The sequence below is a fragment of the Lathyrus oleraceus genome, chromosome 7 (genome assembly GCF_024323335.1).
Source record: "Lathyrus oleraceus cultivar Zhongwan6 chromosome 7, CAAS_Psat_ZW6_1.0, whole genome shotgun sequence".
Taxonomy (NCBI): Eukaryota; Viridiplantae; Streptophyta; class Magnoliopsida; order Fabales; family Fabaceae; genus Lathyrus; species Lathyrus oleraceus.
Window position 1 is genome coordinate 523034249 of NC_066585.1, and position 144179 is coordinate 523178427.

The window sequence follows — 144179 nt, forward strand, 5'->3', positions numbered from 1 at the left end:
AACTCGTGTTTTTAGCAACACCCAAGTATGGAGTTAGTTTTGCAACACATCATTATTCATGTCTCTTTGCTTCAGAGCCATTGATTGGCTCTGAGCAAAGAGAATTTTCCCAAGAACACGAAGAACCCTAGTTCTTCAAAGTAAAATTAAATGATTAATACACAATAGAAAATTAAGGTAGTTGAGGGATTTTGATCAGTGAATCAAGACGAACACACTAGTAACTTGTTTGCTCAGAAATGTTACTCGTATCTACCTTTCCTGTTGAAGCTTCAGGGGTCAACAATGGTGGATTTGGAACTCATGTTCCAAGGAGTTTCAAGCCACGGTAATGCTTCAATTGGCTTCAGAAGGTGCCTATATGTGATTTTGGGCAAAGATTTGAACCCAAAAGAGCTTGAATCGAAGAAATGGTTAACTGTTTTTTTGAGATATCGGGTTCAAATGGTTTCAGTTTACTTGGCTATCCAAGCTTGGAAATGAAGGTAAATGCTTCCTCTAGTTATACGAAATGAAGTGAGGTCATGGTACATGTGAAATGGAGACAAATTCGTCTGAATTAGGTCAGAGTTTTGATGATTTACCAAGCGTGTGAGACTGAGGGTGAAATGCGTGAATTAACAATAGAAAACTAGTCATTTTATGTTTGTTCAGATGCGTTTTAGGTCCTCAAATGAGTTGCACATGTGCAGGTTGCCCCAGATTGAAAATGACATGAAATTTGTGACCCGGAAGTTGCACAAGAAGCAGAGTCCATGGTACCATGTTGGAGCTTAGGACAAATAAAATTCACTCGTTCATTTTGAGATGTTCCTTGTACCAAATGATCTCCTCATGGTGAATAATAAGATGCAAAAAGAATCACATCAAAAGGATGCTTGAGTTGAAAATGGCATGGATGGAAAGTTGGGGTCGTGACCTGAAATTCTAGGCCAAGCATTAGGTCAACCAGGTCTTAGGCCTAATTTTGTGCACACATGGACATCTTGGAAGATGCCAAAATTGATGGACTTAGAGGCAAAATTGATGTTTGACCCTTGAAGCAAAGTTGTAGGAGAGTTCAAATATGACATTTGGCTCAAAGTAGATTCCAAAAATATTGAGAAATGAGAGAGTTATAAGGTTTGGACTAAGTGACATGCCATACTTGATTTTAGATCAACCAAACATGTACTAACTTGTGATTTCTTTGACATTTCTTGCATCCAAAGGCCCAAGGATGAACACTTGAATACCAAATGAAGGAAACTTGATTGTACCTTGAAGATTCTTGATAATTGCTTGAAAATTGGATGGAGATGGCATGGAAATAAACACATGAACCATTCTTGAATCAACTTTGAAAACATGCACCAAATTTGAACTTCTCTTGATCAAATAATGTTGAATGAAGCTTGGCATGAATGTGACCTAATATTATAGGTCATGCCTTGAAGTAAAAGCTCTTGTGTACCAATTATTGACCAAACTTTGACCTTGGGAATCAAAACCCTAATTTAGAAACCAAGCTTGATCCTTTGATTTCAAGTCCCTACCTTGTACATAAAGAAAAAGGAAACAACATATATTTTTGTATTTTCAATAAGGTTAGAAAAGTTAGAATGCAAGCAAGCAAAAAGGTAAAAGAAAACACAAAGGGTGCTTGATGATCTCCAACAAAGGCAAACCGAAAGAGGTGAAGGTTAGGAGCATACCATGCTTGTGATCTTGGTTGAAATGTAAATGATATGATAGGTGGAATCTTAGGGGTAAAATTAGGGTATGACACATTGATCTGTATGGACATGCATCATTGTGTCGTATTATCGAAAGAGGCGTGTTTGCTAGCTCAGAAGGGGGACTAGTAGCTTGTGCCAAGCTCACAAGGGAGGGCTCATGGGTTCAGAAGGGGGACCCGATTTCTGAGAGAACCAAATATTAAGTTGGTACCACATGCATAAGTGTCATGTTGTGTCGTGAGTCACACTACATATATATTTTGCATATTATTGTGAATGGGTGTGAGATTATGGTGATGTTGATTATGTATTGAATGTGTGTTATGTTGCATATTTCTCTACCTTCGCATTCTTTACACTATTCATATTAAATTTTGTTTCTCACCCTTTGCTGATTGTTGTCCACCATGGACATCTTGCAGATACTCAGGAGTAAAGTTTTTGTTGTTTGTGGAAGGTGGCTTGTTAGAGCTACTATTTGTTTTATTTATTGCTTTTATTTAGATTTACTCTTCTTTCAGGTGGGACCTCCATCGAGCCCTATAGTAATATCGAAATACAGTCTCCGGGGCTTGACATGACTTACGCCTTTTAGGCATGATTTATTGGAAATAATCCCACTCGAGAAGACACTAAGTCCCTTAGAAAAGAGTCTGAATAGTTAGAGGAATCTAAGTTACTCATTATCTATGTTGTCGTGGCTGGAAAATTTACAGAGTCGCTACCATATTTTAATTGTTCCTACGGAATAGGGAAATAATGATAAAACTTATAGCTAAAGGGAGATACTATGGTTCGGGAATCGCTTAAGTAAAGGAAAGGTGTTAGGCACCCCTTACCTCAATTCTAGTCAATGGGATCCTCATCTAAATCTAGGGTTATTGTGTGTTTTCTAAGAGAATGTTTGCCTATATTTTTATCTATTTATTTATGAAGGAAATGCTATTATTTAGAGAAAATAAATTGATTGATGGAGTTAGACACAAAAAAGGTTTTCTGGTTATCGTACCTGCTAGAGTGCTAAAACTTTATGCCCACGTACCTCCACATTAGGTGAAGGATCAAAGCATCATAGTTCTTTTAGAAAATGTCTGTTTGTTTGGTTGTTTTTAGATTTTTGAAAAAGGTCTCAACGCATCGGGGGAGGAGAAGTGTTTGATTTCGAAAATACCTTGATGCACAAGAGTAGAAGACTTATAGATTGACAGTGTGGCATTGATTTTGGGTTAATTAATTAGTTTGTAAAAATATTATAATTGATTTAATATTAGAAATTAACTCAAATGATATACATAATTAATTTTATTTGAGAATATTCAACAATGATTAATTGATGAAGCAGAATTGATATAATCTTGGTTAAACCCTAATTAACTCATAATAATATTTAAATGTTAATCATAAAACTAATAGTGGAATTATTCTAATAAACCCTAACGATTAAAGCATATTTGTTTTTGTATTTTTTGTAATTATTGAAAGTAAAATAAAACTCTTGATTATTAAAATTAATTATTTTAATTAATTTAATTAGTTATCAATTAAATACTAATGATAAAATATTAATTATAGAATTATTTAATAAAAAAAGATTTAAATTAATTAAATTAAATTAAATAGGCAGGGGATGCATTATTAGTTGTATTTAGTAATTGGGCTTATGAAAGAGAGTGTGAAGAGCAAAGGATTATGCCTATTTGGTTTGCTGAAGAGAGGGTGTAACACCTCAAAATTTGCCCTCCTCTCTTGGGACTAGTTTAGCATATTACATCTCATGTTTTAGGACATTAGGCATTACATCTTTGCATATCATGTGGAAACAATGAGTAAGTCATCCTCCTAGGTCTTTCTCAGAAGATGGAGAGGTTAAAAGATTCAAGCCTGAGGGTCTCATGAATTGATCACTAATCATCTGAGGATTTGTGCTTCAATTAGGGTTTCTTGGTTCCTCAAGGAGATTGATCATTATCTTGGTTGAAATGGTACATCATCATCATCAAGATTCATGGTGCCTGATCAGATTCCTTGGGATTAGGGTTTTGACCTCTGGTCAACCCTAATCAGTTGCATTATGTCTATCGGGGTTTTTTCAAGGAGATGAGGTCTTCATTGAGATGGGGATCATTACATGGTTTTATTGAGCTTGTGTAAGCTAGGGTTTCATGTTGGAGCCATATTATCAAGAGATTGAGATTCAAGTTCATCTGTGCATGACCAAGTCATCTGTCAACTGCAAAAGTCAACCACGAGTCAACTGTGATTTTTGGAGGTGGGAAGTGATGGGAAATACTTCATTCATGTTCAAACAAGTCTCATTTGACATTTCAAACACTTCCTTTAAAGGATTTGAGGTCCAGTCAAAATCTGCCAAAAATAGAAAGTGACCTATAATTTGAACTTTCCAAAAATGGAAAGGTTTTCATCCAACTTCAACTTCAAATTACATGACCCAAAATGCTTCAAATGAAATTTTGTTGAACATGAAAGTTGTAGATCTTTCTCTCCCATTTCCAAAATGTCCAAGAACATCAATTTCTCATTTGTGGTTGAAGAGATATGATCAAAACATGGCCAAGTGTGGATTGAACTTCAAAAGTGCATAACTTTCAAACCATTGCTCCAAATCATGTGGCTCTTTTTGCTAAATTCTTGTCATGACCTATAATTTCACAATCTTGCATTGCATTGCATCATTTCTCATCACATGAACTTTTGCATTTTCACTTGATTTTTTGGAGGGAAATTCACAATTTAAAATTGGTGAATAATTTGGATATTTTGCAAATGCCATTGTTTCTAAAATGTGTTTTTCAGTGAAAATCATTTAAATTTCGTGCACTGTTCATTAACCATTTCCATGCAAAGGTGAAAATGCCAATTTGTCCAAACACCTCCATTCTCCCTAATTTTTCATTAAGCATTTGTTAATCTTGATTAAGCATGACTAATTAGGAGTATATAACCTCAAACCCTAACAGAAAATGCTAACCACACTTCATTTTTCAGATCTGAAAATTTTTCTCTCAAAATTTTCTTCCATTTTCTTCATTTTCAATCCAATTTCTTGCTTAATTCTTGTTGTTGAGTTGATCTTGAGCAAGATCATCCATAGAACCATAGCAATTCGAGCAACATTGAAGCATATGCAAGCTTTGAATCATCCATGGCAGCTCCAAGTTCTTGAGGATTCGTGTATAATTAAAGTTCCAGCTCTCATCCAATCAACTTCATAAGCATTGCGGAAGATTTGTTGAGCATCACAAGGCATAGATCCAGCTAAATCCAGTTCTGTTTCTACAAGAGGTTACAAATCAATTCTCATAATCTTGATTTTCATTGCCATAATGTGATAGATCTTTGAATGCTGAGTAGATTAGACTTTGAATCGTGTGAATCCGTGCCAAATTGAGTGAGATATGTTAGTTTGAATTTTTGATGATGATTCTTGTTTCATTCGATCCGTGCATATGTGATGTGTTTTTGATGAAATAATTATGGATTCTTGATGCCTGATGAATGATCTTTACAATGATATGCTTGTTGTTTGATTCTGGAAAAATTGTTCATGCTGTTCTTGGATGTTTACTGTTCATGGCGCGTTTCATTGGAGAAGACGATACAGTATATAAGGCCACGATTTTTTTGATTTGAAAATGCCACGAAATTCCGTTGCCATAAGTTTGCTAGGGCTTGTGTTTTACTGGTTGCATAGAGCGCTCCATGCTGAGCGCTGATTGGCCAGGCGTTTCCACTAAATGAAACGCAGCGCTTCAGTAGTGGCGCCAAACTCACCATTTCAAATTCATTTCAACTATTTCTTTTAATTCTTTTTCCATTTCATTTTTATTTCAATTTTTATTTTGCATCTTCAAAAAATCATAATAAATCAAAAAATGATCCAATTGACATGAGGATTTTTGCTATGGTTTTCTCTTTTCCTCTAGTTTTTTATCAGCATGATAATCAAAGTTGTGCCTGGCCTGGATTTGATTTTGCCTAAGGTTCTTGTTCATGTATGCATTTTGACATTGCTTTGCCTTTTCCTTTGTGAAATAATGTGTGTTGATCCAATGCTTCTGAAAATTTTCATGATGAAACTACACTCTTTGATTGATATTTTGGTGTTGAGTTTGCATTTTTATCATTTGTGGTTTCTGGTTTGTGAATTTTCTAAGTAGGTGTGACAATTTGTGTCACACCTTTGCATGTTCATCTTATGCTATGTGATCACCCTATCAAATGATGCTCAATTGTTCTGATTTTTTGCATGCTGATCATATGAGATGTCTTGAATATGTATGAATTTTTCCAGATTTTTGTGAATCATTTCTGATTTAATTGAGATTTATCTTTCTGGTTGATCACATGTGGACTTTAAAATTGTCTTGAACTTAGAATGATCATGAAATGCATTTGGTAAATGATATTGATGTGAGACTTTTTGCTATGTGTCAACAATTGTTTGAAGTTTCATCATGTCAAATTTCAGCTTCTGTTTTAAAAATTTTCTCCATCTTTGACCCTAGGCTTTGACCTAGTGGTTTTCCTCTCATCTTTGAGCTTTGTTTTCAGGTTAATCACTCAAGTTCCATAGTTGTTGATGCTCCATCATTTGAGCACTTGATGTTTACCATTGTCTACTAACATTGTGTGTTTTGTAGGGTTGTTAACTCATTTGAGCTTGACTTATGGCTTATGCCTTTGCTTATTGGGTTTGACTGTTGATATTAACTGTTGTTGGATTGTCTGAACTTTGTACTGATTTGTGTGATGTTTCCACAGGTACATAAGTTGCTTAAGTTCACTTTGAACTTGTTTTTGCTTGGTTGCTTAACCAATTAGGTATAACCTCTCTTCTTCATGTAGTCTGGAAGACCTGGCATGTTATGTGGTCAGGCACCTGTCTGAAGCCCTCCTTAAGAGGCAATGTCTTTGTGTGTTTAATTTTGTGCTAAGCAGGAAAAGTCCTTTGATAAGGCAATTGGCAGATAGAAGAGATGTGTAGTCCATCTCCTGCTAGTCAGTGTGTCATCCCTTTGCTCACATAACATGTTGATGCATTGTGGATCTTAACCCAAGATCTTATAGAGTCTAATCCTTGTGGAGAAGAGTTCCTACTTTCTGAACTCCCACACTTTCCATTATTCAAAGCTCTCCCTGACCAGGGATAAGAGCTATGAGGCACACCCCTCATCTCCATTTCATTTGCTTCACCCTAACTCTCAATGTTAGGGTTAAGAGCTAACATCACCCTGTTACGGTGGCTTGTTTGTCGAGGTTGACATGACCCCTTGACTAAAGCCTAACCCTGTGTGAGCCCACTTTGTTTGTATATAGTGTGTGCTAACTATGTGTATGCTTGCTCTTGTGCTTTTGACTATTTGTGTTGTTTAGGATAGCTTGTTGCCTGTGCAAGTTAGATAGAAACCTCAACCTAGGACCATTGCGGACTGCATGATAACTATTAGGCTCGAGTCAGACTCCCTTCTAGTTTGTCATTTCCCAGTCTCTGGTTAGGTTAGAAGTTCTTTCCCTGTTAAGGGGAACTACGTCGCCCTGATCCTCATACCAGATGAGGTACGTAGGCAGGAGATTGTACGAGATCTCTCCGGGCACCCTTTTCCTTTTTTTGTGTGTGTTTGCTTGACAACTAGCAGGCTCGAGTTCCATACTCCCTGTTAGCTTGTTTGTTCAACCTTCTTTGTTGCTTTTTTGACGATTCAGCGTCCTGTTAACTCCTTTTGTGTGTGTTTGGAGTCCGACATAAGTCCAGCGATTGGCAGTTGGTTTCCTGTGTGTGTTTGTTGGTTCGGAGTCTGATGTAAGTCCAGTGATTGGCGTTCAGTTTCCACGTTTGCCTGTTTGTGTGGAGTCTGACGTAAGTCCAGCGATTGGCAGTCGGTTTCCTGTGTTGGTGTTTTGTTTCGGCGTGCGTGAGCCGAACTATGGTAGCTCTGATTCTCATTCCAGATGAGATACGTAGGCATAGGATGCGATATCCTAGCGAGCCTTTTCCCCTCTTCTTCCATCTGTGTTTTATTCTAGTGTGTGTGTGTGCATTCTTTGAGCAGTGTTTAGCAACCTTTCTTCTATTCTTTTGAGCGTGGATCCCGTCGAGTACGACGGATGCGTAGGGGTGCTAATACCTTCCCTTCGCATAACCGACTCCCGATCCCATCTCTCTCTGGTCGCGAGACCATGTCTTTTCCAGGTTTACTTCGAGCGTTTCCTTTCCCTCTTTTGGGATAAATAATGCACGGTGGCGGCTCTGTTTGTTTTGTTTTTCCCACCGGTTGTTTTTCACGGATGCGACAGAGGGCTCACGAGAGAGAGAGTCAAAGGTTGACTCTCTCTGGGGTGCATCTGGTCATAATTAGAGGGGTCTAAAGGATCTTGCATCATGGACTTTGATCTGGTATACTTAGTCAAAGTAAGCCAAATGGAGGGATCCGATGGTAAGTCAACGTGAGGACTAGGGTGTGTGTGCGGCTTGGGAACATCAGTTGACTGGGATAGTCAACTGATTTGGGTGATCTCCGAGTTCTACTTGGCACACATCGAAACAGACGCGAAAGGAATATTTAAAGAAATTCCCTTCGGAAACTTCATTTTCTCCTCTCTTTTCTCTCTCTAACCCATTTTATCTTCTCTCTTCGCTCTCACCTCTCTCTACCCTTCCTCTCTGAGCCACCCTGAACTACCCTAAACACCGCCCTATAACCCAGTTTTTGGTTGAAGTTCAACCATAAACTTCAAGTGTTCATATGAAATTTCCAGAAACACTTAAACCCTTACGAACCCTAAACCCTTTATCCTACCCAGAAAATCCTAGGGTTCTACTGATGAACCCTAACCCTGAGAAAATGATCCTTCATCTCCAACCTCCACTGAAACATGGGTTCAATATGAACCCTTACCCCAAAACCCTTAATCGGTGAACCTTAACCCTAGCTTAAACCTCAAAACCCAAAATTGATGAGCCCTAGGGTTCATCGGATGAACCATAACCCTAGCTTAAACCCAGAAACCCTAAGAACCTACCTAGATCGACCCCAAACCTTAGCCGATCGATATATCGGCCTATCCTGAACCCCAATCAATGCTTCAAAACTCAAAAAACATATAACACAATACCAATCCCTACATCAACTTCTAACCATTCAATTGAGCTAAAGGATTTACCTTCCCTGTCGTGACAAAACTTAAGCTGTGTATCCTCCCTTTAATTCCTTGCTTTGATTCTTTTCGATCTCCCTCTTACTCTTCTCCTTTCTTTTGTAGGAATCGGTGCCCGACTTAGCTCGAAGCACTTGAGGTTTCAATGTGAAACCTTAAGTGTTATGGAATTGGAGCTTTGGGGAAAAGGTTAGGGCAAATTGCATCAGCTATGGATTTGTTCTTTTTGGTTCTAAATTTTCCCGTCCCTCTTTTGTTTTAATCTTAGGTTATTTATAGGTTAAAAATAAGGTTTTGAATTGAATTGATTTGTTTTAGGAAATCTTTGATGTAATCAGTTTAGAAATTAGGATTTGATTTGCATTCTTATAGAGTTTTCAATGTACAAATGTAATAGTTTATGTATGTAATGTATTTGGTCTGGTCTTGTATGTAATTCTGACTTTCGAATGTATCTGAATGCAACAATGGAAATGTTTGATTGAAAGTTAAATTTGAAGTTTTTTATTCTTTCCATTTTCATTTGCGCGTGATTTAGGGTTTGAGATTGAAGAATTGAGGATTGGAGATTGGATGAGTAATCCGAGTCATGGGTGTGACCCGATTGGATAATGGATTTGGGTCACCTGGCCCAATTGGATTGGACCTGGGTCTCGTGTTGACCCAGTTGGACCTGGGCTTGACCTGATTCGGTCAACACCTTGACTAGTTAAATAAAACCGTTTAAAAAAACAAAAGAAACACATCACCACCCCCTTAATATACTTTGACAAACATAATTAAATTAAATAATACTATAAACTAATCCAATATAATCTAAATAAAATTTCACTTAATCAAAATCCGATTAACAATATTAATCAATATTTTATTAATCTACTATTAAAATTAATTCTTACTAATTAGAATGATTAATAATTAAAGGCTTTAACAAAAGAAAAACCAAATGGTTATGTTAAACTAAGCCCTAGACTATAACAGTTAATCAAGATGAGATTTGAGACTTAAAAAGTCAAAATGGTCCCCCTTTGACTTTTTAGGTCATTGGGGTTGACCATATGACTTATATGGACTCTGGATATGTCAGTGACATATGCCTTATATTAGGAGAAAGAGGTCAAAATTTGGGATACGACACAGGCTATGCATTACAGCGTCTGACGAACTTAGATTCCTCTAACTATTCAGACTCTTGCCTGAGGGACTTAGTGTCTCCTCGGGTGGGATTATTTCCAATAAATCACGCCTAAGAGACGCGAGTCATGTCAAGCTCCGAAGACTGTATTTCGGTATTGCTATAAGGCTCAATGGAGGTCCCGCCTGAAAGGTTGAACGCCTCACCTTAGGGACTTGACGTCTCACCAACCAAGATATGTGTTATTGTGTCCAGAAGATCTTGTACTCCTAAGGTCAACTAAAACCTCGCAAGGGGAAGCACTACTTCTTGTAATACTCTCATTAGTCGCATGTAAAAAACATTTCGCCTTCTACCGAAGATTTAATGCCTGAGGAACTATGTAGTGTTATTTTTACAAAAATTCTTACCTATGGCGATGTTCTAGAGATCATCCTAAGAGAAGGCGACTACATGAGGTCGCTTGAAGGGAGGTATCACCTCACCCTTAAATTCTTCCTCGCTCATGGAGGAAAAAACGTTGGATAAGACATATTTTCGATAAAGAGAAAGTTAGAGTCGTTACTGACTCATGTCTCCCTTGAAAATAGGGATTTAACTGTACACAATTTGACTAGATGGACGGTGAATTAATCCGAGAAAATCCTAAATGCCGGAAACTCTTATAAATACATTACCCCTCAATGAGATAAGGGGACTCTTTAAGTCATACACATTTTTCACTACTCAAAGATCACTACGCACTCAGTAGCCATAACACATTATCAACTTAATTGCGTGCCTACAATCCAACAGCACCGACCACCAACATGATATATTACCTCACGTGAGTTGATCCCTTAAACAACCTCTGAAACCACCGGATAGGATTTTTCAGTGGCGTGAATAAACTCTTACTACTCAAATTATTATATACTTATTAAAGTGACTGAATCTCTCTCTGGCCTTATAAGAGAAACATGTTCATATGTACTTTTGACAAATAAAGTTTGTATGATAATTCTGCTTAGAATACTTTATTCTCTTTTAATTTGTCCATAAAAACTTTAAACCATATTTAATTATTTATTTTAAAACGGAGAGACCATGAGACTAGTAAGTCACAAAACGATCGTTTGAATCCGAGTATAAAATCACATTGAGTTTGACATGGAGAGCACAAACCGTAACCGAAACTTGAGTTCCAAATTACACGTAGTCACAATAATAACGACTTTCTCAAGCTTATTCTTCTTTCCTCAAATGTCCCAACGGTTTTTTCTCTCCATTTTCCATTCTCAAATTTCCGTTCACAGCTTCGATTCTAACAAGGCGCAGCATCAACAATGTCGCTATCGGATTCCGAAACCTCCTATGGCGGTGGCGGTGGATCGGATTATAAGCCTTTTCGTCATATCAGCCGCGATAGTGAGATCTCTTTCGTTCCGCTTTGCATTTCATTTCTCTGGTTTATTTCGCAATTGTTTCTAGAAATCACGAAAGCCTTTACGCCACCGTGACCGCGATCTTTATGTAAAACCTTTGAAATGTAGTGCATGCTAGTTTAGATTCGCGATGAGTTTGACATAATTACGGTGAGCCACCGAAGTTTTGCTAAGGTGATTTTGACAAAACTGCCGCAATATCAAACATACGCTTAGTTACATTCAATCGCATTCATTTGTCACCCGGCCATTTTGGTGTTTGTTTCAGGTGTTTCTTTCAGGCCGTGTTAGTGCTTCATACTAGAAACTTGAAACTTTGAAATCGTTCTATAACTATATTTGGTTTAGTTTAGAAATTAAATCTCAGAATCATGTTGGTTGAAACTAAAAGAATTTGTAAAGTTCGTTGTGGATCATTTTTATTGATGTTTTTTTGCATCCAATATTCTAGAAAATGAACCTATGTGTTTCTCTGAAAAAATGTAGCAAAAGAAATATGAGATAGCTTCAATTTTTTCAGACCGTGTTTTGGTGCTCATTGTTCAAAATCGATTGCATTCATGTTTGGAATGACGGTGAGTTTGATAAAATCATGGTGGCAAATCGTGATTCCACTCACTTAACAAATTGTGCAAACTTCCAATTAAGGAAATGCATTTGCCACACAAAAAATGCTTTACTAAATTGTATTCATGCTTGTGCATAAGTTGCTTTTACAATGGAATAGGAATTAAAGGAATGTTTGCATATATGTAATGTATAATCTATTATGTTAAATTCATGAGAATAAGCTGAAAAAATGTTAAGAACATGTTTTAGCTTTTAAATTATCTTCATAAGCACTTCTAGATGCACCATAATAAATACTATGCATGTATTTCCTTTACTTTTTTGACCCGTTTCCTAATTCTTTTCATTTCTATATGTTCATAGGATTATTATATGAAATGCTTAGATCAGCTAAGTCAGCGGATTCAAAAGCATGGAAGGTGTGGTTTTAATATGGATGTTTTTGCACCTCTCATATTTAGTTTATCTTTGTATCTTATCTTTAGTTGATTCAAGTTCACGGCTGATATTGGTCTACTTTTTCTGATTCTTATAGGTGCTCATAATGGACAAAGTTACAGTGAAAGTTATGTCACATTCATGTAAAATGGCAGATATTACAGACCAGGAAGTTTCTTGTAAGAACACTAAAAGGATATGGCTTTTATGAGTTTATTTTTCTGCATTTCTCTTTTGAGAACCCATTTGCTTTGATTGATGGCACAGGAGAAAAAATTAACTAGCTTTGTAAGACGCACTTCTCAGTGTCAATAAATGGCCAAACACTTTAGAAGTGAGTGATGGCGCTAAAGCTCATTACTTCCAAGAATTTTAAGAAAATTGACTGAGATTAGAAGTGTTTCTCAGTATGTGTGATTGCGTTCTAAGTGACTGGAGAATAACAAAGTATCATTACAAAAATATTTCTCCCTCATTAAGACATATTACCATTTTACACATGATGGCAGTTATCTTATCATTGAATATTGAGTATAAGTTAGGTGCTTTCTGCTGTTCAATGTTTATTACATCTCCTGATATTTACCGAATAAATGTTTCAAGGTTACTTTATTAAAATATTGGGTATTATAACTTGGTCCTATCTCATTGCAGTGGTGGAAGACCTTTTCCGGAGAAGGCAACCGTTACCATCATTGGATGCTGTTTATTTCATCCAGCCTTCAAAAGAGAAGTAATTTTTGTTTCTTGATTAGAAATTTATATTTATCATGTCAGCAATAAAAAAAATCATGTAAAAATAAAACATTTGTTTTATTGTTCAAGGAAAAGTTACTTGCAATTTTCATAGATTTATTAAACCACGTTTGTCTTACATTTGCTTGCATGTGAGCATAGCTAGCCTGTCTGTCTTCTTCTTTCCCATCACAATTTCAGTACACACACATATGTGTGTGAGTGTGTCTTCTGTAGTTTAGTTTAACAATTTGATGCAACATGTGTATTTTTACCTATCACATGGAAGTAGAGGGTTTCAAACTCCTTAAAAATAGGAAATTCTCTGAAGTTATTTAATTACAGGCTATCCTATAATTTAATGACAAATATCTTTGTAAATTAAAAATGGGTGGAGGATAGAGTGGACATGTTGTATTACGTTCAAAAGAATACCTAGGAGTCCTAATATATTCTTCTTCTTCTTGGCTTATAGCGGCCAAACAAAGTTTAATGGAAATCCTTCAAAAAAAGATTGTCAAGTTGCAAGGACTTTATTATTCAAATCTTTTCCTGTATTTGCATTGATAGAGTTTGATAAGATGGAGAGAGATTGAGTAGATTGTAAATCTCATATTGTATTCTATATTTGAAAAGATACAAGGGACTCTCTATTTATAGAGAGAGTAAGCAATAGTCTAGATCTAACAAACTAACAGAATGCTGTAACAGAATGAATGACAACTCAGTAAGGTCTAACTAACTGCTGCTAACAATGACAGCTCAGCAAGACCTAACTAACTGATACTAACTACTCTATTAGTCCCCCTTAGAAGCTGACGGCGATTTGAACAAGTCAGTCTTGTTGAACACCTTCAGTTTTGCTATGAGAGGAACAAATTTTGCAGCAGAAAGAGGTTTTGTTAGAATGTCTGCCCACTGGTCTTGAGCTGGGACATGAACCACAGACAAACTTTTGCTGAGAACTTTTTCACGCACAAAGAAGATATCAAGCTCCATATGTTTAGTTCTATTGTGAAGAACAGGATTATGGGCAAGAGTAACAGTGCTTAAGTTGTCACACAGTATTTTAGGCACTTGGAAAGAACAGTGGAGTTCCTTAAGTAAGGACTGTATCCATATTAATTCAGCAGCTAACTGAGCCATACTTCGGTACTCTGCCTCAGCACTTGATCTTGCTACAAGTTGTTGCTTCTTGGACCACCAAGAGACAACATTTGGTCCAAGAAAAACACATGCCCCTGAAGTTGACCTTCTGTCATCTGGGTCTGTAGCCCAGTCAGCATCACAAAAACCTAGCAACTGCATAGGCTGCTGAATAGCAGCAGGTTGCAGAAGCAAACCATGCTGAAGAGTGCCACTCAAATACCGTAATATTCGCTTGACTGCCTTCCAATGTTCTTCTAAGGGATTGGACAAAAACTGACACACTTTATTAACAGAGAATGATATTTCAGGCCTGGTCAGTGTGGCATACTGCAAGGCACCAACAACTGATCTAAACTGAGTTGGATCATCAACAGTGTCAGAACCAACCTTTGACAATTTGCTGCTAGACACCATTGGAGTGGGCATACCATTGGCATTTAGCATATTCACCTTTGAGAGCAGATCAGTAAGATATTTGGTTTGAGATAACAGCAATGATCCATTAGATAAATGAGACACTTCAATACCCAGAAAATAATCCAGCTCTCCCAACTGTTTGAGTGAAAACTTGTCATTGAGTTGCTTGATCAAGGAGTTAATGAATGAGGCAGAATTCCCTGTGATGATGATATCATCAACATACACAAGAATCATGATCTGAAGTTTTCCTTGATGCAGCAGAAACAGGCTGGGATCACATCTACTAGCCTGAAACCCATGCTGAATTAGAGCACTTTTGAGTTTGTCCAAACTTCGTCCAAACTTGCCACGAATGCGTACAATCCACAAGCTTCGGAAGAAGCGAATCGGAGATGGTGGATAGCAGCCAGGTACAGATGAGTGCCTCTTGTTGTTCCCATTCCAGATACGCTGAATTCGCACTGTGGGATGCTGAATCGGAATCAAACGATGATCACTGTGGAATCACCTGAACTGTAACAAATCGCTGCAAGCGATGACCGCGAACAACGCCGTTGATCTGTTGCTTCCATTGCTTGAAGTTTTTATCATCAAGCTTCATAGAGATCAAGTGAGAGAGCTTCACTTGCGAAGATGGAAACAAAGACTCCATGGATCGAAAAAAAATTAAGCTCTAGATACCATGATAGAGTTTGATAAGATGGAGAGAGATTGAGTAGATTGTAAATCTCATATTGTATTCTATATTTGAAAAGATACAAGGGACTCTCTATTTATAGAGAGAGTAAGCAATAGTCTAGATCTAACAAACTAACAGAATGTTGTAACAGAATGAATGACAGCTCAGCAAGGTCTAACTAACTGCTGCTAACAATGACAGCTCAGCAAGACCTAACTAACTGATACTAACTACTCTATTATGCATAAATCAGTAGTAGAAAATTCCCTTATTTTGTTGTCTGCTCTCAAGTTTATGAATAGAAAGTTATAACACATATGCAAGATGTGTTTTTGGAGTGCATAGGGTATTAGTAGAGATACCAAAAATTACATCAGAAGGACAACCTTTTCCATGAGACTAGTCCAAATTAACGTGTTGTTTGTAGGGTGCATGGATTTTTTTGTTCTTGATGAATAAGGTGGGCTGCAATCACTCAAATCACTCTAGTCTTAATTTAATGACAGATAGAAGTTCAATCTTGGATAGCATATTGCAGTTGTAAAGGAAGTGATAAATGTATTATTCAAGGCATTGAACATGGAATAGCGTGCTGTAATACCAACTATCCAAACTAGAATCTGAGTGATACTCAGTCAGCAATGAGAATGTTTTTATACTGTATTATGTTAAAAGCGATCGAAACTAAATGGAGTAAGGCTCCAACAAAACTCAGATGCCTAATCCAAAGACATCAAAAAAGTAGACTGAAAATGGGTTCCTTCATAGCTATTTGGATTGAATGTGATATTATAATTTGCAATAGTTTATGATATTCTAATTTATTTTCATTTTGAGTCAATCATCTGTGTGATCTTCCATGCATTATTTTCAACTGATTTTCTTTCTCTTTTATTTTGGTTTCTTTCGCTTGTATACTTTATCCATATTAAACATCTCTTTTGCTAGCTTGCAGTGTAGTCATGTTCTTGTCTGATATGTCTGGAAGGGAGCCTCTGTACAAGAAGTATGTACAGGCTTTTGGTTTTCACAATCAATTCATCTTTTATACGTTTGGAATCAAACTGATTGCTTCATTTCTTTTTTCTGTTTTCTTCTTTGGGTGGGGGTGGTCCTTTTTCCTATACTACTTTCCAGAGCCTATATATTTTTCAGCTCACCAATCCCAAAGGAGCTTGTAAACCACATTAAATGTGATACAAGTGTCTTACCACGCATAGGAGCATTGAGAGAGGTCAGGATTTGTTTTAACCTTCAATCTAGAATTTATAAGCAAGTAATCATCTTCAAATTGTTTTTGACCGAAATTATTTTTTGGTGTAATTTGCAGATGAATTTGGAATACTTTCCAATAGATAGCCAGGTATATAATGATAGAACTATTTCATTTTTTTGGTGATGTATTCACTCATAAGATAGTGGGTTTGCATCATTGATTAATAGTTTAGTCCATTGACTGTCTACTCTCAATCTACAGTATCATAAACCCTTCCTCTCTAAATATTCACGCTATTGTCTATGTAAGGAACTGTAAGGAATGTCCAAATTTTCAAATATGATTTCTAATGCAAGACACAGAACTTACATACCAAAGTAATGCTGCACAATCATCTTGCCTAGCAGGTGATGCTAAAACAAATGATATAGATAGAGCAGCACTAGAACTGACTGTAAGTACCAAGTACCAAGGCATTGCTCCCTCTAAAGATGTCATCTGCTAACTACTACTTATGTATACATTACGCAAGCAAGCATACACATAAGTAAGCCCCTCTTGTATGGAAAAGAACGGAAACGTCCCTTACCTTATGGAACTTAAAAACAAAATAAATAATGCAAGCATAGAGTAGAGTAGAACCAAAGTATACCACTAGATGTCCCGATTACATAGAGTAGGATCAAAGCATACCACTAGAAATCTATTCGTCTAATGACATGTAGATTCTTCAACTTATACCTGAAATTATGCATAACAGCATTCCTGCATGTAACCAGACATGCCTGCATAGACAGTAAAATTTGACATATTTAAGACAGGAGTATGCTTACATGCATGTACATTTTCTCCTGAGCAATGGCAAACCTATATCTATAAAACTCCTGCCAAAAATCAAACTCCTCTATGATCACACAGTAGCAGCTCCACCTGTTTCACCGTGGCTCCCCTAGGTTTTATATAAGTTGAAATACTCAAAGCATGCGCTTCTCCTAAAATCCTTGGATATCATGTCGAAGTGATATCCAAAATCAACTACCCATCTTTTGTGAAAGGCCTTCAATTAAGAAGCTATCATGTTTGTTTTTGTATTTATTTTAAGCAAAGAATCACCTTGACCTTTGTACATAATGTTTTAATGAGGGAATTTTGATTTGTATTGCGAAATCTATATTGTGTAGGGGTTTATCACTGATCAAGATACAGCACTGCAAGAACTTTATGGAAATGTTGACAATATTCGTAGATTCAATACCTACTTGAATAATATGGCGATTCGAATAGCTACAGTTTTTGCTTCATTGAAGGTATTACTTAAATACCTTTGCACCTCATGTTTTATGTTTGTAATTTAAACTTGGATCAAGGTTTTAATGGATTACTTTTCTTGCTCAATTTTATGAGACAATAAGATGGTTAAGGTTTTGTAGGAGCCTAACTTTTTTTTTAAATCTTGGTACCCGGCCTTGCGACCGACTAATCCAAGGGGACCAATCCCACCGTCCACTTGTGGGGCCCCCGTTTAAAGGAAAAGCAAAGTTTTATATGGACTTGGCCCAACACATGAATTGTTTGCAGCTAGCGGGATTCGAACCTTGAGAGAAGCACACTCTCAGAACCCAAGTCTTCACCACTAGACCAACCCCCGGGGTTCTGGGTTGAGTCTAACTCAACCTTACAAAACTAACATGTAAGGTGAAGGTTGCCCAAGCTTTATAAACACTACATACGCCATACCTCTAGGCAATGTGAGATTAAATTCACCCCTTCACACTCAACAAAATGAAGGTGTTGGAGGTTGCAGCGAAGGCAATCCAAATGACGCAACTAGGGGTGGACCTCAGTGAAGGCGGAATTTCCAACACACCCTCACGCTCTGGGGCTATGAGCTTGAAACGTGGAAGATGCAGAAAGTCTAACAAAATATACAAGATAGATTCTGATATCATATTAGAAATTTGGGTTGAGTTTAGATCAAACCTACAAATCTGTGAAAACTGAGTTTTGTATTTCCAGTATGAATGATGTACGAGCACTAACCCCTTTATAGTTTGTATAGGCTTTTCTAACCTAATGAGTCTCACTAATAGAATATTGGGCCGGATACAAATTACTACTAATAATAGTAAAAATACATTATTTACAACCAGGCTATACCACATTTGAACTCAAACATAAGCAAAATATAACCAAATGCTACTAATTTGTGTTTACAGAAATTACTAAGTAAGTCCTGTCTCATTAGCTTTATTTAATAAATTAATACAGAGTTTTGTGAAATATCTAGCTGTAGTCATATAATTTTATGATTCCTTCTATAAAGGAATAAGTTGACATTTTGGTGTAACTCATTGATAAGGATTTGTGTATTCTATAATTTCTGAAATATTATATCTTAATATCTCTATCTCATTAGGAGTTACCGCATATATACTATCGTTCGGCAAAGGAAAGTGACGAGTCTGCACCAACAGTAAGTCGTGAATTAGTTCCTACCAAGCTTGCTGATGCAGTTTGGGACATGGTTTCTAAATATAAATCTACTATTCCCAAATTTCCACAAAGTGAAACATGCGACCTACTCATTGTCGATAGATCTGTTGATCAGGTTAAAAATACTCCTCTGCACAATTAATCTTCCATTTTATATCTCGCTTTTGATAATGGATGAATCTGCAACCTCAGATTGCTCCTGTCATTCATGAATGGACCTATGATGCTATGTGCCATGATTTGTTGGATATGGAAGGAAATAAATATATACATGAGGTATGACATTCTTCTCACCCTCCCTTATCTTGTAGACAAGATTTTTTATTTTGCTGCTTTTGATTGAGATAGCAATCATTTTAGGTTGCCAGCAAAACAGGGGGTCCACCTGAGGAAAAGGAGGTCGTTCTAGAAGAACACGACTCAGTCTGGCTCGAACTTCGCCATTCACATATAGCAGATGTACATCTTGTTCGCTCTTTATCTACACGCATTTAATTTGTCTGAAATCAAATCTCAATGCTCTTTTATCATCTGAAATTCCAGGCTAGTGAAAGATTGCATGAAAAGTTTACCACCTTTGTATCAAAGAACAAAGCAGCACAAATGCAACAAAGTGGAAGGTTCTCACTGGCACCTTAATCCTTGTTTCATGAAAAATAGCATCTGTTTTGTTAAATGCCAGTCTAAATTCAGGTCCTAGCTGTCAATGTATTGTCATTATTTCTTTTATATATATAGCTTGTTTGAGCAAAACTTTATGATAGAACCATAAAATCAAGATAACCAAATTGTATTCTATTGAATGTCAAAGATGAGCTCTTACAATGGTGAAAATGAAACAAGAAATGATAAACCAGAGCAGAATTGCTCCTGGACCAGAGAGTAACTCTCCTAACAACTTTCTAACAATATTTCTGAATGAATTCCCTAATCCCTTCCCCTCTCTTTTATAACAGAATATCCCTAAAATAAAGGATATATCCTAACTAACTCTTACTAGACTAAGGTTCGGACTCAGGGTCCTATCACTCTATCTTGGGAATAACCTCTTATTCTATACTAGTATATTGCATTGGATTTAATATTGCATGAATTACAAAGTATTTTGTCTCTCTTATTTTAGAATGAATGTATTTTGTATCTCATGCAATATTGCAAATTTCTATAGCTAATTTAAGTATTTAGCTAATATTTTCAATTTATTATTTTCCAAAACTAATACAGTGTAGGAAAAAAATTATTTCAATTTCATTTAACTAACCACCAGTTAACATGCTGAGTTAAAAACGGGTCTGGATATCAAATTTTGTACTATGTTGAGTAACTGGATCAAAATATAGATTTTTTGCTCAAATGCAGAAATGGTACATTTATAGGTACTCTATCACCAGTAATTGCACGTTACAAACAACAGAACATATATTGCTCTAATAAGAGTAATCACATCTGAACTTCTCTTATTAATGTAAATACACTGAACCCAAACCTAGCTTATAGTTTGTATAATGAAATTGAAAACTAAAACTAAGATACATTAATTACATACAGAAGGAAAGATTTATAGTCTCTCAGGTTAATGGCTTGTTAAAATGCTTCTCAACACCAATGGCATCATTGCGCTTGTCTATAGTGGGATAAGCACTTTTGACTTTTGACTTATAGCTTTGATATTTTGCAGAGATGGTGGTGAAATATCTACGCGGGATTTGCAAAAAATGGTTCAAGCTTTGCCCCAATACACTGAGCAAGTAGAAAAGATTTCACTCCATGTAGAGGTGATTGAGTTTTTCCATCTTACTTACTTTTTTTTTTAAAAAAATCTTAGTTATCGAGGAGGAGTATTTGATTGCAACTTAAGAAATAAGAATAATGGCAATGGAATGTAAGAGGACTGAAATTGCATAATTTTCGATATGCTGTGCCCGCCAAGACACACAAACAGCTGTAACATATAACTCTTTTAAGTTGATATGGCTCGCAACAAAACAAAAGAAACACATTTCTATTCTGACCACTCTGCTTTTTATTAATTCAAAGTAGATAGCTGGAAAGATCAACACAATCATCAGAGACGCAGCACTTCGAGAGCTTGGACAGTTGGAGCAAGATCTTGTTTTTGGGGATGCTGCAGCCAAGGACGTTATTAACTTTTTAAGAACAAAGCAGGTCTTGTACTGAATCCATATCTCCGATTAGGCAATATAATATGCATCTTAACACATTATGTACAATTTCCTTATAAAAGAATTTTCGGCGTGCAGAATACAACTCCTGAATATAAGTTGCGGTTGTTGATGATCTATGCATCTGTCTACCCTGAAAAGTTTGAGGGTGATAAAGGTTTAAAGCTAATGCAGGTTGATACCAACACCTATGAATTCTACATGGTTCATGAATTCTACAAATTATGTTTCTTTACTAGGTTTATGATTTTAAAATATGCTTGATATTCCTGCTTTTCCTGACTACAAAACCAGTAAAGATGTTCAAATTCTGATCAGATTCATGTTCTTTAGAAGATTGGTAGCAAAAATTGACTGAATTAAACTTCTGCGACTGTGCTAAGCTCTGAATTGCAAGATATTCATGTCTTATTTTGAAAACTATCTCTGTATATGGGTATGGATCTCTTTGTTTATAGCTACATCATAAATAAATTTGGATGAGGCGTCTACGACTCAGGAAAAAGTAGGTTGCCTGTTACATTGCTTGATATGTTTGATTTCTAAGGTCCAGTCTGATTTTTTTTAGGCAGTCAGCATCTATGAATGAATGCAATACTATAACTCAAAGAAAAAAAACTGTAGTAAGCAAATGTTATTGATGGTTTTGTTTATCTAACTAGTTGGCAAAACTATCACCCGATGACATGAAAGTTATCAGTAATATGCAACTGCTGGCGGGATCATCAACAAAGAAGGCATCTGCTGCTGGTGCTTTCTCACTGAAGTTCAGTAACCAGAAGGTAAACATATATATTCATTTCGTGCTGATAGAAGTAAAATAAATAAACAAATATGTCAAGTGAGGATCTATATACTTAAGAAACAACAATAAAAATATATGATTTATGGATTCCTTTTCATTAAGGATATTAGATATTTCAAGTTGAGGGTGGTATTGTATTGCAAAATGTTCTATTTCATGCCCCTGTCTGAATGCTTTATTTCGCATCAAATTATCTATAAAATTAAAACTTTTTTTCTTTCATAGACAACGCAAGCAGCACGCAAAGATCGTACTGACGAAGAGGAAGAAACATGGTCACTATTTCGATTTTATCCCGTTGTAGAGGTACGACTAAAGATCATGCAAGCTTTTCATTTCCAAATTTATTGTGTGTGGAGTGATATCTTCGGATTTGAGTTCTCTCGAGTTCCATGAATATTAGAAAGAGAAAGTAACATTTTTTTCTAATATAATATAGGAGCTCTATAACCCATCATAGTGGATCCTTGTACAGGAAAAGTTATGCCTTTCTTTCTTAAGAAGTGCTATAATGTTAGTGCATCATGAGAGATTTACAGTCATTAGCTTTGACAATATAAAAATGTAAAAGACATTTGCAAGATGATTGATCTGCCTATCATTGCTTGGTAAAACATGCGAGCTCCTAGTACCTTGCATGTTTTAGTTAGATTTTAGAAGTTACACGATATATAGTTTTTCCACTATATTTATCACAAAATGTCAATAGTTGATTTGTTCAGAGTTTCACACTTGCCTTCCAATAAATTTTTCCTCTCTATATGTCAAAGTATATTAGATTGAATTGGGACAAGTGGACGTAAACATATGAAAAGCCATCTATGAACCATACCTAATGAGAAAAGTTTTGTTGTTGTGGAACTGAATGAGAAAAATCTGATTTAAACACGGTAAGGAAATTGCGTAAGAAATATTGTTGTTTACTTATGACATGACTAGTTTTACTATTGCATATGATCAAATGTAAATCATAGCTACCATTTCATCTGTCAGGAGCTCATTGAAAGTCTTAATAAGGGAGAACTGCCAAAGGGTGAATATGCATGTAAAAATGAACCAATTCCCGTTCCCAAAGGAAACTCTGCTCGAAATAGCAAGAGCACTCAGATAGCTCCAGCTCCAACAGCCCCTCCTCATTCAATGAGATCTAGGCGGACAGCCAACTGGGCTAAGTCACGTACTTCTGACGATGGATATTCAAGGTGACATGAACTATTACCTAAACATAAATGTCTCTTTAAAGGAAATGAAATCTGCATTCAAATGGATACAATTTTAGCCTGAACAGATAGCTTTTTCAATATTCCAGTGACTCCACGTTAAAGAACGTAGCTGCTGATTTCAAGAAGATGGGAAAGAGAATCTTTGTGTTTATTATTGGCGGGGCTACTCGATCTGAGGTAAATATGATAAAAAACTTCTGCAACCATATCCTGGATTTTGCAATTGTAATCCCATCTTGTGATTATTGTGTTGTTTTCAGCTACGTGTTTGTCACAAAATGACAACAAAACTGAGAAGAGAAGTAATCCTAGGCACTACCTCCATGGATGATCCTTCGCAATATCTTACGGTAATAACTCCATCACTTTTTGCAATTTCCTCCCCAGGAATAATACAGAGCTCTCATAATGCAGACTTTTATATGAGCAATGTCATGATTATATTAGTTGATCATCTTCTAAGCTGTTCTATGCTATTGAAGGCTTCTTTCTTTTCGATTAATGAAGTCATAGGTCTTTTATGAATTAACATCTTCCAAGTTGTTTGAAGTCAAAGGTCTTTTATGAATTAACATCTTCCAAGTTGTTTGAAGTCAAAGGTCTTTTATGAATTAACATCTTCCAAGTTGTTTGAAGTCAAAGGTCTTTTATCAGAAGACATATTTATTAACAGAAACTTATATATAGCACAATTGATTCTCCTAATGTGGTGTAATGTGCAGAAATTGAAGTTATTATGCGACAGTAGAGCTACTGTCACGCCAGACGGCCTTGGAATATGAAGTGTTTCTTAATACTGCTAATTGCCAAAAGGTTGGCTATATACTTCTGTATCGATTATTACTCACTCACCACCCTTAATTCTTTAGACATAGAAAGTTTATGCTCCCTTAACAAGGGATGAATACAGGGCCCTTTCAATTTTGGTTACACAGATTTTGTCATGTATGATGGACATTTGTATAACTGTTATGATAATATATTTTTCGTGTCAAATTCAGCGGAAAGAAAGATAATAAATTATAGTTTTTGTACTTACGTATTCCTTATTCTCCCTTTTTAAATGCAAAGTTACACTTTGCCAAATATACATCAACTAAAGTAAAGTCTGATTTTATTTTTATTTTTTTGTTTTGTTGAGAGGAAATTACAATTTGTTTAAATTAACGTCACAAATTCTAAGAATGTGTGCGTTTATGGTTATATCATTTATTTACTTTAAAATTAGAATGACAAATACCGTTTTTTTAACCAGGATTTTTATTCGTGTTAATAGAATTATTTTCACCTCACTTAAATTCAACACTGAATTTTAAATCTTCTCATGCCATGGCTTAGAGGCCTAGTGTAACAACTCAAATAATACGTTTGCTAGAAATATATTATCTGGAATGTTAAACTATACTGAATACAATTAAAAGTGTCTAAATAACATTCTAACGCATGTAATAAACAAGTATAAGGCAGTACAAATACATGACATAAACATTTGATACAATAAAATATTACAGATAGGTAATAACACGGCGGAAAAACGTAAATAATTTCTACCTTACACGTCTTCGAGATATCGGACCTTTATTTTCTTTTTCAAATGAGCTACCTGAAATATTAATGGGTGAGATACAATTTATTTCATTGGAGTTCTCTTATCTTAGAAGTCCTCTCGATTATAAGGTGTCCTAATAGTCATTTGTGAATTATTCCTTACGGTATTTCAACAATCCATGGGTATCTGGACAAGTCCCGTGCATGAGGGAGTATTTTATCAATTACCACTTATTTAAGGCCAGTTTTATACCATAGAAGCAGCGGAAACTATGGATATCATGAATGGGCTAAGTGAGTAATCCACAGTGATCAGCAAGGGTTAGTCATTATTCATTATCCTTGCACACTATACTCAGAATAATTTAGCATCAAATCTCTATTAAAGCTTATGGTTCCTTACATTATTTTCTCATACACAAAACATGGTTCTCCAATGATTGGTATAACATTAGTCATTAGTAATCAGTCCTCATCATTAATTATTTATTACCACTTATTTAAGGTTAATGCATACCTAGAAGCAACTTAAACTAGGATACATGTGAGGTCAAGTGAGTAATTCGTCATTATTGTTAAGGTCATGATCATTAGCCACCGACTTCCACTTATTCAAGGTGGAGGTGTACCCTATAAGCAGCTAAAACTAGGGTACCAGTGAGGCTAAATGGGAAATTGGTCATTATTCATGGATCCTTTCGGTAGTATTAGGGTACCAATCATTAGAAGAAAGTCACACGGGTCTAGTCCTTGAGGCGTCGGATCACCATATACATTGGTCAGTCATCATAAATAAATATATGTTCGATGGATTACAATTACTCCACCATTTGATCGCGTTTCATTCCGAATTACGAAATTCAAGATACGTTAAAGTCAGTGCTGCTAAATATTATACATCAAAAGTCTCGCTAGGTGAGGTCAAAGTGAGCTCTCACTTAGTCAGCCATTCATGGCTAAGCGAGAAAGTCAGAGACCCCTGTTTTTTTCATCCTTGAAGTCTTACTAAGCGAGCCCCTCGTGGCTAAACGAGAAAACCAGTCCATAATGTGTTTTTAACTCTTAAGTCCAAAATTTACATTTTTATACTATTCTAAACCTACCTAAATACACAACAAACATAGGATATCAATACAAACATGTATAGCACAAATTTTTACAGTCAAACACAAATATATAACATGTGATTCAAGAATCACACTCCAATTCCCAATTGCCCCATCATGCAATTCCATTCCTAAGGGATTATAAACACCTAGCTAAAGAACCCCGCCTTGCTTAAAAAGAACATGAATTGAGAAAGGAGGTGGTGAAGATGATTAATGATGATAGCAATATTCAATGCTCCTTCTTCCAAGAGCTCTTCGTATGCAAATTGAGATTTCTCCAAGTTTGATTCAATCTTCTTCCTTCTTAATTCTGAATTCGTATCCTATTGAGTGTGACGAGGAGATGATGATGCTTCCTTAATCCAATCAGCATTGCAACTTCTTCAAGATTTCCTCTTCACTCTATCAAGAATTCATACCAATTGGACATGCGAGTTAATTCTACTCCAACCTCTTTTTCCCTCTTCATTGCTCGCCCTATCATCTTCTCTCTATCTCTCTAAAGTTGTTCTTGTTTTTAATTTTGAGTGAGAGGGGATTGGAAAATATGAGGATTCCACGAGTCCATTTGAGTTATATACAAAATTGATATAATTACCATTTTACCCCTTCATTTGAATTCCTTCGTTACCTCAAATTCCCCATCCACTAGTAGTCAGGTTTACTCTTATAATCTTCCATAATATATAATATTGCTAATCATAACTTGTGCCCCAAGGACACAAGTTAGGGACACAAGTTAAGAGATGAATATAGAAATAAATTCTTAAAAAATGTGAATTGAATTTATTAGAAATTTATTATTAATAATTTTATTTATTTTTCCAAAACAAATTTTCTATTTGTGGGTTTCTTAACATGTGTCCTTGGGGCACAAGTTAGCATTAGAAAATTTCATATTGATTTTTTATTTGTTATAAATGTCGTGGCTCATATTAATAATTTTAATTGCTTTCTGTCATTTTTTTCTACTCTTTTATTATATTATTGTAATATTGATTCTTTGTTTTATTTTATTTTTTACATCTCTCATTAAATTATGAGATTATATTATATATTATTGAATAATTAAATATTCATGAATGATTATAAAGATTAATTACTATACACTGTCAGTGTAAAAAGTTTTACATCGTCGATTCATCACCATCATCCGTTTGTATTACTTTATAAATTTTTAAAATAAAAGTCAAACTTCTTTTAATATCCGACGTCTATAATTAACTGACGGTGTAAAATCCTTTTATATTATCGACGTATTTCAATTAAACTCACGATTATAAAATAAGGATGATGCTAATTTGTATCCCTGGACACAAGATAAGAAAACTACTTATAAAAAATTTATATTGGAAAAAACAATTAAAAAATTAATTTTATCTTTTTATTAAAATTAATGCATAATTTTCAATACAATATTACTTTCTTTAATTCTTATCTTATGCCCTTAGCATTACCCATACAATAATGTATATATTTTATAATTCATGATAAATTTATCAAACATCCTAAAGGATATAAAAAAAAAAGAAAATTATTATATAGTTTTTGAAAAATTAAGTATTTTAGAAGGATAACAAAAAATAACAATTTTATATAATTCTTGAATAATTTATTATTTTTTAGATTCATTGAATAGTTAATTTATCTAGTCTATAAACGGATCAAATACATTATTCAATGAATTTAAAAAATGAGTTGTCTCTTATATATATATATAAACAGATATATTAGTTTGTTATACATTGGATATTCAATTCACTTTTAGTTGTTGCATCAACTAAAAGACAATGCATATATTTATTGTCTATTCAGAACTAGAAGTTTGTGAAATTGTTTTCTCAACTAAAAGATCCTGAATATGTATCATGACGTGAAAATTAGTATTGAAGATTAAAATCAATAAATTGTACCCCAATTCCCGTAATTTGTGTAATAAGTTTACCGTTTTTACTTATTTTTTATTGTTAGTTGATTGTTAATTCAAAGATTAAAATCAACTCTTTTTAGAAAAGAACGAAAAAGCAAACACTCAATCAAACATCGAGTCCTTTTTCCCAAATTGAATACAAAGTCGAGAAGCCCCTGCCACATCCAAATTATTTTCATAAATCAGCTTCAGACACTTGATTCAACGTCAAGTCGCCCCCCTGTTTTTAAAAGCTTTTACAATAAAATGGAAGAAACTGATTAGAAACTGATTAAGCTTTTAAAATGTTAGGATACTGTTGTATAGCTCCACGTTTGAACATTCGTCTTCCATATTAAAATACAATAATGATGTGAATTAAGTCATTTCTATGAAAGAAAAAAAATTGATTGGGTATCAACCTTCTTTTTCCCGATTATTTGGGCACTCAGTAGAACTCCTTATCTGAATAATTGTCTTTCATTAATAAACTTTGACTTAATTCACCACACATTTTCATAAATAAATTTTTTGATGAAAAGAGAATGATTGGGCTTAAGTCTCTTCCTTTTCGGGCATTTGAGTACTGCAGTAGAGCTCCCTGCTTGGATGTCTGTCTCCGCTTAAAATCAACTCAAACTTGTTTTCCGCCTTTGTCTAACCCTGAAAACATTTTCATGCTACATCCATTTCGATGTGAAACAAAAACTTCAGCCTTCAAGAGCGAGCAACAAGTAAAGGTTTAATCGCTCAAATATGATCTAAGCATCACTCTCTAAAAGCAATCAATCCAGTAGTTCTCTTTTAGCAGAACTACGTAGCCTTGAGTTCTTCATAGCACCTGAAGATACGTAGGAGCAGGATTGCGAAATCTTGTGAGGCACATTAACATTAAGAAACCCATAAGTCTTTCCTTTCCTTTCTTTCTCTTTTCTCACTCGATAAGTAGAATATCATAAATAATATCACGCTAACACTCTTACACGAAACTAACTAAATGAGTTTCGTTGAGTACAATAAATATGAGGGGTGATAATACATTTCCCTTACATAATTGACTCTCGAACCCGATTTGGTTGCAACGACCATTTTTTTTAATTTTTTGTGGGTTTTATCGATATTTCCCCTTTCCCTCTTCGGGAATAAATAAACTTTGGTGGGGACTCTGTTTTGTTTATATTTTGAGTGTCCCTTACGCTTGGGAATTTTCGCACCGCGACAGCTGGCGACTCTACTGGATGAGTGAATATGACATGATTGATTCATAAAATGCATGGTCACTTCATTAATATTACCATTGAAAGAAAATAACAATACTTAAAAGAAAAATAAACATTCAACATGCAAGGGAAATGCAAAATGAAAACGGAAATAGCCAGATGATTTCCAGTTAAGGATGAACTCTCTTTTCTTTATTCATTAATTACCGACCTTTCCCGACCCACGGGTTGAGGTCATCATGCTTTTCAGAACCAATGTGACAATCCTTTGAGTCTTCTCTCTCAGATTCTTCACAAGACGCAGCCTCTTCGGATCCATTCCCTGCTTCTTTTGTGTTTCCACTTGTGTGGGTGGTGATATTGTAGCTCAATGACGTAGTTTTGTTCACTACATCTAAAAATGACAACATCTTTTGATCAATCAGCTCTTGTACCACATACTTGAAGGCCTTGCAGTTTTTAGTGGTATGCCCTGACGATCCATCATGGTACTCACATATAGCATTGTGTTTGAAGTTAGATGGGTACGTCACTAATGGATTAAGCTTCATGGGGAATACTAAAGCTCTTTGAATAAAATGAGGAAGAAATTTAGTGTATGCCATTAGAATCGGATCAAATTGAGATGGCCTTAGGGGAATTGTTCGATTATGATTGTAATTTTGATTATGAATTGGAGGAGGAACAAATAGAGGTTGTTGATAGTAAATTGGCACTACGAGTGGCTGCCCCTTGTTAGACTCTGGAATCTCTTTTCTACTTGAATACCTCATTTCTTATGAAGACATCATTAAACATGTCAATTAACATGGATTTTGTACAATCATCATCAAAACTCATGAAACACAACAATGGAGAAAAACCTAAAGAAGGGTGAGGAGCACTCTCTATCCTTCATACAATAACACCTATATTAAAGTAGTCCCCCATTACATGAATTTCCAGCAACAAAACAGTTTGGCTATGGTGTTCTTCTTATCCCTTAAGCCCTTGTTCTCCTTCACTCACACTTGCCTTCTTTATCAAATCTACATATTGACAAATTTTGGCTCCTCTCCCTTTACTATTTATTTTAACTTAAAAATATAATTAATTTCCCTTTTCACACTTTTATCCCCCCAACTCTTGTGTACTCTCCTCTCCTTAGTACTCATACTTTACCAAAATTCTAATTTCTACCCAAATCTCACAATTTCTCTTATTTTATTATTATTATATTATTTTAATGAAATAAAACTCTATTAAATTCTACCAAACCCCAATAAATGTCAAATAATCACATAACACATTCTATCACTAAAGCAAATAATTAAAAGTGTATTAAATCACCCAAATAATTAAATAAAAGCAAAGGAAATTAAAGTAAATTAATTAATTGAATTCAAGGTGTTACAATCTTCACCACATCCTTTCTCAATTCACGTTCCTTTTAAGCAAGGTTGGGTTCTTTAGCTAGTTGGGTAGAATCCCTTAGGAATGGACTTGCATGGTGGGGGAATTAGGGTTGGAGTATGATTCGAGAATTGCATGTTATATATTTGTGTTTTCTTGTAAAATTTGTGTTATACATGTGTGTTTTGATATCCTATGTTTATTGTGTATTTGGGTAGGTTTAGAGTATGTATGAGCATGAAAATTATGGGTTTAAGAGGTAAAAACACATTATGGACTGATTTTCTTGCTTAGCCACGAGGGGCTCGCTTAGTGAGGCTTCAAGGATGGGAAAACTAGGATTTATGGTTTTTTCGCTTAGCCACAGATGGTTGGCTAAGAGAGAGCTCGTTTTGACCTCACATAACGAGACTTTTAGTGCATAAATCTTAGCAACACATATTTTAGCGTATCTTAAGTTCCGTAACTCAGAATGAGACGCGATCAAGTGCTTTGGAAAGCTCATTTAGGGAGTTATCACATGCTGGAGTAATTGTAAATCATTGAATGTATGATTGTTCATGATGACTGGCTAATGCATATGGTGACCCGACGCCTCAAGCACTAGACCTATGTGACATTCTTCTAATGATTGGTACCCTGATACTACCGAAAGGATCCATGAATAATGATAAATTTCCTACTTATACTCATAGGTACCCTAATTTCATCTGCTTATAGGGTACACCTCGACCTTGAATAAGTGGAAATCAGTGACTAATGACCATGACCTCGACAATAATGAAGGGTTACTCGCTTAACCTCACGTGTATCCTAGTTTCAGTTGCTTCTAGGGTACGCCTCAACCTTAAATAAGTTGTAATCAAGAATTAATGATTAGGACTAACTACTAATGACTAATGTTATACCAATCATTGGAGAACCATGTTTTGTGTATGAGAAAATAATCTAAGGAAGCATAGGCTTTAATAGAGACTTGATGATGAATTATTTTGGGTATAATGAACAAGGATAATGAATAATGACTAACCCTGACTGATCATGGAAGATTACCCACTTATCCCATTCATGGTATCCCTAGTTTCAGCTACTTCTATGGTATAAAAATGGTCTTAAATAAGTGGTAATTGGCAAAGTACTCCCTCATGCACGGAGCTTGTCCTAGTACCCATGGATTGTTGAAATCCTGTAAGGAATAATTCACTAGAGTCACAAATGACTATTAGGACACCTTATGGGTGAAAGGACTTCTAAGATATGAGAACTTGACTGGGATAAGTTGTATCTCACCCTATATTAATATTTCAGGTAGCTCATCTCGGAAAGAAAATAAAGGCGCGATGTCTCAAAGACTTGGAGGCATAAGCTATTTACATTTTTCCACTATGTTATTACCTATATGTAGTATTTTATTGTATTAAATGTTTCTGTCATGTATTTTGATTGTCTTGTACTTTTTTATTACATGTATTAGATGTCATTTAAACGCTTTTGATTGTACTCAATACCGGTTTAATATTCCATATAGTATAATTCTAGACACATATTATCTAGGTTGTTAAAGTTGATATCATAGCAAGTCGATTCCCGACCCAACAATGAGACATCACTAGCAACTCTCTTGTTCCTCATAAGTGTGTGTTGCTAGTCTCATTTCTACTATCATAATATTCAGTCGTTGAGCCTCATCAACTCATTAACTTTATACATGATAGGCGAGATCACGACATAGCCGTTGCGAGGATGCATAAGATCGAAGGTGACTCAAACTCAAGTAGTAGAAGCTGGTTGATTAAGGGAATGTTGAGAATTTTCAGGCATGAATGGTGCATCAGACACAAAGTGGTAGACGACCTCAGACCCCAGTACAAGAGCCAAGGAACAAGAAACATTCAAGAATTTCTATTAGAAGGAAGTGAATCTTTCAGATGGTCTGTCTAGCAAATGAATCAATTGGAAAGAAGAACACATTGAGGTGCAAGGCTTGATGGTCAAAGGGTTCTATTTCGAGAAACAAGTCACATGGTGATGATTTCTCCTAAGTGGAGAATCCAAAAGGCACCTACAAGAAAATCCAACGAGGGAATTTCGTGAAAAGATTGGGCTTTGAATCAGTTATAATTCCTTATCCAATGGTCATTACCAATTACGAGCGATAAATGAAAGACCTGTTGGACGAATGAAAAACTATCATGTGTTTGAGGCAGAGGACCAAGATTTTTCTGATTGATCGGGTGGGTGTTACGTGCTTGAAAGGACGAAGAGTTAGTTTCTAACTCTATTCAATTATATCATATTTGATGAAGACGACCTTGTAAAAGGTTGAAAACGTTACTAAATGTTGTGACTCCTACACTAGGTATGACCATAAACTGACACGAGTCTTACCCAATGTTAGTGGAATCAAAGACCCTTTATACTAAACTTGGTGAGTGGAAGTTTAATAGCTTGCCAATCATCTTGAATGCTACACTTACTCATGGAGTATCAGAAATTGAGTACTGACCGAAGGAGATCATATTCCAAGCTAGTTATGATTCATGTAATTCTGAATAAGACCGTAGAATCACGCTAGGTGTTGGACGATTAGATGGATAAAGACTAGTGGCTATTTTATACCATTAGCATGATGGTTGTGGACCCTAATGTCAAAACTTAAACCATAGTATGCACAATTTTTTGATAGCCCTTGGATATCCCGTATGCATGTACTGTGTGAATGATCACATACATAGCATAACGTTGTAAGCTAGTATCATAAAGCCAAACCTTACTCGATCGTCTCCCGAATGGGTGAACCCTAGAGTGTGGGACTTTTGAATTTTGGTATTCCTCAAGATTGGGACTGGAAGGACTAGAGAGGCATGGCCTAAAAGGAGACCTATTCAGTTATCTGACTATCGTAATGATACGGTACGTGTAGAGATCGTCGTACAACGTTGGGCAGTTCACTGAGTACATGGCCTCAAAGTTAAACCTCCATGTTAGTGTTGTCATACAAGTATGGTGCCACAATACCACTATTGTGCATGCGATATGTGAGTTATCCTTTTCACTCAAGTGTAGGATCATAATGATCCCAGTCCCAATGTCCGGTTATATGCTCATGAGATGTGGACTAGAGTTCCTATGAGATAGAATAGAACAATCAATAATCTGCACGTCACACTCGACATCTGAGAACTACCCGTGAAGTCCATGACCTACGAGCTACAGGGGAAGTACCTTCACTTCCGGATCTTTCTAAATGTAGAGGGACCATGCATGTCATAACTCATGTGTATGTGGCAGTGGGATAAACCAAATGCCGATACTATGTTTATAGGAAGACCATGGGTGGTTATAGTTGTGTGAGTAACTATGAAGTTATGCAATTGGGGACGTCCTTTTGTTCGTCAGGATATTAACGGATCTTTGTGCGTAAATTTCAAGATGGGGTTGTATGGGATTGTCATATCTTTACTAGCTTGACACATGGCTATTCCGTTTAGATTAGTGAACGATATCAGATTAAATAGACTGTATCTTGAGCTGGTTCAACAGATGGAGTATTCACAAGATTGTGACTTCAAGTTAAAGTATCTTCTGAGAGAAGCTCACAAAAGCAAAGTTCTTTTCCCTCTGGTTCTTCAAAGACCCACCAAAGTCTGAAGAAGAATTGTTGGCGACCTGGTATGAGAAGAACTTTGCGGGTTGTATATGGTTAAATGTTTATTGTGTCATCCAATGGTTTTTAGAGAAGCGATATTTAAGGTGAATTGTTATAACCATTGAAGAGGCTAGATGGAAGTAAGACATTTATCTCGGTGAATCTCCGTTGTGACTTTACCTTTTGCGCACAACAATCATGTTTTGATTTGGGTGGTTGTGGATAAGTTAAGCAAAATCATACCCATGGTTTTAAATTGCGATCCGCAACTGCAATTGCGGCCTCAATATTGTTGATGCGGTAGTCTCCGCATCCGCATCAGGCCGCAATTGCGGTGTGATTTAAAATCATTCATCCAACCACGTTAGAATTCGTATCAAACAACTTCACCAATATTTCTTCACATATTTTCATCGTAACTCAAAGTTTGAGAACCAAAAATCTCAATTTACATAAAAGATTAACATCAAGAATTTTTCAATTTCATATATCTTTCAATCAAAATTCACGCCACAATGGCTACAATACGTATCACAGCAACCACAACACACGCAACCGCATCCACGACCGCAATTTAAAATCATGATCATACCTTTCCTTACCCGACAAAGACCCGTTTGGAGTTATCAATCTAGCGGGATTATCGGTAACAAAGATCATTTAGTTATGCGGTGTTCAACCTAATTTTGTCTCCAACCAAGACTCGAAGAGAATGGAAATTCAGAAGCTTTGGATGCACGATTTGAATTTAAGACAGAGAGATTGAAGGATGAAAAATATCCAATTAAGTAGAGTGCAATAACTTATGAAGCTTTGTATACTTAGTGTAAGGAAGGGAGGGTTTCGAACCCTAGGAGAATCCGTAACCAAGCGTACCAGAGTGGCATATTGGAAGAGATAGAATTGTAGAAGAGTAAAAAACTAAAAAGACATTAAGAAAAGAAGAACCAATGGATCAAAAGGATTCGAGGAGGCACGTATTAGCCAAAAGAGGCAAGGGAAAGAGTATTATGACCTCTTGTTTAGTTGAAATTCGAGGACATTTAATTCAAGGGGGATGTAATAACCTGACATTTTTCCTAAGTTACTTACCTTCCTTCTAGATACTAATTAAATTAAGGGTAATGCTAACTTGTACCCCAATGACACATGTTAAGAAACCCACAAATAGAAAATTTGTTTTGGAAAAATAAATAAAATTTTTAATGATAAATTTCTAATAAATTCAATTCATATTTTTCAAGAATTTATTTCTATATTCATCTCTTAACTTATGCCCTTAGGGCACAAATTAACGTTACCCTTATTTTTATAACAAATTAATTATATTTATAAAATAATTATTAGGTCTAAACCTAAGGGTATTTTTGTTAATCCGTATATAATAAAATGGTATTTTGCATATAACCTTCTATGACTGAAGTTTTGGAACTGAGGCAGACCATAGCGCGCCTGCACCGCCATCTTCACTGCTTCTCCGGCCCTCCACCGCTGAAACCTCCGCCACCATCAACCGTCCCGCGCCTCTCGGACTCACTTTCGGACTCACTTTCGGACCGCCGTCACTCAGGTCCGTTCCCTTTCTCTTCACCTCGCTATCTCCTTTATCTGTTGATGTTTCACTGATTATGTTAAATGCCGTCGTACAAATTAGGGCTCAAAGTGAGTGTTCCTTCTCATTGTTTTGTTTCAATTTTATGTTTTTAGCATTGGCTTCTAAGGACATCAAAATGGAAACTTTGGAAAATCTCGGAAACCATGCCGAGTTCAATTCTCAAAGGTAAATTACCTCTTTTATTTATAAGAGTTTCATTGGCATGCACTCACTCATCATTACATAATTATTTTGTGGTGATATTTTAGGAATTAATGTAACAAAGTGATGTATAGTAGTGAGATAGTTAAGCCAATGCAGTTGATAGCTGAGCATGGACATCAGATAGTAGGGAGATATGATTTGATGCAATGTTGTTAAATACTTGTGCTATAGCGTAATGGAATTTGAATAAATTGCAATTGTTTAACAATATGCTATTTAGTACAAAGTGTTGTTACATAGTGGGTATAAGCAGTTAGTTGGTAGCTGAATTTGAACAAACAACTGTTTTCTGCGATTGACAACACTGATTTGATGCACACGGAGGACTTTTTTTATGCTTAAAAAGAAAAGAAGAGTGAATCAATGTTTGGTTAATGATATAAATTATTCTTATAGTTTCTTTCTTTTTTGAGGTAGTTCTGGAGGTGGTGATAATAATGCACAAATTTTGCCGACTAAGAAGACGAAGAAAAGGAAAGATGGAGGTGATGATAGTAATGTACTAATTTTGCCAAGTAAGAAGAAGAAAAAGAAAGGGATGGAACAGGTAGGGATAGTTTGAACATGATTATGTGTTCCTTCAAGTTGCATGTTTACACACTTTGTTTGATCGAAATTCTGTTGTATTAGGAGCGCGGCAAAGTCCATTCAAGTAAGAAGCAGAGATTGAGCAAAACTCAGAAAAGGAAGCTGAAGAAGTCAGAGGTTTGTGGGGTGGAGAAAAGGGAATGCTTTTAGTTCTCTTTTATTTTGTTTTGTGTCTCAATTTGTTTGGCTCCTTTCATTTGTGTAGGATGACAAGGGTAAACAACTTTTGATGGAAAAAGCCATTAAGACATTAAAGTAAGTTAATTAATTACTAGCTTGTTACAGTTTCTGCTTCAATGCTAAGCGCTGAGTTGTTAATCAAAATATGGAACTTTTCAAATTCTTGTTTCAGTAACAACATGCTTCCTGAGTACGCGTTTCCTCTTTTGCAGTCATCATGCAATATCAACCGGGTATGTATTTGTATTTTCAGAAACAATGATACTTTTATGAGAATATTGTGATTGCCTGTTGACTGTTGCCATCATAAATTGTAGGAGGAGACTGTGAAGGAAAAGCGCAGGAGAGCAGTACATTTATTAAAAGAAGGATTGGAGATTCCACATGATAATAACCTGTCCAAGAAACAGGATTTTCCATGTATAACTGAACCTGAGTCAGAAGACGAAGAGAATCATTTGGTGCAGGAATCTAAAGAAAATGACTTCATACAACCTTTTAGAACTGAAGGAGAAATCTTGTATACAACATCCGCTCCCCTGGAGTCCTCTCAAGAACCAGTTCATGGAAATGAAGTTGTAAATTATGAATCTGACATTTCCACTGACAAGCAACCTGATGAAATCAGAAGTTCTTCTCCCATTTCTCGTTCTATTACCGAGATAAAAAGCACAAAGTCAAAGGTATAATCCCTTCTCTATTATAGGTTTCTGTGTGATCAAGATACAAGATACAACACATCTGTTTCATTTGGAACATTGAATACATGACACTTGTGAAGTAATAAGCTTTAGTTTTCATATATGTTTATCTTCTTCTTTTTTTGTGTATATTAAAATATCCTTTTTTTTCCTCATATAGTACTATCTTAATTTGGAAGAAGTCGTTTTGTATATGCACTGTAGTGTGCCTATAATTTCTATAATGGTTAATTAATAGGTTATGCTTTTATTAATTGTTTGTTAAGATATCACCTTATTGAGTATCTGCTAGTTACTTTAATGCTTTTGTTTTGCACTTTCTACCTGATACAGGACAAGACAGATGAAAACCCTGCCGCCAATTTCAGCGAATTGAGCAACCTTCCAATTGTTTCACAGAGGCTTTTGACTACTCCTACTGTTGTCCATGTATACAGGCCATCAGAGGTTGAAGAGAAAAGAAAGGATCTTCCTATAGTAATGATGGAACAAGAGATAATGGAAGCTATAAATTACAATTCCAGTGTCATCATATGTGGAGAAACTGGATGTGGTAAAACAACTCAGGTTCCCCAGGTTAGTATATATTTACTGGAGTATGGTATGATGGTATCGTCTATCATTCAAAACTATAACTTACTTTTGATTAAGAGTGATAAATTTATCATTAATTCAAAATTTATCAGTTTCTTTATGAAGCTGGATATGGTTCAAGCAAGTTCCACGCCCGCAGTGGTGTTATTGGTGTCACTCAACCACGTCGGGTGGCTGTTCTTGCCACAGCAAGGCGTGTGGCGTATGAGCTTGGTGTTCGTCTAGGAAAGGAGGTTGGCTTTCAAGTTAGGTATGACAAGAGAATTGGAGAAAATTGCTCTATCAAGTTTATGACTGATGGCATTTTGCTACGAGAAGTTCAGGTAGTTATATTTTACCTCATGTTTCCCATTCCTTCATTTTACGGAGTAGGCTTGTCACAAATGATAAATAGGGAGAAACCTTTGTTCAGTTTTTGGGAAAGTTAGAAACATTTGTTTGTATTTAGGATCCGTGTAAGTTACATAAACTTATTGCAGGAAAGAATCTTTGAATTTATTATTCATTTTAGAACATCTTAGTCCATCATTCCAGGAAAATCATCTACTTAGGAACATGTATTTTTTAGGCAAAATACTTGATAATATTATCATCTCTATATAAACATGCATTTTATGATTCTGTATATTTCATATCACATTAGTTTGGAAACTGACAATGGACTGATTACGATTTTCGTCTTTCTTATGTTGATGCTTATCACTCATAATAGTTGCTAGTATCATTGCTACTATTGTGGAGTTTTGCTATTGTTTATTAATTTGTGATGATATTGATGATTCTACACTATATTAGGATATGATGCTCTGATGCAATCATTCTTACTTACCTTAGTTACTCTAAAACATGTTGAGTTACAGAATCATATGTACTTTTGTTGTTTAACTGAATACCTTCTGGCGCAGAATGATATTTTATTGAGGCGTTATTCCGTCCTAATTCTTGATGAGGCTCATGAGAGGAGCTTGAACACAGACATTCTGATTGGGATGCTCTCGCGTGTAATTAGAACTCGCCAAAAGGTAAATTATAGTGGTTTATTTTACCAATGCAATGAAAATTTGTAATATCTTATTATATAATTTCCTTACATATATTATTTATGCCACCGGCATTATAATCTGCATGCTCATTACCTTGCTATTTATGACAGATTTATAATGACCAGCAGAAGATGATCCTTTCGGGAGAAAGTATAAGTCCTGAAAAAATGGTTTTTCCATTAAAACTTGTGCTGATGAGTGCCACCTTGCGTGTACAAGACTTTACTTCTGGAAAATTATTCTACACTCCCCCACCTGTGATAGAAGTTCCTACAAGGCAGTTTCCAGTTACCAAGTATTTTGCAAAAAAAACCGAGATAACAGATTATATTGGTGCAGCGTATAAGAAGATCCTGGCAATTCACAAGAGGCTGCCATCTGGGGGAATACTTGTCTTTGTCACTGGACAAAGGGAAGTAGAGGACTTGTGCAGGAAGCTACGCAAAGCTTCAAAGGAGTTTATCATGAAAAAAGTTAAAGGACCTGTGGAAAATGATGGCACTGTGGTCCATGAAACAAGTTCTATTGAGGGAATAAATATTAATGAGATTAATGAAGCATTTGAGGTGTCTGGAAGTTCATCCATCCAGCAAACTGATAGGTTTAGTAGTTATGATGAAGATGACAATAATTTTGATGCGAACGAATCTGATTCTTATGATTCAGAAACGGAGAGTGAGTTGGAATTCAATGATGATGATGATAATAATCACAAGGATTCAGAAAACAATAGTAATATTGTGGATGTCCTGGGAAAGGAAGGAAGTCTTGCTTCATTGAAGGCTGCTTTTGAAAGCTTGTCTGGGCAAGCTTCGGTGAATACTGGAGATGGTTTAGACGCATCAAAAGTTTGCAGGGAGAAAATAACTAGAGAAAACCAGAGTTCTTCTCCAGGTGCACTCTTTGTTCTACCACTTTATGCTATGCTGCCTGCTGCAGCTCAACTTCGTGTATTTGAAGAAGTTAAGGAGGGAGAGAGGCTTGTTGTTGTTGCTACAAATGTTGCAGAAACATCTTTAACAATTCCAGGGATAAAGTATGTGGTTGATACTGGAAGGGAAAAGGTAAAGAGTTACAACTCCTCTAATGGCATGGAGACATATGAAGTGAAATGGATAAGTAAGGCATCTGCTGATCAACGTGCAGGCAGAGCTGGAAGAACTGCAGCAGGGCATAGTTATCGCCTATATTCTTCTGCAGCCTTTAATAATGAGTTTCCTGAGTTCTCTCCCGCTGAAGTTGAGAAAGTGCCTGTTCATGGTGTTGTCCTTCTCTTGAAATCCATGAATATTAAGAAGGTAATTTTGATATTTTCATTTCACTTCTGAGTGTTTATTCGATCTACTTGCTTATTGAGCCTTTCTATTGCTTGATAATTTGATTTACTCGATTCTTGGTCAAATTGGATTTTCATTTCTATGATCTTTTTTGTAGGTTGCGAATTTCCCGTTTCCTACTTCTCTTAAGGCTTCTTCCCTGCTTGAAGCTGAGAATTGCTTGAGAGCTCTTGAAGCACTTGACTGTAAGGATGAACTTACACTTTTGGGAAAAGCCATGGCACTTTATCCTTTGAGTCCTCGTCATTCTAGAATGATCCTTACTGTTATAAAAAATACAAGACACAAGCATGTTCGAAGTTCAAGTCTGCTTTTGGCATATGCTGCTGCAGCTGCTGCTGCTTTGAGTTTACCAAATCCTTTTGTAATGCAATATGAAAGAAATGATAGCAGCGAAGGTTCAGAAATGTCCAAGAAATCTAGCGTGGGAGACAATGAGAACAATATTGATAAAAAAGAAAAGACAAAGAGAAAGAAACTTAAAGAAACCTCTAAAGCTGCTCGTGAAAAATTTCGAATTGTCAGTAGTGATGCCCTAGCCATAGCATATGCCTTGCAGTGTTTTGAATATTCACAGAATTCGGTACAATTTTGTGAAGATAATGCATTGCATTTCAAAACCATGGATGAAATGTCCAAACTTAGACAGCAGCTACTCAAACTGGTCTTTTATCAGAGTGATAAAGGTGGTTTAGAACAAGAGTATTCATGGACTCATGGAACTCTAGACGATGTGGAACGTGTTTGGCAAGTTTCTTCTGTGCACTATCCTCTTCCTCTGGTTGAGGAAAGGCTCCTTTGTCAAGCAATATGTGCTGGCTGGGCAGATAGGGTTGCTAAACGTATTCCAATTTCTTATGGGCCCACTGATGGAGAGACGATTTCTCGTGTTGGTAGGTATCAATCATGCATGGTTGATGAAAGTATTTTCATTCATCGTTGGTCATCAGTTTCTACTGCACGCCCTGAGTTTCTGGTTTACAATGAACTATTAGAGACAAAAAGACCAAACAAAGAAGGGGAGACAAGTGCAAAGAGAGCATACATGCATGGAGTAACGAGCGTCGATCCAACTTGGCTAGTTGAGAATGCCAAGTCTTCGTGCACCTTCTCTCCACCCCTGACAGATCCCAGACCATTTTATGATGCGCAGTCTGACCAAGTAAAATGTTGGGTCATCCCAACCTTTGGGCGCTTCTGTTGGGAGCTTCCAAAGCACTCATTACCCATTAACAATGTTGAGCTTCGGGTGCAGGTGTTTGCCTATGCTTTACTCGAAGGTCAGGTGTGTCCATGTTTGAAATCCGTTCGAAAATACATGTCTGCCCCTCCTGAAAGTATTCTGAGGAGAGAAGCTTTTGGTCAAAAAAGGGTGGGAAATCTGTTGAGTAAGTTAGAGAGCAAGTTGATTGATAGCTCTGCCAAGTTAAGAACGGCGTGGAAGGAGAATCCAAGAGAATTATATTCAGAAATTTTGGATTGGTTTCAACAGGGTTTTAACAATCACTTTCAAAAGCTATGGTTACAAATGCTTCGCGAAGTGCTGCAAGAAACACAAGAACAACCTCCGAATAATAGTTTTAAAAGAAAGTCTAAAGGAAAATCTAAATCGGGTCAATGATTGCTCAACAGTTAAGGTAAAACTGCATATTCAACTCCCACAATAGGTTGTTTTGTTAGTTTAAGGCCATATTTATCTTAGTTTCTAAAGCTTATCATTCAAAAAGAGTTTATGGTTCTTCAAAGTCCTTAAAAAGTTGTTGAAGTTAAATGAGAGCTTCTAAAAAATTGAGATACAGAAGCTATTTTAACTTCTACTAGAATTGTCTAAAAAGATTTGTTATTGCAAGATTCTTTATTGTTGTTGTTTTTCCTTTCCCATAAATATCTAAATTGATCTTTATTTCATTGTTTTGTATCCATAATCTTAACAAAGCAAATTATTCAAATTCCACTGTAGATCTCCAATACATGTTAGTTTCAATTACTACCATTTTATATTTGGTTTTATGATGGTGATGTCCAATTGGTATCAATTTAACTTTATTTATTTATTTATAAATGTGGACTTTATTTTGTTGATTTCGGCTGCACTTATGAGCATGTGTGTTACTTCAGATTTCTTATGTCTATACAATGACGTTACCTTAGGGTTTATATTATTTTATTATATTATTTAACTGAATTTTATTTAAAATATTTTTGTATACTCATTCAAAATAATTAGATAATGCATGAGAGATATCCAATATCCAAGAGAAAGATGATAAGGATCAATTTGATTATATTTTATTTATTAAAAGATATATTAAATGAAAAATAATATTTTTATTTTTTGAATAATAAATTTCAATTAACACACGATAACTTATAGTGTAAAATTTTAAAGATGAAAATATAAGTTCAAAAAATAAAAATTTCATTGATTTTTTATTGAGAGGAGACCAATTTTTTTATAATTTTAAATAGAGAAAATAATTTCGTAAATTCAGTTAAAATTAAGTGAGCAGAACTGTAATTAATCAAAATTGTAATTTAATCGGAATTTGACCGTAATTTTTTACATATACTTTTTAATATTTTTTAAATAATATGTAAAATAATATTAAATAAAAGTGTATGTTATTTGAAAAGTATTAATTTAAACAAAATAATTTATTCATTTTATTTATATGTCTAACATTGTTTCATTTTAATTCAAATTTAAATACCAAGCTTGAATTTATCATTTGTTCAAAAGAAAATAAAGGTTTTCGAATGAAAATTTTGAACGGAATTTTTGGTAGTTATAATAAAACTTTCGGCACAATTCAAAATTTTCTATAATACATTTTAAGTTTTTGATATACCGGATATTTTAAAATTTTTGATTTGTTTAATTAATTTTTGGAAATTCAAAATTTACACGTGGACATCGTAAATTTCAATTTAAATAAATTTTTTGGTAGGATTTTTTTTTAATTATTTGGACGTTCAGGATTCTGTCGACAATTTTGGAGGGCTGTGATTGCATTAACAATTTTGTAAGGTCTAGAGTAAATGCAAAGATGTATAAGTAGGGATCATATGTTTGATAGAAACATCTAAAAAATGGATCTTCCTCGATTTCTGATTAAGGTAGACATGTAATTTAACAAAGCTTCACCTCCCACAGAGTTTCGACTTTCGGATGACAACACATCTCTAGCCAATCTGATGTCCAAATTGAATGAATTATCGTCTGATACTGAAACTAAGAAGGTGAAAAAGATCGAGTTTCGTGAAGATTGGATTGATACCGACGAAAATGTGAAGGAAATATGAAGATCATTTCTCCGTAGGATAACAAAGGGGTTGATCGAGTTAGATGCTAGACTTTCAAGATCTGTTGACGACATAATGGAGATGTTGAAACGTCCATAATCATGTGGCAATGTTTAAATTTTTCTTATTTAATTGTTTCTTAAGTTATGTTTACGTTAATGTTGATGTTGCATCTGTAGTTCAGTTATGTTTAAGTTATGTCATAAAAAATATTGTGGAATAAAAAGTTATGATGAAAAAGTCTGAATAGTATACAAATAATACATAATATACGAAATCTAGGATATACAAAAGATGTCTAAATAGGCCCCCACGGGCTATGTCTGCAGTCCGAGATAATTCGTTATAAAATCTTACAATATGGATTTACCAAACCCATGAGGTTATCCATAATAACTGCAATCACCTGGAGGCATTGTCGGGCATCGACATTAACTGTGGGAAGTGGCGACACCACATCATCAACAGGTACCCCAACACCAGAAGGCCTCACATCAGTCGTAAGTGGGATGATGTGAAGATGTGATACAATGAGATAACACTATAAGTAATCATCCTCACACTGCGATGGATGCTGAACCCTAACTGAGTGATCTCTAAAGACACGACCGGAGCTGATGAAGTTACTATAAAATCACCAATTAATGCCCATTGATGGTATATTTGGAACTGGTCGTGGGATACTCTGAACATAACCATATTGTCGCGAATAATCTCCTCTAAACCCGCCTCTTCAATAACCTCATCAACAACAGCAACTAGATCTACAACATCCTCAACCACCAGATCAACCACTCCATTAGCAAAAACAACATTTGACATCATCTCATTTAGGGGTGGCAAAACGGGCTCGGCCCGCTGGACATGCCCGTTTTGCCCACACTTTTGTGCGGCGCGGACCAAGTATTTAGGCCCTCACCCTCAAATTTGTCCGCCCCGCCCCGCCCCGTTTTTTTCGCAGGCTTTTGCGGGCACGTGTATTTACATAAATTTTTGCATTTTTAGGCTTAAATAGTGCAGTGCCCATGAGCTTTCCCCGCCCCGCCCTCACTTTTTTGCGGGACAGGTCAAAGTTTTAGGCCCACATCCTTAACTATGACCGCCCTGCCCCGCCCCGCCCTGTTTTTTTGCGGGCTTTTGCGGGGCGGGCCTAAACGGGACGGGCATGCCCGTTTGCCACCCCTAATCTCATTCTAGGCTGTTATAATAATCCTACCTGTCGGCGTCGAGTGTTACGAGATGTCCGAAATTACAAGCCTTTGTTTCGAAATTACAAAATATTTTCTATACAATAATTCTTTTTGTTTCAAGAGTAAATATGTATTTATTTAGTGAACACTATGCTATCCATTAGATTAAATTGGATAGATATAAGTCATTAGATTAAATTGGATAGATATAAGTCATTAGATTTAATATTGTTATTTCATGTCGTGTCACATTTTAATATTATTTTAATTTAAATAAATTAAAATTTAAAATCAATATCTATTAATCAAAACTCTAAATACCTAAAGAATTTATCTATTTATAATTACTTATTATTAAAGGAATATGTTGCATCAATTATTTGGAATTGCCTTATAGATATTATATTACAACCTAGAATATAAAAAATTATAAGTATAAGTTAGCCTTTAATCTTTATGTATATGGAGTTCAAAGTTAATGGCAAGTTTTTCAGTCTAAGTAAATAATTAGCAATTTTTAGAAAGCTTTTTTTATCATATTTTTGTAATGAATAGAGAGGAGAATTCCAATTTGAATTTGGGCCCGTTTAATTCAATGTATAAAAAAATGATAAAGCCCTTTGATTGGACAAAAACTTCAAAAAGATATTTCGCCCACCGTGGGGCTCGAACCCACGACCACAAGGTTAAGAGCCTTGCGCTCTACCAACTGAGCTAGACGGGCTTGATGTTTACGTTTTCCTAATTCAATATTTAACAGAATACATCAAAGGAAAACTAATATTTTTCATTTTTAATTTTCGCAGAGGACAATTCTTTTATTATTTTAATTCGTTATTTAAGAAATATCAATAATTATATTCAATATACTATTTAAAAAATTAATTGAAATGGAAAAACACGTGCTTTCTTCATATTTTTAGGGTTAACCTATCAAGGTTGAAAATTGTTATATAAATCATATTTTATAATTTTAAAGGTCTTTCAGGAAACCAAAAGTTTTAAGAAAATTGTGTGGGCTCAATGGTCGGTCTTAATCCAAGTTACATTTGGCGTAATATTTAGACTTTTATGATGGTGTTAGAGTAATGACAATGTTAGAATATCAGTGATAACTGAGACATCCATATTTTATCGGGTGCTTGGGTTTCTAGTGAAGGTAATGCTTGAGTTCACGCTAACCCTTTAATCTCATATCATCATATTATATTTAATCAGCTCATTAATCCCATTACAGGTAACTAGAATGAACCACTTGTTTTTTTTACGGTTTGGTTGAAATTATTAAGGTCCTTCTATTATAAATTTATAAATTAGGGGAGATCATTTAGAGGATTTATATATAGGGTAAATATACTATAAGAGTGATTCTATGGCGTGCGTTGAATATTTTATGAACAATGACGATCTAAAGGTACATGATAATTTGTGACGTTTGATGGATCTTTTTATCCCTCCTAAAGTCAGAATATTTTTTGGAGACTAGAAATGAATATTCTCCCGTAAAAAAATAATTTACAGCGAAAACGTCTGGAGTATTACCATGCTTAGGTTTGTTAAGGCTAAAACATTGATAATTCTTAGTATTTTTTCAATGCTTGCACACATAATATTGGATATTAGTATAACATGTATCTTTGGTTCCTTTACAAATTTTAATGCTCTCAGTTGGGTGCTTTAATGGTGTTTTTTTTAGGTTTTGAAGCACTTTAATGATTATAAGATGTTCATTGTCACCATGATATCACATTAATATTTGTCAAAGTTGAAATTTTAATTTTTGAATGAAACATATGATTAAGTTGATGGTATGATTATTCAAGCAACTAAATTGTTAACTCTTGATTACATGATCATAAAGATAATAAGACTCAAATCATATTAACTTCTTTACCTAATATTTAATGGGAACATTCTTCATTGAAATACATCAAACTAGTGGCTAGAAAAAAAATATATAATGCAAGTTTCAAAACTATGAATTAATCCATACTATGTATCACATATCATCATACAAATCTTTTAATGATGATCTCTCAAGAGATTTTATAAAACTAAAGGATGTAGAAAGATAATGTAGCTTTAAATTATGAAATTCTAGTAACTCAAAATCTTTGCTTTTGCAAACACGCACACACAAACAATGAACAATGAGTAATCAAATTCATATAATATTTTATATAAAAGTAAAATTTATACATGTATCATATCCATTTAATTGTCTCTGATGGAATATCATTATTAGAAATTATTTCATTAAATCAATTTATGAAATTCTTGTTATACTCTTTCAACAACCACTTGTCATTCGTTCGAAGATATTTTTCCTTGATAAGTCTTTTGTGAGCATATAAATAAGGTTGAATTTCATCAATATTATTCAATATATACAAATGTGCTTGAAGAACTACATCTCGAATCATACTTGACATTTAAACCTTGAGTACCTCTATCTTCATATATGTCATCATGACGAGTCTTTGGAATTTCTATAGAGTCCGCTTTTGACAAATAGTTTAAACGTAACTTAATAGCTTCTTTTGTAGTGTACCTTTCAAAGATCGAAGTTTTCAAATGGTGGTGATTCTTCGTATATCCTTTAAAGATCTTCATGTATCACACTATTAGATACACCCATCTTAAATAAACTAGACCACAAAAACTGATTTCCTTAACTAGATGCATAATTAAGTAACCATAATGTTAAAAAATGATGGAGGAAAATACATCTCTGATTGATACAAAATTACAACAACCTCGTCTTCTAATTCATCTAATTTTTTGAAATTAAGTATTTTATTACATATAACATTAAAGAATAAACATAATTTAATTATAGTTACTTTTACCTTTTTTTTAAAAAAATGCTACAGATAGCCACGGGTAGAAGTTGTTGCATCAAGTCATGACAATCATAAGATTTTAAGCCAGTTAACTTGAGATATTTCATTTTTACAATTTTCTTGATATTTGATGAGTACCATTGGAGAATTTTGATACCATGCAAACCCTCACAATTTTCCTTTTTAGAGAAATTGTGACATGTCGAGGGAAAATCTGTTATTTTTCCTAATTATTTTAGAGCCAATTATTGTCGTATACCTATCGCCACCATATTTTGACGTGAACTCTTCCCATTTGTTGTCTTCACTTGAATATTTAGAATTCTTCCAATCAAATTATCACACACATTTTTCTCTACATACATCGCATCAAGACAACTAATATCTTACATTGAAGCTAGATCAATATGAAAGATCAAAGAACATCGACTGTTGGGTGAGAATATGGGGTAGAAAATCAGTCTAGAGGGGGGGGGGGTTGAATAGAACCTTATACAAAAAATCAACATATTTTCCAAAAATGAAATATTAGAGGTTTTGCCAAATTCCGCGTGAAAGTTTTAAAGTGAAAATGGAGATTTATACTTTTATTGGATTTCAATCACGTCGACAGATACACAATTCACAAAACTCACATATTGTTCAATAATGAATAATTGAATGATTGTATATTACACGAGATGTGTCCAATACTACATTTCAATTATGATGGGATTGTCACAATACTAGTTTTCTAGAATTTAATCACCACTAAAGCTCAATTAGGTACCAATTCTAATAAAATATAACCTTACGTAAGAAATTGCTACTAACTGAATAAACGACAAACCACGCTAAGAATTTAAAATCTAAGCATGCAATTATCCTGCGAAAATTAAATGTAAGGGTAAGAAAGAGAGAGTACATCAGGATATATAGTAGTTTGACGTCCGTCCTCGCTTTGCCTACTTCATTCTTTAATGGTTTCCGATTTGAACTTGTTATGTTCATTTTTGTTTTGATAAATATTGCAAGAGTTCATACCGTAACACTCTTAACAACCCCTGACACTTTACTAATAAAACATTCAGAAATCATAATTAAAATAATGCACTCACAAGTGTGTCACATTCTCTACATAAAACATCATTTCTCAACAATTTAATAAAAAAGCAGAATTCATTTATGAAAACTCAATATATTTTAATTAATCCTTGAAAACTCATAAAACAACTTCGGATAACCCTAAGGTTTTAAAAATTAAACAACTCTGAAAATAAACATCAACGACAATCCCATCCCAGTGTTACAGTATTCAGAGCGACACATGGGAATTATAAATAACACTGACATAAATAATAAAATGCGAAGAATGCCAGTAATGCCATATTCCAAGGCAACCAAATGTTAAGGCTTCTTAGTCCCTACCTGAGTATATGCATCACAAGCGTAAAAACAACAAAGAAAAACAAACTAGGGTGAGAATTCATTCTCGTAAGTTAACAATGCATAAAACATCGAGGATTGTACAATCAACATAAATAATCATTCATGATATTCATCCACAACAATCACCATACACAATAATAATCACTCACAACATAATCATTCACATATATAAGAATGAATGCAATTTACTCTTCTCATTTACTATAATATGCATGTGGTACCAATTTTAGACATCAAAGTTATGTTACTGATTCCGTCCACTCACCAAAGATTCCTCTTCGAACCTAAACTCGTCATTGATCCCCTCTTCTGAACGATCGACTCGTCTTTGGACCAAAGTTCGTACACCTATCTCTGATAATTCATGATGTATGAAATGCAACAACAAAATACAAATGTAATAATCATCAATGGTTCCTCTTTGAACCATAAACACCGCCAACATGAGGTCACCACAATAATTCCTCTTCGAACCGTAAACACCGCCAACATCAGGTCACCACAATAGTTCCTTCTAAACTACACTTCTCAACATAATTCAATAAAATATATATGAAATGAAGACGTAGTAATTAATTATGTAAATACTCACCGACTCGACTATGAAGAAATCAGACCGACACAAAATATTACTTATTTTGTTCACACAACCCTAACACAATAACTCAACTCACCCAATTCATCAACAGTCGGCAAAGTCACGAACCACTTTACTATCAATCAAAATAAACAACTCATTTTACACATTTAGAATGTTTGATTCCCATCATCATACATGCATATAACCTCTAAGATATTACTGAGGTAGTACTACGTGTCAGCTTCCCAACGCCTCAAACGGAGTCACGAAACTCAAATTACGCACAAAACGGCGTGCTTGGTATAAAACCAAATAGCTACTACGGACATTCGTGTTGGATAACACGGCCCGTAGCACTCACTGGGAAAAAAACTACTCTCTAACACGCCTTTGGTACAAAAACCAAAGAGCTTCTACGACCACCCGTAGCAGCTTTCAGATGCAAGTGCGATAACTGATCATTTATATGAAATGGATCTCTCGTAAAATTACTGTGACGACTTCCTAATCATCAATAATATTTTCCTTGTCAGCGATTTTCTTAATCTACAAAAGACAATATATTATAGTTTAAGGCAATTCCGTAAAGTTGTTGAATATGTAAAGTAAGAATAATTAGAAACAAAATGGCCTATATAAGGCAATGGGTATACAAAATAATAGGATGTTGGGAACCATGTTAATGCATTGAACAAAATGGCCTATATAAGAATATTCAAGTTAGTAACATATGAAGGACATACTGATTTCATAACCTAGATCATTGGGTTGCGTAGTTAAGCATCAGATACTCCTAAAAGATATGCACATTCTCGGTCTCAAAAGATAAAGTTAGAACGACATTCAAACTGACCAACTTCACTTTCAATTTTAAACCTTCAATTTAAACATAAGTGTCAGATGTATAATGTATTATAAAAGTTAAGTGTTCCAACATGAAAGGTAGGAAAAGTCAACCTCCATATTTCAACTTCAGTGGTATGCTCATCTGCACATATAAAGGGTGAATTCTCCCCCTCGACAACCTTTGGACATTGATGTCATGCTTTATAATACCATATGTATTGTGAAGCTATGAGTTTGTCAATGGTGGCGATTGTATTACAAAATGTAATACAAAGAGTAGCATAAAATGAAATATCAATTATAAAGAAAACAAATATATATATATATATATATATATATATATATATATTATATATATATATATATATATATATATTATATATATATATATATATATTATATATATATATATATATATTATATATAATATATATATATATATATATATATATATATATATATATATATAGAGAGAGAGAGAGAGAGAGAGAGAGAGAGAGAGAGAGAGAGAGAGAGGAGCGAGAGAGAAGAGAGAGAGAGAGAGAGAGAGAGAGAGAGAGAGAGAGAGAGAGAGAGAGAGAGAGAGAGAGAGAGAGAGAGAGAGCGGAGAGAGAGAGAGAGAGAGAGGAGAGAGAGAAAACCTTTGTAAAAGAAATAAGATTGATATACATCATGTGGTTTTATAATGCGAAACAGAGGAAGATGGATAACCTTTGCTAGGAATTTGTCATAAGGAGTGAGCTGAGATGTTGAAGAGTTCTATGACCAAAGATGGGATTGTATGCTCATAACTTGGCCTGAAGTCTCTACCAAATAATCCTTAGGCATCCTAAACCATGGATGAAGGAGGAATCATATTTGACTAAAGTATGTAAAAGTTCTAATCATAATGACGTATATATATTGTAGATAGAGTACCTATTACGAAAATCGACGATGTGAGGAAAATCCTCATTGATATGCATTTTGGTAACATTGTAAGTGTTTGTAACAAAAAGTGGATACTTACCTACAAAAATAGAATGTCATTAAGTTGTATACAATAATTAGAAATTAACATGGTTATAAATGTCAACAACATTAAGGAAAGGAAAATGGATTCCATCATCATATATGTAATAACCTTCTTCCTTAACTTTGGCATACTGCGGTACAATAATAGTTGGCAAAGACACATATGTCTTTTTCTGTTTGTAAGTGAAAAATTGCGAAGCGTACGCCTCCCATAGGGTACAATTGATGGTGTTGTTTCCACGTGTCGTGAAATGGATACAAAAAACATAGTAAATGAAATAGAAGTAAGAAAAAAAACCAAAATTAATGTTGAGTTGTAACATAACATATCCCAAATCTTTCAAGACCAAGTTAACCTGCAGTTTTTTACTCCCTGATTGTGATTGTGTGTATCCTATTTCACCAACCATCCCTATTACATATGTATTTATATTTGGAATAATGGTTATAATGCGTATGTCAAAATGATTCATGAATCAGAAAATGAGGCATAAAAAACTGTACCTATAAGGAGATTTTTCTTCCATTTGCCTAAAATTATATCAGCAAAAAAGGTGAACTTAATAACGTTATCAGGAATTTCATGTTTTTTGTTGTCTCATACTGTTGTTCCACCAGTGAATTTCAACAAATATTTATGGTTAGACGCTTTGAACATTAAATCATTCAGTTGAACTTGGAAGTTTGCAATGGTGCAAGTCTCGTTAATCGATAAAACTGGATTGAATGTTTTCTTAAACATTGTTGGAACAATCACATGAATATTAATACCATGTAAATGTTAAACCCTAAACATTAGTTGATGCCAAAACCTAAACCTAAAATGACCAGATGCAACCTTACTTATAGTACAAAGATATAAAGCAAAATAAATGCAAAGATATAATGGAAACCTCAAATAATGTATACCCATTGACATATGTAACACAAACCACTAATAACCTTGATGCTAAATGTCATACCCCAAAATTTGCCCATTAATATTTTAAGACATTTTTCAGGGCACTCCGACTCATTTTTATGACGCTGATCTTAAAGGAACAAAGGCCCAGCTCACGAATGGCCCAATCCAGAAAATGGCCCAAACTGGCCTGCTCGCTAGGCGAGCAAATCCTTCGCCTAGCGAACGTTCGCTACACGCTCGCCTAGCGAAGCTGGCAGATAACAGAAAATTCTGGGCTTCACTCTGAGCCCATTAGGTCACAAAAAAGAGCATTATAAATACCAGCACTTCAGTAATGAAAAGGAGGACGAAAAAGGACGAAAGGAGAACCCTAGCAAGCAAACCCTAGCGCTCACAGACGGCAAATCCTGGAGGCTAACCCTGAGAATTCCGAGTAACCCTAAAGGAAACCCTGAAGGAAAGCCGGCGGCAACAAGGTCACTTCCGCTCAATTCGATCCGATCGGCCAATTCAAGGTTACAATTCGATTACAAACAGGTTGGCATTGCTATTACTACCTTATGTTCTTAATTTGCATATGGTATCATGATTGAATTTATGAAACTATCTTAAGTTTTACATATGAATTTAAGTATGCATGAACATCTGAATGTCTAACCACATAATCTCTGTAATGGATGATATAAGGTGTGAAGCTTGCTGACATTATGCTGTTATCAAAACCAGAATCCGCAGCCGCTCGCTAGCACATCGCTAAGCGAGCATGCAGCGAGTATTCGCTAAGCCTTCGCTAGGCGAGGCAGCGGCGACCGGGACAGTCGCTGATTTTTCTGTTCTGTCCTTTGCTAACCTGTCATGTTTTTATCATAGCCATGCATTGTTTATCTGACCCTACTGCTGTTCTGGTTTCTTTTGCGGTGCAATCCTTGATTGCATCCTGACTTGGTACTCTAACCCGTTTGCTGAATTTTGTAAAGGTTCACCTTTCCCAGGAAAAGATTGATGTCTAGGTCTTCCACTTTATTTGTGGGATACCCTTGTGGAGTTTCACCCTAAATTACCTAATTAATTTTAATGTATTAATTTTAATGTGGAGATTCATCCTAATTACCTAATCGATTGTAAAATACGGTCTCTAAATATGTGATCTTGGACCTCTCTTTTGCCTTACGATATTACGGTACCACGGTCATGTCCCGCGAATGTGGGGATACACTTAGCAATGGCCCTTCGATTAAATCATCATAAAATAAATCATAGTCCCTCGGATGTTGCCTTCGAATATATGATTTCGTCCCTCGATGACCCTTCGATGTAGCCTACGGTTAAATGATGATCGTCCCTTCAAATGCTAAGGTATCCTTACAACTGTTGCCTTCAATGACCTATCGATGACCCTACGATGACCCTTAAACATCCAAAGGGTAAAATTACTTACTTCTCAATAGTAAGGACAGTTTTACCCTCATAAGGATAGGAAACGTTCATAACGACCTTAGGAAGGTATAACTCTCAATTGCTGGATCATAACCTAAAACATTTCCCACCCCTCACACTTTGCAAATCCTAGAAAATCACCACTTGGTATACATTCATACTAGAATCATTACCAAGTTACATTTTTCTAAACCGTTTTCAAAATCAAACGAGATAAATACCTTGTATACATTCATACGAGAATCATTACAAAGTTAAACTCTCTTTTCGAAACATTTTTTAAACAATTCACGAACACTTTTCAGACAAAAATATAAGTGATCCAGCAATTAAGAGCCCATGGATAACCATGGATACAAAGGGTGCTAACACATTCCCTTTGTACAATGTACCTCCCGAATCCAAAATCTATTGAGGTCTTTCCTGTTCTTTTCCACCTTTCCTTATTGGATAAAAGAAAAGTCGGTGGCGACTCTTGCTATCCGCGACATTGCGATAATAAGCAAAACACCCCAAGTCAGTTCACCGTATGACACTAAACCATAAACCATAAAAAATGTGGACCATAAACTTGACATAAGCTGTAATACAAAAATAAATGAAACAAACATCTATCATAAAAAACACAAACCAATAAAAACCATAACAAAATAGAATCCAGGGCAAAGACCATTAAAAACCACGATTTTCTGACGAAAAAATGGAAAAAAATCAGAAAACCAGATAATACAGAACAATACACAACCCTAAAAAGGAATGAAGCATAAATAGGTAAAAGGAAAGAGACACAATCATAAAAATGATACAAACATCGAAAGGTAAAACGGATTAAAAAGGACAATACAAACTCACATATTTGTCTATAACAATAAGCTCAAAATGCTCCCTTGTATTAGAAGTAACCTTCCATTTGTGATGGACTTTGACACCAATATTTCAAAGTTCTTTACGGTCATTAATATCCTTGATCATCTCAAAAGGTCTTGCCATGTTGAAGAAAAGTTGGAGGAAGACGATGGGAAATGAGGGTTGGAAGTAGAGTTGAAGTTGTACTTACAGAAGAAAGAAGAGAGAAGTTGAGATGAAAAAATGTTGGAAGAAGGAAGAGATACACAAGAAGAGAGATATGATATATTTGCAGAAGAAAAAGAAAGGCAAGGAAACGTGCAATAAGCGATAATATAAAGACAAAGTGATGCTACATTGTTTAATTAAAAAATGTTTTTTTAAAGCTATATCGTTAAAGAGGGAAAGGTTATGCTGTGTAAAAATAAAATAAGTGCAATAGTTACAAAATAAGTGTATTATAATAAAAACAAAAGGGAATTCGAGGAGACAACAAGGATGTTTTGGTTTGTTTCAAACCATATGGTATATTTAGTTAAGAAATTGTTATTTTAGACAAAAATTGCCCTTGAAAAGAAGATGTGTCAGATAAAGAGAAAATGGTAGGAATGTCTTTTTCAGAATATCTTATTTTTTTACATGATAGATGCCACTAAAAACAAGATGAATGCAAATACAATTTGTAATTGATTTTGTTCGCCACTTTTTTTGTGTGAAGAAGCTAAATATATTAGATTGTCTACACTAAGCACAAGATGTGAAGAGAAAAACTAAACCTTACAAAGCAATCACATATAATATTACAAAGGAAACACCTAAAAGATAGAATAACATGCATGAATAAGAAATTTAACCTGCACCAACTAGAGGCCAAACATGTGGCGACCTAAAAAACTAGAAAAAATAGTTCAACAGCCCATGACAATCAGAATAAAAAATGCTACTGATTACACAACTAGAAAAAGAAAGCTCACAAGAGCCTAAACCATCGCGAATGGTGAGACTCTCAATAAAACAGTCTGGCTCCATAACGCAAAAAACTCTAAACAACAAGCTACCACCAACAAACTAACAAACTGCCTACATTGACAAAAGTCACAAGAAGCCTAATACTACAACTCACACTTGAACTAGACGAATCCGACCTGCAAAATAGTTGGAAACAAAGCAGGCTACACGACAACACAAATATGCTCGAACGAACTCTACCTCTGATCCCCTGATAGCTACACCCCTACCGACCTCCAATCCCTCCCCCTTAACGAAGAATTAGTATAAGGTTCAAGTACCACTGCATCAAGTCACAATTTTGAAATTTAAGATTGTTACTCAATCAGTTCCAATAAATCCTTTGAATAACTTCAAACATCTGTTCAACTAATTCAACCTTATTATTAAAAATCTTCTTATTCATCGCTTTTCAAATGCACCAGATGCATGCGAACCAGACCACTCTGACTCTGCTAACTGTATTTTTTCCACTGTCGAGTAGTGTTTCAAATTGTTCTAAATGATTCACACACTCTTTTGGCAACATCAACAACAATCCTAGCCACCTGAAACCCGTGACCATATTCCTACAAATATAGGACACTAAAAAAAATGGTGAGAAGTCGACTCAACCTCTCAACACCCGCTAACGCAGATAATATTATCGTGTCAGAAGGGACCTCACTTTACTAGGTTGTCTTTGGTTGGCGATCTATTGTGTAGCATTCTCCAAAAATTGTTTTAATTTCCTTTATTGACAAAAAATTTGGCCACGTGGAAACGTTTTAGCGGTCCGATTTATCAAACGGTAGAAAACGAATAAAAGTCAATTCAACTTTCCCACGCATACATTAGAGAATGAGCCTACAAAACCAACACAACACTCTGAATTTAGTAGAAACGAATTTGACTTTAGGTATTCAACCAAACCTTTTGAAGCGGGAAGAAGATTGAGAGAATCCGTCTTCTTCTCCGAGCTTAACCTTACATTCTTTTCTTCCACCATCCATGGCTCGAAACAAGGTTCCATTTCTCTTCCTTTTCCAACACCCTTACTCTATTCTTCTAGGTTTAGGGTTTTACTTCTATTTTTTTCTCTCATCTTCCCCTTTTTGAACGGTTAAATGTGAAATTGATTCAGGAAGCTTTGCTTTTGCTGCTTGATGTGGGACCATCCATGCATTGTGTTCTTCCCGAAGTCGAGAAAGTCTGTTCCATGCTTGTACAGAAGAAGGTATTCATAATCCCTTTAAGTTTCTGTAGAACTTTTTACACCGATTATGTACTGTTATTGTTCCATTCCTGTGTTTATTTTTTGGTTACTAAGAGCTTCAATAACTAACATTATCCTTTTATTTGTTTTTTTTTTTGTTCGTATAATAATATGCAGTTGATCTATAACAAGTATGATGAAGTGGGAATTGTCTTATTTGGAACTGAAGGTATTTACTCTAATCTTTATGATGATGCACTCTGTAATTATGTTTAATTTATTCATTTTTTAAAAATTATTACTAATGTCAACATGTGAGTGTGGGTGTCATGTTTTTGGTGTCTATGGTGCATATATGTAATGCATTTTTGTTGACTTTGTTGGTGCTTATTTGGTGTTTTTCATTCTTGTTACATGTCAAATACATTGGTTTTAGAAGCCTTTTACTGTATTAGATTAGAATGGTAGAAAATTATAATAAAATGTTCGGTTTTTATGAAATGGCGGCCATGGTGGATTGCAATGGAAGAATTTTTTCAATTCTCTAACCTGAAATCCCAATTCTTAAATCAATCGACAAGATGCTTTTCCTCTCTTAAGCCCTAAACCCTATTATATATATGTTGTAATATCTCTCTCTTCCTTACTACCATGGGATACTAACTAAATGATGGTAACTAACTGTTGGATTTTTTGACAACATGCTCCCCATGTGTGGTGCAATGGCGCTTAGGATGGAATGGTGCTACGGAACCCTTGTGTTTACATCTTAGTCGTAGAGTTCCACAGCAGCTCAAGATATGGCCTAAGTAGTTCTTATAAAGGCTTGACGGTGTTCATCTTACCAGTTGGTATTGTGAGGTTGAGTTAGATCATAAGCTCAAATTTTAAGATGGTATTTGTATCGGTACCTGACCTAGATTTCTTATAAAGCCATTATCTTTGTTAATCCACTTGAATTTGTCCACACTCTAGATGTTCAGTCTTGGGTGTAAGAGTGTGTGTTGAGATTATTGTTATTTCACATTCATTAGTCCATGCTTCATATGTTCCTCTTAAGCATCGTGTTGAAGCCCCACATTGACTAGATAGAGATATGAACTAAGTAGTGCTTATAGGTTAGGCCACACATTCTACATAGAAGAATTAACTACAGTTGACTAGTTAGGTTAGTTAGAAGAGAGGAAAATATAATGGTTGGAGGGAAATGAGAGGGGTTATCAATGAATCGGGATCTGGTTGGGGAGAGTCTAGGTTTCTCGAAAATCTTGGGGAATCTTTGATTCTTCTGTCTTCATAACCTTTGGCCTTTTCTTACTTAGAATTTTGATCCGGTCTCTATTAATCAAGATTTTCCATTTTAATCAAGAACTTTGATCCGGTTTCTAGTATGTGTTGGGTCGTACTAGGCCAACAAGAAAAAAAGTTCAACTTTGTAGAGATAAGAATATCAAGATAGGTGAGTTGATGTACAAAACAAGATAGAATTAAAAAGGGAATATATTAAAGAAATTGTTGAGGTAGCATGTATTTTGGGCATGTGTACAGACATCATGTAGAAGTAGAAGCATCAATAACAAAAGTAGATTAGACGGATGATTGTCTAGTAACAAGAGGAAAACCAAGTACGGAGTAAAAAATATTTTTTCTAACCATTGAATTTTTTTATAGATTTAAATGGTTTATCTTTAGACATGATATGATAGGATATCATGACTCCTTTTGATCATTGCAGTTGACCCCACCTATTAGGAAAAGACTTCTGTAGTTTCTGTAGTTTTGTTGTTTTTGGAGTTTGATCAATCAAAGGCATCTCTTACCCATGTTTGTGACTACTTTTTCAGACACGGATAACGAACTAACTACAGAAGTGGGTGGATATCAGCATGTTGTGGTTTTGAGAAATACTAAAGTTGTGGATGGAGACATTGTTGAGGCTTTACAACAACTTCCTCGAGGAACAAATGGCGGTGATTGTATCCACAAAGTTATACACGCCCTCTCATATTGTGTATCTTATTCAATGAAAAAAAGCTTTTGAATTTTAACCTACTTCAAAATAGCCATGCTACTAGTTTATGGAAAATAACTAGACCATATGTCACTAAAAGTTATCTCTTTTGATGAATTTTTTCTCTTAGATTATAAGGTTTCATAGATTTTTGTTTCTGATTCCTATTGTGTATTCTCACTGCCATTTATTTCATGTTTTAATGTTCAATCCCTAAATAAATTTTGTCTAATTTTTGTCCCCATTTAAAAAATAACCCAAAAAACGAGTGTCTTTAGTCTTATAATTTATAAAAGTTAAATTGGAACTAAAGTTAGACAAAATTTATCTTGGGACTAAACTTGAAAGTTGTGAATGTTATAGGGACTAAAAACATATTAAACCCTAAAATATAAGTGATGTATTAAATTATTAATTGCTTATTTTCCCAAGAAGTCAATCCTTTCCTCATGCAAAGGAACATGATTAGCTTTGTTTTACTCCTTTCTGGTTACCTTGACTTCGATTTTAGTTCTTGATGCTGTCATTGTTGCCATGGATATGTTAATAAAAAAGTTTGGAGACACTATCAAGGGAAAGAAACGTATTTGCCTTATTACAAATGCACAATGTCCAATAAAAGATCCTTATGAAGGATCAAAAGAAGAGCAAGTTACCACAATTGCTAAACAGATGACAGCTCATGGTATGAGAATGGAAAGTATAATTATGAGAGGAAAGCTTAGTCAAGATGCAAACAAGGAAATAATGGATGAGAATGACCGTCTTTTGAATATTTTTTCTAAGGAAACATCGACAAGATTGTTGTATGTGGAGGATCCAATTTCTTTGTTTGGTGCTCTTAAAACTCGAAATATAACTCCAGTTACTGTTTTCAGAGGGGATCTTGAATTCAGCCCAAAACTGAGGATTAAGGTGAGATTTGCAATACCTGTAGATTCAATCTCTAGGTCCATGATGAATGCCTTATTTAAGTGTCATTATTTTTTATTTTCTGACAAATAAAGCGACATTTCTAAGAAAAAGCATTTTTTTTTGTGAAAACTTAAATGATACTCAGGTTATGGTATACAAGAAAACACAAGAAGAGAAATTTCCAACTCTGAAGAAATACTCTGATAAGGCTCCTCAATCTGATAAATTCGCAACACATGAAGTCAAAATAGATTATGAGTACAAGAGTTCTGATGATCCAGATAAAGTTATTCCTCCGGACCAAAGAATTAAAGGTTATCGATATGGGCCTCAAATTGTTCCTATATCCACTGCTGAGTGGGATGCTGTAAAGTTCAAACCGGAAAAGGGCGTGAAGCTTTTGGGATTTACTGATTCTTCAAATGTATTGAGGTAAGATTGCATATGCTTAAATAAAACGTATCTGATTCAATTTTCCTAAAACCTAAAGGAGATTTCCTAACAAATTATAATTTTCTTTTTGTTTTAAAATCTCCATTGAAGACACCAATACATGAAAGAGGCCTATGTGTTCATAGCTGAAACCGGAAATACAAAAGCTGGCCTTGCAGTTTCTGCCCTAGCAAGGGCTATGAGGGAAATGAATAAGGTGGCAATTTTACGGTGCGTTTGGAGACATGGACAAGGGAGTGTTGTCATTGGGGTTTTGACACCCAATGTATCTGATAGAGAAAATATTGTAGGTTCTTTTTTTTGTCTCAGTTTCTTGTGTTATTTATTAGTTCACTATCACTGTTTCTATTCCGCAACTTCATTTTTTATTAAATAATATCTTGTTTCTCTGATTGCGTGGTGCAGCCTGATTCATTTTACTTCAACGTTCTTCCTTTTGCTGAGGATGTGCGAGAGTTTCAATTTCCTTCCTTCACTAACTTCCCAGCATCGTGTCAACCAAACAAACAACAACTAGAATCAGCAGCTAACTTCATTAAAATGCTTGATCTTGCACCGGACGGGGAGAAGGAAGTTTTGCTGCCTGACTTTACACCAAATCCAGTACTGGCGGTAAATATTCCATGTTTCATTTTCCTTCCGATTTTTCTCTTAGAAGTGTTTAAGGTTTGGTTTTTAACATAGGATTTTTTTGTTTTATGATTGTTACTTGATCTATGAATCTGCATTTAGCATGCCCCGTTGGTTATAGGTAATACTGGATGCGATATGGTTTGGAGAAATTATGCTTAATGCCTTAATCCTTTCTAACTAACTCTCCCAGAAAATTAAAAATAGTGATAAGCTAAAGCTAACCAGTATATTCATATATCTTTCAGCGCTTTTATCATTATCTTGATCTGAAATCAAAGCATCCAGATGCTGCGGTACCTCCTCTCGATTACACACTCCGAAAAATTACAGAACCTGAGACCGACCTTGTTTTGCAAAACCAAGCTGTCATTGACTCATTTCGTAGGTCTTTTGATCAGCAGGGAAATCCCTTGGTAAGAATGAGTTCTCAGCTTAGCTTCTGGAAGAGTAATCATAACTAACTTTAGATGAGTTTTACATTCAAAATATCTTGATGCAGAAAAAGCCAAGGCGTTTATTGCGAGAAAAGATAAATGATGAAGGTAAAGAAAACATTACAGCCCCGCCTGCCAATCTCATCGAATATACGTCTATTAAAGTCGAGAAAATTGGGGATTCAACTCCGGTCCAAGATTTTGAAGCCATGATTTCACGCCGAGACAGTCCAGACTGGGTTCTAAAAGCTATCAACGATATGAAAAATAAAATATTTGATATGGTAGAGGATTCCCATGAAGGTGATAACTATGCCAAAGCAGTTGAGTGTTTAGTTGCACTTCGCAAGGGTTGCATCCTTGAGCAGGTATTCCATCTACCTTCCTCTTGCATACTAAAAAACAACAATTAGGACTTTCCTATTTAACTTCTAATTAGTGTTGTCAAATAGCTGTGTTATATAATACCGCTATGATTAGTAAAAAGTGTCGTTAAATAACTAGTATTTTCTGCAATCCGTGACTGCAACAACACGGCTTCTATCTGTTATCTTATCCCTATTTGAATTTGTTTGTTAAATTGTCCTATGCTTCTTGTTTGTATTTGAGATTCATGGTAACTTGATGAGTTGACAAACTTATTCTGTGAAGGAACCGAACCAATTCAACAATTTCCTTAAACATCTTTGCAATTTCTGCCAAGAGAAAAACCTTCAAAGTTTCTGTGAATATCTTGCTACTAAGAGAGTCTCGTTGATTCCCAAAACAGAAGCTATAGACAGGTTTCTTCATGAACTCTATCTTTTGATTCAATTCATTCTAGTTTTGATTTTTCTCTTTTACCATATCATAAGATATGATTGTCATTTGGTTTTACAATACAGTGATGTTACTGACGAAGAAGCCAGAAGTTTCTCGGTAAAATCTGAACCAAAAGGCGATTAATTTAAGTCCCTTGTTTGTGCTGAAATATCCGAGGGCTTCATTTTTATGCTCTTGGCAGAATACAGGAATTACTGTACATATTATTTGTAATCATCGTAGATTCTGACATTTTGATTTCATTTCTGGAAATTAAAATCCGTTTAGCTTGAATAGACTCTTACTATCTCATTCATTGCTCTTGAGAATTCTCTGTACTCCTTCGAATACATTTTTTTGTGATTTGTTTTTTGAAGTTAAATTTGCTGTTTCGAAAATGTTATTGTTTTTTTAATTAAAGTTTTTTTTAATCCCTACAAAATCGCGACCTCATTATTTCGCTTTTATAGGACTAAATGTAGGGACCGAAAGTACAATTTTTCTTTATAGAAATTAATAAAATTAGTGATTAAATTGAATAACATTTTTGTAGAAGACTAAATTTTAAAAGTTGTAGTTTCACATTGATTAAAAATTTATTTAATGTTTTCTAATAAATATGTTGGTTCGACAGTGTTATTAGAAATTTAAAATCAAGCATGATACTAACCAGGTCTAACAAAAGAGGTTAAATTATAAAAGAATAAGGAATTTATGTGGAAAAAAAGATATGGTTAATTTTCTCAATTTTCATGAGCTTATCAATGTGTGCAGCACTGACGATTAAATTTCGGTCTTTTTATGCATATTATTTGGTAGCATGAAATTTTGGTTTTTAAATTTCGATTTCATGACATTGATGCCGAGTTTTCATTACATGAAATATTGGTTTACATTCTGTTTTTACATATAGATAAGGTGAGCTTCAAGCTGCTTACATTTGAAAACCGCTATAAATAGTTCAAATGCTCCATTTTTCTTGTGAAGGAAGCAACTATCCATTGCATAAGTTTTTATTAAACTTCTATTAATTGTCATTTTATTTTTAAAAAATATTAATAAAAAGTTGTTAACAAAATCATTTATATACTACTATATTTTAAGGTAAGGTAAATATCTCACTTTTATTTATTGACAGTATGTTAAGTTATTTTTGTTATTGAGTTACGAATTATAATTATTAACTCACTTTTGTTTTTGAGAAAAAATGATTATAAATTAAATTGTGTATTATGTTTTATAGTTGTTTAATTTGATGTCCAATGTATATATAACTTTACTATAACAGATCAAACTAAGTATTGCTTTAGTTCTACTTCTAACAAATTGCTTTAGTTCTACTTCTAACAAATTGTTTTTTTAAAACAATAATTAATTTTAGTAGAATACATATTGGTTGCTTTAGTTCTACTTCTAACAAATTGTTTTTTTTAAACAATAATTAATTTTAGTAGAATACATATTGGTTAAATGTGAGTAAAATATAAATTGCTTTTAGATGTGTAATTACTGAAATAAATTTTAACTAATATTTATACGGAAATTTTGTTGAAGTTAAATTTAAAAATGAAATATTTAATGTAAAATTTTAAAACTATATTAAAAATATAAAGGAAAATAGAATTCATAAAAATAAGATAAATTTTAAACACCATGTATTGTATTTTATACCTAGAGACATAATCACGTGCATCCAGTTGTTTTAGTAGTTGTTGCAATTGGATAGGCTATACGAACCATTTAGTTCTATGTCAACCACAACTTTCTTCAATTCAACATCTAAGCGGATGCCAATTAAATGGTTATGTCTCCAAGTATAGTGTATCCAATTGCAACCACTACTAAAATAATTGGATGCCCATGATTATGTCGTTAAGTATAGAATGTATGGTGTTAAAAAATGTTGAAAAATTCATTCAAGATATATTTTGGATGCATCGGGAAAACATCATGTTGTGTTAAAATACATCAAGTTGTTTAAAACGTTTCATAATGTATTACTAATGGATTTAAGGTATATGAAAAATAATTACAAATTACATTTGTTTGATTTGTTGTGTTACTTCTACAAATGACATATCCAATTGATTTTGTTTTTATGGAATGTTAAAACGAGGATAATGTTACTTTAGAAAAGTGTATGAATTTGTTGAATGACTCAAATAATATACCATAAAGGAATGCTTCATTGATTAAAAAAAATTGCAAGTTTTTTTTACCTCAGGTTCTTTATTTGGTCGGTATCTATTCAGGATTGAGTTTTTTAGCTGACCAATGATAATATCACAACTTCAAATATGTATAAGCTTATCATAATCACCTCTCAAGACACATTTTCATAATCACCTCTCAAGACGCACTTTCTAATTTAAAAAACATTACAATCAATACTAACTTTTGAGACATAGTATTTGCAGGTAACCTCCACTAAGTTTGGCCAAACACCATCGTAACTGATAGTCCTCCAACAATATCATGAATCTGAGTTATACACTAAAATAATGACACCGTATATAAAATAACTATTCTTTATAATTTTCTATTCACAACCACGACGAAGCAGAGAAGATACATTCTCACATTTAATATTATAACTGAAATTCTGTTTGTTTAGAGGCAAATTGTCACACATAATGTTGAATATATATATGTAACACAAGAGTATCTGAATTAATAGATTAACAATTAGACAGATAATAATTAAAAGACACAAGAAATTGTTAACTCAACTCAGTGTAATTGTCATATTACGTCTGAAGGGCAGTAGTCCAGTGGAAATAAATCCACTAATAATAAGTAGTCAATAATGTTGGACACATAATTTTACACACAAGAGAGATGGTGAGTTATAAGTTTTAGAAAAACATAGATTTGAAAATTTTATTGGATCAAAGTCAAATTTGAAAACATTTAAAAAAAGATTTTTGAAACAAGCAGCGGAAAATAAAATTGCAGAAAAATGCGAAAATGTAAAGAGTTTAAGGGAAGAGATAAGAACACCAGAAATTATACAGATTCAACCAAAAGCGACTTAGTCCTGTCCCTAAGATTTGATCTTAGAGTGTCCAATAAACTTAAGAACTTTTAGTAACTCTCAAATCCCTTTATACAAAGAAAATGAAGCTTGTAGTTAACTTTCAACCAAACAACAAACACAGGAAATAAGCGGTGAGCCTTCCTTCCAAACGATGGATCAAAGTGGTTAGTCTTCTTTCTAAAAGAAACTTGAAGCATTTAGTCTTCAAGCTTCAAACAAATATTTTATCACAGGATGATCTTGAACCTTGCGAGCTTTTAATACAATACTGAACTCGCGAACCGAAACTTGATTTTATACCGAGCTAACCAAGAACCTATGAGATTTTACCACCTGATTGATCTCGAATCGAAACAAGCTTTTAACACTGGGCTAAGATTTGAACGAAACTTGATTTTATACCGGGCTAACCAAGAACCTATGAGATTTTACCACCAGACTGATCTCGAACCTTTGAAAGCTTTTGAACATGCTGAACTTTCAAACCTAAATGGTGACTTGATCGCACATGCTGAACTTTCGAACCCAAAAAATTATCCCTAAATGGATGAATTATTCAACCAAGGTAAAAATAAAACTTCCCTGGTGAACTTACAAATCTATCCTTCTAGAATTACAAATTCCTCACTCGCAAAACGTCTTTCTTGAAAACACTACAACTAAATTTTTAGTGAGAGAAAGTAAACAAAATAGTTTTTAGAGAGAGTGAGAAGTGAGAAATGAAAACATGTTTATGGATATGAAATAGGTGGGAAATGACCTCTATTAATAGGCTAGAGGTTGACAATTTTTTTTTTATGGCCAATAACGATCAGCCAATCGATTGACATCATACCCCAATCGATTGACAAGTCTAAATTAATCGATTAATGAGTTCAAAAAAGTAAGAAAATATATTTAGCCATTACCATTCATTAAGGTACTATCCTAATCGATTAGGACACATTTTTAAACTGGTCCAATCAATTTCCATAAGGTGCCAATCGATTGGCAAGAACAAAAACTTGCCTATATCTTTTCTGACATATCCTAACTTGTCTAGCACGACTTCAAGGCATTTTTAGAAGTGTTTTCTTGAGAAAAATAAGTTTGAAAACTTGTTTATGTGTGTGTGTGTGAGATTAGCTATATATTTTATGAGAAAGATCTTATGCTTTTACAATGTATATTCACTCACACACATCGAGACAAACTTTGATATGCTTCAAGACTTGTCAAATAGTTTATCCTTGTAGAAACTTGCTTGAGCTTGATATGAGACTTGAGTTATATTCTATTTGGTTGCCATCATCTGAGAGTCAAGTCCATCAAACCCTAATAGTCTGGGTTTTATCTTTAGATGCTCTTTGATTATCATCAATGGCTTGTTGTATGCTCATCTTTAATAATTGTCATCATCAAAAGCATGTTTATCTTCTTTGACTAATAATCTATAAGACAAGATTCCACAAATAGTATACGACTGTATTATATGAACTGTATTATATGAATTGTCCCTAGTTCAGAGCCATTTTTCTAATATTACCCATGAACTTAAACTTAATCTCCCTTAAAATTTGAGATCCCTTCACTTCCACTCAAACACTCTTCCAAATATTTATAATTCTTTAATAATAAAAATGTGATAAATTTCACGGAAGAAAACCACAACCCTGTCTCTCAAAGAATGGTAGAAAAAACATAAGCAAAGTTGAACATAAGCAAGAAACACTTTGTTTCTTAATTAGAAAAACATATACTACAAGTCCATGAAATGAGCGAATGATTTCTTTTTTTATATAGAGTCAATTTGACTAACAAATTCATAACTTATTCAATCTTTAAAAAAATAAATATTTTCAAAATACATCATGCAACATCTAGAATAAAATAAATCTTTTTAAAAAACACTTTCATAAATAAATCAAACGGTATCTCGAACAAAATTTCAGCGGATATTAAGCCAAAAGATCGTACAAAATTCAGAATCAAATGAAATCAATAACTTATTAGACATCTCAACGGAACTAATATATCTCAACAACTTATTAGACATCTTGTTTAATGTTTTATCAATAAAAATAATAAGTTAATCCATATGTAATAATAAAATGTTTTTTTTTAAGAGAAGACAGAGTTTGGCGGTGATGATTTAAGATCCAACAACCTAGCCCACTTCATCACACCCTCCAAATACCTATTCATCAACCCTATAGGAAAACAACACAAATCAAACAATGAAGTCTGGTGGAATGTTGCAATATGATAGAATATGAACAACGGGACATGGCCCTCCAACAAAGTTACTGTCTAATGGATAAGATAATTGACAACTACTTTAATTTTATTTTAGTTTCTTATTTTACACCATTAATTTTGAAATCCTTGGACTGTGTACACATATCGACTTTGTTAAGTAATATATAATAATAAAAATGTTTATATGCCGCTCTGCACTAAAAATTATATTTTTCTTTAAAAATACTCATGTGTTTATAATGTGTTCGTTGGAAGATATGACAGAACAGAATTAAATGTAAAAGAGTTATGCACTATATAATCCACTCCAATAAACAATAGGACACGGATGGATAGGACAAAGATGAGAAACAACAATTCTAAAAGCGGAGAAACTTCGAAAAGATGATCATATCCTCAATTTCATATGTAATTTTTTCTATACGGAGAATAAATTAAAGTTATGAGATTTACTCCATCCGTCTCATATTATAAGCAAGTTTTTCTTTTTAGATTCATTAAATAATTAATGTATCTAGTCTATATATAGATCAGATACATTGGTTATTTAATAAATCTAAAAAATAAATTTTGTTTATAATATGGGACGGAGGGAGTATATCATTAATTAACATATACTTTGTGATTTTATGTATAATATTTCATATAAATGTGTTATCAAAGATTTTGTAGATAAAAAGAGACTAAAAATAACCTCATTAACAATAGAATAAATTCCTTTGTTTGCTCTTCGATTGTTACGAGGAGGGTATGAACTAGTCATAAAATTAAGCTTTCTCACTTAATTTCTCAATTTTGGTAAAAAGAACCATGACACCTTTTTTTTTCTTCAGAAAAAGGAATCAAACACTCTAGTTTGGTTAAATCAACTTATGATTAAGACTGTTCAAAAAATTCATAAAATTGAATCGAATCAGATATCCGAACTGAATCTTTGTTAAGAATGATTTGTTTTATATTTAAAAAAAATATTTTTGATAGTTTAATTATAGGTGTATGTAGACTATTTTAAAAAATAATGTAACACCCTGAATAATATTTGTCTAGAATAACACTATTCAAAGTATTATATTGGAATTGAGTACAATCATAACGTCTAAATGACATTTAAATACATGAACAATATTAATGTCCAACATACAATACATGAACACATCCCATATGTCGATACATTACTAATACATAATATCCAAAATACAGAACATAGCGAATACAATAGAAACACAGAATAGATGATACAATCTTCAAAGTCTTCAAGGCATCATTCCTTTACCTTTACCTTGGGCCAAGCTACATGAAAATAATCAACATGAATGGGGTTGATATGCTACATATCAATGGAGTTTTAAGCTATACTACAAGTTTTCTCAGCTCTAAGGATTATCCAGAACTACTTTTGACAATATCGTCTAAGTTCTTTACAAGATAAAACCAAATAAAATAAATTTGAGGTCTTTTAACTTCCAGCTATACAAGAATGTTAACACAAATACCTTTATGGATAATGCTCACCGACAAGAGTATATGGATTATCAGAAGACCATATACCAACTGGTGTTTATTAAGTAAAGCCTAACTTAGATGATGTCCAATTGATCTCTCTCTCGCTTCCGAGCTTACATTTACTAGTTAGGCATGCTATTAACCGTTCTTTACGCACATAATATACATCATCACATTTGCATTATGCCCCTATTAAATAATCACATTACGCCCATTCAGGAGCGCGATCACCAAATTACGCCCCTCTTAGGAGTATGAATCAATGAATACACAATTTTATCTCATTCACATCACGGACCATTTAAGAGTGTGATCATTGCATTGCGCCCATCTTAGGAGTGCAATAACCATATTACACCCGTCTTTGGAAAGAGATTAGATGTATGCAAACCATCTTAGTGTATTACGACCCATTTAGGAGTGCTTACACAAATCGTCTTACCAAATTACGCCCTTCTTTAGAGTGTGATAATCGCATTACGCCCCGTTTAGGAGTGCGATCACCAAATTATGACCTACTTAGGACTGCGGTTAGACACGTGGGTATGGGTGAACATACATATACACAATCAATGTATGACTAGATACTTTTAGTAAACCATTAGGTTTCTCACTTGGTTTTTTACATTTCCATTTAGTTTAGTACACAACCACATACATTTGTTATTCTTTATTGGTATGTACTACTTAATACTCGTATGTGAGCGACATGCCATTATGGTTTTATTTATTGGAATAAGACACTCTGGACGGCATGGATCTATTAGAATCAAACAAGGATTACAAATTAAAATAGACAACATGGCTCAATCGTGTCATCCAACACGAGCCGTTTGGGTTTAGGGAACTCCTTCCATAGTAAAACCAGAGGGGAACACATACCACCCATGTCAGCTAACATGGTCGTGTCGCTATCAGACACGCACCCATACATGAAACTAGAGGGGAACAAAACCAACCCGTGTTACATAGGACGTGTCGCATTGTGCTTTAAAAAATCAGGTTTTGCATATTGTGATCTTGATACCTACATTTCCATCCAGAATTTCAAACCATGTTCAAACCAACATGATCCAACATGAATACAAGTCAAGTAATTCATCATCAAGAACATGTATCATTCAATTTATTATACATTATGAATAAGGATTCATTAATCCCCTCACATTCTTCACATACTTCACACAATTAACCTAATTCTCATTAATGGTATCATGTTTCTATATTATCCAAGCATCCTAAGCACGAAAGGAGGAACATACAAGGACAAACACAAGAATAAAAAATCATGGACATATCACATCATACATTTTATGTTAACCAACATAAGATTGACCTTCTCTTTTAATAAATCATTAACACATAAAGTCATGAGATGTGACTCATCAAACATAAGATTGCCATCCCTTTGCCCAACAGGTATAGCCTAAATTGGAACTACCCATACTCAAGCTTAAGGTAAGAATCCCACCTTTTAAGTTAAACTTGAGTTTGGATGAAAGGTTATGAGGATGATAGTTTGGTTTCTCTAAGTTCTTCTTTTACATGAATTTTACTTCTAGTATTCTTGAAACTTGGACATGCAATAAGGAATGTAATTGATCAAGACTACCTTCCCTTTTCTTTCCCAATTTTCGTCCATGCACTTCTCAATCTTCTCTAAGTTCTCATGTGGATATATAATATATATATATTAATATATATATTATATATATATATATATAGATATATATATATATATATATATATATATATTATATATATATATATATATATATATATATATATTATATATAATATATATATATATATATATATATATATATATATATATATAATATATTATATATATATATATATATATATATATATATATATATATATATATATATTATATATATAATATATATATATTATATATATATATATATATATCTATATATATATATATATATATATATATATATCTATCTATATAAGAGAGAGAGAGAGAGAGAGAGAGAGAGAGAGAGAGAGAGAGAGAGAGAGAGAGAGAGAGAGAGAAATGAGCTCCTTTTCCCAAAATTTGCCTTAAGTACTAGTCATGTAGATAGTCCATTTTGACCTTGCAAGTCATGTAATGTTAATAATCCATGCCACTCATTTTTATTTAAGGATTCCAGTTAGACTAATGTTACTAATTATCCTTATTTCCACAATTAGATCATTATAGTTATTACATCCTTCCCCCCTTAAATTAAAATTCTTCCTTGAATTTAGGAAGTTACATGAATAAATGAGGTAAGCTTGCTCGCATTTCTGGCTCCCATGTGGATTTTCCTAGATGTGATTCCTCCCATAATACTTCCATAAGGGATATTTATTTATTCCTTAGCGTCTTTATCACATAATCCACTACACGGATAAGTTGAGGTTAAAAATAAATATCTGAGAGGAGAGGTTAAAAAGAATGTGGAGCAAATTTTCTAAGTTGAGATACGGGGAACACTTCATGAAGCCCAAATATTGAAGGTGGATAAGCTAACTAATAAGCCACTTCACCTGCCTAACTTATGATCTAGTACGGACCAATATACTCGAGCTTAACTTCTTTGTCTTAAGCGGTCCCTTTAGCCCTAGCTTCGGGTAACCTTCAAGAATACATTATCTCCCTAACTCTAAAAGCCTTGTACGCTGATCCACCTAGCTTTTCTAATGGTCTTAAGCCTTTTTCATCTTTTCTTGGATCATTCTTATCTTCTCTGTGGTTTCTTGGATTATCTCAGGTCCAAGAATCCCCTTATTACCAACTTCCGCCCAACATAAAGGCATTATACACTTTCTACCATATAAGGCTTCATACTGTACCATCCCGATTCCATATTGATGACTATTATTGTAAGAAAATTTGATCAAGGGTAAGTGATCCTTCTAGTTTCCTCCACTTTCCAAGATACACACTCGCAACATATCTTCGACAATTTGGATGGTTCTTTCTATCTTCCCATCCGGTTGAGGATGATTTAAGGTGTTGAGATTTGCATTATTCATATTGCATGATGAAAATTCCATAAAAAACTAGAAGTAAACTTCGGGTCTCAATCGGATACGATACTAGCCGAAACACTATGCAATCAGGCTATTTCTAAAATGAATAACATTGCTAGGTGGATAACCTTGTACATAGTCTTGAAAGGTAATAAATGGGTTGATTTTCTTAATACATCCATGATTACCTAAATCGAATCGTGACCATCAAGCATATGAGGTAAACCCATGATAAAATCCATCAATGTTTGTTTTGATGGTTGATGTTTATCTACTCCTAATCTGTATATGTGCTAACAACTAATCGTTGTAATGATTGAATACGTTTTTCGAGGAGAAATTTTTCCAAATTATGGAAAAAAGAGGGAGTAATGGTGTGTAGTGGAGTGGTGTGACTATTGACTGACTCCTAATTTTGTGATTTGGTGTATAAGTGCTGATATTTGTTGACCGACTTTGCTGTGCTTAGTATTAAATGGTACTAACCGATGTTCTGAATCTGTGCGAACACATGTTGAAGCACCTGGTCTGGCATCTGGCCCTCAACTTTGTGTGTGCTGATTTCTTTGTGTGTTAGTAGTAGCTTTTGAATCTTGACTACTAACTACTAACTGTGTGTTCATGCATGAATAACTGATATTGAATGATTGCATATGTTAACTGTTTATGGAAGCATCATTGTGTGTTTGATTAACCGATGTGTAGCAACCACTTGACTTCTGACTATCTTACTGATTTATGCTGTTGCTACTCTGATTTTTGTTGTTGGTATGTGTTAGCTCTAATGTATGTTGTTGTTTATGTTTTTGTTGCTACCATTATTTTCTATGTGTGTGTGGTGTACTTAATGATCAACTTATGGAGCACATCTTGTAGGTTTTTTAAGAATGTTGTTTTGCCAATTTTTTTCAAATGGGAGATTGTTGTTTCTTTTTGAATTGACTACATTATACAAAACTACATGGTATAAACACATGTTGGATATGGTGTTCTAGCTGGTGTGGCACATCTGACCTCAACTAATTTTGTGAATAATGACACATGTGGTAACAAATGTCCCAACATGCGACCCTTGTCTACAAGACAAAGCTATTGTTGTGAGCGCATATTTTCCAATTGTATATAATGCATTTTATGTTACTTGTGCAATAAGGGTTGTTGCTATATTTTAGCAATATTATTTGTTTAACCATTTAATAAAATTAAATTTATATCATGGATATTTAAATTTTAATTCAAATCAAATCAAATATTTTATGGAGTTGTTTTGGAGAAGCAAATCCTATATGAATCTCCATCATATTTGGACGAGATTACTGCCTAAACCCAAGGAGAAAAGCCCGACTATGGAATGCTATATATAGATACTTTTTCCATGCCTTGAAGAGCACGATCTTGAATGATTATTTTAGTTTTATGCTTAGTCTTTGTTTGTGTTAATTGTACACCACACTATTGCTTCATTCATAGGGTGTGGTAGTTAGTTTGTTTAGTTGAGTTGTATTCAACATTCATCATTGTGTTTATTGACGTTGATCGCTTGGGATTAGTGATTGAAATAAAATGAGAGGGGGTTATCATATTTAGAGAGAGGCCTAAATAAAAATACATTAAGGGCATAATTAAGAAGAGGGGCATTAGACAAAGTTTTTTTTCATCTAAGACACTTTCTACAAATTCTATTAAAGAGTGAATTTCCTTTCTTGGATAGAGCGTCCTCCATACGTAGGTGTTATTTGCACTGATCTGGGTTACCAGTTCTCATGTGTTCTTCATTGTTTTTACTTTGATTCATTATTGTTGTCATATTGTGTTAAATCGGGTTTAACAAGTTGGGCAAGTTGTCCCAGACATCTGGTCCAACATTTGCCCCCCGAGGAGCAAAATTTCAAGTACAATCATAGCGGCTAAATGAATTTTGAATACATGTACAATATAAATATCCAACATTCAATGCATGAATGAATATCTGATGTCAATACAAAACTAATACATAATATCCAAAATACGAAACATATCAAATACACTGGGAACACAAAATAGATGATAAAGTCTTTAAAGTCTTCAGGGAATATTTCCTTTACCTTTACCTTGACCCTACCTAACTGAAAATAATCAACATGAATGGGGTGAGATGCTACATCTCAATGGAGTTCTAATCTATACCACAAGTCCATTCGACTATAAGGGTTATCCATAACTACTTTTGACACTACCATCCTAGTTCTTAATGGGATGAAACCAAATAAAATATATTTGAGGTCTTTTAACCTCCAACTATGCGTGAATGTCAACACAAATAACTTTACAACCAATGCTCACCAATGAGTAGGGGTCAGAATAAGCTGGTCCGATCTAGGTTGTACCAAGCCCGAGTTTGGCCTACTAAAAAATTCAAAGCCTAAGCTTGGCATGTCCATATCATAGGCTTATTTTTTAGGCTTGAGCCTCGTCTTTTCGAATGACTGGTTAGTCTACTAGCCTACTTAAAAGCCTATTTCATTTGAACATTTGTAAACAAGCAATTCAACTAATTTTTAAATAGACGAACAAATTAAAAGATCAATGAGACTAAATGTTTGTTTGTATTGGCTTACCCAAGTTTACCTAGTAGAATAAGTTTTGTGAAACTATTTGTTTGAGAGAACTTATAAAAACAACATATGACATTGTTCATAAGGGTTTTTCAACTTATTTTCACAAATTCTTCAAAATAACTAAGCTTTAATTTTGTATTTTAATTGAAAATATAAAACATAATATAATAATAATAAAGTTATTTATATTTGTTTAAATAGGATTTAAGGGATTTTTTATGGCCTGTGGTCTACCCTTTTTAACTAAATAAACTTATAAAAAGCCTATGCCTTTTTCTATTTAAAATAGTAATAATTTGGCCTGGCCTAGGCCTGTGTAGGCTAAGCCGTATGCCCCTGTTATTTGACATGACCTACTCTCACCCCTACCAACGAGAGGATATAGCTTATGGGAAGAACATCTACCAACTAATGCTTATTACGTCAAACCCAACTTACAGGTCATATGACATTCAACCGATCTCTCTCTCTCTCTCTCTCTCTCTCTCTCTCCCTCCTCTCTCTCTCTCTCTCCCCCTCCTCCTCCTCCTCCTCCTCTCTCTCTCTCTCTCTCTCTCTCTCTCTCTCTCACACACACACACACACACACACACACACACACATACACTTTAGAGCTTACATTTATGGGCTATGAGTGTTGTTAACCATTCTTTATATGGATAATACACATCATCGAATTGACATTACACCCCTCTTAGAAGTGTGATCATCACATTACACCATTTTAGGAGTACGATCACCATATTATGCCCTTCTTAGTAGTGCAAACAAATGCATACATGAAGTTATCTCATTCATATTCCCCATTTAGGATTATGATTATTGCATTACATACCTCTTAGGAGTGCGATCACCATATTATGCCCGTCTTAGGAGTGAGAATATATGTACGCAAATCATCTCACCATATTATGCCCCATTTAGAAGTGCGAGTGGATGTACACAAATCCTCTTACTGTATTACGCCCCTCTTTGGAGTGTGGTCATTGAATTACTCCCTATTTAGGAGTGCGATCACCATATTATGCCCCACTTAGGAATGCAGTTAGACACATGCATATGGGTGAATATACATATACACGGTCAATGTATGACACTTCTAGTTGACGATTAGGGTTCTCAGTTGGTTATTTACACTTCCATTTAATTTAGTACACAAGCACATACATTTGTTATCCTTTATTGTTGTGTACTACTTAACATTCGAACGCGAGCAACATGCCATTATAATTCGATTTATTGGAATAAGACACTCTAGTTGTTACGACTCCATTAGAATCAAACAAGGCATTAAGAAGTAAGGGAACTAGCATGGTGTAAATGTAGAGTGCGCAACCTAAAAGTCAAAAAAGAAGAAAAGAGGAATCACCTGGTGCGTCGAATCAGGTAGGCTCTTCTTCCTTCAGCTTTTTCCATTTTCGCGTGCAAGCAAGCTTTCTGGTCTCGATTGCGGGTATCCACGCGCTGCATTTTCGGTTCTTGGATGGATGACGAAATCAAATGCTTGGTTGATCCCATTTGGTGGTCGATTACGTGTGAAGTGATTGAAGGCAAGGGAATCGTGTTCTCAATTCAGATTCGTTATTGCATCATAGTTGTGTCGCATCCTGCGAAAAATCAACCGGCGGGCTAAAACAAAAACACAACACAGAGCCGCCACTGCGCGTTATTTATCCCAAAATAGGGAAAGGAAACGCTCAGAGAAACCTGGAAAAAGCATGGTCTCGCGACCAAAGAGAAAGGGTAAGGGAGTCGGTTACGCAAGGGGAAGGTATTAGCACCCCTCACGTCCGTCGTACTCGACGGGATCCACGTTCTAAAATAAATAATAGGTTGCTAAAACATCACACACACACACAGGGAACGCAGGTGGGGTTAAGAGAAGGGAGCTCGATAGGACGTCGCATCCTATGCCTACATATCTTGTTTGGAACAAGAATCAGAGCCACTGTAGTTCGGCTTACGCACGCCAAACAAGCAAACAAACACACAGGTAAACATGGAGCCCGACAGCCAATCACTGGGCTTACGTCGGCATCCGAACCAAAACGCACACAAAACGGCAAACTTGGAGCCCGACGGCCAATCACTGGGCTTACGTCGGCATCCGAACCAAAGCTCAAAACCAGAACAAACAATCAACAGATGGCTAAGGAGTCAGAGACTCGAGCCTAACCATTGTCAAACAACGCACATAAAAAAAGAAAAAAAAGGTTGCCCGGAGAGGTCTCGCACGACCTCCTGCCTACATACCTCGTCTGGAACAAGGATCAGGGCGATGTAGTTCCCCTGAAAGGGACTGCATTACTAGCCAGAACAGAAGGAGACACAACACTAGGGAGACTACGACTCGAGCCTAGATGTTGTCATGCAAAGTCGTCCCTAAGTTCAGTTTTCTATCCTACTTGCATAAGCAAACTATTCCTATCCAGGAAAGAAGCAAACATACAAGCATACAGAATAATCGAATGAGAACAAGCATCTCAAACAAGCATGTCAATCAGATATCCACATAGCACGCACTATAGCCAAACAAAGGGCTCACACAATAGGTTTGACTGCCGAAGCGAGTCGTCTGTACGGGCTGGGTTTGCTCTTAACCTTGCCATTACGAGGCTAAGGTGAAGCAGATGAAGGGTGAGGTGAGGATCAGACCTCACAGCTCTTATCCCTAACCAGGGAGAGCTTCTGACAAATGAGCACGGGTCCAGAATAGGGGAACCCTTCTATACTCGAAGACACTGACATAATGTGCACTGCACAGGATCTTGGGCTTTTGATCTCAATGCTACAACCATGTAATGGGAGCAAGGAGAAGACTCAACTGAATAGTGGGGGATAGATTGCATATCCCTACCTTCCACCAATTGCCTTGATTAAGGACTTTACCTGCTTAGGCACAAAATTAAACAATCACAATCATCGCCTCTTAAGGAGGACTTCAGACATTTATTTGCCCGGCCCGGTAACAGCCGGGTCTCCAGACTACATGAAGTCAAGAGGACCTACCTCAATGCAAGTTGCTTAAGCAAAGCAAAGCAAAAGTTCACAAGGAACTGAGCAACTAAAAGTACCTGGAAACAGTCAAACACAGTTAGTACTCAGACAGACAAAACTAAACAGCAAGTATCAACCAATTAATCTATACAGATCAATGCACAACAAAGCAAGCTCAAAGCTCAATCCCGAACTTTACAACCTACAAAACAATGTTATGTTAGTGTACAAACATCAAACAACATCAATTGCATTTAACTTGATTCATTCTCCATGTGCATTATGCTTTTGATCCTGAAAAATCAAGCAAATATTAGCAACAAGACCACTAGGCTAAGCCTAGGGTCCAAAGCAAGAAAAAATCCCTAAACAGCAAGGCATTCTCAAACCAAAGTCAAATTAATGTCAAACAAGAGCAAACACCATTGGTCTCATGTTTATATCATTCATCATGCTCATGTTATGCACAAAATAAGGCAAACTAGTTCAAATGAGGCACCAAACATGCAAACAGAACTATTGTATTCAAATCCACATCAAAACAACTTCAAAAATTCTCAAATAAATTACACCTAAACAGGACCTAATCCAGGTATGGCACACCAAATTTCAGCTTAATTGGGCAAATGGAACCATGTCAATGAAAATCAACAAAACAGACACAATTATATGCACCAAATCACAACATCAACACATGCTTCCACTTCAAAAATTCATAACTCAATGAAAATAGTAAAGAAATGGATGGGACCAAAACAGGGATGTCACATCATGTGTCTATTACAAGCATATCAAATTTCATGATCATCCAATACCATATGAGCATTTCACATCAAAATTACAAACATGTACCACATGGACTTGCATATTTGACCAACAGAAATGAAAAATCACAATCAATTTGAAAATTCAATGTAAAATTCCACAAAAATTCATACAACATCTCAACATGTTAATGATTCACCATGCAAAATTTCATTTCATTCTACCAAGCCTAGGTCACTCAATTAAATCTAGCAAGTTGACACAATGAGGTGTGACACAAATTGTCACACCTAAGTTCCAAAATTCATATCTCAATGGCCAGGTATCAAAAATTCATGAAATTTACATATAAATGAACATCAGCCAGTCAACAATCATCACAAAAATTGTCAAGAATTTATTTTACATTATGAGCATTTCATGAACAAAATGGTAGAATGTAGTAAAAATGAGTACATGTGAAATAAACCTAGGTCAAATACAATTTACACCATGCACAACTTTGACCAATAGGTCAAAAAAATCCTAGAGTCAACCACAAAGTCATAGAAAAAATCCACACATTTTTCTGATTTTTCTACAATTTTTTATGAATTTTTAAACATGTTAATGAATTTTTTATGAATTATTTAAATTAAATAGAATATCCAATGGCATTATTGTAAATAAACCGCGCGGGGGAGGGAAACACGGCATTTGAAATTTTGAACAGAATTTTGGATCAAACTCCATATTTGCCCAGAAAACTCGTCTCCTTCATACAACCACTCAAGAACACTCAAATTTCAAAACATCACCAAAATACACATGCGAGTAACCGTTCGAACCGTCTGAACACGCACAATCCGAATATCAACTCAATTTGTCCTAATTGTTTCTCTATTTCCTGAATCGAGCAACCTAGGGTTTTGGATCATAACTTCAAATCAAGATTTCGTGCATTACAGTACATCATTCACAAAACTAAGACTATCACTGTAATCTACATGAAACAAACTACACAAAGCATACAACAATTCATAGAATCACGACGGTCGAGTTTTAAAGCACCTGCTATGGCAGTAGTGTTCTTGGCGTTTTTTGCACGATCCAGCTCCAAACAGATGTGGTGCAAGCTAGTGGAAAGGAGATTTGAAGCTTTGATTCACTCGATCTTGCTCCTATTGCTTGAATTCACGATTCACCATGGAAGGAGCTTGAAGATGCAGTCGAGATTGGCACGGTTTTGGAGGTTCTTGAGCACAAACAGATGAAGCCTATGCTAATGCAAGATCAATGCAACAAGAACTTTGCAAATTGATCAAAGATTCATGAAGTTTTGTGAGTTTTGGTTTTGGATTGTTCTTGAAGAATTTGAGAATTGGAGAGGTTTTTTTTTTTTGATCTGATCTTGGTGAATGTGCATTCTGTTATGTTTAGATTGGGATTAAGATTATATATGTGTGCTTAAACCATCTCTTAATCATGTAATTAGCCATTTGGACTTGATTAGTGAAAACGGTAATTTTTCAAGTGAGGGCAAAATGGGAATTTCCAATGCCAGCTCATTGCCACCTGTTTGACAGCTCACACCACTTCCAAATGCCATGTGTGAGCTGTTGAAACTTGTCTCACTCTCATTGGTTGTGTAATTCTCAATTTCACTATGTATTTGCATTTTGTCCAATTTTACACTTTCATTTTTCAAGCCAAATCTCAAATTACAAGCCTTTGCCAAGAAATGATGACTCCAACAAATTTTAAATGCCATTCATGAGGTGTAGCAAAAATCCCCACTCAAAAATTCCAATTATTTTGAAAGTTGGACAATTTTGCCCCTGGTCCATTTTAACTGTCCAGTTGAAAATTGACTTTCTGCATTGACCACTTTTGGAAAAATCCAATTATGCACCATGAAAGTAAATGTCAAATGGAGTTTGTGCATATAAAGAACTTGCAATTTGGACAAACCATGTGGAAGTTATGGCCTCCTGATTATGGGTCATTTTTGAATTTCACTGAGCCATAATTTTCCAACCATACATGGGATTTTCAAGTTCTTGGACTTTTTGGAAAGGTGAGAACAAGATATACAACTTTCATGTTGAACAAATTTTCATTTGAAGCTTCCTTGGACACGTGGCTTTGAGGTCAAAAACTTTCCATTTTTGGAAACTTCCATTACAAGTCACTTTCTATTTTTGGCAGTTTTTGTTCTGACTTGATTTTCTTCATTCTTGAGCTTTGAGATGTCAAATAACACTTGTTCCAACATGAATGAAGTGTATCCAACTCATTTCCACCTCCAAATCCATCAGATCATGTACAGTTGACCACAGTTGACTTTTCCAACTGACAGATGAATTTGGCAATGCATAGATCAATCTGAACCCCAATCCTCTGATGAAATGGCTCAAGGGTGACACCCTAGCCTTAATAAGCTCAATATAATCACATAATGAACCCCATATCCATCATAAACCTCATCTCCTGATTATGCCCTGATTGGCCCAATGCAACTGATTAGGGTTGACCAGTGGTCAAAACCCTAATCTCAAGGAATCTGCTTCAACACTTGATTCTTCTGATGATAACCAACCATGATGATGATGATGTATCATTTCCATCAAGATGAAATCCAATATCCTTGGAGAATCACAAAACCCTAATTCACAGCCCAATCCTCAGATGGCCCAATGATCAGTCAATAAACCCTAGGCTTGCACTTAGACTTCCTCATCCTCTGATCAAGACTTGGGAGTATGGTTTGCACAATGTACCCACATGATATGCAATATGAAATGCCTAATGACCTAAAAATGATATGTACAATGATAATGCTAGTCCCAAGAGAGGAGGGCAAATTTTGAGGTGTTACAAGTTGGACTTGAGTGCGTTTGGGGATGTTTGGACGTGAGTGTGAAGGGAAAAAATGTGCTCTTGTTGAGTTCAGGTGTTGAATCCGTTTTTGAGGTTTTGGAGAATCAGGCTTTTTTTTTCGATCAAAGACATTTCATAGCCCGAGCATTTCTTTATCCACACATCCCTCCATTTTATTTCACCTTGGCCCATGTTCATGTTCACTTGCTAATCCCCATTAATTATGCTTAACCTATTTTAATTTGTGTTAATTCTGTTTTTTTATTAATATTGCTACTGATTTTTTTTAATCTTGGTAAAATTAGGATTTTTCTTGATTTTTGTTAATTAGGGATTAACATAGTTTTTGATTAGGAATTATGTTTAATTAAGAATTAATGTGATTTTGTTAGTTGGAATTAGGTTTAATCACGTTGATTTGATCTTGATTTTTCATAATTAATTCCATAGTAGTTTAACCTTGTCGTGATTAGTATAATTGGTCATTATGGTTTGATGATCCATTTTCCATTAGGTTAATTTTCCATTCAATTTGCTATTACATTGTGATTGCCATGTCCGTGTTCATGAAATGAAATTGTGATTTAGATTGTCAATTTGCTTTGATTAATTTGGATTCCTAATTCATGTTTAAGTGGATTTCGATCTTTAGATTTAATACTCACTTTAATTGCCCATTTAATCGATTCATTTGGTTTGTGATCATCTTATAGAAATTGAAATTTTCCACTTCAACTAATGTGATATATGCCTTGTGTATGTCCATTCCATTTTCCATGATCACATAATTAGTCTTTGATTGTTTATCCATGATTAATCTATTTACATTTGAATTGATAAAAATCTTTGAACATGTTTACATTTGATGCATTCCCATTTGTTTTAATTCATACTAACCTCACTTGTTTGTGTGATTACATGCCATTGAGATTTCAAGTTACTTTGCCCACTATCCAATCCATTATGACCTTTAACCATGCATTTACCTTGTATTGTTTGAGGACACCATGTCACTTGATTGTTTTAGGCATTATGCTTGGTTCGTAATTTGTTTAATCTCCATCCCTTACTTTGTATTGTGTGGTTCCATTCCCCCATTATGGGTCATATGTTTCCCCCATCCCATACAAGTGTAATATCTTAGGTTTATATTTCTTTTATAGTTTCTCATGCATACTAACTAAAAGATAAAACCAAACGATAAAACAAAACGTTTCAAAAGACAAATGCATACTTGATCCAACGTCAAGTATTTTCAAAATCAAACTCACTTCAAAGCAACGTGAGTGCTTGATCCAATGTCAAGCATCTCTTATCCATTTCATTATCTATTATCTTCTCAATCTATCTCATTCAATCTCTACCTCCATTCTTCACACACACTTTTCACAATAAATCTCAAATGCTTGATCCAATGTCAAGTGCCTTTTAAAAAAAACTCAACAAACTGGAATGCAAAAATGGGGTGTACGTGCTTGTACACAACATTCATGTACTTGAGTTTTCGACCGTACTTGGCTTGGGGATCCGATGCTTGACTTATTCCTCTAAGTACCAACGATAAAACTTGCCAAACTCTTTTATAATTCAAATCTCTTTTGGATGAAAAGAGTGGTTAGGATATCATTGTCCTCTCAACTCCCAAGTATTCAGATTATTGACCGTACCTAGCCAAGGGTCTAATGCTTGTCTTTGTACTAAAATCAACCATAACCAATCAAATCAATTTTCTTCCTTATGGCATCTTTCAAACCTTTTCAGAAAGGGTGTGTTACTTTCGTTCTACCATGAATGAATATTAAGCCTCCATGATGAGCAAGTAATGTTTAACTGCTAGAATGTGATCCAAGCGTATCCATTCTACCACAAACAAAAAACACTTAACGCTCCCATGCTCGAGCATACAAGCACGTGAACAGTAGCACGTGAACGTCAACACTGTTCAGTAAAAATAACCAAACAAATACTCCATTTGTGAGCGGAACTACAGAGCTCTGACTTTCTCATTGCACGTATGAGGATATATAGGCACAAGGGTTTGAAACCTTGGCGAGCACACTAATTTAAAACTTATTTTCTCTTCTCATCTTATTCTATTTCATCTCATTTCCTTATTGCAAGCAACATTCAGATAAACAACACCCATATGCATTAATACTTGTATAATGGTTTCCACCGAGTACGGTGGATACGAGGGGTGCTAATACTTTCCCCTTGCATAACCGACTTCCGAATCCACTCTTGGTTGCGAAGACCATTCTCTTTGGGGCTTTATCACTATTTTCCATTTCCTTTGGAATAAATAAAATCGGGTGGCGACTCTGTATTTTTCTCGGCGCAACACCTTGTTCATGAGATTCAAGTGTCCCTTAAAGCTCCTCCTTTGTCAATGTTGACAAATCGTTCGATTCTTCTATGGCTACTACCACATGGTCGAACTTTGGAGCCAATCGCCTCAAGATCTTTGCAATAACTGATCTTGATGTCAGCATTTCTCCATATACCTTGATTTGATTTACCAGTTTTGTAACCTAGTGAAAATTAGTTATACTTTCATTGTCTTCCATCTGAAGCAATTCATACGTTCTTTTGTGAGTTTGTAACCCCACCTCTTTCACCTTTTATGCGCATCCAAACGATTTCTCCAAGATTTTCCATGCTTCTTTAGATGATTCTACGTCACTGGCCTTTTCGAAATTATTTGGATCAACGCATTGATGAATTATAAAGAGAGATTTATTATCTTTCTTCTTTAATTCTTTGTGTGCATCCTTTTCTTCATTTGTCGCGTTTTCTGGAAGCGGCGTCACTCCCTCCTTCACAAGATCCCAAAGATCCCGACAACAGAAAATAACCTTCATATGTTTACACCAACTCTCATAATTCGGACCCTTCAGAATTGGGAGACTTGCTGGAAAATGTTCATTCAGATGATTCATTATCATCGTGTTTTGCTTCCCACAAACCGCTCAACCAGTGCTCTGATACTAATAATACAAGTGTTTATATATCTCATATATGCATAACATGTTCAATTGCTACTGCACTAGTACGGTAAATAAATGGGCTTAGGCCCAAAAATACCTTTCAATATTTTAATTAATTAATTAAAAAAACTTAATTAAGATTATTAAATATTAATTTAGTTAAAAACATATTAACTAATAAAATATCCTAGTCATTGTCAATTAATTAAAAACAATTTTTTTGTTATAATCATCATTGTCATGTATCCAAAAGTGGGGAGGACCAAAAAAATCTAAAGTCCATCAAAATTAAACGATCATAATGACTAATTTTGTAACCGTGAACTAATTATTTAAAACGACCAAACTACCTAAATAAAAAATGCATTTAAGCTATAAAAAAACATTAAGAAAAAACTTGTGTGGAGAAAAGTTTAATGGACCTCTATGAAAATATGGTTAATTTTCTCAATTTTCATGAGTTTATTAATGTGTGTTGACTCACGATTAAATTTTTGGTTTTCTTATACATATTAGTATTTCGTAGCATGAAATTTTGGTTCTAAATATCGATTTCATGAAAATGTTGCCGAGCTCTCATGGCATGAAATTTTGGTTTGCGTTCTGTTTTTACCTAGTTAGATAAGGTGAACTTTCAATTCTACATGACCAGTTCCAGTTACTTACTTTTAAAAACCACTATAAGTAGTTACAATTTTTTTTAGTCAGTTTAAAAATATTTCAAATGCTCCTATTTTCTTGTGAAGGGGAGCCATTATCCTTTACCTAACTTTCTATTAAACTTCTATTGTCATTTTATTTTTAAAAAAATTTAAAAATAAAAAGTTCTTAATTGAATCATTTATGCAATGCTACTCTATTTTAAGGTCATATAAACGTCTCTCTATTATTTATTTATTTACTAACATATGTATGTAAAGTTATTTTTGTTATAGTATTGAATATGATTGTGAAAAAAAACCCAATAATCCTGAACCAAATTATTAATTAGATTAGTTCATTTTCTTAAACCCAATCCAAATTTTAAATTCAAAACCAGTGCCTTGTGGGATACAAAAAACACTTCCTAATGCTCCTTTTTTTCAGAGCTCTCATCCTCCATTTTAGACTCATCTTCCCAAATTTGCTATCTAGGATGTGATATAATCAACTATTTTCAAATAATACATACTTAATGAAAAAAATAAAACAATTACAATAACAATCTTAGCTAGTTTGTATTTTCAATACAAAGTTTTCTTATTGAGGTATTTTGTCGAGCCTTTAGCACAAAAACTTTTGCTCCCTCATGCATTCACATTTATTGAAATATTTTTTTTATATAATTAATAATTTAATATATTATTATTTTATAAATTTATTAATTAAAATTATAAAAAATAATTGGGGTTTAAAATCCATTTTATTAAAGCGGATGATTAATCTCCAAAGACCCAATTTCATCTCAAGATATATATGTTATGATTTTCGCATCTCCAGACTTTATAAACCCTCCTATTATATTAAGAAAAATCATTCTGGACTATTCTACCAACACGACTATTTTAATATTCGAAACATCCATCTTATTAGTTACTTAACTATTTTCTAAAATCTTTTTGAACTATTTTTTCAATCATCCAAACTTCTTTTTAGTTTGGCGCATAATCTGACCAAATAATATTATAAAATTAAACCTAAATTGTTTTTGAGTGTTGGAGTTGTGGATATCAGTTAATTTATTTTAAAGGAATTCTAATTTGTTTCAAAGGAGTTCAAAATACCAGGGTTATCAGATTTATGACGGTAGTATTTAGCTTAATTGACATATTATCGGACCCTGGAAAGAAGTGGATCCAGGAAAATGATTTTGACATTATCGGACCCTGGAAAGAAGTGGATCCAGGAAAATGATTTTGACCAACTCCCAATATACCATCAAGTTCCATTGAAAAATTACTCTTATCTAACAATGAAATAGAACAAACGTTTTCTTTATCACTTAGTAAGCCAACTCCTTGAACATCTCTTAACTGTTTTGTTGGGAATAGTTGATGCAGTTGAAGTATGCTAATATCAGATTCAAGATATTTATGTTATGGATTTACATGCTTTAAATTCTCCAAGATGTCGGATTTATCCCATAGTGAGATAAAAATAGTAATAGTTCACTGTCAATCATTTAAAATATATGATCTTGTATCTACACATCAGTTTCTTATCAATTAATAAGGTTGGAACCGAAATAAAAATTCTGCTTAGCATCAAAAATCTTTACAATGAGCATTGTTTAAAAAGTTCTTAAACTTTAATTCTAATATGTATGCTTTTGAAATATTATAATAAATCAAAAAGAAGAAAGTTTCTATTTACTACTATGTGTAACCCTTTTCCATGATTCCAATGAATCTTCATCGCATCCTCCATAACTTTATCTCCCACCACAAAATGAAAACTATCAACCGTGGGATAAGACTATTATGTGATGGGTATTCTCATATTCTTAACATGGAATTGGGGTGATGACGGTAGTATAGTTCTATTATGTGATGGGTATTCTCATATTCTCAATTCCATGTTTCAACATGGAATTGGAATGAAAACGGTAGTATAGTCCTATATTGATTTTTATAAATATAATATAAGGATTTATAAAGTTCGAACATGTAAAATCATAACATAAATTTTTTGAGCTGAAAGTAGACCTTAAGAATTGATCATGTGCTTCAATGAAATGGACTTTAAGTCTCAACTGTTTTTCATAATTTTAATTAATAAATTTATTAAATAATAATATATTAAATTATTGTTTTTTCAAAAAAAATTAATTAATAAATTCATTAAATAACAATATATTAAATTATTGTTTTTCATAATTTTAATTAATAAATTTATTAAATAACTATATTAAATTATTAATTATATAAAAAACTATTAAAAAATAAATTATCCTAGTCAATAATTCCACGAATTAAAAATAATTTTTAAATCCTAATAATCAGTGTCACCAGGGCCGACCCGATCATTTCAGAGGCCCCGTTCTAATTTCAAAGATAGACCCAAATTTTATAAAAAATATAATTATAATAATAAAAAAATATATCAAAAATACAAATATGTATTAGGATTTTATCATAATATTTTTTTATAGGTATTGATTTTTTATCATATATTAGGATTTTATCAAAAAAATATATCAAAAATACAATTATGTATTAGGATTTTATCATAACATTTTTTTATAGGTATTGATTTTTTATCATATATATATGATCAAATATATTTTGAATTTTGATCAATCTTGATTTTTATAGGTATTGAGTTTTTATCATAACATTTCTTTTTTAATTATACACTTTTTAAATAATATTTTATTTATTTTTATTAATATTTATAAAAAAAAATTAAAATTTTAAAATTTAGAGTATGTGTTGCAGCACTTGCACAGGACCGGGCCTGAGTGTCACCTATGCGAAAGTGAAGAGAGACACAGAAGTTCAAACGCCATCAAAATTAAGAGAATAAACTAGATGATTTTATGATAAGAGAACCAATTATTTAAAATACTCAAACTAAAAAATTAAAAATTTATTTAAATCTTTAAAGAGCATGCAAAAATCAATTCTTGAAATTTCATAAAATCATATAATTACACTGAAAAAAAAGAAACATAGATGCCGTCAATTTACCGCGCAAATCTTCAGTTGCGCGTCAGTAATTGTTAATCTAAAACAAATTCTTTCGTGAAGACATGAACTCAGTGCTAGTGCTGCTGACAAATACTTCTTAACTTTTTTTATTCATAGCACTCATAGGTTTAAGAGAGTCAACAAGTTCAGAAAAAAGTTACAAAAAGTAAGATTACTTATGTTTCATATTTCAAAGTTATGAATCACAATGTTTTATATTTCAAGTTATTACTTAAATTTATTCTTCACTCGTACACAATCACTCACCACTCATTTTCATCAAATTAAATTTATTCAATGAACTAATACTGTTTAAAATTTTATTTAAAGATTCTTGATATTCAGTTGTAGTTTTAAACTTTGTATTCAAACTTATATCAATTAGTCCAATTTTATATTTAAAATGAGTTTATTTATTCATCGTATATCACTTTTATTAATATATATTTTTAATTATTTTATTAGTGGAAGAAACATGTGTATCCTCCAAGAGGAAGTCAATGAACTTATAGACTATTAGAAGAGTTATGGGCAGCTTATGGGTTTTGGAATTACTAAACTTAGGAGCAAAACTGAAGGTGATGGAAAAAAATATTTTACTCTAACATGTAACTCGTGAACAAAGTATATGAGAAAAAAAGTTAATTTTAAGATTTATATTCATATAGAATAATAGTTTTGAAAATGTATAATTTCCATTATTTTGTGACAGAATTTGTGTGCATCTACGATACAAGAGAGTGTTCAAATAATTGATCAACTTTGTTTCATATTACAGGTTATTACAGGTACTAGATCTTTTGAGTAACATTTTTTTAAAATTATCAACTTTGTTATATAATGAATACAATTTTGCAACTGCTCTTTTTTCAGACATAACACAATGTGAATGATATATCCTCATCAATAACAAGTGAATCATGCAGCAAATGATTAGTCATTTTGATACTATCTAAAAGTGGGTGGTTTCCCTTAAACTAATAACTTTATGTTCTTTAAAGTATAATTGTTTTTGAATTTAATACTTTTATATTTATTGGCTACTTGTTGAAAGTAAGAGATGCTGATATGAAGCACAAAAATAAATAACTCTGACTATTTATCAGTGTACATGTTTCTACTTGTTGAACGTAGAGAATTTCAAATTTAAGTGAAAAAACTAAAAGTTATTATATCAAAATATCTTATATTAAAAAGCTAGGAAAATGCATTTGGCAAACAAAGTTCCTAACCATATGATTATCATCTCCAATCATATAAAGAACATTAGTTTTTAAGAGCAAAGTTACAAAATATGCAGTCATAAACTAACTTATATACTATAAATGATGCTATAACTTTCACAATTGTTTGACTATATAGAAAGTGGTACACAGGTAAATCCATTTTATACTTCTATTGTCAAACATGTTCAACAAACTCTCAAGTAAGTAAGAATAAAGAGTGAACCTGATAATGCACATTTCAATATGAAAATGTAATAAGAGTGGGTTTCATTCCTCTTTAAATCATTTCATCGAACACCTTTAATGCTTCACTCCTTTTATAGCCAACGCATCATTTTCAATTGAGGTGACTCCAACTTCATAAATAAGAGAAAATTGATGTCTGATTTTGAGTAGCTATAAGAATATATTCGTTGTTCGAGCAATGATGATGGATGAAAGCAACAATTTACAAAGGATATCTTCAATTTGAAATTGCAACCCTTACAAAACAAAATATTTCCAACCTAGACCATAAATTGTTGTTATTTTGAAATTCAAGAGCATTGAGCATTTCATTGAATGGAAAAAAGTGATGTGAAAGATTGGATAGAAGAGATACGGGAAAAATTGTAGGGATTGAAAATATAAGTATAGAATCCATGAAAGCAGAAACTTGGATTTGTTTATAGTGAAGTAGTCATGGAAATCGTATTCAGAAGATGACAAGGCTAATTTTCATGGAGCGAGAAACCGAAAATATGATACACGGCATTCGCTAAATTCGTTGTTGTTTTTTCCGCTGTATTTAGCATTATTGTTAAACAAATATATCTCAAACTGACTCAATAATAATTCAAAATATTGATAAATCATTTATCGATAAAATCGAATTTAATTTTGGGTGAAATTGGATCTAATTTTTCTTCCAACTTCAAAAAAAAATACACATCGGAATTCATTTTGGATGTTATCTGATTGCAATTTTTCAAAAAACTTAAATAAATAGTAAAAAGTAAAATAATAAATTAATTAAAAATATATAAGATAAAGTTGACATTTTTGATATGCGAATAAATGTAGAGATATGAGATAAAATTTTGATTAATTTGAACATGAACCTAGGGTGTGCAAAAAAAACCGCTTATCCATAACCAAATTATTATCCACATTGATGCACTTAAAAAAAAATCAAACCAAATACTAAAATAAAATTTGGGTATCCATTTTGTTATCCAAATATAAATCGTTACCCATTACAAAAATTTGGTTTCGTTATTGGTTATCCAAATTTTACTACTTCGTTAAATTTATATATATTATTATATATATATATAATATATATTATATATATATATTATATATATTATTATATTATATGCTTTCATGTTTATCACATTATAAATCAATTTTATATTTTAAATTTTTTAAATTTTTTAAAAAATTTATTTTAAAAATAAAAATCATTTTTTTCTTTTCACCAAAAATATTATATTTGGATTTTTTTTTGAAAAATTTATATTTGATATTTTTTTTCAAATAAAATTATTATTTTTTCCTAAATAAAAAAAATATTTTTTATCAAAAATATTTTGTATTTTTTTCAGTAAAAAAAATGTTTTTTAAAAAAAATATATTTTTTTATTTTTTTTTTTATTTACAGAATATAATTTTAGTATTTTCAATTTTTTTATATATTTTTTTTCTTTTTTCTGAATATTTGTTATTTTTTTCTTAAAAAATTGTTTTTTTTATGTTTTTTAAATTTAAAAGAAAAAATATTTTAAAACCTCGTAAAATTTGTTTATGAACAATTATGAGAGATTTTAGAAATTTAAACAATTTTTTTGATGAATTATTTATTTTATAAACAATTATGATTTATAGAGATATGATTCATAATTATTTTATTTTATGATCGTTTTTATGTAACACATCATACTTTTGGATTGTTTTTAATCGAGATATTATTTGTGGTGATTATAAAAGTTAAATTTAAAGTAATTTTTAAAAATAAATATTTTTTTTATATAAAATAGTTTTATAATTAGTGAAAATAAAAAAGTTAGTTAAAAGAAAATAAAATTATTTTTGATATAAAATTGATTTTTTAAAAATATAATTTTAAAAACTATTTTTTTTTTATAAAATTGGTTTTGAAATTGATTTTTTTAAGAAAATAAAAAATTGGTTTTAAAGAAATTGATTTAAAACTGTTTTTTTTAAACTATTTTTTTTTGAAAAAACCGTTTAAAACCGAACCGATCCACTTATAAACCAATTTCTAAAAAATAAATTGGTTTTATGAAAATGGTTTTAAGAATCAAACCGAACCATATATATGGTTCAATTTGGTTTGGTTCATGATCCATGCACACCCCTACATGAACCCACTCATGAAGCTCTGACACACCATTCACAGGGCGTGTCGTCGTGTCAGACACATGTCGGACACCGACACGCGTACGACACGTATTAGACACATTTTAAAAGTGTTCTACAAAAAAAAAATTATTGCGGACACAGATATGACACCTTATTTTAAATAAAGGACACCGTCTAATTCAAAAAATTCTAGAATTAAAAAAAAAACTCAAAAGTTTTCAAAATTTAAAAGATAAATAGATTTTTTAGCTTTCATATTTCACTTATTTACTATAAAAACAACACAATTAGGATTCCTTATTTTTCTATATTTCACTGTTTTTGTTTCCACAAAATTCTTTTATCTTCTTCGGTTATTTTCATTTTTGGACACATTATTTCGGTTTTCTAAAGATATTTATGAATATCAATTATCATGTTTGAAATTTGTTTGAAAGTGATGAATTTTTTTTTATTATTTTATCTTAAATAAACATAAATTTTGCTTCTCATTTTAAACTCTTTACAAATTTTGCCCATAAATTGCATTATTATATTAATATATAAAAATATATATGTGTCCTATGATTTTTATATTAGTGGGGTCTTCGTGTCTGTGTCATGTCCCGTGTCCGTGTCGGGTCCAGACTTCATAGGAACCCACCCATAACCGCCTGATGCTCAGAGACTTTGATCACTACAATTAATTTCGTTTTTCAAAGGAGATGAGTCTTGCGATGACAAATGGTTTGAGCTTATATGCAAAAGTCTATGTCGATTGTGGTATATTTTATTGGTGACTGTTTTACGGTAATAATGAGTGTTAAGTTGTTGATGTTGTGTTTTGTTAGTTGGAATTACATATCTAATGATAATGCTATTTTTATATGAGAATTATAAAAATAATTATTAGTCTTTAAATTAAAAATAAATGATTAGGGTTAAAATAAATAATTGAGATAAAAAAGTTCAAAAAAATAGCCATACATTTTTAATAATAAATGATGAAATAGACATACATATTCTTTATAAGAACTTTTTAATCTCAACCATATATTTTTAATTTAAAGATAAATAATTATTCTTTTCATTCTTATATAAAAATATATTTTCATTATATATATATATATATATATATATATATATATATATATATATATATATATATATATATATATATATATATATATATATATATATATATATATATATATATATATATATATATATATATATATATATATATATCTATATATATTCTTTGCTGTCATTTGATGCACTTGATCATTCATAGGTTTAAGATGTGTTAATAATAGAGTGTTATATCATTTTTTTTAAAAATTTAATGACATTTTAATAAATGTATCAACAAATATGCCTATAACTCAGGAAATTTTACAAATAAATATCAGATCAAAATAACTATATTTATATGTTTCAAAACATAAGCGTAAAAAAAATCCTCAATTTGAAATATATAAAATTCTTAAAATAAATATTTAAAAATATATGAAGCCAATTTCATTGATATAAGGGATATTTTTATATAAATATTCAAATTCCAAAAGCTTTTGCTGTAAAGCCATATTTATTTATTTATAACAAATCAATGAACAAGTTAATAAATAAATTTCACAAAATAAAAATTTCAAATTATATAATTAATATGAAATTAAAATATACTTAAAAAAAATCTTAGTTAAATAGAGTAACCATAGACAGTACAAAGTCTTGTCGATGAAACCAAATTAACGAATAATAAAACAAATCCAAATTTTATAAAAGGTGCAAGTGAATTACAGAAAATAAAACCTAAATTAAAGTATAAATAGTTTCAGGTACTAATCACAAATAATCTCAAAAAATAAAACATGAAATTCAACTTTGATACCCCATTTGTTGGAATTAATTTAACAATTACTCCATACAAGACATGATCAAATAAGAAAGTTAAAATTATATCATATTTAAGCGAAAACAAAAATATATAGACATGTATACACAAATAACTTTAGCTCATTATACCTTAGGCCTCTTGAGATGAGGAAGAGAGAATATACCACATGTCCAATATCCCTTCCTTATATAGACTGTGATGACCAACTTTTCATATCCATTTATATTAAACTCATATTAATTAATTTAAATATAATTAATTATTCAATTAAAATTTAATTAACATTATTATTTAAATTGATCACTAATTAACTAAAATCCCTAACTCATATATATATATATATATATATATATATATATATATATATATTATATATATATATATATATATATAGGGATGGAGTTATTTTTCTCCATGAGTGGGTCCATGCCCCCACCATAATTACCATAATTTTAGTAGTATTAATAATAATATATTTATATATTAAATATGGTAAAAGTTAGAAAGAAGTTTCTCTAATAGGTCCCCACTTAATTAATAAATATTGAACAATTTAATTTCTCAAATATGTCATCCCATTAAATGTAATAATTTGATACACTCTTTTTTTTTGATAAATGATTAGTTTCATATGTTAAATAAAATAAATATATTAAATAAAAAAATTGACTCTTTATTTCCCTTTTCTATTAATTTTTTTTTACTCTTTTCAAACATAAACAAACCACTTTTATATTCTTTTTTATTTCTGTACAAATTACTTCTATTTATTAGTTTCTTCTGCATTGTAAATCTTTTTAAAAAGTATATTATTTTATATTGTAAATTAGTTTCTTCTACATTGTTAAAAAGTAAATTAGTTTCTTCTATATTGATCCCACTATTCAAAATTTCTAGCTCTGTCCCTATATATATATATATATATATATATATATATATATATATATATATATATAATATATATATATATATATATATATATATATATATATATATATAATATTAAAATTTATAATATTAAATAAATATTTAATAGAATATTTCAACACGTTTACATAGACTATTCATCGTCGTTTACAAACATTTTGGGGTCTTAGACGAAAATGTTAAACGGATATTTTTTTATAAGAATTTTAAAAAGACTTAGCATATTATATAAAATATCAATTTTTATATTAATCTTCTATCTTTTTTAGCTGCAAAATCATTTATCAGAATTTTATAATCAAACAATTTTAACACTTCACTTTCAATAGATAAAATAGTAAATTCATTCAATCTATCTTTTAACATTGTTGTCTTAGATATGATTTAAACAATTTTAATTTTGAAAAATTTCTGTCAGTAGTAACAACTGTTAGAGAGATTGTCAATAAAATTCTATATGCAATATAAACATTTTGAAAAGAATCTAAAATTTTAATATAACTCAATATTTCTATTGGTGTGCTAATTTTTTCTCTTAACACTTCTCTTTGTACTTTCAATTCTGAAAATAAATCAAGACGGTTAATATCAGTATATTCATTAAACCTTACAAACTTTTCCAGATTATTATAATATTTTTTCAATTCATTCTCATCTAAAGCTTTAATTTTTTTGCAATCAAATGAAAAACCAAAAATAGTCTAATATTGTAAAAATTGTTCAAATCTTGTCTCAATAGAATTAATTAATTGATCTAATAGTAATATGTATAAAAAAATACTCAATACGAAAAGATTCTTCCGATAAATGTGTGATCTCATTACTAGTATTTTCATCAAAATAAGATTTTGTATGAATTTCACATTTTTCACGGAATTTTACCTCTATATCTATTTCGATGGCCATTTTTATGTGTACTCTAAAGTCAATGCAAATTCGTTTTCCCTATAATATTTCAAATAAGTGATAAGACATTTTAAATGATCTATAGCAACATTTTTTGATTGTAGAATCTTGCTAACATAATTGACAACAAACAAAATATGATACCAAATATTCATTCCTAATAAGAATTCAAAATTTTCAAGCTCATGAGTTGCTAAAGACATGACTTCACTTTTTAATTTAGGATTTTCACAATTATTTTATAATTCAATCAAAGCATCTCTTACCTTTGGAGTTTGAAACTTAATAGCTTTGACACTATCTATTCTACTTTCCCAACTAGTTTGAGATAATGATTTAATAGAAAGTTTAGATACATTATCTTGCAAAAAAATTCACCTTTTGGTAGATGAAGCAAACAAAGAATAAATATGTTGTAGAACTCCAAAAAAAGAAATAGCTCTAGGACAAGAACTAACCATATCACATAATACTAAATTCAAGTTATGACACCCACACGATGTATAAAATATTCTAGGATTTATGTCTAATAATCTTCTTTGCACTCCTTGATTTTTACCATTATCGTAACCATCTCCCTTTATATAATCAATATTAAGGCCATATTTTTTTAAAACATTAACAAGCTCATTAAAAAGACATTTTCCTGATGTGTCATCAACTTTTAAAAATTCTAAAAAATACTCCTTGATTTTAATTGGAAATTTAGAAGTATCAACGCATCTCAAAATAAGAGTCATTTGTTCTTGATGACTTACATCAGGAGTACAATCAAGAATAACAGAAAAATATTGTGCATCTTTAACTTTCTCTATGATTTACTTTTTAACTTGGAAGACTATCATTTCTATAAGCTTGTTTTGTATGGTATTACTCAAAAAATGATTACGAGTTTCATTATTTTTTATGCGCCTAACATGTTCTTGCATAATTGGATCAAATTCCGCAAGCATCTCAATCAAACTCAAAAAATTACCATTACCTTTTTCATATATCTTTTCATTTGTTCCATGAAAAACAAGATTATTTTTAGAAAGATATTTGATTATGGTTATAATCCTAAGTAGAATCTTTTTTCAATGTTCATTTTCTTTGTTAATTTGTTCTTGTAAATGCTTATCAATTGTTTGTTTTGTTCTCAAACTATTTTCTAATTCAATCCACTTGATCATATTAATTATATGTTCACGATTTCTTTCAGGACTCTTAAGCTTGGAACCAAGATTCTTCCAATCTTTAGTCCTTCGTTTGCTAGTTGACTAACATTTGTTGAACTAAATAACTTACAGCAAAAACAATACACTTTATCTAAATATTTAGAATAAACTAGCCATCATCTATCATGTTTTTCTTCATTTGACAGTGTTCGTTGATAACATGATGAATAAAAATATCTTTTATTTTCATCTTTTGGATATTGAAAATTATCATGTCTGATAAGACTCTTTTCTATCATTAAATCTCTAAATTTTCCATCAATATTTTCCATAGTCCTGAGTCATTAATATTTCTAGGTGCTTCACTAGAAGTGTTATTATGCTTAACATTTCCTTCTACTCTATTTTTTAAAATATTATATTCTAGTTCTTGATCAAAATTGTGGTTGTTCTATAATGTTTTTACCATTGTCACTATCATCTCTAGGTGGTTGTTCTACACCGTTGTCAGTATTATCTAACAATGGTTGTTCTATCACATTTTCATCTATTAAACTTGCTTATGCGTCCTTTTTATGAACAATAACAAATTTATCAAGACCACCACGTTGAGATTCAATCAATTTTTCAATTTTTCTTCAATTTTTCATAACCAGATTCATACTTTCTATTTGACATTTTCTTTTGTAAATAATCAAAATATTTTTTTTTTACTAAATATTAAAGAAATGAAAATAAACTAAACTCTAAAATAAATATAGAAAATGATAATAGATGAACAGAATGATAGAATCTAGATTTGGAAACAGATAAAGATGAAAGGCTTTGACGCTCTGTACGCGGGACGCTGGGATGTATGCGGCTTATAGGCGTTCAGAATCCAGATGATGTCAAGTTCATAGAGGTTGAGCCCCAAAGACAAAGTTTGATCAATATACAATAGGTTTCAAGGGAATGAGAAGAGGAATTTTTTTATGAACATAAGAATGAGAGATGTTAGTTAGAGAATTGAGATAGGTTAATAGAGATTTACTTTTTTTTGGGATAAATAAAATACTTTAAATGACATTAATTATAATATTGATTAATTTAAAAAAAAAATATTGATGAACTAATTTTTAGGAAAGAGAGAGATTCTAAATTATTTTATTTTAATCATTAATAGTTAGTATTAATAAATATTTTGTTTGGGCCTAAATTTTTTTTTTTGGACCATAGGCTAATGCCTAATTTGGCCTTTTCTAGAAGTGGCGTCACTCCCTCTTTCACAAGATCCCACAGAATTGGGAGACTTGCTGGAAAATATTCGTTCAGATGATTCATTATCATCGTGTTTTGCTTTCCACAAACCGCTCAACCAGTGCTCTGATACTAATGATACAAGTGTTTATATATCTCATATATATATATAGATTATAATATATATATAATATATATATATATATATATATATATATATATATATATATATATATATATATATATATATATATATATAACATGTTCAATTGCTATTGCACTAGTACTGTAAATAAATGGGCTTAGGCCCAAAAATACCTTTCAATATTTTAATTAATTAATTAAAAAAACTTAATTAAGATTATTAAATATTAATTTAGTTAAAAACATATTAACTAATAAAATATCCTTGTCATTGTCAATTAATTAAAAATAATTTTTTTTTGTCATTTTGTCATGTATCCAAAAGTGGGGAGGACCAAAAAATCTAAAATCCATCAAAATTAAAGGATCATAATGACTAATTTTATAACCGTGAACTAATTATTTAAAACGACCAAACTATATAAATAAAAAATGCATTTAAACTATAAAAAAGACATTAAAAAAAACTTGTGTGGAGAAAAGTTTAATGGACCTACCTCTATGAAAATATGGTTAATTTTCTCAATTTTCATGAGTTTATTAATGTGTGTTGACTCACAATTAAATTTTTGGTTTTCTTATACATATTAGTATTTCGTAGCATGAAATTTTGGTTTCTAAATATCGATTTCATGAAAATGTTGCCGAGCTCTCATGGCATGAAATTTTGGTTTGCGTTCTGTTTTTACCTGGTTAGATAAGGTGAACTTCCAATTCTACATGACCAGTTCCAGTTACTTACTTTTAAAAACCACTATAAGTAGTTACAATTTTTTTTAGTCAGTTTAAAAATATTTCAAATGCTCCTATTTTCTTGTGAAGGGGAGCCATTATCCTTTACATAACTTTCTATTAAACTTCTATTGTCATTTTATTTTTGAATCATTTATGCAATAAAGGTCGCTCTATTATTTATTTATTTACTAACATAGATATGTAAAGTCATTTTTGTTATAGTATTGAATATGTTTGTGAAAAAAAAAACCAATAATTCTGAACCAAATTATTAATTAGATTAGTTCATTTTCTTAAACCAAATCCAAATTTTAAATTCAAAACCAGTGCCTTATGGGATAAAAAAAACACTTCTAATGCTCCTTTTTTTCAGAGCTCTAATCCATGAAAAAATTAAAACAATTATAATAACAATCTTAGCTAGTTTGCCTTTAGCACAAAAACTTCTGCTCCCTCATGCATTCATTGAAATAATTTTTTGTATAATTAATAATTTAGTATATTATTATTTAATAAATTTATTAATTAAAATTATAAAAAATAACTGGGGTTTAAAATCCACTTTATTAAAGCACATGATTAATTTCCAAAGACCCAATTTCATATCAAGACATTTATGTTATGATTTTTATATCTTTAGACTTTATAAACTCTCGTATTATATTAAGAAAAATCAACGTGGATTATACTACCAACACGACTATTTTAATACACTAAACATCCATCTTAAAGTATTTTTTCAATAATCCAAACTTCTTTTTAGTTTGACGCATAATCTGACCAAATAATATTATAAAATTAGACCTAAGTTATTTTTGAGTGTTGGAGTTGTGGATATCAGTTAGTTTCTGTCAAAGGAGTTAAAATACAACTGTTATCAGATTTATGACTGGGTAATGTTGAGCTCAATTGACACATTCTCATACCCTTGAAAGAAGTGGATCCAGGAAAATGATTATGACTAACTCCCGGCATGCCATCAAATTCCATTGAAAAATTACTCTTATATAACATTGAAATACAACATAAGTTTTGTTGGGAATAGTTGACGCAGTTGAAGTATGCTAAAATCAGATTCAACATGGAATGGATTTACATGCTTTAGATTCTCCAAGATGTCGGGTTCATCCCACGTTGAGATAAAAATAGTATTAATTCACTGTCAATCATTTAGAAAATGTGATCTTATATCTACAAATGAGTTTTTTTATCGATTAAGAAGGCTAGAACCAAAATAAAAATCTGACTTATCATCAAGAATGTTTACGATGAGAATTGTTTAAAAAGTTCTTAAACTTCAATTCTAATATATATGCTTTTGAAATATTATAATAAAACAAAAAGAAAAGTTTCTATTTACAACACTGTTCACTGTGGGTAACTATGGGTGGTATTCTCATGTTCTAGCTTTCACATGTTTCAAGTGATGTTAGTAGTATAATACTACCTTGATTTTTATAAATATAATATAAGGATTTATAAAGTCTAAATATGTGAAAATCATAACATAAATATTTTGAGCTGAAACTGGACCTTAAGAATTGATAATGTGCTTAAATGAAATGGATTTTAAATCCTAATCATCAGTGCCACCTATGCGAAGGTGAACAGAGACACAAAAATTCAAATACCATCAAAATTAAAAGAATACACTAGATGATTTTATAATAGGAGGACCAGTTGTTTAAAATACTCAAACTAAAAAACCAAAATAAAATTTAAATCTTTAAAGAGCATGCAAAAATCAATTCTTGAAATTTCATAAAATCATATAATTACATTCAAAAAAAGGAAACATAGATGCCGTCAATTTACCGCGCAAATCTTCAGTTGCGCGTCAGTAATTGTTAATCTAAAACAAATTCTTTCGTAAAGACATGAACTCAGTGCTAGTGCTGCAGACAAATACTTCTTAACTTTTTTTATTCATAGCACTCATAGGTTTAAGAGAGTCAACAAGTTCAGAAAAAAGTTACAAAAAGTAAGATTACTTATGTTTCATATTTCAAGTTATGAATCACAATGTTTCATATTTCAAGTTATTACTTAAATTTATTCTTCACTCATACTGAATCACTCACCACTCGTTTTCATCAAATTAAATTTATTCAATGAACTAATACTATTTAAAATTTTATTTAAAGGTTCTTGATATTCAGTTGTAGTTTTAAACTTTGTATTCAAACTTATATCAATTAGTCCAATTTTATATTTAAAATGAGTTTACTTATTCATTGTATATCACTTTTATTAATATATATTTTTAATTATTTTATTAGTGGAAGAAACATGTGTATCCTCCAAGAGGAAGTCAACGAAGCCGATGATAAATTTGGCGATAGCTTGGAAACAAATATATGACGATGAAAAACCTTGAGTTGGAATGGTTTTAAATCTAAAGATGAACTTATAGACTATTAGAAGAGTTATGGGCAGTTTATGGGTTTTGGAATTACTAAACTTAGGAGAAAAATGGAAGGGATGGAAAAAAAATATTTTACTCTAACGTGTAGTCGTGGAACAAAGTATATGAGCAAAAAGAGGTAATTTTTATTAGATTTAATTATTAGATTTAATTCATATTTAAGTTTGTTAGATATTAGATTTAAATATTAGATTTGATTCATATTTAAGTTTGTTAGATATTAGATTTAAATATTAGATTTGATTCATATTTAAGTTTGTTAGAGGCTTATAAATAGGGTGTCAATCATTGTAACTTTTAATCCTTTTTGTAGCTGTCATTCTCTAATAGAATATTTCCATTCTTTCTTTATTCTACCTTTGCACCAACAATTGGTATCTAGAGCTCCGGTTCAGATTCATTGGGAAACACGGGAAACACGAGTGAACGTGAGGTCTTGTGTGTTTGATTTTGATTCTTAGATTCGTGTTGAATCTTGAACAAAATCTGATCAGAATTTTAATTCTGTGGGTTGGGAAACACTGTGTGAGAAATCTGAGTGTACTGTGCAAGGTAGAAAGATGAACGGAAACGGCAACATGAACACCAAACTTCCAGTATTTGACGGTAAAAACTGGAATCGTTGGATGATCCAAATGCGTGTACTGTTCGGTGCTCAAGATGTTCTAGATCTTGTCACTGATGGTTATGTTCGGGTAGCAGCAGATGCGACGGATGAACAGAAAAACGCGCAGAAGGAAGTAAGGAAGAAGGATCAGAAAGCATTGTTCTTCATTCATCAATGTGTTGATGTAAATGTGTTTGAGAAGATTGCAGATTCAACGACAGCAAAGGCTGCGTGGGACACACTGGTTAGATGTTATGGTGGTGACGCATCAGTGAAGAAGGTGAAGCTTCAGTCCTTGAGAAAGCAATATGAGAATCTCAACATGAAGAATAATGAGAAAGTTTCTGAATACATCTCCAGAGTGATTCTGATCACTAATGAGATGAAAGCGTGTGGAGAAACTCTTTCTGACGAAACAATCATGGAGAAGGTATTGAGATCCCTTACCTCTCAATTTGATTACATCGTGGTAGCAATAGAACATTCCAAAGATCTGAGCACCATGAGAATTGAAGAGCTGCAGAGCAGTCTAGAAGCGCAAGAGTTGCGTTTGACTGAGAGAACTTCTGAAAGGGAAGTAGAGCAGCAGGCTCTGAAAGCAACTTCTGATAGGAGGTATCAGAAGCAGTCAGAAGCCAGGAGAAGATCTGATGGTGGTCAGAAGTCAGAAAGCTCAACCTCTGATAGACAAAAGAATGCTCAGAAGGGAAAAGAGAAGTATGACAAGAAGAAAATCCAATGTTACTGCTGTAAGAAGTTTGGTCACTTTGCTAGAGACTGTTGGTCAAACAAGGAGAGAAAATCAGAAGAAGCAAATATAGCCAGAAGTTCTGATGACGAATCTGTGCTATTAATGGCCTCTGAATCTGGTGATATGGATCTGATAGACTGGTGGTATATGGACACTGGCTGTTCAAATCATCTTACTGGAAACAAGAAATGGCTGGTTGACTTTGACTCTGAAAAGAGGACAAAGATCAGATGTGCTGATGACAAATATCTTAATGCAGAAGGTATGGGAAATGTCAGAGTGACTCTGAACAATGGGAAAACAGCATTGATTCAGAACGTGTGGTATGTACCTGGCATCAGAAGCAATCTGATGAGTGTGGGACAATTAATTGAGAAAGGTTTTTCAGTTACCATGAAGGACAATCTTCTGAAGCTGTATGACTGCAATCAGAAGTTGATTATGGAGTCAGAACAGGGAAGGAATAGAACATTCAAGGTGAATGTCAGAACTGCAGACTCAGAATGTCTTAGTGCAACAAGTGCTGAGAAGGAGAGTGAGCTGTGGCACAGAAGATTTGGTCATTTGAATTTCAGAAGCTTAAAACATTTGAATTCAAAGAAGTTGGTACATGGAATTCCTGCAATTAAGAAGCCTGAAAAGTCATGCAAAGTTTGCATGGAAGGAAAACAACCACGATTGCCATTTGCGTCAGAAACTGCTCCAAGAGCAAAACATGCCTTGGGAGTTGTACATTCTGATGTGTGTGGTCCATTTCCAGTAGCATCGATTGGAGGGAATAAATACTTTGTGTTATTTGTTGATGAATTCACAAGAATGACATGGGTATCCCTTATTAAGTTTAAACACGAGGTGTTTGATGAATTCAAGAAGTTCAGAATGAAGGCTGAGAATCAGAGTGGTCAGAAGTTGAAGATTCTTAGAACTGACGGTGGAGGTGAGTATAACTCCAAAGAGTTCCAGAAGTTCTGTGAGGAGAATGGAATTGAGCATGAGGTTACTGCTCCTTATACCCCTCAACACAATGGTCTTGCTGAAAGAAGAAACCGCACTTTGCTTGATATGGTGAGAAGCATGCTAAAGGAGAAGAAGCTTCCTCAGAAGCTCTGGGGAGAAGCTGTTGCCACCGCAACGTATGTACTCAACCGATGTCCTACGAAGAAGTTGAAGGAAATAGTTCCAATACAGAAGTGGACTGGAGATAAGCAAAGTGTTAGTCATCTGAAGGTGTTTGGTTCTGTTTGCTATAAACATGTTCCAGAAGCCAGAAGACAGAAGCTGGATGATAGAAGCAAAGTGATGATTCTGATAGGGTACCACAGTACAGGTGCATACAAGCTCTATTGTCCAGAAACCAATAAAATTGAATTCAGCAGAGATGTGATTGTGAAGGAATCAGAAGTTTGGAATTGGGATAAGTCTCAATCTGATTATGATGTTAGAACTTCTGAAGAAAGGTCAGAGTTCAGAATTTCTGAAGTTGGAGTAAACTCTGACGTTGATTCTGACTCTGATAGTGATCCAGACTCTGATGTTCCAGACTCTGATGTTTCAGACTCTGATGATCCAGACTCTGATGACCCAGACTCTGATGGTAATCCAGATTCTGGTGGCAATTCAGACTCTGGAAATATGCCAGACCCTGAAGATGGTCAAAGCTCTGGAGGAAGTCAACCATCTGAAGCTAGAAACTCTGAAGCTCAAGACTCTGAACAAGTTCAGAGACCACAAAGAATCAGAAACATCCCCAGAAGATATGCAGAATTTGACATGCTGAAAGACACTGAAGTAGACTCTGAAGGAGAAGTTATTCAGTGTGCCATGTTAGTAGACTCTGAACCCATAAGTACAGAAGAGGCTCTTAAGCAGAAGCTCTGGCTGAAGGCCATGAAAGAAGAACTTGATGCTATAGAGAGAAACAAGACTGGAAGTTCTGAAAAAGAGATAGCCAAGTTCAAGAAAGTTCTGATGAATGAATTCGAAATGACTGATCTAGGCAAAATGACATACTTTCTAGGGATGGAGTTCAGATACTCTGAGAAAGGTATTATTTTGCATCAGCTCAAGTATGAATTAGAACTTCTGAAGAGATTTGAATTGAAGAATTGTAAGATTGCTGTCACACCTTCTGATACAAATCAGAAACTGGATTCTGACTCTGATGGAAAGGATGTGGACGCTACAACCTTCAAACAGTTGGTTGGTTCTCTGAGGTATTTGTGCAATACCAGACCTGATATTTGCTATTCAGTTGGGATGGTTAGTAGGTTCATGAGTAAACCTAAGTGGTCCCATTACCAAACTGCAGTCAGGATTCTGAGGTATATCAAGGGAACTCTGAAGTATGGAGTATTATTTCCTTCTGGAAGAAAGGATGAGTCAGAACTTCTGAGTTATTCAGATTCTGATTGGTGTGGAGACAGAGTTGACAGAAGAAGTACGTCTGGGTACTTATTCAAATTTCTGGGAGGTCCCATTTCTTGGTGTTCCAAGAAGCAACCTGTTGTGGCGTTGTCAACTTGTGAAGCTGAATACATTGCAGGTGCTGTTACTGCATGCCAAGCTGTGTGGATTCTGAATCTATTGCAGGATCTGAAGATTAAAGTAAACAAACCTCTGAAGCTGATGATTGACAACAAGTCTGCAAACAATCTTGCCAGAAACCCAGTGTTGCATGGGAGAAGCAAGCACATTGAGACCAAGTATCATTTTCTGAGACATCAAGTTCAGAGGGGAGTGTTAGAAGTTGTACACTGCAGCACTCAGAAGCAGTTGGCAGATGTTCTGACGAAAGCTATCAAGACTGATCAATTTCTCAGATTAAGGGATGGAATTGGTGTTACAAGTTTTGATGGAATATGAATTAATGGATGGTATTAGATTTAATTATTAGATTTAATTCATATTTAAGTTTGTTAGATATTAGATTTAAATATTAGATTTGATTCATATTTAAGTTTGTTAGATATTAGATTTAAATATTAGATTTGATTCATATTTAAGTTTGTTAGAGGCTTATAAATAGGGTGTCAATCATTGTAACTTTTAATCCTTTTTGTAGCTGTCATTCTCTAATAGAATATTTCCATTCTTTCTTTATTCTACCTTTGCACCAACAATTTTAAGATTTATATTCATCAAAGAATAATAGTTTTGAAAATGTATAATTTTCATTATTTCCTGACAAAACTTGTGTGCATCTACAATACAAGAGAGTGTTCAAATAATTGATCAAATTGGAACACAAGAGCACATTCAAGTAAGTAAAATATATTGCTTTCATTCCCAACTTTTGTTTTAAATAATTAATAAGACATTATATATATATATAATATATATATATAATATATATAATATATATATTATATATATTATATATATATATATATATATATATATATATATATATATATATATATTATATATATATATATATATATATATATATATATATATATATATATATATTACAAACAAAATAGTTTTGGGATGAATAGACAAGGTGGTATAAATGAATCAACTACCTTCAATCCAAACCCAGTATTTGTTGGTAAAGTCATGTTAGAAAATTCGGTAAAATTAAATGGATCCAGGACTGAATCGTGATTGAGAATCACTTTCCTTAAAAGTATTTCAAGCACTCTTTTATTATGTCTTAGAGTTGGAAAATGCAAGAACACTCAGAATAATGTCAGCCTTATTTCGAGTCTGCACAAAACAAGTGAAGAATCCGAAATGCAAGGAAGGTTTTCTGGAATTTGGAAGAGAAATTCGTTTTTAGTTGTTGTGTTATTTTTCTGAATAGAATCATATATTTATAGGAGATATGGATGTTGTTTCAAAAGTTTGCAACCTTTGATGAAACAACACAATTTCACCATAAAACACAATGTTTCATATATGACACTATTTCATGAAAAGATATGAAAATTGAATTCAAAATTCAAACAAAACAATAATTAAATTACTTTTGTCATTTTGGAACTAATATTGCAAAACAATTTCCAACAATCCCCCACTAGTTCTAATAATGACAAAAATCATTCCAGATAGTGAAATATAAAAAAGTGTTAATACAGTTAGGTATCTTTCGATTTTAAACTTAACCTTAGTGAGGATAACGCAAAGTTTAATCGGAATGTTTGGTAGCAAAGCTTTTAAACCATTAATCCATGGGATCAGACCGGCGTTACCTTACACACACTCTTTAAAGGTTCTTCCTTTACATATCTCGCTTAGCACTTATTTATGGCCATATGCTATCCTTTTCATGAATTTTTCATGAGAGAAACTCCAACTCTCACTTTGAGACGGCACCATCTCAAAATTCACATAGGTGAGGTTCATATAGCATCCTTTCCAATAGATACTCTTCTTCGTTAATGAACTTCATTAAGAGGTTTTGGAAACCTCAACCCTCAATTCAACACAGTCAACCTTATTTCCCAAATTCTTGACTTACATCCAATTCAACGACTTGTTGTTACCCATTGAATCTTGAAGTTAATGTTTTGTTAACATAAGATTGGGTTGCTGCCGCTGTCGGAACTTTTATTTAAGGAGTTTCAACCCCATTCCTCTCGAGGTTGTTCGTACTAAGTCTCTGGCCAGTGGCTTAGTAAACGGATCTGCTAAGTTATAGCATGTTCGTATGTAGGTGAGTGAAATGATTCCATCCTTAATCAATTTTCTTACGAACGAATGTCTAAGTCCTATATGTCTAGACTTTCCATTATACACTTCGCTGAATGCTCTTGCTAATGTGGCTTGGCTATCGCAATGTATCATCACTTTTGAGACATTGTCTTTAGCCAATGGAACTTCCAACAGAAGATCCCTCAACCATTCCGCTTCTTGACCGGCGGAAGCGAGAGCCACGAACTCTGATTCCATGGTCGAAAGTGTAATGCATGTTTGTTTCTTGCTCTTCCAAGAAATTGCTCCACCAGCAAGTGTAAATATCCATCCAGTTGTAGATTTATGGTCTCCAACATTAGATATCCAACTCGCATCAGTGTATCCTTCTAATATGACAGGGAACCTTCCATAGTGAAGACCAAGGTCCTTGGTTTTCAGTAGATAGCCAAAAATCCTTGTAATTGCCTTCCAATGTTCATTACTTGGATTACTAGTAAATCGACTCATTTTACTGACTGCAAATGATATGTCGGGTCTGGTACATTGCATTAGGTACATTAGACACCCTATTGCACTTGCATATTCCAATTGAGCCACTGATCTTCCATTATTCTTTTGAAGTTTGTTGGCATGATCAAATGGAGCGGTTACTTCCTTAAAGTTTAGATGTTTAAACTTATCAAGCATTTTCTCAATATAGTGGGTTTGACTAAGTTCATAACCCCCACTATTTCGCTTAACCTTGATCCCTAAAATTGTGTCAACAAGTCCAAGATCTTTCATCTTGAAAGTGGATGTTAGAAACTTATTTGTTTCTAAGATTCCTTTTAAATCATTACTAATGATCAACATATCGTCGACATAGAGACAAAGGAATATTACAGTGGTTTTGCACGTCTTTGTGTATAAACACTTGTCACAAGAATTAGGAATAAATCCATTTGAGAGTATTACAGAGTCAAATTTTTGATGCCACTGTTTTGGTGCTTGTTTTAGTTCGTATAAGGATTTGACAAGTTTACACACCTTTTGTTCATTTCCAGGAAGCAGGTAGCCTTCCGGTTGTTCCATGTAGATTTCCTCATCGAGATCTCCATTTAGGAACGCTGTTTTAACATCCATCTGATGGATTATTCAAAGATGCTAAGGCAAACAACAATCTAATAGTAGTTGTTCTTGCTACTGGTGCGTATGTGTCGAAGTAATCTATGCCTTCTTTCTGTCTAAATCCTTTTGCCACTAATCTGGCTTTATAAGTGTTTAGAGTACCATCGCTATGGTATTTCTTCTTAAACACCCACTTGCATCCAATGGGCCTTGATCCCTTAGGTAAGTCAACAAGTTCCCAAGTGTGGTTTGATACAATTGAATCCATTTCATCTTGGATAGCATCTTTCCAAAAAGTGGAGTCCCTTGAAGTTATTGCTTCCTTATAAGTTTTTGGATCATCTTCCACTTGAAGAATAATCGGAAGGCGTTGAACAAAGTTCTTACAATTTCCCTCAACAAGATAAAAGGAAATAGATTGAGAATCAATCTCATCTGGTCCTAGATTCTTTGTTTTCCGAATTCTCTTGCTTAACCTAGGCTCGGGTTGTGGTTCAATGATTATAGGAGTGCCTTCAGTTTGTATTTCTACAATCCGAGAAGAGTTATCTTCATGAGATTTTTTATTAGTGGCCGACTCCGATCCTTTATCCTTTGTGATAAGGTTTTCAAAGAATTCTACATCCCGGGATTCAACAATTATATTAGATTCTAGATTTAAGAGTCTATATGCTTTATTGTGTTGTGCATATCCTACAAAAGCACATCTTATTCCTCGAGGATCCAACTTGGTTCTTTTAGGGTCCATGTTTTTGTAGTATGCCACACACCCCCACACTTTAAAGTAACCGATATTTGGCGCTCTGCCTTTCCATGACTCATATGGAGATATACCAGTTTTCTTTAACGGAATTCTATTGATTATATGACAGGCGGACAATAATGCCTCACCCCACAAGTTAAGGGATAATTTAGAATGCATCAACATGGCATTCATCATCTCTTGATATGTTCGATTCTTTCTTTCTGCCATGCCATTTTGTTGCGGTGTTCGTGGTGCCGAACATTCATGTATTATACTGTGCTCTTCACAGAATGCATCAAATTCAATTGAAAAGTATTCGCCGCCCCTATCACTTCTAAGGACCTTTATACTTTTATTTAATTGATTTTCGACTTCTGCTTTATAAGTCTTAAAGGCATTAAATGCATCATCTTTATGCTTTAAGAGATATACATGAGTGTATCTAGAGGAATCGTCTATGAATGTAATAAAGTATCTATTCCCTCCACGTGTCAACATGCCATTAAATTCGCACAAGTCTGAGTGCACAAGATCAAGTAATTTCGTTTTCCTTTCAACACTTTTGAAAGGCTTCTTAATCATTTTTGATTCAACACATAATTCACATTTTTTGAAATCCTTTATATTACATGAAATTAGTCCAGATTTAATTAGTCTTTTCATAGAACTAATACCACAATGTGCTAATCTATTATGCCATAAAGAAATGGAATCAAGCATGTAAGCGGAATTAGAAATTTCATTAATAATATTATCATTAGTACATAGTTTGATCATTCCCTCTGCGGAATATCCTTTTCCAATGAATACACCATTACGGGTCAAAATAAGTTTGCCCGATTCAAATACAGATTTAATACCCGGTTTTCCCAATAAATCCCCACTAACAAGATTCCTATTCATGTCTGAAACATGAAGCACATTTACAAGTGTAACTTTCTTTCCAGAAGTGAAGTTAAGTTCGACCGAACCGGTTCCAACAACTTTAGAGCGGACTTCATTTCCCATTTGTACCTCTTGTCCATCAATTGCTTCAGAATAGGTTTTGAATGCAGCCTTGTCATAAGTAACATGCACCGTAGCACAAGTGTCATACCACCAACCTTGAACTTTTCCTTTGATTGCCATAATTTCGCTCACTGTAGCAATTATGTCATCATCTGATCGAATTGCATTGATCTCATTTTTTGCTTTATTTTGTCTGCAATCTCGAGCATAGTGTCCAGGTTTACCGCATACGAAACATTCGTTCTTTGGACCTTTATGACCGCCAGAGTTCTTGAACTTGTTATGTTCTTTCTTTGGTCCAAGATGACTCTTCATGCCATCATGTCTCTTCTTTCCCTTGTTGGTCACACCGTTTGTTTTGAAATGAGTAGGGGGTTCTGATTTCTCCCTCTCCTTCGATTCCTCCTCGATTCGAAGATGTTTCTGAATTTTCTCCAAGGAGAAGTCCTCGGAACTGTGCAACAATTTCTTTCGGTAGCCTTTCCATGAAGGTGGTAATTTTGCAATAATTGCACCGACTTGGAAGGTCTCAGGGATGTTTATTTTTACTGCCTTTATTTTATTGACCAGAACTTGCAATTCATGCACTTGGGGAAGAATGGGCTTAGAATCTAAGAATTTAAAATCGAAATATTTAGATATTAAGAACTTCTTCGTACCTTCCTCTTCAGCCTTGAACTTGAATTCTAGTGCCTTCCATATTTCTGTTGCCGATGGATTGTCTGTGTAGAGGTCGTAGAGACGATCAGATAAAGTATTCAGAATGTGTCCACGGAAAAGCAGTTCGTCCTCCTTGCGTTTCTTGCGCTCCTTCTTGAGTTCTTCCGAATCATTATCTGTTGGTTCAGGTATTGGTTGTAGGTCGGGATCAAGAACATAGTGAACCTTCAGGGCAGTCAATAGGAATGTCATCTTGTCTTGCCATCTTGTGTAATTTGTTCCATCAAATCGATCTAACTTGACAAGATCCTGGTTCATCACTTTGATGCTTGAAACAGCAGCGTCTGAAGCCATTATATTACTAATACTTTTAAGATTGTTAGAAAATTCGGTAAAATTAAATGGATCCAGGACTGAATCGTGATTGAGAATCACTTTCCTTAAAAGTATTTCAAGCACTCTTTTATTATGTCTTAGAGTTGGAAAATGCAAGAACACTCAGGATAATGTCAGCCTTATTTCGAGTCTGCACAAAACAAGTGAAGAACCCGAAATGCAAGGAAGGTTTTCTGGAATTTGGAAGAGAAATTCGTTTTTAGTTCTTGTGTTATTTTTCTGAATAGAATCATATATTTATAGGAGATATGGATGTTGTTTCAAAAGTTTGCAACCTTTGATGAAACAACACCATTTCACCATAAAACAAAATGTTTCATATATGACACTATTTCATGAAAAGATATGAAAATTGAATTCAAAATTCAAACAAAACAATAACTAAATTACTTTTGTCATTTTGGAACTAATATTGCAAAACAATTTCCAACAAGTCAATCAGGTGCAAACATAAAATCAAGAGCTACTTAGTTTCTTTGTATATTTATACTGTGGAACCTGAGAAGTATGTTTCATATCATTTAGGTTTCGTTTTATTCACAAAGTCATTGTTGGTGCAAAGGTAGAATGAATGGAAATATTCTATTAAGAATGACGGCTACAAAACATGATAAAAGTTACAATGATTGTCACCCTATTTATAAGCTAAAACTAGGGTTACTAGAACAAGAGAAAATACTAAAATACCCTCTAACAAACTTAAGGGCTAAGAAAATAGTAAAACTAATAAATATGAATTACTTATAATACCATCCCTTAATTCATATTCCATCAAAACTTGTAACACCAATTCCATCCCTTAATCTGAGAAATTGATCAGTCTTGATAGCTTTCGTCAGAACATCTGCCAACTGTTTCTGAGTGCTGCAGTGTACAACTTCTAACACTCCCCTCTGAACTTGATGTCTCAGAAAATGATACTTGGTCTCAATGTGCTTGCTTCTCCCATGCAACACTGGGTTTCTGGCAAGATTGATTGCAGACTTGTTGTCAATCATCAGCTTCAGAGGTTTGTTTACTTCAATCTTCAGATCCTGCAATAAATTCAGAATCCACACAGCTTGGCATGCAGTAACAACACCTGCAATGTATTCAGCTTCACAAGTTGACAACGCCACAACAGGTTGCTTCTTGGAACACCAAGAAATGGGACCTCCTAGAAATTTGAATAAGTACCCAGACGTACTTCTTCTGTCAACTCTGTCTCCACACCAATCAGAATCTGAGTAACTCAGAAGTTCTGACTCATCCTTTCTTCCAGAAGGAAATAATACTCCATACTTCAGAGTTCCCTTGATATACCTCAGAATCCTGACAGCAGCTTGGTAATGGGACCACTTAGGTTTACTCATGAACCTACTAACCATCCCAACTGAATAGCAAATATCAGGTCTGGTATTGCACAAATACCTCAGAGAACCAACCAACTGTTTGAAGGTTGTAGCGTCCACATCCTTTCCATCAGAGTCAGAATCCAGTTTCTGATTTGTATCAGAAGGTGTGACATCAATCTTACAATTCTTCAGTTCAAATCTCTTCAGAAGTTCTAATTCATACTTGAGCTGATGCAAAATAATACCTTTCTCAGAGTATCTGAACTCCATCCCTAGAAAGTATGTCATTTTGCCTAGATCAGTCATTTCGAATTCATTCATCAGAACTTTCTTGAACTTGGCTATCTCCTGTTCAGAACTTCCAGTCAGTAGTATATCATCAACATATAAACATACCAGAGTCATATTTCCTTCAGAAGTATGCTGAACATAGACACCGTACTCCATCTCACATTTCTGAAAACCTTGCTTCTTGAAAAATGAATCAATCTTCTAATTCCAAGCTCTGGGCGCTTGTTTCAATCCATATAGAGCTTTGTATAATCTGTACACCATCCCTTCCTGATTCTTTTTCACAAATCCAGGAGGTTGTGACACGTAAACTTCTTCTTCTAATGGACCGTTCAGAAATGCAGATTTTACATCTAAATGCATCAGAGGCCAATTCCTGTTAGCAGCTATTGCAATCACCATTCTGATTGTTTCATGTCTTGCTACAGGTGCAAACACTTCAGAGTAATCCAACCCAGGTTTCTGTAGAAATCCTCTGGCTACCAACCTCGCTTTGTGTTTGCCAATTGAACCATCTGGCTTTAACTTCTGTTTGAAAACCCATCTGACGCTGATGGCTTTCTTGTCTTTTGGAAGTTCTGTCAGCTTCCAAGTCTTGTTTCTCTCTATAGCATCAAGTTCTTCTTTCATGGCCTTCAGCCAGAGCTTCTGCTTAAGAGCCTCTTCTGTACTCATGGGTTCAGAGTCTACTAACATGGCACACTGAATAACTTCTCCTTCAGAGTCTACTTCAGTGTCTTGCAGCATGTCAAATTCTGCATATCTTCTGGGGATGTTTTTGATTCTTTGTGGTCTCTGAACTTGTTCAGAGTCTTGAGCTTCAGAGTTTCTAGCTTCAGATGGTTGACTTCCTCCAGAGCTTTGACCATCTTCAGGGGCTGGCATATTTCCAGAGTCTAAATTGCCACCAGAATCTGGATTACCATCAGAGTCTGGGTCATCAGAGTCTGGATCATCAGAGTCACCTTCATCTTCTGAGTCTTCTCCAGAGTCAGAATCACTATCAGAGTCAGAATCAACGACAGAGTTTACTCCAACTTCAGAAATTCTTAACTCTGACCTTTCTTCAGAAGTTCTAACATCAGAATCAGATTGAGACTTATCCCAATTCCAAGATTCTGATTCCTTCACAATCACATCTCTGCTGAATTCAATTTTGTTGGTTTCTGGACAATAGAGCTTGTATGCACCTGTACTGTGGTACCCTATCAGAATCATCACTTTGCTTCTATCATCCAGCTTCTGTCTTCTGGCTTCTGGAACATGTTTATAGCAAACAAAACCAAACACCTTCAGATGACTAACACTTTGCTTATCTCCAGTCCACTTCTGTATTGGAACTATTTCCTTCAACTTCTTCGTAGGACATCGGTTGAGTACATACGTTGCAGTGGCAATAGCTTCTCCCCAGAGCTTCTGAGGAAGTTTCTTCTCCTTTAGCATGCTTCTCACCATATCAAGCAAAGTGCGGTTTCTTCTTTCAACAAGACCATTGTGTTGAGGGGTATAAGGAGCAGTAACCTCATGCTCAATTCCATTCTCCTCACAGAACTTCTGGAACTCTTTGGAGTTATACTCACCTCCACCGTCAGTTCTAAGAATCTTCAACTTCTGACCACTCTGATTCTCAGCCTTCACTCTGAACTTCTTGAATTCATCAAACACCTCGTGTTTAAACTTAATAAGGGATACCCATGTCATTCTTGTGAATTCATCAACAAATAACACAAAGTATTTATTCCCTCCAATCGATGCTACTGGAAATGGACCACACACATCAGAATGTACAACTCCCAAGGCATGTTTTGCTCTTGGAGCAGTTTCTGACGCAAATGGCAATCGTGGTTGTTTTCCTTCCATGCAAACTTTGCATGACTTTTCAGGCTTCTTAATTGCAGGAATTCCATGTACCAACTTCTTTGAATTCAGATGTTTTAAGCTTCTGAAATTCAAATGACCAAATCTTCTGTGCCACAACTCACTCTCCTTCTCAGCACTTGTTGCACTAAGACATTCTGAGTCTGCAGTTCTGACATTCACCTTGAATGTTCTATTCCTTCCCTGTTCTGACTCCATAATCAACTTCTGATTGCAGTCATACAGCTTTAGAAGATTGTCCTTCATGGTAACTGAAAAACCTTTCTCAATTAATTGTCCCACACTCATCAGATTGCTTCTGATGCCAGGTACATACCACACGTTCTGAATCAATGCTGTTTTCCCATTGTTCAGAATCACTCTGACATTTCCCATACCTTCTGCATTAAGATATTTGTCATCAGCACATCTGATCTTTGTCCTCTTTTCAGAGTCAAAGTCAACCAGCCATTTCTTGTTTCCAGTAAGATGATTTGAACAGCCAGTGTCCATATACCACCAGTCTATCAGATCCATATCATCAGATTCAAAGGCCATCAATAGCACAAATTCGTCATCAGAACTTCTGGCTATATTTGCTTCTTCTGATTTTCTCTCCTTGTTTGACCAACAGTCTCTAGCAAAGTGACCAAACTTCTTACAACAGTAACATTGGATCTTCTTCTTGTCATACTTCTCTTTTCCCTTCTGAGCGTTCTTTTGTCTATCAGAGGTTGAGCTTTCTGACTTCTGACCACCATCAGATCTTCTCCTGGCTTCTGACTGCTTCTGATACCTCCTATCAGAAGTTGCTTTCAGAGCCTGCTGCTCTACTTCCCTTTCAGAAGTTCTCTCAGTCAAACGCAACTCTTGCGCTTCTAGACTGCTCTGCAGCTCTTCAATTCTCATGGTGCTCAGATCTTTGGAATGTTCTATTGCTACCACAATGTAATCAAATTGACAAGTAAGGGATCTCAATACCTTCTCCATGATTGTTTCTTCAGAAAGAGTTTCTCCACACGCTTTCATCTCATTAGTGATCAGAATCACTCTGGAGATGTATTCAGAAACTTTCTCATTATTCTTCATGTTGAGATTCTCATATTGCTTTCTCAAGGACTGAAGCTTCACCTTCTTCACTGATGCGTCACCACCATAACATCTAACCAGTGTGTCCCATGCAGCCTTTGCTGTCGTTGAATCTGCAATCTTCTCAAACACATTTACATCAACACATTGATGAATGAAGAACAATGCTTTCTGATCCTTCTTCCTTACTTCCTTCTGCGCGTTTTTCTGTTCATCCGTCGCATCTGCTGCTACCGGAACATAACCATCAGTGACAAGATCTAGAACATCTTGAGCACCGAACAGTACACGCATTTGGATCATCCAACGATTCCAGTTTTTACCGTCAAATACTGGAAGTTTGGTGTTCATGTTGCCGTTTCCGTTCATCTTTCTACCTTGCACAGTACACTCAGATTTCTCACACAGTGTTTCCCAACCCACAGAATTAAAATTCTGATCAGATTTTGTTCAAGATTCAACACGAATCTAAGAATCAAAATCAAACACACAAGACCTCACGTTCACTCGTGTTTCCCGTGTTTCCCAATGAATCCGAACCGGAGCTCTAGATACCAATTGTTGGTGCAAAGGTAGAATGAATAGAAATATTCTATTAAGAATGACGGCTACAAAACATGATAAAAGTTACAATGATTGTCACCCTATTTATAAGCTAAAACTAGGGTTACTAGAACAAGAGAAAATACTAAAATACCCTCTAACAAACTTAGGGGCTAAGAAAATAGTAAAACTAATAAATATGAATTACTTCTAATAGTCATGAATCACAATGTTTCATATTTCAAGTTATTACACGTACTAGATCTTTTTAGTAACATTTTTTTTTTAATTTATCAACTTTGTTATATAATGAATACAATTTTGCCACTGTTTTTTTTTCCAGACATAACACAATGTGAATGATCTATCTTCATCAATAACAAGTGAATCATGCATACATGAAGCAAATGATTAGTCATTTTGATACTATCTAGAAGTGGATGATTTCTCTTAAACTAATAACTTTATGTTCTTTAAAGTATAATTGTTTTTGAATTTAATACTTTTATATTTATTTGCTACTTGTTGAAAGTAAGAGATGCTGATATGAAGCACAAAAATAAATAACTCTGACTACTCCCTGTTGAATGTAGAGAATTTCAAATTTAAGTGGAAAAAAAATTATTATATCAAAATACCTTATATTAAAAAGCAAGGAAAATATCTTTGGCAAACAAAGTTCCTAACCATATGATTGCCATCTCCAATCATATAAAGAACATTAGTTTTCAAGAGCAAAGTTACAAAATATGCAGTCCTAAACTAACTTAAATACTATAAATGATGCTATAACTTTCATGAAAGTTTGACTATATAGAAAGTGGTTGGATTTCAATCCATTTGCTTTACCATGCATTTAACTAAAAACTATTCTCTAGTCATTATTCATTTGGCTAGACACAGGTAAATCCATTTTATACTTCTATTGTCAAACATGTTCAACAAACTCTCAAGTAAGTAAGAATAAAGAGTGAACCTGATAATGCACATTTCAATATGAAAATGTAATAAGAGTGGGTTTCATTCCTCTTTAAATCATTTCATCGAACACCTTTAATGCTTCACTCCTTTTATAGCCAACGCATCATTTTCAATTGAGGTGACTCCAACTTCATAAATAAGAGAAAATTGATGTCTGATTTTGAGTAGCTATAAGAATATATTCGTTGTTCGAGCAATGATGATGGATGAAAGCAACAATTTACAAAGGATATCTTCAATTTGAAATTGCAACCCTTACAAAACAAAATATTTCCAACCTAGACCATAAATTGTTGTTATTTTGAAATTCAAGAGCATTGAGCATTTCATTGAATGGAAAAAAGTGATGTGAAAGAATGGATAGAAGAGATACGGGAAAAATTGTAGGGATTGAAAATATAAGTATAGAATCCATGAAAGCAGAAACTTGGATTTGTTTATAGTGAAGTAGTCATGGAAATCGTAGTCAGAAGATGACAAGGCTAATTTTCATGGAGCGAGAAACCGAAAATATGATACACGGCATTCGCTAAATTCGTTGTTGTTTTTTCGTTGTATTTAGCATTATTGTTAAACAAATATATCTCAAACTGACTCAATAATAATTCAAAATATTGATAAATCATTTATCGATAAAATCGAATTTAATTTTAGGTGAAATTGGATCTAATTTTTCTTCCAACTTCAAAAAAATACACATCGGAATTCATTTTGGATGTTATCTGATTGCAATTTTTCAAAAAACTTAAATAAATAGTATAAAGTAAAATAATAAATTATTAAAAATATATAAGATAAAGTTGGCATTTTTGATATGCAAATAAGTGTAGAGATATGAGATAAAATTTTGATTAATTTGAACTGAACCCACTTATGAAGCTCCGACACACTATTCACACGGTGTGTCGCTGTGTCGGACACATGTCGGACATCGACATGCGTACGATACGTATTAGACACATTTTTAAAGTGTTCTAAAAAAAAATTAATTGTTGTGGCACTACGCCAAATAAGGGAAAAGAGGGCGCTTATTTTGGCCTATAACAGCGCTTTTAAGCGCCCTCTAAAGTGGCGCTGGCATAGGTAAAGACAGCGCTTTGTTTTCCTGGAGAAAGCGCTGTCTAAAGTGGCCACATTATAGTGCGCTTTCAGAAAAAAGCGCCCTCTGGAGTGGTCCATAAAGGGACACCTTAGAGGGCGCTTTCAGGAAAAAGCGCCCTCTAAAGTTGTCAATGTAAAGTGTTTAGAGGGCGCTTTCAGGAAAAAGCGCCCTCTAAAGTTGTCAATGTAAAGTGTTTAGAGGGCGCTTTCAAGAAAAAGCGCCCTCTAAAGTTGTCAATGTAAAGTGTTTAGAGGGCGCTTTCTGGACAAAGCGCCCTCTAAAGTGTGAGTTATTTTAAAAAAATTTGTTTGAAAAACAGTGGATATTTGATTGTTAACCTGTTCGCATGCTGCAAAAGTGTAAAATTCATATTGATTTCATCCTTTAATCCAATGTTATACACCATTAATCCATTGATATATACAACATGAATCCATTTATATACAACATTAATCCTCCATATATACAACATTAATATATGATTCTTTGATCAACAATATACAACAACATATTCATGATTTAGTAAAAGTACAACAACAATATACAACATATATACAACAACAGCATACAACAACAACATTCCATACATATATGTACAACAATATACAACCTAGCTATATGATTCTTTGATCAACAATGAATTGATACAATTCATCCTTGATTTCATCCAAATTTGCTCTTGAGTAAGATTTGTATTCCTCAAAGTACTACAATTAAGAGAATAAAACATATTCATGATTTAGTAACAAATTAGATGAAATATCCGATAATATTAAAATAAACCCTAAGTTATTATTCCATACCATTTTTGGGATGTCTATACGATTCAACGCAATGATGTCTCTCATAAATCTCATTACAAAAAATCCGCAATCGACCGAATTATTTTGCTGAGGACACTACACAGAAAAACAAACAATATATATATAGTTAATTTCTTACAAACACTATTATAAGCAAAAAAAACAAACACTATTATAAGCAAAAATAAGATACTTAATATATACCTGAACTCTGATCCAGGTAATGTCCTTCCTATTGCGGTAATTCTTTTTCGATCTAAATTTTATTATTGCCCTAACAAAATAAAAACGTATATTGAGATCAATCTGACAGACATAATTAAATATACAAATACACACGATTATTTAGGGGAATTTCACTTACGCGTCAACCGTCTTCTTCATATTCGGATATTTACTCCAATCACCCGATAAAGAATCGAGATAATACACTATTAGTCTCGAAAGATCCATAGCAACCAACACCCAGTGACCACTGTAAAATAAAACAAAAATTTAGATGAATGAAAATTTCTACGTAAAAGATATACATAGATTAGAATGAAATTATTAGAAAGAAAATCTAACCCGTTGCCAGAATTAAACGGTAAAAAATACAAACTGGGTGTAATATTATCGCCGGCCGCCATGAATCTATCGACTAGATCATTCTTTACGGATGTTGGATTATTCGTTATTAACGTTGCGTTGATACGGGAAGCAGCAATAAAATTGAAACGGTTACACAATTCAGTTCCCCGCATCAATGTTACATACATATACCTTAAATAGAAACATAATAAACATTAGACTACTCATTGAAATGTGTAAATAAATTGTTCAACTAAGTAAATTATAGATTGATCGGAGTACCATATGTATGTATGAATGACAACGATGCCCAATTCGGTGTGTTCAAAAAGTTGTTGGAAGTCCTCCTTTGCAATTATTTCGAAATGAGCAGCTCCGAAAACACCTTCATCAAAATCTATACTACGAATGGCCCCGTGCATAATATCGGACTCATCCACCATTTTCTCAAGACGCATCATAATTTGAGATTTTGTCCCGGACGTCGTTGGAATATCCTTAGCAGCGCTTTTCAACTTTCGACCGGGAACCTAAAAATTCATATAAAATAAATCATGACTTTTTGTGATGCAACAGAATCGTTGCGTATATAATTCAATGGGTATATATATTTGTACCTCTTTTTGAGATGCAACCGACTCAATGCGTCTTGAAATCCCTTTACCAACTTTATGTGTGGGTCTTGTAGGAGTCTAACATTACCATGTAATAAGGATTGATTAAATATCATAATTGTAGCTGAATTGAAATGTGAATACTAAATATTCATAATCATTTAGAACATATATACCTCGGCATCAGGGAAAATTAGATCTGACGGCCAACCAACAAAGGATCCGACTGCATCTCGCATCAACGTTGTCTCTGAAACAACGTCAGGTAATGGGAGAAGGGCGTCCGTATCTAATACAAGGTCAACCGAAACTTTCATAAATCCCACCGGAAGGGGATTATGGTGAAGTAATTCACCCGAAGTATTGTGCACTTTTCCCTTGCCAACCATGCGATAAGTTGGTGACGATAGATACAGCTGACAAGGTGAAATGCCCTAAACCAATAATAAATGTTATTGTTAACGTGTATATGTGTCAAGTAAAAAAGTGCTATTTTAATTTCATAATAACATATATAATTACCTCGGGAAATTTCGGTTGATAATTGATACTAGCTCGGTCACTAGTATCTTTTGCCTCGGAAGCGCACCTTTCCTCTCTATACCTTGCATTCTCGTTTTGCAGTTGGAGTACTTGTGCCCTTAACTCCGCCAAGGTCTCCATCACCTCTTTGTTGGTAGGATTTTTTGTTTTTGTTTTTTTATAAAATGACGACGGAGTCACACCAAAACCCTTACCCCTCACACGACCGGAATACTCAGGAACATTTAGTACTCGACTAAGTACGCTCCTGCAATCCTGGACCTCGGTTGAAGGTACGGTTTGGGATAAAGTCTCCTGAAATATTATTAGAGGAGATTAAAAATGAATTATATGTCTAACAAAATTTTCGATATGATTAAAGAAATAATGTTACATATACTTACATATTCGTCATAAACATTTTGGACCGCTTCAACGACAGCCCCATCCTTCCCAACCCGAGCAGCCTTCCATAATACGTGCTCCGGAAGAGATGTTGCGTCACTTTTCTCCTCGGCTAGCTACACATTGAATTAGATTATAAGATCATCAATTATAACATATTGTGACAATGTATAAGCTCATAGCATTTGAATATACTCACAATTCTTTGTTGTAACCGTGCATAACCCGCACGCCCTTTTTTGTACGGATACGCGGGTTTTGATGCCCTTTTCCTATTTTTGTCGCTTACTTCCTGGATAAAAAAGTTTAAGGCATATTAGAACCAAGTAACTTAACAATTGTATAATACCATAATTAATAGACATTACATGGAATTTTTCGTTTCTTCGTTTGGCGACAAAGTTATCCCATTCATCGGCTGAAATAATCTCGGTATACTTCATTGGCCGTTCTCCTTCAACAAATTTTCCTTCCTCATCCTTGAGAAATTTGTTGCACAAAAAGGATCGAAATCCTCGGAGTATTTTTCCGGCCAATTGAATACAATATTTTTGCCGGCTTTCATCGATGTGAAAGGATCTCTAAAAAACATACAAATGGAGTGTGTTATTATAAAGTAATATTATAACAATATATGGTCAACAAATAGTCAACAAAAAAAACATATAACAATATATGGTAAGTACCTGTATCTCCGACCATATTTTTTCTTTGCCAACCTTCAAGTCCGGACTTCTCCAATTATCACATGTAATCGGAATATGTTGTCGAACAAGGAAACCAATGTAACTTGCCAACATTGAACCGTTAGGCTCAATTAGTTGGTCTTCAGCACTCCAATGCACTTCAAATTTTACACCCTTGTCTCTTGCACGAATGATTGACTTCATAATAGTCAATCCTCGTTTGATTTCTTTTTCAACATTGTTACGTGATCCATTCGCGTCATGGGTATCGTCTTGGTTAGCCATTTTATCTGTAATATAGAAATGATTCAATAAGACCCAAGTAAGACAATGATTCAATACGTGAACACATTCATATACCTTCCATTTCTCTCATGTTACAACAATTTAAACTCTTTTTTTTTTAATCATTATTGAATACAAACTCACACACACCTACTGCATGCAAAAGACCAATGCAAACTTATGGTGTTTGGAACATGAACAAACTTGCATCCATAATCATCAAACTTCCAAGCACAAGCTCAAACACACTTCAAATGATATCAGTTTTCAATCAGAAATAAAAAACTCAGTTTGCCCAAAACAACATTAATCAACATAATGCACAAAATGTAAAACTAAGTTTAGAAAATGCCCTAATCAAACACATGAAGAAAGTGAACGGTAACGATGGAGAAGAGAAATACCTTGAAGGTGACGGTAACGATGGAGAAGAAAGTGAACAGTGACGGTGGACGCAGATAACGCAGTGAACGTGAACGCAGCAGCAGAAAAAGGCGACGGCGACGATGACGGTGAGGGAGGGAGAACGAACGGAGGACGAGAGTAATCGCAGTAGAGAGTAATCGCAGTAGAGAGAAAACCTAGTTACGTAAACGAAATAGCTTATAGAGAGGGAAAATAAAGAGACATGCAGTATATGTTATAATTTTAATGTTTACTAAAGGGGACCTTAGAGGGCGCTTTTGTAAAAAAAGCGCCCTCTAAAGGGGGCCTAAGAGGGCGCTTCTGAAAGCGCTCTCTAAGGCTTTCCAAAAGCGCCTTCTAAATTGGAAATGTACATGGACTTAGAGAGCGCTTTTTTAAAAGCGCCCTCTAAGGGTAACCTTAGAGGGCGCTTTCATTAAATCGCCCTCTATTGGTGTCCCTCCATTTCCTCATTATTTTTTTTTGGCTTCACTTTAGAGGGCGCTTTGTTACAAAAGCGCCCTCTAAAGGGGGCCTAAGAGGGCGCTTCTAGAAGCGCTCTCTAAGGCTTTCCAAAAGCGCCTTATAAACTGGAAATGTACATGGACATAGAGAGCGCTTTTTAACAAGCGCCCTCTAAGGTTACCCTTAGAGGGCGCTTTCAATAAAGCGTCCTCTATTGGTGTCCCTCCATTTCCTCATTATTTTTTCGCTTCATTTTAGAATGCATTTTGTTACAAAAGCGCCCTCTAAAGTGCGCTGTCTATTCCAATAGTATGCTCCTTATTTTTTCTCTTCACTTTAGAGTGCGCTTTTGTAATAAAGCGCCCTCTAAGGGGCGATGTCTATTCCAGTTTTTGGCGTAGTGTGGACACAAATATGACACCTTATTTTAAACAAAGGATACCGTCTAATTCAGAAAATTCCAGAATTAAAAAAAAACTCAAAAGTTTTCAAAATTTAAAAGATAAATAGATTTTTTAGGTTTCATATTCCACTTCTTTACTATAAAAACAACACAATTAGGATTCCTTATTTTTCTATATTTCACTGCTTTTGTTTCCACAAAATTCTTTTATCTTCTCCGATTATTTTCATTTTTGCACACCATTATTTCGGTTTTCACAAGGTATCTATGAATATCAATTATCATGTTTGAAATTTGTTTGAAAGTGATGAACGAATTTTTGATTATTTTATCTTAAATAAATATAAATTTTGCTTCTCATTTTAAACTCTTTATAAATTTTGTCCATAAATTGTATTATTATATTAATATATAAAATATATATAGCCGTGTTCGTGTCCTATGATTTTTATATTAGTGGGGTCCTCGTGTCCGTGTCGTGTCCCGTGTCCGTGTCCGAGTCCAGACTTCATAGGAACCCACCCATAACCGCCTGATGCTCAGTGACTTTGATCACTACAATTAGTTTTGATTTTCAAAGGAGATGAGTCTTGCGATGACAAATGGTTTGAGCTTGTATGCAAAAGTCTATGTCGATGGTGGTCTATTTTATTGGTGACTGTTTTACGGTAATAATGAGTGTTAAGTTGTTGATGTTGTGTTTTGTTAGGTGGAATTACATATCTATTTTTATATGAGAATGATACAAATAATTATTAGTCTTTAAATTAAAAATAAATGATTGAGATTTAAATAAATAATTGAGATTAAAAAGTTTAAAAGAACATACGTGTCTCTTTCATATGAATAATAAATGATGAAATAGACATACATATTCTTTATAAGAATTTTTTAATCTCAACAATATATTTTTAATTTAAAAATAAATAATTATTCTTTTCATTCTTATATAAAAATAATATTGACATTATATATATATATATATATATATATATATATATATATATATATATATATATATATAATAATATATATTATTATATATTTATTTTTAGACTTTATTTTGTTTTTATTAAAATATTTCGTTTTTTCTAAAAAAATCTATTTTGTTTTGCTTCATAAAAAATAAGGAGATAAGGATATTGTTGGCATTGTAAAAAATTCAGAAATCCTAATTAATAGGATATATGTACATGTGTTATGTTGCTGGAAAGGGAGAGATCAAAAGACACAGACTCCACGCGGCAGTGCTTTATATGGTTTGATGAGTTTTGAGATTGAAAAAAATCAAAAAGAGTGAAATAGAGGATATGCTTTCCTCTTAAGGACAAAACACAATATTGGAGTGAGAGGTTGATTTTCATTCATTTTTCTTTTAAGATTGAAACTTTTCATCACGGACCTAAACTCCTTCATCACTTCATCTTGTCCTCTTCACCTCATATCCCTCGCCTCTCTCACTGCATCTTTCTTCGACCTTGTTTTTTCCTTCTTCTCCTAACCACATAATCTTTATTTTTTATTTCTTTATTTTGTTGAAAATCCCCCAAAACCTACGGAGAATTTCAATCAATTTTGATAAAAAAATTATTACCCACACAATAGCAATGAAAAAAATAACAACAATAGAGAAAGAAAGAGTGTAAAGAACGATGAAGGAGAAGATTAATAATATTCTGCAGAGTTTCTCTCTGCCCATAAACGGTGGAAAACTTTTTATTCACTTTGCAACTGAAAAATACTGTGAATTACAAGTGTTATGAATATTCTATTCACTTCATTACATAAAATAAGGGTTACTCCCTCTATTTATAGATTTAGGTTAACTTGGACCTCAACCCAAAGCCAAAACTATAAAAGGCAAAAATAACTAACACTACTAAAATAGACCTAAGTCGAAATCTTGTGTGAAGCAACATGCTTCGACACTTTGACACTAACACAACTCAACACACTAGGTGGTTTGACACATCCTTGTTTTGTCGAGCAACCTGCTTCGACACAAGGAATTACAATTCAACACACCACCTAATTCATTGTGTCTAAACTATCTACATTCATCATAGTTCTTAGTCTTCTGAACACTTCGACTTGCACTCCCTTCGTCATGATGTCTGCAATCTGATTCTTAGTTCTGCAGTGTTACATATTCATCTTCCCATCTGCTACCCGCTCTCGAAGATAACGGAACCTCATCTCGATGTGCTTATTTCGACCATGTGCTATCGGATTCTTCGCCAGATTGATAATTGACATGTTGTCGATCTAAATGGTAATTGCTCCATGACTCTTCGCTGTTATCTCTTCAACCAGATTCACCATCCATGTTGCTTGACATGCACAAAGAGAAGCAGTTATGTATTCTGTTTCACACGACGATAATGCCACTGCTGGCTCTTTTCTCGAACTCCAAGCAACTGGTGCACCACCTAGCATAAACACATAACCCCTGTGAATTTTCAATCCTCAGCATCACTACACCAACTTGAGTCGGTGAATCCCACTAATTTGCATTCTTTTCCTTCATCAGCTGCAGGAAACAAAATGCCATAGTCTAGAGTTCCTTTCAGATACCTGAGTATTCTCTTCGTCGCTGCAAGATGTGATACCTTTAGCTTCTGCATGAACCTACTCACCATACCTACATTGTATGCTAAGTCAGGTCTTATGTGACAAAGGTATCGAAGTGACCTAATAAGTCTTCTATATTGGGTTGGATCGACATCATCTGAATCTGAATCTTTCGACAGTTGTAATCTGGGCTCAATTGGAGTCGAAGTTGGGTTGCAATCTTGCATCTCAAATCTCTTGAGTATTTCATCTGCATACCTTCTTTGATGCATCATCAAACCTCTACCACTCTTATAGAATTCGATGCCAAGGAAATATGAAATGTCACCCAGATCTGACATTTCGAATTCCTTGTTGAGATCACCTTTGAAGTCTTCGATCTCCTTCTTGCAGCTACGTGTTATCAACAAGTCATCGACATAGAGACATAGTATAAGAAATTTACTCTTGCTTCTTCTTACATATACTCCATGTTCACTTGTGCACTTCACAAATTCCTTCTCCCTTAGAAATCCATCTATCTTCTTGTTCCAAGCTCTTGGAACTTGTTTAAGTCCGTACAGGGCTTTATGCATCCTATACACCTTTCTTTCTTTACCATGTTTCACAAACCCAGCTGGTTGTGCAACATAAACTTCTTCTTCTAAGGGGCCATTAAGGAATGCACATTTCACACCCATCTGACACATTTTCCAGTTGTTCATGTTTGCTAGACCAACAACCAACCTGATTGTTTCGATCCTAGCAACAAGTGCTAAAACTTCATCGAAGTCAATTCCTTCTTTCTGAAGAAATCCTTTCGCCACAAGCCTCGCCTTATGTCGAGTCACTTCTCCTTTGGGATTCAACTTCACTTTGTATACCCACTTCACATTGATTGCCTTCTTGTCTTGGGGCAATTCGACAATTGACCAAGTACTGTTGACTTTGATTGACTTCAGTTCTTCGTTCATTGCTTTCATCCACTTCGAATCTTTCAATGCCTCAGCTGCATTGATAGGTTCGGCATCTGCATAGAAAGCATAATGTACCAGCTCACCTTCTTCATTGACCATATCATCTGATGTAATCACACATTCTTGCAATCTTGCAGGCATGTGTCTTGTTCTATGAGGTCTGCTTGGGCCTGCTTCACCTCTAACTTCTTCCTGTCAAACTTCTCTTTCGACTTCACTAGCTGGTTCATCACAAAAGATTCTCATTGAATCTTTCTTGACATTCTTAGTCCAATTCCACTTCTTAAGCTTATCTATGATCACGTCGCTGCTGATCACCACTTGCTTACTCACTGGGCCGAATAACTTGTATCCTCCAGTCGAATGCTATCCTATCAGGATCATCTGACTCGACTTATCATCAAGTTTTCTTCTCAACTGATCTAGCACATGTCTATGTGCTATAGATCTAAGCACCCTCAGATGACTTAAGCTAGGCTTGACACCAGACCAACATTCTTCTGGCGTGATTCCTTCTAGCTTCTTCGTTGGATATCTGTTCAGGATATATGTCGCAGTCGACACAACTTCTCCCCATAATTCTTTGGGTAGATGCTTGCCTTTCAACATACTTCTAACCATATTCATAATGGTTCTATTCTTCCTTTCTGCGACTTCATTCTGATGTGGAATGTAGGGTGGCACCACCTCATGCATAATCCCTTCTTTCACACATAATGCATCAAAATCTTTTGACACATTCGCTCCACCATCATCAGTTCTCAAAATCTTGATCTTTCGACCGCTCTGTCTTTCGACCATAAATTTAAACTTGGCAAATACCTCGATCACTTCACTTTTCTTTTTGATCAGGTAAGACCACAGTTTTTGACTAAAATCATTTAATGAATGTAACAAAGTATTTGTTACCTCCAATTAAATCCACCTGAAGAGGACTACATACATCAGAGTATATGACTTCAAGAATTGCCTTCGACCCGCTTTCTGCATCCTTACGGAAGTTGTTCTTATGTTGCTTCGCATGCATGCATTCTTCACACACTTCGTTTGGAATGTCGATTTCTGGTAATCCTGAAACCATATTTCTTCTCTTCAAATCTCTGATGTGTTTGAAATTGAGATGGCCAAGTCTGTAATGCCATATATGTTCATCTTTGCTGGCTGCTGTTGCAAGGAACTTATGCTCCATCACATTTAGTTCAATCTTGAAGGTTCTATTCTGAGACATTGGAGCCTTCAAGATCAACCTTCCATTTGAGTCGATAACTCTCATCATCTTGTCTTCGATTGAAACCTTGTAGTTCTTTTCGACTAACTTCCCTATGCTGAGCAAATTACTCTCCATGCCTGGTATGTACAACACATTTGAAATTGCTGAGCTCTTGCCATCTTTCCTCATAATCAGCACATCACCAACATCTTCAGCTGCTAGAGTATTGTCATTTGCAAATTTCACCATGTTCTTCATTGAGAGTTTTATGTTGACAAACCAATCTTTTCTTCCAGACATGTGTGATGAGCATCCTGAATCCAAGTACCACTGGTCCTTTAATCTCTCTTATTCTCTTGTTGTAACCATCAACAACATCTCTTCTTCTTCATGTTTCGCTAGCTTTGCATAAGTTTATTGATCCTTCTGCTTTTCTGGACAATCACTAGAATAGTGACCATACCTTTGACAATTGTAACACTGAATGTGACTCTTGTCTGGCTTTTGACCACCTCCTCTTCCTCTACCTGCAACACCACCTCTTTGGTTGCCTTGGTTCCAGGGTTTTTTCTGATTCGACCATTTTCCTTCTTGCTGATTTCGACCAGTCGAATTGTTGTAGCCTCCTCTGCCTTTGTTGTCATTCAAGCTACCTTTGCCTTTTCTTTCTTTTGTTGATTGAGCCTGCAAAGCCATATCACTCTTCGACTTTCTTGCAGCTCTTTCAGCCATTCTTTGTTCATGAGATTCAAGTGTCCCTTGAAGCTCTTCCTTTGTCAGTTTTGACAAATCTTTCGACTCTTCTATGGCTACTACCATGTGGTCGAACTTTGGAGCCAACGACCTCAAGATCTTTCCAACAACAGATCTTGATGTCAACACTTCTCCACATACTTTGATTTGATTCACCAGTTTCGTAGCCTTGGTGAAGAAATCAGTTATGCTTTCATTATCTTCCATCTGAAGCAATTCATACGTTCTTTTGTGAGTTTGTAACCTCACCTCTTTCACCTTCTCTGCGCCTCCAAACGATTTCTCCAGAATTTCCCATACTTCTTTCACTGACTCTATATCACTAACCTTTTCAAATTTATCTGCATCAATACATTGATGGATTATAAGGAGAACTTTATAATCTTTCTTCAATTATTTATGTGCAACATTTTCTTGATCCGTCGCGGCTTCTACAAGCATTGCTACTCATTCCTTCACTATATTCGCCATTAACCTTCTTGTTCAACTACACCAGCATACCATATTCTCACTTTGTTTCTCATTCTCTAAACAACACCAAAAACAAACAACCACACTGCTACCATATTCAAACCCTCTTCACAAACATCAAAACCTTTAATCCCTCCGCCATTGAGTAACTCATAACAACACTTCCTTCACTAACACAACCGATCCAACACCATACCCTTCCTCAACTGAGATTCTCCACCACCACTATAACGAACCAAACCACCATGTAAAACATAATAACAACCTCCCTAACCACGGTTTTACCCTTCATAGCCCACTATCATCTTTTTCACTCAACCTACTCCCCAATTAATCCTTCACTATTGCAACAACCAAACACCCTTGGTTTCAAACCACCTATTTCGACCTCACTTTTCCGGCATCTCAAAACAACTTTCACAATCGTGACGAATATAAAGTAGCAAGACAGAAGAGGAGAAAGAGGATGAATCTAAGAAGCTGCCGGAGTCATCTCGATACACATTGATCCATCGTGTTTCCACCATTATCGACGTAGAAGGTTTCGTTTATGTTCGCTCCTTTCCTTTCCCTATTCTTTGACTCATTCTTTCTGATTGACGCTAGAAGATAAATGTTTTTTTTTTGGTTTGGGGAAGAAGGTTCGAATATGTGAGGGATAAGAGAAAGCATAAGATATCGATCTCAGTTTTTTCAGTTTTTGATTTATGAATTATTAAATTGCAATTTGACTTTTTTTTAATAAAAGATGATTGGGCTGCAACGCCCATGCACTTTTTCCTGTTATCCCCTGCCATGTGTCCATTTTTGTGTGGATGTAGTTGTAATTTCAAAAGGAAAAGAAGGTTGCTTGTAAGAAGGGCGTCGCTCCATTGTTCTTCATAGCATGTGTTGATTTCATTTAATTTGTTTATTTTTATCATTATTATTATTATTTTATTCATTTTTTTATTTTTCTTAAATTAAAATTTAAATGAGTTTGGATTGGGGTTTAAAGTCCATGGTGTTTGGCACCCCATATTCATACAATGCTTATTTTATTTCTTGTTATTATCTTTTTCTAATTGTTTATCCAAATTAGTAACTAATTAAATTATTTATTAATTAATTAATTTATTTGATTAATTAATCACAATTGTTAAATTGATCAATTAAATATTTCATATAGTGTAATGATGTAAAATAATTTTCGTTGTTGTTGCCTTCTAATTGCGCTGTGATATTGAAGTTAAAATTCAATTTAACTTCCGAAAATTGTTTGTACACGTATTTTGTTTATCGTCTTCTTATCGAGTAATTCATATATGAATTCACTGTAAGTTAGTTTAACATAGTGTTAAATTCAGTTGCTTTCGATTTCAGTTGGTTTTCGGTCCCGTGGCTTTCTCTCGGGCCTTTTTACAATGAGACATTTTATTTATAATTATTTAATGGCCTCGTATTTTAATCTCCTCTCTTTAAATTGCCTTGATATCTTAGTTAACTTTTAACTCAAGATTAAAATCAATCGCTTTCAAAAAAGAACAAAAATAAATGTTTGATCCAACGTCGAACAACTTTCTCAAATCAAATCATTTCATTATCATTTCAATAATCATTTTCAAACCAAACTCATTTAATCTCATCCATATTCAAAACCATTTTTTAGCATCATTCAATTCGTTTCGCAAATCAAACGCTTGATTCAAGGTCAAACTCTTTTCACAATTAAACTCAAAATGACTAATTCATATCTTGACCATTACAAGTAATAATGAAAGAAAAGGCTACATGGGTGAAAGGTTAAGTCATAGCCTCAATCTATTAGGCATAAGTAGTAATTGCTTCCAAGCCATAAATACTTCATTTTTCTATAAAAATACAAACACATAACATTTTCGTAATAAAATCGAAAGAAAAAAACTATATGGATGAAAGATTCAGTAATAGCCCCAAATGCTAGGCCCAATTAGTAATTGCTTACAAGATCAAGTGTTTGTCTTTCATTCAAAATACTTATAATTATTCCAAAACTTTCGCAACAAATTGAAAAGAAAAGACTATCTGGGTGAAAGATTCGGTCATAGTCCCGAATATTAGACCAAAGTCGTAATTGATTATAAGTCATAAATATTCGTCTTTCAAACCCTAAAATATACTAAAACAAACAAAACCTATCTTTTATCGTCTTCGTGCGATCGAAACCAATCAAACTTATCTTTTGTCGTCCCTATGGGATCGAAACATTTTCCCAAACGGGCATTATTTAGTCCTTTCTAATGCAAATACAAACTAGCGCTTAAGCCTCCATCGCGAGTAGACAGGCCAATGCTTAACCGTTAGAATGTGACAAAAACATTTGTTCTCTAAAATCAATCAACAAACACTCATTTGCTACCAATAAATACGTAGCTTTGAGTTCTCCATCGCACCCGAAAATACGTAGGAGTGAGATTCAACGTTTCGTCAAGCACTATAATAAGAAATATCAAAAATATCTTTTGTCTTGCCCAGAACTACGTAACCTTGAGTTCTCCATCGCACGTAAAGATATGTAGCAAGACCCACAATCTTGTCAGACTCATTAATAAAAAACTTTTTGTGGTTTCCTTTCTTTTTCTTTTAAATCTTTTTATCACTCGAAGAAAATAATTGACATAAGCTAACATTCAATCGCAAGTTTAACTATAACGAACGTGGGGGTGCTAATATGTTTCCTTTACGTAATCGACTTCAACCCGAATATGGTTGCGATAACCATTTTCTTTTTTAAGGGTTTTATCGATATTTCTTTTTCTTTTTTTGAAATAAATAAAGTTCGGTAACGACTTTGTTCGAATCATCCTTCCCGTAACCATCGTGAATGATCGTATTTTTCGAGATATAACAGTAATGATATTTTCTAAATTTATTTAATATTTTTTAATAAATATATTGGACTAATAGTGTTATTAGAAATTTAGATTTCATAAGCAGACAATCAAATATCATACCAATCAGATCAAAACTATCACGTTGATTAAAGTTTGAATAATGGTTTGGAAAGATATTCATATTTAAGGTTCAATAGGTTTTAAATAGAATAATTTCAAATGGAGAAAATTTATGTAGAGAAAAAGGTTCGATGTAGCTCTATGAAACATGTAGCTAATTATCTCAATTTTCATGAGCTTATCTGTGTGTGCGGACTCAAGGCTAAATTTGGGTGTTTTAAGGCATATGATTTCATAGGAGGTAGGTATGGCAACGGGGCGGGCCGAGGACGGTTTTTACCTCTCCCAAACCCAAATCCGAATCCCCAAACAATTCCCATTTTTCGTCCCAAATCCAAATGGGGATGGGGAATCAAAACCCAAACCCGTTCCAAACGGGTTCGGATTGGGTTCGGGTATCCCCGCCCCACCACCATTTATTTAGTAAAATCAATTTTCTAATAGAAATATTTATTTTTCCAAAATAAAATTATATTACAAATAATAAAATAAAACAATCTAAAAAAATTCCATACATACATTTCAAATATTTTAAATAATAAATTCAAATTAAAATATCAAAATATTGACCACATACTTAATATTTTAAATTATCAAAAATAAATAATAATATACATAGTAAAATAAACGGGACAGGTTCGGGGGTGGGTACTAGTGTCCCTATTACCCGACCCGTCCCCATATTTTAAAATCGGAGAAAACCCAAATCCAAACCCAAACCCAATCAAAGCGGGTTTTCCCCGTCAACTTTGGGGCGGGTTCGGGTTGGTACCCGCTGGTACGGGTTATATTGTCATGCCTAATAGCAGGAATTTTGGTTTCTAAATTTGGATTTCATGACATTGATGTTAGGCTTTTATGGCATGAAATTTTGGTTTTTAAATTTTGATAATTTTGGTTTTAAATTTTGATTTCATGACATCGATGCCTGAATTTTCATGGCATGAAAATTTGGTTTACATTCTCTTTTCACTTAGAAGGTGAGCATTCAATTATGCATGATCTATTCATCTTGCTTACATTTCAAAACCGCTATAATATAAGTCGCCACAATTTTTTCCATCAGTTTAAAAATATTTCAAATGCTCCTATTTTCTTGTGAAGGGAGTCACCAATCCTTTGCTTAAATTTTTATTAAGCTTATATTAATTTTCATTTTAATTTAAAAAATGTTCTTCTGAATAAAAAGCAGTTAACATAATCATTTATATATAAGAATTTAATTGAAATACATTGAAAGCGTAAAGAGATTTTACATCGTCAGTTAATCCGAGACGTTTTGACTTTTATTTTAAAAACCTATGAAATAATGCAAACGGTTGATAGTGAGAATCGACAATGGAAATCTTTTTACACTGACAATGCATAATAATTAATCCCTATATATAATACTATCTATTTTAAAAGATATTTTTATTATGGTATTGAATTATGAATTATAATTATTAACTTTTTTTTTCTGAAAACAGATCATAAATTAAGTTATATATCATTCTCCGTTTTTTTATAAGTTGTTTTTGAGAAAAAAATTGTATCAAAATATAAATTATTTTAAAATATAAAAATATTATTAATGATATTTTTTTTATTATACCTTTAAGTATTTATTATTCTTTTTTTTTCAGTTATTTAAATTTATCATTTTCATGCAATTAATGAGCAATAATATTATAAATCTCTCGTAATTTATCTTTCTTATTAAACACTTACTTTTTTAATATGTATGAAAAGTAAAAAATAAATTTTAAAAAAATGAAGGTAATAAATTTTAGAGCTGTTTAATTATTTGATCTATAATGTATATGGAATTTTGCTACAATATATGAAACTAAGTGTGCTTTAGTTTTTCAATGACAATAACTATTTGAGATTAATTGATAGACTGTTAGTGGAAAATGTTTTAGAGAATCAGTGTATTACAACTATTGATAAATTACACTTTGGATCAAGTCAAATATTTATAAAAATCGATAAATTATGATTCATTTATATTTACACAATCAATATATATCAACTACTAGTATTTTGTTTTAACGGAAATTAATTTTAATAAAATTAATTCTAATTGAATTAATTTTGGTTTGAAGTGAGTTAAATATAAATTAATTAGATTCCTTCATGTAAACATGATTTTTATGAATTTGTTTTTGATTTTTAATATATAATTTTCTTCTGATAGATCCGATTAAATATATTTTGGTTTGTCAGTAACAAATAACAGATTTTTTTATAAGAATTGATTTTGATAAAATTAATTTGGATAGAATTGATTTTAATAGAATTAATTTTGATTAAAAAATTAAATATTAACTAATTTATGTTTTGGATTCATGAACATAAACATATTTTTATCAATTCATTTTATTTAAATAATTTAGACCAATTTTATTTTTAAATATGTAATTACTGAAATAAAATTTAACCAACATCTATATGAAAATTTTGTTGAAATAAAATTTAAAATAAAATATTTTATATTTTACTTAAGATTTAAAAACTATAATAAAAGCACAACAATAAAAATCTATATCATTAGAAATTCTTTTATAGCATATTTATAATAAAATAAACATAACACAAAATTTATTAATAACAAAGCGGCATGTTTTTCTAATGGCATCTCCTACATCATCCCAGTTATGTTAATTCCAGTCCAATATGTTTTAGCCATTTTAACTGGAGTAATTCCAGTACAATATATATTGTGATGACAATACTAATGAACAATAAGTTTCTTTGTGAAGTACCTATCAAACACATAATTGTTAATAAATGTATCCGCATTCTTTTCTCTTAAACAAATCATTCATTTCTAAAACACCAAGTTTGATAGAACATTTTACACTATCTATTATATTGATCAATAGAGATTCCAGTAATTCAAAATAAAAAGGAATCCAATTAGAGATATTTTAGTTATTGAATTGAACCCAAAAAAATATTAAATACATTTGAATATGAGATAGCTATTGATACTCTATGCAAAAAGAGATGAAATGAACCATGTTTAAAATAAAGCAAGTGAAATTGAATCTGAGTTATCTATACATTATTGTTGCTATGCAAATTTATTCCAATGCTACATACCCCTTATTCTAAGGTAAGTAAGAGTCATTTTGTCCGACGATCTTTTTGTCCGAAACAAGAAGTCTTGTGTACTCCGAATAATAAAAGGTTTTAACAGAAAAACTTTTCAATTCATGCTTTTCTGTTTCTATGACCAATTTTTTTTTTCTTTTTAAATTTTTCTGTATCAATATATGGTGTTTATAATATAAAGTATATGATTTGTAATTGATATGCCGCATGTTTACGATAATATAAAGTAGTAAAAATAATCAATTGGTTAGATGATTGGAAAATAATTTTCATTTTAAAATTAAAATGCTAAAAGCAGGATATATGCTACATGAATCCAATGTGAGACACAAAACATTTTGTAGAAAAATTTGTTATCACACTGGGAACGATATCTAAAATAATATAATATATAATAATATAGAGATATTTATCATATCTTAAATTTTACTTTTTACTTCATTTAATTCATCTGCACTCATTTACATTTCATCCATCTCCATCCATCTAATGCATTTTGCATCTTTTTATAAAAAAATTCAAAGTCAACCATTTCTTTTTGGTCTTCATATCCTTTTAAAATCAATTTCATTGATTTCTCCTTCCATTTAATTCAATTTCATTTCAAAAGTGTCATTTTAGAAAAATCAATACAAAGTCAAAGTAAACATTTGAATTGATTGCATTTTTACCTTCTTGATTTTTGCTTAATTCATTAACTTTTTTATTTTTATGCATCATTCTTCTTTAAGTTTATCATCACATTTAACTCTATGTTAGAACCATGTTTTTTTAGTTAATTTCAATTTACCATTCAAGAGTTTCTTTTTATAAGTCATTTCAAAGTTTATTTCCAAGCCATATTTACTAATTACTTGCAAGCATTTTGTTAGAAAGTTCAAACTTTCTCACTTATTTATCTCCATATCAAGAATACTATATATTTTGTTTTACATTAAGAATTAAACAAATCAAAAGATTTGTTCCAAGTGTGGAGCCTCTCAAAACTTACGAGTTTTGGTCTTGTATGACCACGTTGTTTTCATGCGTGAGGTCATAGACATCATTTCTTCTCAACCCTAGTACCAACATAGAACAACATCTCTGATTTTGAGCAGAGAAGTTTTGTCCTATGCAAATAGAAATAACAGAGGATATTATCGACTTTTTTATTGTCTTGTCCTTTTTTTGAAATTATATTCCCAATCTACCTCATTCTGAAAATAAATTTCCAGAGTGTCCTATTTTTAGAGTGCACTCGCCCAATGAATGGACGAGTTCTTGAAGGACGTTTTTGGAAAGAAGGGACTCGGCCAATGGATGGCCGAGTGTATGACGGAGCATTTTTTTTAAAATTTAAATACATTTTATTATTAATATTAAATACTTTTATAATAATTATATTATTTAAATAATATAAATTATATATTTTTTGATAATTCTTTTATAAATTTAATTTTGTTTTTATAATAAATTTATAATTATATTAATTAAGCATATAAATTTATAATTATATTAATTAAGCATATAAATAATCGTGTGAAAATAATATACATTTTATTGAACTACATGAAAAAAAATACATTTTATTTGTTAGAGTGACCGTCTGTTCCACATTTTGTGCCTATTTTTTTGCGTTTTCCCTTGCCTAAGTCTTCAGCTATTTGTCTTTGGGGAGATGGAGATGAGTCGAAAGACAGATCTTGATGTTGTTGTGTTGTACTGGGAGGCATATTCATACCGTCGAAATCTTGAATGAAAAAACTAGAGATATCTAGTAGTTGCTCATCTGTGAGATCAAAGTCGGGTAATGAATGTGTTGGTTGTGCGAAGGTGTTGGATTGAGTGTGTTGAATTGGAGGATAATAGACATCATCCGGGTTGAATGTAGAAGTGGGTTGAGGGTACGTAGTATTAAATGTTTGGGGTTAGGCATAAGGGTTTGAGTTATCAAAGTTTGATTGAGGAATTGAAGTGTATTATATGGGTGAGCGTACGCTGGTTTGTTATTGATATTGTTGGTTGTAAAAGTAGTATGTTTGAGGGAATGGAGTGTGGTGATTTTGGTGTTGGGATGAGGTGGCATAAAAGGTGTGTTGTTGTGTAGTCTGGGTGTGATGGTATGTTTGTGGGGGGGGGGGGTGAAGATGGTTGGGCCCCAAATTGGGATGTGTACGTGGGGGGAATGACATGATGTAGGGGCGAGGTAGTTTGTTAGGTTGAAGAAGAGACACGTTGACGGGGATCATTCAAAAATTGTGTCGAAGCAACGTGCATAAAAGGAATTGCCAAAAACCAATTCATATATTCTCTACCCGGCTTAGACTCACCAATTACTTAGTTCATTTGTAATACCAAATGTCTTCTTTTTTTCCATTCTTTGACCTTTTCTTTATTCAAATCTTGTTAATGTGTATCCCAAGCTTGAACCATAGTCATACTATGGTGTTCCCTTAGACATCTTGGCTGAGACGGGATGTGTTGTTCAAATTCAAATTGGAGTTTGACCCTATCTGTCTGATGCATCTCAACGGTAAAGAAACATATTATATATGTTGTTGCATTCCAGACTCGACTGTCACTACAATCAGGCACTGGATATTGCATGTATGGCCTCCATATAAATTGTCATAAGTAATATAATTGTTATAATGTAAATAAGAAGTTTAGATAAGTTATAGATTGTAATGTACGATACTTACATTATTTTATTCCATGTGTTCAATTGCAACTCGGTACCAATGTAGATGATGACAAGGATTATTTCCGTAATGCATACCTCGTTGGCACCATCTTGCGTTTACAAAAAAAAAGTATTAATGTTATGTATAATTTACTATGAGAATAATAAAGTGCATTCAATGAATTTGAGTACCTTAATGCATACGTGTGAATGCCCAGATACTGAGTAATACAATATAGTCACATATGTCTATATAATGTTGGTAGACAAGCAGAACCCCAACTGTATGTTTTACATTTTTGCAGGTCTCCTACTAAAGGTAACAAAGATTAATGCAATAAATTGCGACTCTTATCTGGCATCAAGAATGTAATAATTAGTAGTAAAATATAGACTTTTGCATGAAGAATGTTTTCTGCTTCCATGGGGGAAGAATTATTTTTTAACTGTGTTAATAGAGCTATTAACCAAACAATTTTCACAAAAGCCTCATTTTTATCTGAAGTCGTCGGTTCTACGCCTAAATTCTCCATATAAACATCGTTAGTTACATTAGTTAAGCCATTAACAAGTTTACCGTTAATTCGGAGACCGAGTAACATACTCACACCCTCCAGTGTAATAGTATATTCACCAGTTGGTAAATGAAAAGTATGTGTCTCGGGTCTCCATCTCTCTAACAACGCAACAACTAGTTTGGAGTCTATTTTTAAACTTGATATTTTTGCTACTTTAGCAAAACCGGCTTGTTCTAAATACGGTAATATAACAACACTTGGTTGAATATGAGTATGGGAATGGACTCAGAACCTAGTGTCTTCTTGAAATGTAATAAAAAACATAATGAATATTTTGGTGATGAGAAGTTGAATTTATAAAAAAATTAATGAATACGTAGAGTATAAAATACTTACATATTCCGCAATGTTTGCTGTTGTTCCACGGTGTGATTCTCCCATCCACAACAAAGCCATTTTACAGGTTATAATTTAAATTTTGTGATGAAAAGATTTGATGAGTGAATGTTTTGGAATTTCAAGCTCATTTTATAGTGGCTGAAAATGATTATTTTGGTGTATTTTTAATGTTGATGGAACATTGCATTCCATGCATGCAACCTTATACTATGCATACAAACCTACACTCTTCCAAGATTCACTAGTTGAAGAAATAATGCAATGCAAAAGCATACACGCATTTATCCACTTTTGCCTCGTCCAACCATTGGGCGAGTTTATCCCAAACATGTTATGGCTCGTCCAACCATTGGGCGAGTTAGATCTGCATGCGTTTTGCCCCGCCCAACCATTGGCCGAGCTAGGCCTGCATGTTTGGTCTTGTTCCATACATTGGAAAATGTTTTTTTGACTATAAAAGAGGTATTTAGCAGTATTCTCATTCAACATTCCAACATCCCTTCATTCATTTCTAATATCTAAATGGATCAGAGAAATTTAGTAGTATCCATTCACTATAACAGAACTATTTTCATAGATATTAATGAAAGATTCTCATTTAGCAATACAAATATTCATTTATTCAAAATCCACATCAATTATGATTTCCATCATCTGAAAGATTGAATTGAAAAAAGTTGCAAAGTCGCGTTGAAGAAATTATCTATTGCCATCCATTAATTAATCGAGACGGTGATACCATCTTTTACGTAATGACACCTATTGAGAATGACGAAGAAGTCAAGTCCATGTTTCAGTGTCACATAACATTTTCTCAATTATCCGCCATTGAGATATATGTTCGTCTCCTTGAACATCTTGAAACATATCTGGCTCAATCCATACAATTACACCAATATGGAATGAGTCAAACCACTGACGATGAACCGACTCAAACTAATAAACCTTTCATACCGAATGAAGAGGTTGACAAAGACAGTGAGGATGATCAAGAATAGGTCCGATTTTAAGATCTATTTGGTGCTAGCGATGCGATGGAAATGAAAACCTCATCGACACACCTACTGTAGCAGTAAGAGCTCAACCGATTAGTTTGTACAATCCACCTGGTCACATGCAAAATATAAGTTTGGATGATGCTGAACCGATCTTTGCTTTTGGAAGTTTCACACCAATCCACAATGCCGACGACATAGATGAGGGCATGAAGTTTGAAAACAAGGAAGCGTGTGATGCCGCGTTGCAACATTGGCATATAAAGCGTAGTCTAGATTATTCAATGACTAAATCTGACAATGTATGATACGTCACCAAATGTAAAAATTCTGCATGCAAATTCAAATGCAGGGTTTCTTTCCGTAAGGGAAACTCAAAGTGGAAGATTGGTAAGCTTGGTGGACCTCACACATGCACAACCACTTCTATGTCACAAAACCATAGAAAAATCAATTTAGAAATGATTAGTAAGAGCATAATGGAGCTTGTTAATCATGACGATTCTCTTAAGGTGAAGGTGATCATTACTCATGTTGCAGAAAAATACAAGTACATAATATCATACAAAAAGGCATGGATTGCAAAGTGTAAGGCAATTGAATCGTTGTATGGAAACTGGGAGACATCTTACAACGATCTGTCGTAGTGGATACTGGTAATGAAAATATATCTTCCAGGTACTATTATAGAAGTGCAAACCTTACCTGTGATTTCATACGACGGATCCCAATTGGGTGACAAAAGGATCTTCCATCGTCTATTTTGGGTGTTTCGACCGTGTATACGTGGTTTCGCCTATTGTAAACCTATTGTGCAGGTTGACGGAACATGGTTGTATGGAAAGTATAGAGGGACTCTGTTGATGGATGTGGCACATCATAGGAACAGGAACATTTTCCCAATAGTTTTCCCATTAGTTGAAGGTGAGACAAAGGATGCTTGGAGTTTCTTTCTTAGGAATTTGAGAATACACGTTACTCCACAAGAAAATATGTGTCTTATATAAGACATACATGAATCAATAAATAGTGCATATAAAAATCCTGAAAACGGATGGCATGATCCTCCATCTTCCCACATCTATTGCATTAGACACATTGCACAAAACTTCACGCGTGAGATTAAAGACAAGGAACTGCACAAAAAACTTGTTAACATGGGTTATACGTTGACAGAGGCGGCATTTAACTACTATCATGGGGAAATCCGAAGAACAAACAATGATGCTTTATCATGGATAGACAACATCCCTCGAGAGAAGTGGGCAAAGGCATATGACGGAGGGAAACGCTGGGGTCACATAACAACTAATCTGGCAGAAGCAATGAACTCGGTACTCAAAGAAACCCGGAACCTTCCAATCACTGCATCGGTCCAGTCTACATACTATCGATTAGGATCACTCTTTGGTAAAAGAGGCCATCAATGGACAAAAATGTTGGCCTCTGGCCAAGTTTTCACTGATAATTGTAACAAGGGGATGGCTGAAGAAGTCAGTAAAGCTAACACACATAACGTCATGCAATTTGATCGCGAGAGATTCTATTTCATGGTCCATGAAAAGATTAACCAGAATGATGGTCGACTAACCGTTACTTTCAGTGTTGATCTTAGGAAACAACATTGCGATTGTGGGAAATTTCAGGCATTTCACTTACCTTGCTCCTATGTAATCGCAACATGTTCGAGTATGCGCCAGGACTACTCCATTCACATACCATACGTGTTAAAATTTCTTAACGTCTTCAAGGTCTATAAGGAGAGTTTCTTATGACTTCCCCATGAGGAGAGTTGGCCACGATATGAAGGATTTACTCTTTGCCACGATGACTCTATGAGAAGGAGGAAGAAAGGGCGCCCAACCAGCACCCGGATTAGAACCGAAATGGACAACGTTGAAAAGGAAAAGAGAAGGTGTGGGATTTTCCGCGAAATAGGACACATGCGTAGGAAATGTCCAGATGTTGCAGGACCCTCTAGATGATTATGTTATTTTTTTATTATCAACTCTTATGCATGTATTGTGTTATCAACCTTTGTGTATTTCTAATGTCTTTTGGAAACAAATATTATGGAATACATTTGATATTAAAGGCTTTCGGTTACAAAGTACAATCACAACAACTTAAATTCATATAGCTTATTAACTAAATAATCAACAACAACAACCAACACAAGTGGACCTTTAACTCCTTTGTTAACTTCACCACTATGTGCTAAAAACATACACTGAACATCTACGTCATTTTCTATACGATCCAGGTAATACATGTACATACCCTCAGGGCTTGCATCAGTCAGCGTTATGTATGGACAATGATACTTTACTTTTATCATCTTCATACGACGCTCATCCAGTTGTTGAAAACCAGTGTGGATGGCTACAATCAGTGCTCTAAAGTTCCATTACGGATCTAGGCTGACACTGATTTTTTTGTCCTTCCCATAAAACACAAGACCCTAAATAGACATTCTTATCAAAATAATTTTCTATTTGATCTGAATTACATTTATGTAATTCAAGCTATTTATAGAAAATTAAGACGTGAATACTCGGTCATTCATTGGCCGAGACTTTATAATCAGTGGCATTCCTCGGTCAACGAATGTCATGGGTGATAAAATTATTATTTAAATGAAATAGTAATTAATTAAAACTATTAAAATAATTAAAAAATATATTAAAAAAAGGACTTCATCAACTCGGTCATCCATTTGTCGAGTCCACACACGAAAAAACAACCTCTCCATGACTCATCCAACCATTGGCTGAGTCACTTCTTCCCAAAAACGTCCTTCAAGAACTCGTTCATTCATTGGGCGAGTGCATTCTAAAAAATAGGGCACTCTGAGAATTTATTTTCAGAATGGGGTAGATTGGGAATATAATTTCAAAAAGAGGGCAAGGCAGTAAAAAAGTCGATATTATCATGGTTTTGAAAAAAATACAAACACAAAAAAAGGCCAAAACAATAAAGTGAAGAGCAGGTTATCATCCTTTGAGAGGTACATCAATGTAGCAGAAAATTTATACCAAATTACTAAAACAATTTGTGTCCTCTAAGAAAGTCGTCAAGCTTCACTACCAATTTGACCATTTCTACAGCAAAGATACAACAATTGTCCTCAACATAAATCCTAATGTCCTCACCATGTATAAAGTAGTAACAAAACAAATCAAATAAATGAGGGAAGCAACCATACCATAGATTAAAATTTTCTAACCATTTTAACCACACATCAAAAAGCCTAGCAGATTATATTGCACATGTCAGAAGAGCTCAAAACCTATTACTTTATAGTGGTACATAAACAGCAAAAACCAAGTACAAAGGAGACCAAAACAAGATTCAAAGAAAAGAGACGAAAAACACAGAGCAAGGATCAAAACGTGTTAACCTGATTTTAGTAGCCCTTTTCTTCCCTCTTGTGACTCTTTCGCGCTTAAACATGAACCTTTGTTTCGACTTTATGCTTTGATTTTTCTTTTAGTTATTATTGATAACTTCTTTATTGAAACTTCCTCGTGGCGACACGACCATCGCCTGAATTGTTGTCAATATTTATGTTGAACAAGTTGGAGTTTGTTTTAATTTTGATTTTGAAATCAATGGTTTCAGTTTGGGGCTCGATCTTCTCTTTAGGTTAAGAGTTAGAGGAAACTAAGTTAGGACTCGGAAAGGAGAGGAAAAACATGAGGGTTTGTGTTATATGTTAGGGTTTTGAGGTGGTTGGTCATCGGAGATGACGGCGGCGCTGCCGCCGGCCGACGGTCTTCTCCGACGAGGATGAATGGGGAAGACGAAGAACAAAACAATAAGGAAAGAGGGAGATCATAAGGGTTATGAAGAGAGAGAGAGAGAGAGAGAGAGAGAGAGAGAGAGAGAGTATGATAATTTCATTTCCTATAATTTTGTCTTGTGTATAACCCTTCCATGTTTCCAAGCCAAGTGATTGGTCCTGATATGGCCACGTCATGTTGACTAATGAGTCAACTGGGAGATCAGACCCTACACGCGCACGTTACACCCTTGGATGCATTGATGGCTTGATCTGAGGAAGGGGATGGAGTCAACAAGAGTTGACTCTCCCCCTTTATTGACCTATTGACCAGCAAAATGGGCTTTCTTTTGGTGGGCCTGGACCGAATTCGTTTTTTGCACCCCTCCTACTATGTTTTGCTTTATTTATTTTTTGGGGGCCATTTGGGCTTTGTATTTTTCTTCTTACTATTTATTCTTTTTTTTTATTTGGATTTTGTTTTTATTGATTTAAATGATAATTATCACACATATAACTTTAAAAATATATTTTTTCTTTATTTCTTTTACTTT

General features: G+C 33.7%; 4 protein-coding genes and 1 non-coding gene across 7 annotated transcripts; 4 read left to right on the forward strand and 1 right to left on the reverse strand.

Annotated features, from left to right (window-relative positions):
* The first annotated feature begins 11161 nt into the window (after positions 1-11161).
* LOC127106984 (protein transport Sec1a) lies at positions 11162-24398 on the forward strand. 3 transcript variants are annotated; one of them, XM_051044274.1, is made up of 21 exons: positions 11162-11436; positions 12387-12442; positions 12559-12640; positions 13116-13194; positions 16400-16450; positions 16582-16678; positions 16775-16807; positions 17842-17967; positions 19077-19268; positions 19346-19429; positions 19514-19612; positions 19697-19773; positions 20832-20928; positions 21194-21319; positions 21415-21510; positions 21999-22118; positions 22367-22447; positions 23135-23343; positions 23451-23541; positions 23625-23714; positions 24087-24398. In XM_051044274.1, exons 1-21 carry the CDS (start codon positions 11355-11357, stop codon positions 24144-24146), a joined length of 2028 nt encoding a protein of 675 aa, XP_050900231.1. In that variant the 5' UTR covers positions 11162-11354; the 3' UTR covers positions 24147-24398. The 3 variants fall into 3 exon arrangements, with proteins under 3 accessions (XP_050900231.1, XP_050900228.1, XP_050900232.1); XM_051044271.1 differs by having other exon boundaries at positions 16582-16807; XM_051044275.1 differs by lacking the exons at positions 21194-21319; positions 21415-21510.
* Positions 24399-35584: 11186 nt separating this feature from the next.
* Positions 35585-42463, forward strand: LOC127101121 (ATP-dependent RNA helicase DEAH13). The gene is made up of 12 exons (XM_051038453.1): positions 35585-35761; positions 35899-35971; positions 36428-36557; positions 36641-36715; positions 36804-36853; positions 36951-37011; positions 37096-37461; positions 37813-38055; positions 38166-38396; positions 38979-39095; positions 39227-40414; positions 40551-42463. The coding sequence occupies exons 1-12, from the start codon at positions 35605-35607 to the stop codon at positions 42072-42074; spliced, it is 4215 nt and encodes a 1404-aa protein (XP_050894410.1). The 5' UTR covers positions 35585-35604; the 3' UTR covers positions 42075-42463.
* Positions 42464-45597: 3134 nt separating this feature from the next.
* On the reverse strand, positions 45598-45670 carry TRNAK-CUU (transfer RNA lysine (anticodon CUU)). The gene has a single exon. It is a non-coding gene; the product is annotated as a tRNA-Lys (tRNA).
* Positions 45671-56676: 11006 nt separating this feature from the next.
* On the forward strand, positions 56677-62588 carry LOC127105262 (ATP-dependent DNA helicase 2 subunit KU80). The gene is made up of 12 exons (XM_051042431.1): positions 56677-56857; positions 56976-57068; positions 57225-57276; positions 58892-59023; positions 59570-59973; positions 60119-60405; positions 60517-60712; positions 60832-61038; positions 61305-61472; positions 61559-61861; positions 62145-62275; positions 62378-62588. Exons 1-12 carry the CDS (start codon positions 56843-56845, stop codon positions 62436-62438), a joined length of 2049 nt encoding a protein of 682 aa, XP_050898388.1. The 5' UTR covers positions 56677-56842; the 3' UTR covers positions 62439-62588.
* A 77013-nt stretch (positions 62589-139601) lies between these two features.
* LOC127104729 (uncharacterized) lies at positions 139602-141619 on the forward strand. The gene is made up of 4 exons (XM_051041895.1): positions 139602-139814; positions 139877-140146; positions 140663-140768; positions 140853-141619. Exons 1-4 carry the CDS (start codon positions 139602-139604, stop codon positions 141617-141619), a joined length of 1356 nt encoding a protein of 451 aa, XP_050897852.1.
* Positions 141620-144179: the final 2560 nt, after the last annotated feature.

What these genes read in the sequence shown, in the direction of transcription:
- LOC127105262 (XM_051042431.1), top strand. An exon ending in TGTCTTATTTGGAACTGAAG is followed by an intron (nt 57,277 to 58,891) that starts GTATTTACTCTA and finishes CTACTTTTTCAG; the next exon opens with ACACGGATAACGAACTAACT. An exon ending in AAAACAGAAGCTATAGACAG is followed by an intron (nt 62,276 to 62,377) that starts GTTTCTTCATGA and finishes TTTACAATACAG; the next exon opens with TGATGTTACTGACGAAGAAG.
- LOC127101121 (XM_051038453.1), top strand. Translation starts at nt 35,605, where the DNA reads ATGACTGAAGTTTTGGAACTGAGGCAGACCATAGCGCGCCTGCACCGC. An exon ending in AAAAGAAAGGGATGGAACAG is followed by an intron (nt 36,558 to 36,640) that starts GTAGGGATAGTT and finishes CTGTTGTATTAG; the next exon opens with GAGCGCGGCAAAGTCCATTC. An exon ending in TAAAAAGCACAAAGTCAAAG is followed by an intron (nt 37,462 to 37,812) that starts GTATAATCCCTT and finishes TACCTGATACAG; the next exon opens with GACAAGACAGATGAAAACCC.
- LOC127104729 (XM_051041895.1), top strand. Translation starts at nt 139,602, where the DNA reads ATGACACCTATTGAGAATGACGAAGAAGTCAAGTCCATGTTTCAGTGT. An exon ending in CTTTCATACCGAATGAAGAG is followed by an intron (nt 139,815 to 139,876) that starts GTTGACAAAGAC and finishes ATTTGGTGCTAG; the next exon opens with CGATGCGATGGAAATGAAAA. An exon ending in CAATGACTAAATCTGACAAT is followed by an intron (nt 140,147 to 140,662) that starts GTATGATACGTC and finishes CCTATTGTGCAG; the next exon opens with GTTGACGGAACATGGTTGTA.
- LOC127106984 (XM_051044271.1), top strand. Translation starts at nt 11,355, where the DNA reads ATGTCGCTATCGGATTCCGAAACCTCCTATGGCGGTGGCGGTGGATCG. An exon ending in GCCATTCACATATAGCAGAT is followed by an intron (nt 19,613 to 19,696) that starts GTACATCTTGTT and finishes CTGAAATTCCAG; the next exon opens with GCTAGTGAAAGATTGCATGA. An exon ending in AAGGTTTAAAGCTAATGCAG is followed by an intron (nt 21,511 to 21,998) that starts GTTGATACCAAC and finishes TTATCTAACTAG; the next exon opens with TTGGCAAAACTATCACCCGA.